This window comes from Gymnogyps californianus, chromosome Z (genome assembly GCF_018139145.2).
Source record: "Gymnogyps californianus isolate 813 chromosome Z, ASM1813914v2, whole genome shotgun sequence".
Lineage (NCBI taxonomy): Eukaryota > Metazoa > Chordata > Aves > Accipitriformes > Cathartidae > Gymnogyps > Gymnogyps californianus.
Window position 1 is genome coordinate 38,689,827 of NC_059500.1, and position 144,179 is coordinate 38,834,005.

Sequence of the window (144,179 nt, forward strand, 5' to 3'; positions counted from 1 at the left end):
TTGCCTAGATCTCCTAGGCTTGCAAAGACTCTTCTGCATCCTTCAGGAAATGTATTTCTTTTCATTCCTTCAGGCCTGGGAGGACCTGCTCTCTCAGCTGTGCAGGCACCACATGGCAGTTGTGCCACTTGGAGAAGTGGCAGCTGGTAATCGTCTTCCCACTGAGCAGAGTTCAATGCAAGCTACCCAACAAACTCAGCCTGCCACAGGAAACAAACACAGGTCACTTGGACAGCCTACTTTTAAGAACATTTTGGTTGGGGGGTGGGGTTAAGGAAAAGAAAGAGACTGACTAAAGCTGTAGACGGCTTCCTCATCTACAAGGCGGAGCTGCACAGCTTTATCCCAATACTACATCATGGAAGGCCTGTATGTACCATAAGAGGCAAGTATTACATGATTCCACATTCAGTAAACATATAAAAGGTGTCTGCAGGGAAATTAAAATCTGGTCCTCTAGTTTCATGAAAAATTTCACTGCTGATAGAAAATCTTACACGGAATTAGAATCTTTTACTGAACATCTGCACCCCCTGCTAACCTTGGCCACATTTACCAAGGATGATCATCATACTTGCCTCATAAATATTTACATGACCTATAAAAATGTTTATAGACTCACTCTCAATTCCAGTAGCATCTTAGAATACATTTTGCAAAACATCTTAACCCATTTAGTGCCCTGTAGCTTAATGGCTAGCAGTGTAAATTCTTGCCAACTATAAAAAATACAGATAAAAGATAACTGAGCGGTACAGCTGTGCCTGTCATCAGAAGAGCAAAAAGAGTTTTATCCAGATGATTTCTCCGAAGACATTTTGACAGTCATGATCCCACTAATTTCATCAGTGGAGAAACTGACGAATTATAACATGGAAATCCTTAGGAAAAAAGAACAGAAGTGAAATAATATTCGTATAACTTTCGTAAAAATACAGCTAACTGGTGCAACTCCTAGCGTGCCTGTGGAAAGCTGACCAACTTCCTTGGCTTCAGAGCTGCAGACTCAGTTTAGTTGCCCTGAAAAGGTAACATTGCTTTTCTAGTGCTAGAATATCAGTACGTATGGGTCATCATAGACAGCAGTTTTGCTCCTGGAACTGCTGCCAAGAAACTTGCTCAGTAAAAGCCAAGTCCTTTGATGCAAACCCTTCATAGTCCTATGTGAATGACCATCAGCAATTTTGAAAGAGGAGAGACTTTAAAAAAAAAGAGGAGAAACTAGGAAAAGCAAAAGCTTTCAAAGCAGTTTATCGCAAATCAGACAATGATATTTAAAAAAAGAATGATCTCTGCATTATTACTTTTAAAGTGAATTAACAGAGCATTATAGCAGCAGCTGGTGAGGGAAAGCCTAACAAAGTCAAGTTTAAGACTGGCTTGGTGTCTTTAAGAGAGATCAGGAGGTTAAATATATAGCTATGACAACTTACTGTGCACAGCTGCAGCACTGCTGGACACAATCTGGCTGTTGCATACTTCATTTTTAAGAACATTTAAGAACAAGGGTATTACCTATATTTTTTTTTAGTTGCTACAGTTCAAGTTAAACATGGATACACTAAAAGCTAAATAGTTCATTTATCTGTAATTTCTTTTTTTTTTTTAGTTCATAGTCATAAATCACATCAAACAAAAAGCATTGATTTTAATAGCCACAAAGTGCCTATTCATGCCTCATCAGTAGGATGGAAAGATTAAGGGTAGCCAGCCCTATAATTAACAAGCACAGCAATCGCCCTGCTTTTCACATTTGTTAGAAGACGTATTCCAGATGGGCTCAAAATTAATGAAACACTAGTTAATAAGTGTACATCAACATGCCCTTCTAGTCTAGTTTTTTTCATAATACCTCAGCCTGTTGCTGTATTCCTGCATCTTTCACTGAGCTACTGGGATGCATTTTCACTTCTATACAACCTGTCAATATCATCTTAAGACTTTTTTCTTTCTGCTGTGAATATCATCCACAGCTTCAGTTCAGTACCATCTGCTATACACCTTAGGACTCCCAAACAAAAGCCTTTTCCTTCAAAACAACAATCATTTGGAGGCATAAAATCCCCTACTGCGTTGGTATAATTTGGAAAGCATCACACAATCACAAATTTCATTTAATGTTTCTCCACTGACTATTTTACTTACATTTTTTTCCTTCATTTTTATTAGCATTTTGAGCCAAAGCATGCTAGATAGAATTGTTCTCTCTTTTCCTGCTGATTTGAAAGTGATAAAACATGAAGAAGAGACAGCATAAGGAGGGCATGTTAAATTTTCTGTGCTGCTGATACTCTCTGTTGTTTGGAAGTTTACGAAGAATGGCCACCTTTCTGGAAATCTTTGTCCTCAGTTCTCCAGTTTTTAAGGACAAGGAAAGAGATAAGGGTAAATTCTGGTGCTGAACTGGCAACTGGTTTGAAGACAACTGAGCAAAGACAAGGATAGGTAAATTATTTTTTATGTCCTTTGAAACAATGTTTAGAAATATACTCAGGTTTGATCAGTCTGAAAGGAAATTATCTGTTTCAGAAACTTCCCTCAAGTTTGAAAAAAAAACTTTCACAACCTTCTAAAATATTCTAAATCGAAGAAATAAATTATAGTCACATTTTCAAAAATGCTTCCAAGGCAGCTTTATCATGGCTCTGGTCTAAGGCAACACTAAGCCTTGCGGAGCCGGAGGCTCAGCACCCGAGGTGTGTGTACTTCGGATAGCAGTGCAGGTACATAAATTGTATCTAAACAAGTGAGTTTGCACCAGAAACATCTAGCAGTGATTGCACAGAGCTTCATATGATAAGCAGGGTAAACCAGGCTGTAAAGGTAAACCAGACTGCAAAAGGACTGATTCCAGTATCCAAGGTGGCTCAGCTAGCTCTTGTTTCCTCTACAGTTTGCACTGTAGCATATCCACGGACAAACTGAGGACTTGGGAGCTTTGTTTAGTTTTCATTAGTACCCAAAGCATATCCCAGTGGTGTATCTGTGTGCATACAGAGTTTTTGCCTGTTGCACAGTTCAGCACCACAGAGCACAAATACCAGACTAGACTGCACTGCCGCTAAACTAGCAGTGTTGCCAGCACGTGGCACTTCAATGTGGCCAAATATCCCACGCAACCACACAATTTCATTTTCATTCGTTTGCTTATTTATGCAGGAAATTACTAAAGGAAAAATTAAATGAAAATTTACTCCAGCTCTGCTGAAAACATGACTCGATTCCTGATTGTTTTGTCAATTCCTGACTGAAAGTGCATTGTATATTTTGTATATTATGAAAAGAGAACAGCATAACATGATTATGAATTAATGCATTGTTTGAGGAGATATGACTGGCTAAGCTCACCTTGTCTACTTGAAAATAACCAGAACTGTGGTTATGGTCCAGCAAACATACTTCCAAAAAGCCAACAGTAGTCAAGTGTATTTGGACACAACATACATAGAATCGTAACAGAAAAATGTACATTGAGCTTTTTTTTTTAATAGATACCATAGATGAATGCAGTTTGACTGAAAAAATCAATTAAATAAAATTCCAGGAATCACTGTACAGTAACTGAAACCTATAATAAGGTCAAATAGCTAGTATGAGGTGACAAATAAAATTATCTCTGTTTGAAATGATTGCTCTAGATCTCCCCAGCTGTCGTGGTGTAGAAATAGCAAAGATATTCCTCATTGTTTTTTTTATTCTTGGTTGGTTGGTTGGTTGGTTTTTTGTCAGACAATATCTCTGCTACAACATAAAATTAAGAGTTTTGTACCTAATCTTGATCTGTGCCACGTCACATACAGGTTGGTAAGTCTGAGTAAGAATCATAGGATCATAGAATCACAGAATGGTTTGGGTTGGAAGAGATCTTAAAGATCATCTAGTTCTAACTCCCCTGCCATGGGCAGGGAGACCTTCCGCTACATCAGGTTGCTCAAAGCCTCATCCAGTCCGGCCTTGAACACTTCCAGGGAGGGGGCATCCACAACCTTTCTGGGCAACCTCTTCCAGTGTCTCACCACCCTCACAGTAAAGAATTTCTTCTTAATATCTAATCTAAATCTACCCTCTTTCAGTTTAAAACCATTACCCCTTGTCCTATCACTACACTCCCTGATAAAAAGCCCCTCCTCATCTTTCCTGTAGGCCCCCTTTAAGTACTGGAAAGCTGCTATGAGGTCTCCCCCAGGGCCTTCTCTTCCCTTCTAAATGCCATAAATTTAAACACAAAGTAGAATTTGTCTGGGTTAGACATGCACACTTAGACATGCATGTAGAAATACATTATACAATCAGTTTTAAAAACAAGAAGTAATTTTATTTGCAGCTGGGTTTGCAGCAAAACAAAGATCCCTTTGATCAGTTGTTCAGTTTGTATCAGGCAATTTTAAGGCCTATGAAAAGTAATTTTATAGCAAATTAATGAATTGGACAACTTAGTCTTCACAAGAAACATGGCAAGAGTTTCCTTGTATCCTTTCCAAAGGAAGCAGAAGTACAAACGAGGGATCATTTTGTTGTCTTCCTTTCCTCTGCCTCTCTTATCCAAAAGATGTAGGACATCTCTAGCATACGATCATAAACAGGAAGAGGAAAGATTTCAACCAGAATTGAAACATGCCTTCCCTGAAACTGCCACAGAGATCTGAGTACCATAGCTCAGCTTTGTTTCTGTAGTCCTGTTCTTCTGAATTTGCTGTAGGTACACACATTGACACTACTGGATCTTCCTTTTTTTGCTAAAGAGCCTGCTACATGTTGTTAAACTCTGTTTTGTAGAGCTTCCTCATTTTTTCCCAACATTTTTTTTTCGTGTTGCAGTATCACTATATCATCTAGCTTAATCTTTCCCATTAAATGTTTCATCTCTCCTTGGAGCTTTCAGCCTATAAAACAGGAACACAGTGAACTACACACTTGCTTCATTAATGATATTTACAAAGCACCCTTCTTCCAGAAATTGTCTGGAAATAGATTTCACAGTTACTTCAGGCTTTCCAGTTTAGGGTTATGCTTTTTGCTGCCTTGCTTTTTTCCAGGAGATTCTTCCAATCTGTTCTGAAAGGAAACTTTGAACTAATGGCAGGGAAATGGAAATATAAACTAACGCTGAAATTTAGCGCTACCGGGGACTGAAACCTTGGGGAATCAGCAATAGGAGATAAAACATTTAGCTCCTACATCATTTTTTAGCTTGCAAAATCCAAGTCAGCAGCAAGCCTGGAAAAGCTGCAAGAAAGTAATGCTTATGTTAAAAGCACATGGGTTGCACAGGCAGTTTCCTGACAATCCAGTCAGTGCCCAGTACAGAATATCCCTGTTGGGTACCATAACTGAAATGTGTACCCTTGCTGCAGCTTGAGAAAGATCGCTGGGCAGCGATGAAGGATGGTCACCTCCAAAGCTCTCTGTGACAGAGTCAAGGTCCTACAGCAGGTTGTGATCTGTACACGGATTTTGTATTACAAGAGAGAAGTGGGGAAAAGAATTATCTCAGATTTCTCGCAGCTTTCAAGAGAAGAGGGGAAATCAAGCACTGCTACATTTTTATTACTAATATTTGCCTTTTGAAGTGGATAATTAAGTCAGTATTCATGAAATAAAATTTCCAGAAATATATGTGTATTTCATATTTGATAGAAGTGCTGATCAACTAAATAAGTGTTTAGATACCATGACTTTTCAAAACTAGTTTCCCTTCAGCAGTGAGGTTTTTTAAAAATCTTCAGAACTTAATAGTTCACCATTTAATTTGAAGACTTTTGAGAAAGCAAGATGCTGCCTCATGCTCATGAAATAAGCTGCAGCTTTGTGCTTTTGGGCAATTTCATAGACATCTGTGGCCCTTAACATCACTTGCTCTTTATCTTTCACTTCTTGTTCCAGGGCAGTAATATGCACCCTGTGTTGACTCAGTAGCTCTTTCTTTTCATGTCATGAGTAAAATTTTTTCTCTGAAGATAAATACTTCTTGTTTAACCTTCTGATATTCCTATTAAATGCAGACACAGCAGGATAAAGTAGAGAAATAGTGAAACTGCAAGTTAGAATCAACAACAAAACAAATTCTCTTTGATGACTGCAGTTGAAAGCATTCAGAAAAGGAGGAGGGAGGGAACTAAAGCGAAGACATTTTGGTCTTCTTTATGCAAAGAATGAACCTTTTCAAGTTTCTGTGTTAAACTATTACCTAACTTGAATTTTCTCATAACCCATTAACCTTTGTCTGGTTCAGTGGAAACTTTATAAAAATGCATCTTACTTTCAGCCACAGTGCCAGAAAGAAGCATGGGATGCTTCAGCTCTATGACTTTGTAACTACATTTAGACCATAAGGTTTTTGGTACATGTATTACACCTCCTAAGTAGAGCGTAAACAGGGGCTATACAAGGTGTCAGTTTAAAACAATAAAAACCCAAATTACCTACAAAGCTTCCCCGGAACATATGAGGCTCTTATACTTAGCATCTGAAAGCCACTGCTTAAAGCAAAGAGTATGCTAAAGTCAATTTTCATTTATCTGAAATTGAATGTGTGTTAATCTTTTAATGTCTTTATAAATTGAAACAGTTATATTTTAGGTGGTAATTGTCCCTGACCTCAGAAGTCACAAGCACCCTTGCATGAATGCAAAACAGGTACACAGAGAATCCTGTACACAATAAGGCAAATTGTCGTGCTGATAAAGCACCAGTCTCATCATCGCATTGATGGAGACCATAGGAGCTGGCTACATGATGGACAAAATTGCATAGAAGAGTTTGAAGAACTTTTGGAAAACAAAAAAAAAGAAAACCTAACAAAACACAAACACAAAAGATAGCTAAGTTGGCCTGTGACTATAATTAATGCTTGAAAACATCAATTCCTTGTTTATTTTCTTTTTTACCAAGTTAAAAATATGGAAATCTTTTCTAAAAAGAGGGCCACCAACAGAGTAACCAATGCATTTTATGGATGAATTCTGCTAAGAAAGTAATAATAAAAGCAGGAAACATTTCTTTTGTGTCAGCCTGAGAATAAATGTAGACTGTTCTGTCGGGTGTCTTTGGTTAGTCTGGCTGCTAGTACAAATAAGCGCTTGTTGAAAGCAGAAAGAGGAGGAAGAAAAAAAATCTTCTTACTAATTGCAAACAAGTTCTCTCTCTCTGCTCAATTAAAATTTAAACTAAGTGGAATAATTGTACATATGGCATGCATAATAACGACAGCGATAACATCCTGTTCAGTTCACTGTAATGGAAATCTACTACTGCTGCTAATGGTATATAATAGCACCAAGTTAAAAGAATTGAATGAAATAACAGGTAAAAAATACAGTCCCTCAAGAAACCTCATGCAAGCAGAGAATCAGTACCTGGCAAGACCTCAGAAAATAAGTTTGTGACTGTAAGATGGAAGAAGGTTTAGCGAACAAGGACAACCTTCATTGCGCAGGCCTTAGTTTCCTAGTCTTTGCAATAAACTTCTCCCAACATATACGGCCCAAGATCCAATTGCAACAGCGCTGGACTTCTAAGCTTCATGCATTTGTGACTCCAACACAGTAGGAAAGAACTACAAATTTTGAGTCACATAAGATTATATCAAATATCATGAGCTCTATGATTAAAAGACACATAATTCAAAAGGGCTGCTCATGAGAATCTGACACTAAACTTTACTGCGACTCTTGCTGACTGGCTAGCAAAAATAGCTGTAACTCTGCCACAGATAACATAATGGTTTTGATCATTTGGAACATCAGTACCTATATCAAAATTTTCAGCCTATTTTGCAAACCTAGGCAGTTCATTTCCCAACAAAAGACCTCAGTTCCTTGTCAATTAAAACACTCTGAAATGATACTACAAAATTAATGGACATCATTAATGGACATCTCATTCCTCAGTATCTGGTTAGCCGACTAGTGTGATCATGTATCCTATGCCATTAGGCCCAGGGATCTCAATATTTTTTTCCTTGATGTCCATTCTCTCTAATTTTTTTAAGCCTGGTAATACAGGTTTTAGAAAAGCTGATGATCTTTATCTCTTAAAACAGGTTTCAACTAATTTGAAACCTACTTAATTGTATTTTTTTAATAGGAAAAAAAATGTTCTAAGCTACCAAGCCACTATCCCATCTGCAAGACAATTGACAAATATGATCATAATTTTTTTTTAATCAGTGTTAGATGGACTGTGAAAAACAATGGATTTAACCATAGTTAGATGTGTTGTGAAAAAGAATAAACCATTTATACAGCATATTTTATTAGATTTTCCCATCAGTTTTCATAATGTGATCAAAACCTTTTCATCTGTTTAATGGTTTCTAATATTCAGGCTTCTAATCACATCAAAACTGAAGACTTCAGCTTCCATAAAGGGATTTTATTACAACTCATAGCCAGCTAGCATCCAACCTGTAATTCGTTGGTTTCACAGAATCCTCTTTTTCACATTGATTATTTAACTCTAATTCTATATATACAAAACTTGTTGCCCTAAACTTGACTTGATAGCAATTTCCTTTTATTCTTATTAACTCCTATATTTTGTTCTGAAAAGGTTTGGGGGTTTTTTTGTTCAAGATTTTTGATATATAAAGCAATTGCATTTCTTCAAATGCACAACATGGTCCTCTAGACCAGAGGGCTGAAGGGAGGGAGAGAGAAAAGGAAGGGAAGAGAGAGAAGGAAGAACTAAGGCATCAGCCAGTCAGTCTTAATTGATTAGGTTACTGTCAAGTCTTTATTTCTTCTTCCTCTTCTGAAATAGTGATTTCTTCTTGAAGACAAGTTGTATTTAAATTTCTGAGGCAAAGAAAGACATAGTAGGCATGGAAACAAAAAGTTCTGGCATGGCTTCAGGGGAAAGATGGTCTGATGGCTGTAGCCAGTTAACATGGAAATCTCTGACAGACACTTCATGGTTATTCAGAAATAACTATCTAATAATTATGCAAATCAAACCTTCCTCAGTCAGAGTGCAGGGATTTGCATAATTGAGAAATAAACGTACAATTATGGGTCAGTAATGGCACAGCATCAAGGTATTTGAGAGGAAACATTTCAGTATCAACTGTATTTAAACCAAAAATGTGGAGTAATTGAAGGGAATAGATGCAGCATGCTAAGCCTAAGCCTAGAGAAATATGAATCCTATGAAAAATTTTATTCTACACATCAGAATAAAATACCAATCCTCAGCTGCTGAAGGCCTCTACAGCTTCACTGACTGAAATGGAGCTACACCAATTTCTACAGCTAGAAACAGAGCACTGGTAGAATAAGTCAGTGTGCTGTGCAATCAAGAAGATAAGGACATGGAACGAAGGAAAAAATTCTTAGATAATTACTTTTTTTTTTTCTCAGCTTCCCCTGCAGCATGAAATGTGGTTTGGAATTGGGATTACCTCTGATGTTATGGAGACCTGATTGATTCCCTACCAGTATCGAAGCTGCAAGTGCTGGCAGCATCCTGGTCTCCCCAGTTCTCTACTTGTGCCACACACCAGCATCCACAGGACTTGTATGGTTTGGGCTTAGTGGCAGATGTTTGGGCAAAACTTTTTTGCCTTCAGAAAACAGGATTAAATGATTTAGTAATGCCTTCTGGTATAATCTTTCTCCAGCTACAACAGGTAAGTGCCTGGCCCATTTAGTTTGATTTTAAGTTTCACAAATGCATAAAAAGAAAGTTTGAAAGAAAAATATTATTTTTACCTGCATCACAGTATCCTTTCATTAAAAGAAAAGAAAGTGGGAAAAACATAATAGACCTGCCACACTTGTCCCAATATTATTCTAAATTTTTTTAAGAGACTAAAGCATCCCTTGGTACAGGCCCCACAACATTGTATGAGCTAATTTTCAACCAACTACTAAAGGATTGTATGATATTCTATATATCTCTTCAGATCTTGAAAATTTGGACCTCAATTCCTGTTCATGACATTCAGATTTGTCTTTTCTTTCAGCAAGATCTTCATTAAGGTTTTCCAGCTCAAATATCCTACTTTCTAAATTATTCGGTTTCTTGCCAAACATTGTTTCCATCTCTCTTTTGCTGTTCATGCTGGAATTGATGCTACCCTTGAATGTCAAGCAGGAAAAGGGAATTAATGAAGTCACGTAAACATGTCAGATTTTACAGACACTTTTTAAACCGTCTAGTAAAAAGAAAGAAAAACATGCCAGACTCAAGACAGAAACAAGATTTTAAAACCCACACATATACTCTGTTCATTGGGACAGGGAGCTGGCAGGACAGGGAAAGATTTCCTTGAGTGAAAGATGACAATTAACCTTTGTTGGCACCTCATACATTATATCACCGAAGATATAGGGATTCCCAGCTTGAGAAAAGGAGCTTTGTCCTTACCATTAGCACTTTTTACTTTTCTGTTGAAATTTCTTGAGTGTACTTAGCCAATAAAGAGGTCTGTCCTTTTGTTCACTTGTTTGTTTGTTTGTTTGTTTGTTTTGCAAAAGCCTAAATAAACCCACAAGATTATGTCTGTTTATGTAGCTGAAATATGTCTAAGGACATGACATGAAATAACATTATCATGTCAATTAACAAGGTAGTGTCAGGTTAATCTTGTTTATTTACTCTGTGAAGGCTGTTTCTTACCTGTTGGGTTACCAAAAGTCTTTTTGAAAGTCTTTCTTTTGCTCTGTGCAGTTTCTCCTCCAATACACTGTTATTCCACTAGCAATTAAAAACACAACACAGAAGCATCACAGAAACTACATTTGTGAAACAATTCAACCGAAATGTGTGAGTGCTCTCATTTGTCAATATATGAATCATACACTTCACAATTATAAACTATTGGTTATGATACAAATCCACTATATCAAAATACATCTGTAAGGCAGGCTTTGAAAATATAGCAAATATAAAACACAGGAATGGTAGAAAGTGCCACATTAAAACAGCAAATGTGGACCATACACCATATAAGTTATACCTTATATCAGTACTGATTTTGAAAGAAAATATTGGCTTTTTTAAAATTGAAACAGCTTTTTTTTTTTTTTAATGAAGGAAGAATTTAAATACAAGAAAGATATTTTGATCCGTGTTATTCAGTTCTGTCACAGTATCTTCTTTCCCACTGGCCTCATACTAACATTTTCCAACTCATGTTTTCATTATACCAATAAATCCTACTAAGTGGAAAGTAGCAGAAGAACTAAAATCTACTTTCACACTCATTGAAAGCTGGTATAAAACACTGGGCCTTTTTTCCCTTTCATTCAAGTTGGTTTTAAAAAAAAAAATAAAATCAAGAACTGAATCAAAAAAATCCCCCTTCTTCTTAGTCCTACAACTTGCATGAAGTGGCATAGGAACCCTGTAATTCACATATCCACACTAACAATGGCAACATAACAACATGACTTAGCTGCTATGCTAATTAAAAGCTGTAAACATTCTTCTCCTCTTGCTTTTGATATTGCAGCAGATTTTGCACACCTCCTTAGTCAGTACACGGCATCAGTGGCAGTACCAGGCTCCTGGACAAAAGGAGGGAGAAAACCTCCACAGCTCCAACATTAGTAGCAATCCAGACCTTGACAGTAATGTATGGCAGAGACAGTGCAAGTGCTGGAAACTAACCCTAACGAAGGGACTTTAAATTTCACCTTTAAGTTTTTAAATGAAAAGGGCAAGTTATTTTCTAACTTCGCAGTAGCTTCCTGGCTAAAGTTTTAAAGACAAGCGAGGTGTGTGATTAGGTTTTACTATGTTTAAATATGCTTACGTGTTATTCAAAACAGTATAACAGCGGTGTTATAAGCTGAATTAAGAACCCACAGCATAGCAATAAAAGATAAGAATTAAGAGCACATTATTAAAAGCACTTAAAGATATTAAGACAATCTCTGGACACAGAATGTCACTTTTTTAACAGACAAACAGAGGTATCTGCACAATCAGTGTCTGATGTCTCACACAACACCTCTCAGTTTTCCACCTGCGAGTATTCTGCAGTAGTTACTGTTTGTACAAATTCGGGACTGTTTGGACAAGCAGCCAGGTTGTAAGTGTCTCTTTTCACCAGTAGGAAACTTTTTCCAGAAAGCATTCTACTGAGGTTGAGCAGGCCAGTCCTAAGTATACTTCTGTAAAGCAATTTGTTCAAAATGGGCCTGGCTATATGAACAATAAATACTGACAAAAGACAGTTTTACCTCGCTAATATCCTCTGAACTAACATTTGGCACCTGCAGTGCATTGGCTGATGAAAGTATAACTAAGTACAAATTTGCAGGCCTTGCTTCAGTAATTAGGAAAGTTTCTTAAGGTTTAGAAAATAAACACTAGACTGTACAAACGAAGGCAAGGCAAACTACATCAAACATCACAGGGTAAGGCGATGTAGAGAGCCAGAGCCGGTCTCACAAGTGCAGTGCACAGCTCCACATGTGTGTGTTAGGGATGACTTGTGGGTCTCCAGCATACAAGGAGCATTTCAATGGTGGCTGAAATAGGAGAAGCTTTCCTTTGGTGAAAGCGGAAGGATATAAGATCCCTCAGATCTTTCCTAACTTGAGCTATTTTTATCAACTGTTAACTCAAGATCATTAGTACATTTATAAGAGCTTTTCCTGAACATCATAATCATGATGGTCACCATCTAGTTGTTGTATATCTAGGGCAGGAGTTTCTGTTTACTAAATTAATATAAATAGGTCACCTGCACAGAACACAAACTCGTCTGGTAACTGAGGAAGAAGAGTTATGGAAAACTCCAATGGTGGCAGAATAAAAGTAAAAGCCTTCAGCCTTCAGACTTAAAGCAAAAATAGCTTTATCCTTTAGTAGACGAAGAAGAAATCTTAGTTGCAATGTACTGTAAAGCATTCTCTGTATGGGCACAGACATTGCAGACTACCAAAAAGTGACTGTCTGTTACCAAAAGGGCAGGAAGGAAGGATTTGAGAAAAAAGGTGTGTTAGCATATGGAAAGAGACAGAAGGAGGAAAAAAAAATCAGGTCTTTAGCACAGCACTGGTATGAGGACAGAGCAAATAAATGCTGTAAACCTGAATTACAAAAAAATGCAAAGGACAGAGGAAGACGAATGTGAGATTACAATTACAGATTTGCCTACACTAACTGAGATCTCTGAACTACATGAACATGCAACAAGACGTTGCATCTTCAAAGAAAAATTTCCATTTCCTTTTTGATTCCAACTCCCAGCAAAATAATGAAACTGATCTTAACAAAATACATGATTATCTTGTTCCAAAATGCGTTGCTGTAACAAACTGATTAATTTCTGAGAAGTGGAAAACTGCACTGGATGTCCTTATTTTTTAGCTGGAAAGGAAAAAAAGATATCTAATATTCAACTGACTAACAGAATTCATTCTGAAATGCTGAGCGTCCATAAAATTAACATTTCTAAATCGTATTTGTATTTACCATTGTACTGGGTCTGGCCAGGTTGAAACTGACTTCTACATAGCAGCCTTTAGGGTGCTGTGCTCTGCATTCATGGCTAGAACAGTGCTGGTAACACACCTGTGTTTTGGCTATTGCTGAACAGTGTGTGCTTGCATAGCATTAAGGCTTTCTCTCTTCTCCCTTCTGCCCCTGTGCGTAGGCTGGGGTGGGAAAGAGGCTGGGAGGGCACATAGCCAAGACAGCTGATCCGAACTGGCCAAAGCGCTATCTCATACCATATGACGTCTTGCTCGGCAATAAAGGCTCAGGGAGAGGAGGAAGGAGGGACCTTTGTGGTTCTGGCATTTGTCTTCCCAAGCAACCACTGCCCTTGCTGAGGCCCTGCTTCCCAGGGAGCAGCATCTTCCAGTGGTGCATGAATTCCTTGTTTTGCTTTCCTTGCACACGCAGCTTTTGCTTTTCTTATTAAACTGTCATTGTCTCTATCTGCGAGTCTTCTCACCTTCCTTCTATTTTCCCCATCCTGCAAGAGTGAGTGAGAAGCTGTGTGGGTGTTTGGCTGCTGACTGGGGTCAACCCACCACACTCCTTCTATGATTTAACATGATTTTTTGCACTGTTCATTTACTTTAATATCTCCTCTCTATTGTTTACTTTCTCTGATTAAAATATTCTCTAGAAAATCTTGAAAATACTTTTTCCCCTTTCTTCTCCTTTGTATTTCCCTGGGGAAAAGTGTGTTTAAAAATTTTAAAAATACAGGATAATTCAATGAGACAAATGAAATAACTGTGTATATCTTTGACCACATGCAAAATAAATAACGATTCTTAAACAGAATTATAAGAAGTTTCATTTTGACCTTTTTCTGTTTTGAGGGTGGGAGAAGGCATATGTTTAAGATTTGAGAAACATTTGAAAGCATCCATATAGATTCTTTACAGTATTGTAAACAAGCACAAGGACTTACCTGTGACTATAGTTCAGAACTTTTTAACAATATAATCTGTTTTTAAGCTGGAATGTTTCATGAGGAGAACATACTATACATGAACAGTATTTTAAGAGTCATTGCAATAGTATCACTTCTTTTTTCATAAAATTTTTCCTAAAGCAAAAAGAGCTCCTTAAAAATGAAGCATGTTCATTTTGCTTCATTGCAAATGAATGGATGAAGTACTTGTGGAAAGCTGAAATCGAGAAGATGGAGACTAGCACAAGTTCTGCGAGGTAAGGAATTGGTTAAAATGGGAGTCATGTGGCTTCTCTTCGATCATTTCCAACATGATGAGAAGAATCCAGATTTGTCAGTAAGCAACAGTATGATGATAAGTCACAAGGGCAGGACAGCCATAGAAAACCAGCACATTTTTCTGGGTACCTGGCAAAACATTAATGTTGCTGCACACAGCAGTGCTGAAACATATATATAATTCAACATGCCACTTTAGTCACCAATGCAAAAAAAAAAAAAAAAAAGGTTATTTGAAACAATCATAAAGCTCCTAGGATCAGTGCGAATACCATGAAGGTAGAGTAACAGATCTTACCAGAGAAAATGAGAATGGTTTAAGAAGGAACAATGTTGCTGCCAGTATGCATTAGAGAATTATGTACAAGGACAGGAAAACAATCTATTTAGGGACAACCTTTGTACAAGACCAAGCAAATATTGACTGGACAAAAATAAGCAGGGAGAAGGAAGTTTCTAATTGTCAGAATACAAGGCTTGACAACAGCAGTTGAGAGCACTGGTAACATATGAACATGGGAAAAGGGTAAGAAAAAGAGCTCCTGCAATTTTCAGCTAGAACATGCCAGTTTGCAAGAGAGAGTTTTATGAGCATTAGTCATTAGTGAAGTAGACCTGGACTTGAAGGGTATGCCTTCCAGTCCTACACATCAAAACACCACGCTGCTTGTAGCACAAAAACTATAAAGATCTAGAAATAACAAACGTGACAAGATGCGATGCATTTCACTCAATTTTTCAAACAGCTTGCTGTTTCTTGGAGAAAAGGAAAACAAATATTTTACTTCTGAAATCCTCCTCTGTAATTACAAATGAATACAAAAATGATGGATATTCATCATCTGAAATATGCACTGCAAGTTATTGTCAGTTAAATTCTATGCACCTGACATTGCACAGAACAGCACAGTTAACATATGCAGTAAAAAAGAAACCTTTGCTAAGAAAATACACTACAGTGTGACCAGGAGGTGCTTTAAATCACATATTGGTTCCAGCTGAAAGAAAAAAACATGTCATTGTAGTAATAAGGAGCACAGTAAGTAAACATTAAAAGAAGAAACCTGAAAACATTTGTCAAAGACTGCAGAAGGAGAGAGAAGAATATTAAAAACATAGATTTTGTGTCTGTTGAATTGTGCCAATGCACCAACACGTTATGGTATTTCACACTCTGCTTGGCCAAGGAAAACATGCATTCACTGATTTTGAAAAAAGTTATATCCATCAGAAGGCAGGCTGACCAAGCAATTTTTACAATAAGACATATCAGTCTTCCCACAACAACAACAACACAAGGTTATTAAGAAATACGTATACTGATATTTTAGAATAACATAATTATATAATATAAAAAACTATAAAGCTGGGCAATTTATAAGTATTTCAAGTGCAACTTGTAAAATGTTAAAGACGCCATGAATGGCAAATCTTTCAAAATGCTCAATGAGCAGTCAACTTGTTCAACACTCAGTTAAGACCAAGCAATCAAGTCTAGAAACACAACAAAGAATGTGGAGAATCAAGTTCAAACTTCATCAGCACGTTCTCTTAATGACCTGTAAGTTTGGGATGACATTTCAGAGGATTTAAAAAAAAAAAAAAAAAAAAAAAAATCATTTGGCATTAACACCTATGCTGGTTTACAAAAATACTGAAAAGAGAAACACTTCCCATAGCCAGCCAAAGTAGAAAACAGCAACTGCTGACTTCAGATAAATAGAGCACTTTTTCTGCCACTATCCACCCATCTAATTCTCTTACTGCTTTCTTTTGATATCTGCAGAACTTTTCACCAACTATATTAATATACTGATTATATATTAATGATATCAAATTATGATTTCTTTTGTGAGGAAGAACTACATTTTCAACATCACAAATGGCAAGAAAAAATCATAGATTTCTAAAACAGCTAAAAATATGCTGAAAACATCTGTAAACTTAGCAAAAAAAATGAAAAGAGATCTGGTCTAAAAGACATGGTTGAAACAAAGAAAATATTAGCCTAAATTTTAAAAAAATGTCAAGAAAAGCAATATGATAACCTTGTGAAATTTATACACCCATGACATAAGTCAGGCTACATCCTATACTACATTAAAACTACAGTAACTAGCACACTGTACTCCTCTGCCTTTTTGCTGTTGTGCTATAATTTCTGCACAACTTTCCACGTAACTGGGGCAGGGGGAAGGGAGAGCAGGGGGTTGCTCATATTTTTAAGAACAAGTCTCAGCTTTGAAGTTAAATCAGCAAGCTTCAAAAACTTCATGGAAGAAAAGTCACCAAGACTGGTACTTCCAGTATTCTAACAAAAGGTGGCTTCAACAGTGTGAGACACTCCACGGAAGCAAGAAAACACAGAGGACACCCATTTGTGGGGCAGTGGAGTCTGTAAGATTGTTTGGCTAGAAATCAGTCACAGGGTACTTACATTAGGAGTTACAGTCACTATGAACCCAGGAAGAACCTAAAGTCTACAGGATATTCATATCTTATGAATCTGAAGACATTGCCCCATAGACCTGAAGGAGACAGTACTAGCAAATGCGCAAGCTAGAGGGAAAGTGAAATATTTGTCCAGCTCCAGAACTGTTCAAAATCATACGATCAGTTGCATGCAATGTCACTATGATACTGTGAATTTACACTTACTTTTTAATGTTGTCATTTTATATAAAAATTCTGGGGGAAAAGAAAAGCCCTACTTATCCACCCACACAGTGTACTTGATAGTCTGTTCCACAGTGATGGATGTTTCATCTAGATACCTTAAACTTATTTATATGCCAAATAATCTCTTTCAATCAATTTCATTGGTACAGTGTACTCACTGCTGTAGTCTTCTTCTTTCAAAAGTTCTACTACAAACACCTGATTAAAAAAAAAATTATGTGAACATAACTTTCATGCTGTTTTCTTTAACTAAACTAATCTGAACAGACATTAAAATGCAGACAAGTGTCTAGCCTAAGGCTTGTTAATGCAAAAGAAATTAATGTATATGAGTGTATGTAATTTCCTGAAAATTTCTACTATAACTTCAGAAGTCAAAGTATTTCTTGGGAACCCTTCTCCATTGGCAAAGTGCCACTGATTTCCAAGACGTGAATTACATGGAATCAGAGTAATCACCTCAATGCTGGATAGTTTCCTTTATAATAAGCCTTTCTACATCTAGAGTATGACAAGGCTTTCAATTAAAGTGCTAGGTATTACAGTAATCTTCAGTAGCAGTAATACTGGGGAGGAAAATCTCTGTGTTCTACAGTGTACTTATTAAACGTGATTCCTAATAATTTGATCAAAGCCTCTCTCAAATAGGTGTGAAATAAGGAATAATAAAACTATGCAACACATACTTGTATACCTCTAGGCCATAACACAAATCCCAGGGATAAGGCAGATGGCAATACACCTAGTGTTTGTGCTGCACAAGCCACTTTCAACAGCTGCATGCCAGTCCTGGACATACATCTTTTCTCCAGCCAGGCAAGGAAAGGACATGAAATGCCAATAAACTGAGGTGCCGGCAACCTCCTCACCCCAGCCTGCGCTACTACCAGTGCATGTTGCAGAACCACAAAAAGCAGAATAAAATAAGAGATTTTAGGATTACTGAGTGGGCTGGAGCTCTGCTTTGTGAATGTGGGGAGGTGGCTAGGGACAGGTAGCCAGCCTCTCATGGCAGGGAAGGAGATAGAACAAGGTGTAGAGTAGGAGTGGGGAAAAGGGGCTGGAGGCTGCTACCTGGCTCCTACACATGGCAGTAGCTGTCAGCTCTGGCTCCTCAAGCCTCTTCTTTGTTCACGCCGCTTGTGGTGCCTAAATATGCCACATTTAGAAATCTCTGAACCAGACCAGAAAGCAAGTCTCCCCTGCACTCAGTTGTCGTTTCCTCTTAGCTCCACTGTCAGGCCGAAAACAGGACAGCATCCAGTTTTCTTGTCACCCCAGAAGTCATCCAGATACACCACTTCTCTCACTACCTGCCCTTACAGTCAGCCTCTACGCTCCCCCATGTCTCCTACAAACCAGGAGCCGTCTGCATCCGGCTGAGCTGGGAACCGCCCTGCGCTCACTCTTAGCCCTCCTCACTCTGTGTCTGTGTGTGTCACACGGCTACAGTAGTAAATGTTCTATTCATATTACAAAAGACAGAAGAACTGTACTAAGCCATGGAAATTTCTACCAACAGGTGTAGTTGCCACACTTTCTATGTAAAAGTACAGCCTGCTGTAAATTTAAAATGGAAATCTCCTTCCCACAAAGATGGGACCACAGAGATTCAGGATAAATTTCCTTCCTGCTGCCCAGACTGTGCTACTTCTTAATATGAAGATTTGTTGAAAGACAGCTGGCTAATTTGTATCTTGAAGTGACATAAACGAGAAGGAGCATCTAAGTCTTCTGGGCTAAAAATCTGTCTGAAACCTCAGAAAGCAAAGCTCACACAAGTTTAGAGGCATGCTTTTTTTTATAGACCACTGGTAGATGGTAAGTTAATAAAAGCCTTTTGTGCTGAATGTGGAGTTTCAGCTACCATGCCTAGAGCAGATGGCAGTCTTTTTTTGCAAGAAAGAGACAATCTATGTGACTGTGAAACACGGTATTTTGTCCACCATCCTTCTCAAAACCGCACAGATCCTACAGCCTCTACTGTCCCTGCATTGCAGTGCTTCTGCTACCTAGTCAGTCCTTGTTATTTGTCAACAGATGCTGCAATTTTATCTACAGAAATAGCCAGATAAACCAAATTCTAATTAGCTGGCTGCACACTACATTTTGCCATTGTTGTTGCTGCATCTGGACACAGGCTTCCAGGATGCTCCTTTTGGTCAGAATGAACACAAAACATTTGTCCAGGGAGTTGTTTAACAAATAGTTTTATTTCAGGTTTTGTTTTTGAAATGTAGCTAATGTTGCAGGTTAGAGACAAAAAACATTAAGTAACTCAAAAAAAGAAAAAATATTCTTTTTCTTAAATTCAGGTGTATTTTAAAGCTACGTAATACACAAGGAATAAAATAGTAAGGGTGCAATGTAGGGTGAGGCATGCTGAAAAGGTAAAACAAGGAAAAAACATATCTGATACAGGTGTTTGATAAGGAATAACCTTGACTGAAATAGCCAACACAGCTTCAAAATACAGTAGTTCATCTAGCCTTCATTAAGCTATTGCTTTCGTTCTGTTATTGTTGGGTTTAGCTTTCATAAAAATTACCTCTGTTAGTAGGTTAGAAAAATAAAAATTGTGCTCACATTTGGAAAGACGTACATAAGACATGGAGCTGGAGAGCTACAAAAATAATCCATTTCTAAACAGAAATTTGACAACTTAGCCAGAGCAATTATAGGGGGGAAAGAAGTGCATAACTCACACCCAAATTCCAGTGTGTCTTTTAAACTAAAAAGCTTTTTGAGGTATTCCAGTATGCACTGAGAATCCTTTGGACTTGGAAGAACAGCAGGTCATAGGTTCAACAGCCTTCCAGCATTTTTCAAGGAATGTTCCCAGCAAAAACTTCCACTCCTGTATCAGAATAAAGAGTAGACCATTTTTCCCACTTGCCCAAGGAAATTATATCCAAAGAGACTGAAAAAGGAAATGGTTCGAACTACAGTTGCTAGAAGTCACAATACATTTTGAAATTAAAAACTAGTCCTTGGTAAAGATGCAAATTTCTGATACTTTCCGAAACGCCTCTCTCATGTATCATGCAGCAGTTATTTCTCTAACATTTACAGCCACCTAAAACAACAGCTGCCCACAAAAGAAGTGAAAACTTTGAAACCTCAGACCCATGTAATGTATTAATATAAATTAAAATCTTGCCAAAATACTGATGTGTACAGTCATGCCTTCCAGACAATAGAAGGCTACTCATTTCATTCAGAAACACCAGGAGAAACACCTCAGTTTTGTAATCTTTTTGGACTTTCCTTCTCCCAAAGCCTCAAGCTTCCCTCTCCAAACACATCATTTATCCTGCAAATACCTTATATTGCCTCCTAGAGATTTAGAAAATAGAACAGGAGAAAAATGCCATAAAACTGAAAGATCTTAAAAAAAGTAACCCTTGCACTTTTGATTGCAGTAACACGTTGAATGATGATTTGAAAGTGCATACGTATCAGTGTTTCCTTCCAATCAGCTGATCCTTGATGCTGTACTCAAAATTAGAGCCTTGAGCTTATAAAAAAAAAATGTTGAGGACACAAGAATATTCACCAGTTTTCCCCACATATAATCTATAAAATCAGTTTTGATTAAATTAAAAGTTCCAATGGAAAACCACTCCAGAAATGTTTATCTCCCTCCGAAACAAGTATAGGAATGATCAGTGAATTCTGTTCAGAGTTTGTGGTTATTCTGCCTTGGGTTTTCTTTATTCCTCATATTTTTATGTCTACATGGGTTTTAAATAGATCATAAAAAATTTATCATAAAAAATTGTGAGCTTTTGAGGAAAGGAAGTAAAACAATCAACCAGATATGAAAGCCCTTGAATTTAGGAACTGCATAGAGCATGAGGGACATAGTACAATTCCCAGACGACTGCATGTAAAATACAATACTTAAGTACCACAGATGTGGCTGACATTTTGTTTTCCAGAGTTCATTCCTATTCCCATATTACAGAGGTGCCAATTACAATTGTTATTCTGATAGTTCACAGTGGCACTTCCCACGTGTATCTGCTACATTGATTTTAAACAGATCACACAACGTCAGGAGCCAGGTCTAACTAGATAACCTACAACTCCTTCAAAACCTGGTTGTTAACGTGGCAAGGCTGTAGTTTGGTGAACATTTATTTCAGAGGTAATGCTTGAGTCTTTTTTCAGAGGAAATGCTTTCCTAAGCCCCTTTGTGATAGTAGATACAGTCAAAAAGACTGAGGATCTGATCTGAATTAAAAATAACCCACAAAAAACTTAAACCAACATCAGTTCCCTGAGGGGGCAGAAAGCAATATGAAGAACTAATTATGCTGACACCACCATGGAAAGAAATGACTGTCAAACTCTGACCAAGATATCTTATTAGTGCCTTCAGAGACTTCCTCTGAAATTGTTCTCCCCTTCACTTAGTCTTTTATATGTAAAATGACTTTACTTACTGACCTGAGCCTGTCAGTGTTCCTCATATTTCATTTTTTAATTTTTTTAAACATCAAAAGCAACAAGCTCTAACAAAAGCTGTAGCATCTGAGCCCACCAAACGAGTTGTCCACATAGACACTTGTTCACTACCTTTACCGGAAAGCCCTGTAGTACTAATGACGAAGAAAAGAGTACTGTAAAATACAGGACATATGGCCATTTACTGTGCAGTTTCCACCAGTCTAGGCTAACAGCAAATAAGATGTAGTCCAGAGGAAACTTTAACAGGAAATCCAGGGCTATACAGGCCTTCTCACCATGCAGCGCCAAGGTGTACACAACAGAGGCCTAAAACATTCCCACAAGGGTGAAAAATGACAGCATCCTTGCAAACTTCTGCTGAATTTCCTTACAATACTCACACATATTCATCCAGATCTGGTGCATAGTACAGCAATACTGGTTTCAGCAGGTATAGAGGGAAGCAGTTCTAGCACAGAGCAAATTGTTCTGTTTATTGGAGTAGCTTGTAATATCCGCAAATGATGATGAATGTCAGGCAGTATTCACTCATGACTTAAGATATTATTTCAGTCTAGTTCTCCTGAACACTACTGCATTATAGAAATATTCAGTCAGGATTTATACTCAGAGTGTCAGAGCTGACAACACAGCAGATAACACTCTTCCATTAAATCTGCCATACTGAACTTGCACCCAGGCCATACAAACAAATTTTCAGTAGTGCTGAAACATTACAGCTGGAATTAGCCACATGAAGCAAAGCAGCTTTCAGGACACCTGTCCTGTCCCTGGGTCACAGAACAGTTGAAGATGGAAGGGACCTCTAGGCATCACCTGGTCCAACACCCATGCTCAAGCAGGGTCATCTAGAGTAGATGGCCCTGGACTATGTCCAGAAAGCTTTTGAATATGTCCCAAAGATGGAGACTCTACCACCTCCCTGGGCAACCTGTGCCAGTGCTCAGTAACCCTCATAGTAAAAAAGTGTTTCCTGATGTTCAGGAAGAACCTCCTGTGTTTCAGTTTGTGCCCACTGTCTCTCATCCTGTCACTAGGCACCACTGAAAAGAGCCTGGCTCCACGTTCTTTGCACCCTCCCTTCAGGTATTTATATACATTGATAACATCCCCCTGAGCCTTCTCTTCTCCAGGCTGAACAGTCCCAGCTCTCTCAGCCTTTCCTCATAGAAGAGACACTCCAGTCCCTTAATCATTTTAGTGGCCCTTCATTGGACTCTTTCCAGCATGTCCATACCTCTCTTGTAATGGGCAGCCTAGACCTGGACACAGTACTCCAGGTGTGACCTCACCAGTGCCGAGGAGAGGGTAAGGATCACCTCCTCAACCTGGTGGCAAGACTCTTCTTAATGCAGCCCAGGATACCATTAGCCCTTGCCTTCTTGTGGCAAGGGCACATTGCTGACTCATGTTCAACTTGGTGTCTACCAGTACACCCAGGGCAGTTTCTGCAAAGCTCTCTTCCAGCTTGGCAGCCCCAAGCCTGTACTGGTGCATGAGGTTGTTCCTCCCCAAGTGCAGAACTTTACACTTCTCCTCATTGAACTTCATGAGGTCCCTGTCAGCCCATTTCTCCAGCCTGTTTCTCCAGCCCATTGAGGTCCCTCTGGATGGCAGCACAACCGTCTAGTGTATCAGCCACTCCTCACAGTTTTGTGTCATCAGCAAACTTGCCATAGGTACACTCTGCCCATCATCCAGATCATTAATGAAGATGTTAAACAGGATCAGACCCAGTATTGACTCCTGGGGTACACTGCTTGTTATTGGCCTCCAATTAGTCTTTGCACCACTGATGACCACCCTCTGGGCCTGGCTGTTCAGCCAATTTTCAGTCCACCTCACTGTCTGTTCATCCAGCCCATACATCAACAGCTTGTGTATGAGGATCTTATGGAGACAATGTCAAAGGCCCTACTGAAGTTCAGGTAGGCAATAGCCACTCCTCTCCCATCATCTACCAGGCCAGTCATTTCAATATAGAATTTTATCAAGTTCCTCTTGGTGAAGACATGCTGATGGCTCTTGATGATTTTCTTGTCCTTAATGTGCCTAGAAATGGTTTCCAGGATGAGCTGCTCCATCACCTTTCCAGGGATAGAGGTGAGGCTGACTGACCTGTAGTTCCCTGGGGACTCCTTCTTGCCCTTCTTGAAGATTAGAGTGACATTTGCTTTCTGCCATTCTTCAGGCACTTCTCCCAATCACCATGACTGATAAAAGATTATTGAGAGTGGCCTTGCAATGACATCAGCCAGATCCCCCAGCACTCATGGGTGCATCCCATCAGGGCCCATGGACCTAGGTATGTCCCATTTGCAGAAGTATTCCCTGACCTGATCCTTGTCCACCAAGGGTGCATCTTCCTTGCTCCAGCCTTGCACCCTGGTCTCTGGGACCTGGGATGCCTGAAGGCCAGTCTTGCTAGTAAAGACTGAGGCAAAGAAAGCATTCAGTAACTCAGCCTTTTCCATGTTCTGTGTAAAGGTCTCCACTGCATTCAGCAGTGGGCCCACATATTCCCTAGTCTTTCCTTTGGCATTTACCTGTTTAGAAGCTCTTCCTGTTACCCTTGACATTCCCCGCTAGTTTCAACTCCAGGTGGGCTTTGGCTTTCCTAGCCGTGCTTTCTTCTGCATGCTTGGACAGTGTCTCATTATTCTTCCCAGGTTACCTGTCCCTGCTTCCACATTCTGTATACTTCTTTTTTCTCTTTGAGTTTTGCCAGGAGCTCATTGTTCATCCACGCAGGCCTCCTGGCATTTTTACTTGAATTCTTGCTCACTGGTATGAACTCCTCTTGAGCTTGGAGGAGGTGATTCTTGGAGATCAACTAGCTTTCTTGGTCCCTTTTTTCCTCCAAGGCCTTATCCCATGGGACACTTTCAAGCACATTCCTGAACAGGCCAAAGTCTGCTCTCCTGAAGTCCAGAGTTGTGATCTTGCTTTTTACTCTGCTCCCTCCCCTCTCAGGATCCCAGACTCCACCATCTCATAGTCACTGCAGCCAAGGCTGCCTTCGACCTTCACATCCCCAGCAAGCCCTTGCTTGTTTGTGAGTATGAGGTTCAGCACAACACCTCTCCTAGCTGGCTCCTCTATCATTTCCATCAGGAAGTTTTCATTGATTTTCTCCAGGAAGCTCCTGGATTGCTTATGCCCTGATGTCTTGTCCATCCAGCAGAAATTGGGGTGGCTGAAGTCCTCCACAAGGACCAGGGTCTGCTAACTTGAGGCTGCTTCTACCTGTCTGTAGAAGGCCTCATCCACTTGTTCTTCCTGATCAGGTGGCCTATAGCAGACACTCACTACAGTGTCACCCATACTGGTCTACTTGTTAATCCTTACCCATAAAATCTCTGTGGGCTCCTCATCTATCCCCAGGGAGATCTTCATGCATTCCAGCTATTCTCTCACATAAGGGGCAGCTCTACCTCCTCATTTTCCCAGGCTGTCCTTCCTAAAGAGCCTAAATCCTTCCATTACAGCACTCCAGTCACACAAGCCATCCCACCACATCCCCATGATCCCAACAAGATCACAGCCCTGCAGCTGCACACAGATCTCTAATTCCTCATGTTCATTCCCCATGCTGTGTGTGTTAGTGTGCAGGCACTTCAAAGAGGCACCCCAGCATGCTGATTTCCCAGAAACGGTCTGGGAGGTTTCCCCATAATGGTGTCTTGTAGGCACTTCCTTGCTTATATGCAAATGCTTGAGCCCAGTCTTGCAGATTTTGTTCCCCTTCACTTACATCACTCCAGTCCTTTGTATGTCAATGCTGTCGGTTACTCCTTCACAGGGCTGGTGGTAACTCTCTCCCTCTCCCATCATTCCTGGTTTAAAGCTCTTCTTACAAGGCTGACCATCCTGCTGGTAAAGATACCTTTGCCCCACCTGGTTAGGTGGATCCCATCTCTCCCAAGCAGACGTTGATCCTCAAACAGGGTCCCACGGTCGTAGAAACCAAACCTGGCTGGCAAAGCCAGCTCTGCAACCAATTGTTAACATGTAGTCAACCCTTTCCCCTCACCAGCAGGACTGAGAAGAACACCACCTGGGTCCCATAACCCTGACTATCACCCCCAGAACTCTGTAGTTACTTTTGATACTCTTGAAGTTGTCCCTGGTAGTATCACTCATGCCCACATGGGAGAAGAGCGGGGGGTAATAGAGGGTGGGACAAGCTTTAGCAGTCTCTCCACAACATCCTGGATCCACGCCCCCAGGAAGCAGCAAAATTCTTTGGATAACAGGTCAGGTTGGCAGGTGAGTGCCTCAGTTCCCTGCAACAGAGAGCTGCCCACTGCTATCACTTGCCACTTTCTCCAGGTTATCCTGCGTGGTTCAGAGTTAGTCATCCTGGTTGCTTCGCTTGAAAGCACACCCGTCTCCTCCTCAGCTTTGAGGGCAGCAAACCTGTCCCACGGCTGCAAGGCTTCAGGTGGAGCAGGAGCCTTCCTGCTAGTTTGTGATGTGCCCTGGGATGAAACATGCAACATGTTTTTAACAAACAAAGGAATGGTTAAGTAGCAAATATCAGAGTGTTAATTTAGTATCATACCTAGAGCATTAAGTGACAGACAGGCAGGAGAGAAAAGGTATATAAATGAACCCCCTCAGCCAGGATGTAGTATTTCTCTGTTAAGAACTTCTAAGCAGCATGCCAACACCTGTTATACACATAGCACATGCCAAATGCTAATTACTGCAGCTGATTCAGGGACAATCCAGTTTAGCAGTTGATTGTCAGTACCAGGTAGCCAACAAGCTCTTGAAAATTACATGCCAATTTTTTTTTTTTTTAATTTGTAGGAGACATTTCTCATATGATTTTTTAATTGTTAGATAAATAAGAGATCGAAAGAAAAAGAAAGAGTAGGAAAGGAAAAGACAGGTGAAACAGGGTCCTGAAGTCTTTCCTCATTTACCCTGAGCCTGAAAGCTCCAGGTAGTTTGGTTTATTACAGTATAACCTTACACTAGTTCAAAGTAAGAGGAAAAGGAACTACAGGACATCTTCTGGGCAGAAGCTTTCCTGTAGCAAGACCATCCAACATACACAAAGCCTACTTATAGCATAAAAGCAGATATATCTTAATTATTTTCAGCCATATCACAGTATTGTTAATGGTCACTGCACTGCAGCTAAAATACTATTGCTTGCTTTAAACCCTCATTCCTGAAATCATGTGCTACCTTAAAATGCCAACATGTGCTTTGACGTTGAGCTCCCATAGCTATAGAGAAAGGAGCCCTGGTGATATGGACCTTTTTAAAATGTAAAAACAAAACCAGATTTACATTTAAAAAAAATGAAAATCTCAATCTCCCTTAGCGACCTGGTTGTATAAAGTGTTGCCACTCGTGGTTCCTGCAGTTGCCACTGTCTAACCACTGAATTCTCCTTCTCTGAATGCACTCAGAGCAGACAGCTGACCTGCTCTACCTTGCTGGGGCCAGGGCAGCACTGCAACAAACTTGGGATCAACTCATTTTCAAATATTTATCTTGACAGAAAGTTATGGAGATACCACAATTGACATATCATTGCAGTTTTTAAACCAGCAAACACAGACTAAGAATGAAACATTGAATAACCTTTCATGCCATTCATAAACCTGTAGGAAGTCTGAAAGAAATACACTGTGGTGTTCTTCTGTGCAAAACACTGTAACTAGTGTACACACAAAAAATCTGACACATCCCAGGCACAGACAGCAGCTTCAGTAGCTCAGAGGAACACCACATATATTTATCAGCTTAAGGCCCTACAGTGTAATACGCTGTTTTTTCTAAACATATTATTTTATGTCATTACATAATACACAGGGCCAAAGGCTGACTCAGCCTCAACTTGTCTGGACCTGTGTAACAAATGAAAAATAAAATGTAATGTTTTATGTGTAAATCTGGATTCAAACATTGCTCTTGTATAGCTTAAAACTGATTTTTAGTTCTCTAAGTTGATATCCTTCCTTACAGATCTGTTCACCATGTTTTGACAGCTAATTTAATAACCTTATAGATGTCACTGTTGATGTTAGGAAAAGGCTGGAAGCATTAGTGGAAAATAGAAGCTCCGAACATAGCAGAGGCAATTTGTTTAAGATGTAATTGCTTTTTAGATATAAAATGCATCTTTACTAAGACTTTGCTGAACCTCAAGTAGTTACATTGCAGTTGGCAACAAGAAAACAGAAAGTTCCAGGGAGAGGTAAGACACAGTAATGATCCTTTCATATTAATGCCAGTCATCACATAATGAAAACATCATGCAGATCCCCTGTTTACACTAAGCACCACTCATAGCTGTTAATGGACCTGTGAAGTGAAGAAGAGAGCGAGCTGTAGGATAGAAAATACTCACAGCTGGAATTAGCCCAAGTAGCAGATTCAGCTATTAAAAGAGAGGAGACTCTTTCTGAACTGCTTAACATATAGAAGGGTGATCTGAGAGGTACATAACCAGCGTTATGCTGAGTTACAGTTCTCCTGTTTATTAAGACTAGTTCAAATGAGGCCTCAAAATCAGAAAAAAAACCCTACTTTCCAATCTCCTCCCACCCTCTGTGAAGCAGGAGCTAATCTGTATGGAAATCCTCCACAGACCAGGACCTAGCAGCTACTGAAATCAAGTCACATCATCAAGAAAAGAGCATTCCCTATTTATCATTTTGCTCGGTGCTTCCTTTGCAGAAAATAAACACAGTAAAACAGTTCCTATGGTGTGCAAATGTTCAAGGGGAAAAAAAAGAATATATTGTCCAGTGCCAACTGCAAATTTTAAACCAATATCTGATGCAAGACTATGTTATTCCTAGGTACTCATTAATTAAATTTCAGGTTATTTGCTTTCATTATAAGTTTATCTTCCTAGCTTATACTTTGCTGTCCTTAAAAACAAGGCTGAAACAATGCAGAACAAGGAAAAGGAACACAATGAAAAGTAATTATTTGATTTACTTTTGCACATTGAGCCAGCAAGTATTCTATAACACATATTTCAATTGCTCCCAGTCTTGCTGCTTTTGAATAACAGCTACAGGAAAGTGTTGAGTTTTAGGAAGTGTAGTATTTGGCAGCTAGTCACAGCCAATAAAAATGCTGTACACAACACATGCATGTTGATATTGCAGCTCAGAAGAAAAAATGCATTGCCTTCCTTTAGGTATCTAAGTATCTGACAGCAGAACCCTGAAAATAGCATAAATTGTCATTAGTACACCCAATTCCTTTCATTCATAAAATTTTTCACTTTCAAAAATTGAAAAAGAAAGTATGCAACTTGCCCATAACAGAATTTTCTTCTCTGAAAGTGTTGGTTTTTAGTGAAAGATAATAGTTTAAAGTAAAATTACTAGTAAACCAAGTTGGGTAGAAAACCAATAAAAGTAGACCAAATTCAAAATGAGGTGTCTTTTGACACACAGATTTTGTACTGCAATGGATGACACTAATAAAATTATATTTAACAGTGTGTGATAAGTATGTTCTCACAGTATTTTTGCTGTACAGGACATAGAAGTAGAACTCAAATGCAGTTACGCTGAAATTAGGACTTCCAGTTATAGCTGACATTACCGACTGGACATCTTAGGTGTAATGGAGACAGCTGTACATGTACACCATCTTCCCCTTAAACAGCGGTACTTGACAAATTCTGTGACAAAAATAATCCTTTCTTTCTGTGGATAAGATTTTAGGAAGTAATGTTCTACAAGAGCTAGGAATAAAAGCTGTCAGCCCTGCAGGAAAGTACGTGGGGATACCGGTGGATGAAAAATTGGACATGAGCCAGCAATGTGCACTTGCAGCCCAGAAAGCCAATCATATCCTTCATCAAAAGGAGCATGGCCAGCAGGTCAAGGGAAGTGATTCTCCCCCTCTACTCTGCTCTCATGAGACCCCACTGGAGTACTGCATCCAGATCTGGGGTCCCCAGTACAAGACAGACATGGACCTGTTAGAGTGGGTCCAGAGGAGGGCCACGAAAATGGTCAGAGGGCTGGAACACCTCTCCTATGAGGAAAGGCTGAGAGAGTTGGGGTTGTTCAGCCTGGAGAAGAGAAGGCTCCAGGGAGACCTTATTGTAGCTTTTCAATATATAAAGGGGGCTTATGAGAAAGATGGAGAGAGATTTTTTTTACCAGGGCCTGTAGTGACAGGACAAGGGATAACAGTTTTAAATTGAAATAGGGTAGATTTAGATTGGATCTAAGGAAGAAATTCTTTATGATGAGGGTGGTGAGACACTGGAACCGGTTTCCTAGAAAAGTTGGGGACACCCCATCATGGGAAGTATTCAAGGTCAGGTTGGACAGGGCTTTGAAAAACCTGATCTAGTGAAAGATGTCCCTGCTTGTAGCAGAGGGGTTGGGCTAGATGATCTTTGAACGTCCCTTCCAACTGAAACTCCTCTGTGATTCTATGAAAATTAGATTCACAGAGGTCCAAAGTCAAGTTGGGGAACACTAGTTTGATCCCCTGTATACCATTGACCTTGCATTTTCCATGGCTTAATTGTTACAGCAATTTTTTAAGGAAAATGTTAACCTGGGCTTAGAGATTGTTAGTGATTGAGAATTTATCAGTGTTTCGTGAGTTGTCCCATGGTTACTCTTACTGAAAAACAGACCTTTTGTTTCTAGTTCAAATCTGTGAATTCAAGTTTTAGTCTTCTGCCTTATGTTTGTCTGCTGCAGTAAAAAATCCTGTTTCTAGACTGTGATTTTTCATTGGTAAAAATTGACAAGCAAATGAAGTCGTTCACTGTTCAATTAACTTAAAATGCATGTTTTCTATTTATGCTATTGGTTTTCTTCTGAATGTTCCCCAGTTTATCTGCATCACTCTTATCTGTGAACAGCAGAAATCTTTCAAGTAAGATTAGCAGCAATGCTAAATAAGTACTAATACAACTTATCTATTCAAGTACCTTCTGTTTTTATATCCAACAATTCTGACACTAGAATTTGCACTGGGAACTTTTGTTTAGTTAATTATGTTTGCACCCCTAGTTTTTCTTAAAGTTACAACTCCCATAATGGACATCTCCATTCTATAAACACAGCAGTTGTGATTTCCATTCCTATGATTTTCAGTGGATCATACTAGACTACAACAGAACTCTAGAAATAGAATTTCAAGCAATGCCAAATCAGATGTCTTACAGAAGTTTATTACATTAATATCAATACCTAATCAACCAAATTTATAATTTCATTAGAAGAAAGTCTGGTAAGGTAGTTTCAGATAGCCTGATTTCTATAAGCCCATTTTGATTGCCACTATTTTATCATACTTCAATATCTTCATAATAAAAAAAACATTTCAGACCTTCCATTATTCTTTCTCAGATCAATGTCAAGTTTTCTTGGAGGTTTTTTTGCAACTTTCTCTTTGTTCCAGGACTTGCTTAAAATCAGCATTAACACCTAGAGACCATCACAAGAGGGTTTCATTTTGGAGAGTAATATAACTGCAGGAGTTTGTGACTGGAATAAATAACACACCTAGTATTTATAAATTCTCTTCTTTCAAAAGAATGAATGCTAAAAAGTTAATAAGGAAAGAAAACATCAAAAATAGTATTTTTTTATATGGAAGACTTGAGGAGCACATGCTTTGTTGCTTTGCTTTTTAAATATGACCGACTTAAGTGGCACTCTACCACACAAAACTGGACAAAGCTCATCTATAATAAAAAAGCAAGATGTAAATATCATTTCCCTTAACTGCACTCATAAGTTTAGGACTATTTAAATTCTCTAATTTGAGTCTAAATTCTCAAAGTCTCAAGTCTTTTTAGATTAAAAAGTATTGATTTATTAAACAAAAAATATATGTAAAATGAGATTTCTGAAATTCTACAGTATATACACTTAAGTAATTATATATAAACAGATTATTAAATAGCAAGCAATATAACTTTTTATCCAGCAAACTCATTCTTATACAACTTATACAACAAAATTCCAATAATTGTCCACAAAATCCTGTAATCTGAAACCATTTGTAGAAGACCTTTATCATCATCTTGCTGATAGTATTTTTTCACACTGCTTAGTCCTTAAAATCTTATTTAATATATTGCTATAAGACTGCTCACACAGAAGTTTCAGTCACGTTGGCACTTGAATTTGCAAACACATAAAAGCTTATAATATGCTTGAAAAAAGCAATAGAATTGCTACAGTTTCTATATATGAAGTTGTTGAAACTTATCTAAACCAAAAATCCCAAGGAGGACAATTTCCTTGAAGAACAGAAAGTAAATGCAAACAACTATGTATGTGTTCACACTTTAAATATTGTAAAGAACTAAATGTGTTATTTGGTCTTAAGAATACAACAGATCACATTCATTTTCTAAATTAATCCTTCCCCTCTTATGAAATCAAATCTCTTTTTAAGATGATGATTTATCTTCCACTGTTTCAACTACAATGTGCAATGTCTTCATCCTGAGGGCACCTATGTCTGTGTTTACTTTATTACAGTGAATATTTACTTTCAGCGGGTCTATATGTAAATTAGTGGCTGTTGCTGTGGACTGGAAAATAAATATGTTGATTTAAAAGGTGAAACAGCATCTTATGAAGGCTCTACTGCTCTTTCTTTTATCTGTAGTTACTGGGAGCAACTACAGTAACACATTAAAAAAATCATGATGATTTTGAAGTGCTTCTGGCCATCTATGGTTTCCAGTGGTTTCTGTTCAGGTGGATAAAAATAGAGTTATTCTGATATTCACTAGTGATTTAGAGATTTTTGATCTTCAGAGCTGAAGACTGAGTAATACTTTCGTAGTATAGGAAGGAGCAGAATCTGTGAAAAGAGAAAAAAGAAATACATCTATCTCAAACTTCAGCCATGTAATCCAGCACAAATAAATGGAGCCCTTAGCTAGAAACAGCTAGGTTTGATTTTATTTCAAAGGTACTCTACAAGTGATCTCTGTGCTATCTTTCAGAAATTCTGCTGGCTCATATTATACAGAAGTTATTTCTTCTCCAGTCTGCTTTTCAGAAGCAGGTATTGGCATAATATATAGCAAAAGAGTTCAGAAGCAGGAATCCAAGAGTGATTCATGATCCAACCTCATCATAAAAAGCATGGAAATAAGTTTTGTCTAGGAAGGCAGAAAAGTGTATCCCTGAGCTGCTTTACCCCAAAGGAGTATAAGCTGGCCTATGCTTGACAAGGCCAAATGCAGGTTTCAGGCAGCCTGGCAGCCATCACCTTAGACTTCGTATTTCACAAGTATGTAAATACAACTCCATCACTACATATCTCACGAGTATCTCTAAAGCCAAATTGTGATCTCAGTTTTCCTCCATTCCTTCTCTCCATTTTAACCACTGTTGCTACCATTACCAGAATCTGGCACTTTTATAGCAGACTTCACTTTAGAAGTAGACGGCTTGAATACTCAAGTGTGCAGCTAATGGACATTAAGGAACAAAAGTCCAGTATCAGAACATGAAAAGTATTCTGCAGCCACATCCTGTGGCCTTTCTTTATACCTCTCTTTTACCAGGTGTCGTAGGACCACTATACAGAAATGCAAGGAATGAAAAGATGCCATAAGATTCATTCCACAAAAATTCATTTCTACACACAAACTCTCAAAGAGATTTAAACAGAGCCTATAGGGTATTTTGGCTCACAGGAAATTTTCCCTTTGTTTCCTAACACATTTAGCTAAACAAGACTCAAGAGACTGACAGTTATAACGGTATTTAATATTTTAATATTAAATATTAAATTTTAATAACGGTAAATATAAGATTGAATAGCAAAATAAAGTAATATGTAAACTTTCAGGTGCTGTGCAATAAAAACAAAAGCAGTGATTTTACTACAATAATTTTACAGTGGTTAAACAATTAGTACATTGATACAGATACACTGTTAAAGAATGTTCTATCAATGCAAAGAGCATTTCATATATACACTGTGTTTCTTTTTGAGGAGGAGAAGCACTTCCGCAGGAATTCAAAATCACTAATGGTAATCCCAAGAGAGGTAAGTAAATCTGGAGAATGAGGATAATCATTGCATATCCAATCAATGTCATTGAATTAAAGTTAATGCATGTACAAACACACTATTAATTTTGTATACATTTGTTCAATATCAAGTGTTTTAGTTAGGACCCAAACTTTTAACAAAACACATTCAACATTTTCACTTTTAGTCTTATCTAATACCGTAACAGCCAATTACAGTTTAAGGGTAAATTGCTTGTACTCTTAAAAATTAATGTTCCCAATGTGCATCTGCATCTATATCCAAGATAGTAGGAAGTTTACTGTAAGTTAACACATACCTCTTTCCTTTAGGTCTTCAATGTATGCTTTCATAAACTCTTTCTCAAATTGCTCCCGTTCACGTTCACTTTCTATAATTTCTTCAGTGTCTTCACATACAATAGTTTCAACTGGGCTGTTCTTGAGACTTACGAATCTAGAGAGAGATTAACACAAGCATATATGCAACAGGCTTCTGAACATCACTGACCAACAGGAATGACATTTTAGAAGTTGCTACTACACCCAGAAGGGGAAATGTAAAGAACCTTTGCTCAATTTTTGCATTATGGCATTGTTACTATCCAACTATTACTATAAATAAAGATTTCAAATGGCACCTTCTCTATACTCCACTTTCCATATAAAAATGATCAGATTTGTCTCTTTCTTTTCACCTATCTACATAAATCATTCTTTGCAATAACAGGTATATTTCTTTATTACAGAACTTCTGACAGACTATACTGTAATTTCACATCTGTTAATGAGCAGTATGAACTCCATGTTAACAACATTGGCTAGCAATCTGGAATTTTGCCAGTATCACTTAGCTGACAATATGTGTCTCTATTTTTTGGTTGTTGTTATGTTACTTCTCTTTTACAATGCATGACTGGATGTGCACTATGTCGTATTTGCAAATTTCCTAAAGCTACACATTGCAGGTGAAAAACTATATGGTTACATAAACAACATACATAATGTGCAAATTAAGCGCACAGCGTTCTGAAAACCTCTGATGATATTACCACTCCAAGAAGTAAAAAAAAAATCAATAAAATTGTTACTTTCAAAAGAATGAATGTCCCAACAAATCATATGGCTTTTTAAAATCTCATGAATTGCTGTGAGTCTGTGGTCAGTTGGCCTTGGCTGGCCAGGTGCCAACCAAGCAGTTCTCTCACTCCCCCTCCTCAGCAGAACAGGGGGAGAGTATAAGATGAAAAACTCATAGGCTGAGATAGACAGCTTAATGAAGAAAAGCAAAAGCCATGCGTGGAAGCAAAGCAAAGCAAAAAAAATTATTCTCTACTTCTCATCAACAGGTGATGTCCAGCCACTTCCTGGGAAGCAGGGACTCAGTACGTGTAGCGGTTGCTTTGGAAGACAAACACCTTAATAATAAATGACCCACCACCCTTCTCCTTTCTCTTAGCTTTTATTGCTGAGCATGACGTCGTATGGTATGAAATATCCCTTTGGTCAGTTTGAGTCAGCTGTCTCAGCTGTGTCCCCTCCCAACCTCTTGCTCATCCTCAGCCTACTGGCTTTTATGGGGAAGGGTGGGAGAGACAGCCTTGATGCTGTGGGAGCACTGCTCAACAGTAGTCAAAAGCCTTGGTGTGTTACCAACACCATTATAGCTATAAATACGAAGCCCATCACTGTAAGGGCCACTATGGGGAAAGTTAACTCCATCCCAGCCAGACCCAGAATAGTCTCAAATGGTTTCATAATCAAAGACCTGAACATCGCCTGCAGAAATGCAAGATCATTGTAACTGCAGACTAAAAGGCCTTCTAGTCTTATCCTGCATGAAGCAACAAGGTGCTGTTTCATAACAAAGAATATATGAACTACTAAACTCATGTGACATTATTTAGCCTGTTAAGTAGCCATGTCTCCCACTCCCAGCAGCATGCTTTTGACATCACTGAGCTTACCAACAGCTAGCTGCCAGACTACTGGTCCAACTAGGGGGCATGGCTTTGCAACTCCAGAGTTAGAGCTACTATGACCAAGTCTACCCAGGAATAGCAGTTTAGGCATACAGATGCACAATGTGGTGAACTGGCAGATGAAAATCAGAAAGCTGCAGCTGCTCTGCAATTTCCAATCTCTCTAGTGCCTCCTTAAGTGCTCTGATACAAATTGAGTCAGAATTTGACCACCAGGTATGGCAGAAACTGATGCTTGTGAAAGTATTTCTCCTGGGCGCATCTACCTTATCTTCTTAAGAACATATTCCTTTCTCTCTCACTTTTACTTACTTTAAACCTGTGGTTGACTCACAGACGGCTGTGGGTATCTCAACCAGGTCATCACCACTGACAACTAGCAAACTGAGCTTTGGCATATTGACCAGAGCTCGTGGAAGATAAGTCAACTTGTTTTTCTGTAGGAGAAGCGTCTGCAGTTGCTCTAACCTATAAAAATGTAAAAGATAAAGATAACTTAAAATATTTATTTCAGACAGGAGCATCTATCCAAAAAAACAATACAGATTTAATCTTGTGTAAAAGAACAACTACGTGCACCATATTTGGCTCCTGAAAAATTACTTATACCACACTTTCACAAATTGTCATCAACTTTAATGGAAATTTCCACTCATGGTTCAACATACAGATATTAATAGTACACCTCTGACAAGTACTCAGAAGCATGCCCAAGATAAAAGGTTACAAAAATTACTGTGCTTTCATACAGAAGATGTTCACAGAATATAATACAAAGCCTCACCATGTGTATCCTGGAACTAATGAAAAATATGGGTCACCACCTCACACCTTTGCCCGTATGCTGGTTTCTATGAACTAGATACATCCATGCTAGGCAATATATTCCCATCTATTGTTTTTCACTAGTAATTAGTACTGTGGGGAGCAAGAGAAAGACCAGCTCCTGGTCATGTGGCTCTTGCAAGCTGTCCCACTGAAATCAATTTAATGACAATGTTTTGTAGAGGAAGGTATTGGGCTTCTTTTGCTTTATTGCCCCTGGCTTTTCGTAATGCAATAGTAATACGTGGCTGAGCATTTATTCCTTGGAGTAGATAGAAAACGAAAAGCATAGCAAACTGATGAAACAAGTTTGTCTCATTTGACCAGAAGGGTCCATTCCTAAAACACTGTTGCAGGCTATTGCTTATCAGGCCCATATGGTTTGTTTGAATGCAGGGAAAGATATTAAGACGTCAGTTTACTGCCAACTCATCTTTTTTAATCACAGACTTCATGGTAGTTCACTGAGGTTCTTCAACACTGCAGGCATTGAAATCATGAGTCTGAATAAGAGTATCAGTTTACCTGAGGGGCATATCCTGACATTTTCCAGTCTTCAGAATACCCATGAGCCCAAGAGATCTCAAAATTCAAAACCCAAAGTCAAACAAAGAAAACCTTATTTTGTGGTGTCTGATTATGATGCTTTAGTATCGAGGCTGGCAACTCAGTACAAAATGGAGAAGATGAAATGTAGAAAAGGAATATTTTGGAGATCAAGAAATACATAGAGGTTACAGGGGAAAATGACCCTTAAGTTGAGTGGGTATCCTTCCATAAAATAAAAATTTCCTCTTAGAAGCTCTTTGAAGTTAATCAAATCTCTGCTCAGATCCCCTGGAAAAAAATGGCAGGTTTATGCTGTTGTGACTAGAGCACGTGAATTACTAATACAAATTAAGACTTCAGCCCTGCTGTCAGACAAATTTGTGATTACACAATGTCCCAGAAAAGTCTTTTTGCCCAGCAACAAAGGTCTTGTAAAAGTTAAGGTTGAATGGGTTTTCTCTGAAGATTCTTCTGCCTCAGGGAATCTCTCTTCCCAGATCAATAAATAATCCATATTTTTTTTTAATAAACTTTAGTTACTATGTGTTTTGGTTTACTTATGGCTATGTAAAGTTTTGTAAACCAAGTTACAACAGGACTGTAGAGTGAATAAATAGGCCCAGGGATAAGAAAAGTGCTTTCTCAGGCTAGTAAGTCCCATTAAAGCGATCAGCATGATTTTTTTAAAACTAGTTCTCGTGGATTTCTAAATTGAGAGAGTGAGTATATGTGTGCACATGCATATATACTTCAGAGTAGCAGGGGAGGATTGTCAGTGTTTTTTTTAATCTTACCAATATTATTCTGCTTTACTGCCAAAGTTTATCAGGTTCTTTTAGTAACTTAAATATGCTTTAGTTCATCTTTTCTGCTACCCCACCTACCCTCCAGAGAGATACTGCTGCCAACTTTATATGGTGAGTCCCCTTTGCTGGAACTGGGGCAGAGTATGCCCCATGAACTTCCCAAAGAACAAGACCTGGATGTAATGACAAATTATCATGAATACAGCAGAAAATGTAATTAGTTAACTGAACAGTAGAGGCACTGACTGTGCAATCTGCCATCAATGAGCTAGAAAATGTAGTTTCTGCTCTCTGACCTAGTCCATCAATAATAATGGTAAAGCTTACATGCAAAACTATCTATCTGATGCATTTCCAAATGTGATTTTTTACATGTGATTTTTCACATTTGATTTTTCATTAGTGGTGTCCCTTGGAAGCTTGTTACTTTCTAGATTTGCTTTATAGTTCACAAGCCTGTCAATGAATTAAAACATAAACTACCTGTCTATGTCTTCTGGGAGATCTTTCAGGTTGTTGCTGCTAATATCCAACCACTGCAAATTAGACATCCGGAGCACACAAATTGGAATAGAATGGAACTTGTTTGCTGACACGTCCACAACTGTGACTTGTTTCAGGTTACTCAGCTAGAAAGAAGTGGTGCTTTATTTTAGTTACATTTTGCAAATACAAGAAGACATTTCATTCATCAAACATTCTTATTCCTCTCAAAGCACTTACTTAGAAAAATAAAAATTGCATGATTTTTCTACTCAATTTTTTGGCAGTGTTCTCTCTTAGTCATCATTTTATAGGAAAAGGGATTTCAGAAATAACTGCTTCCCAAAGTGTTTATCACCTTTCTAACATTGTCATAGTATTGAATGAAATTTTCAGTCTAAAAAAAACCCATATAGTTTCAGATGACACCAAGGCTGGAACCAGACAATGACTTCGTTATTTCCTAGGTTACATATGAACTAAGCTCTGAAGTGACAAAACACAGTTTTGATAATTACAGATGCCAAGTTACCATTCTCAAAATCAGAGATTTTACAACTCCCATCAAAAATACATAGATTTCCTTTGCTATAACTCTGCTATGCACTGCGAGTGTATCGCTAGGAGACCCTTGGAAAATGAAACTGCCAATTTAAGCCAACAGAATATCTGGTGCAATATTTTTCAAAGATCTTTAAAAATACATCTTCCATACTGGAAACTAAATATATAATAAGGTGCACTAGAGCTTTTTATTTGAATACTTTTCAAAAGAACTACATTTTTAAGTAATAAACTTTTAGCACAATGAAGGTTAACTACAAATGTAAAATATACCTGTTAAAGAAATAAATGTGTTAAATAAAGCTCTCTGTGTATTGAATCAATTATTCACGCTAGCAGTGTTCATAAAACCATGCAGCTAGCTAAAGTGAATGTCAAAGGAGTGTAAATGTTAACCAAAAAAAGTACTTTAGAATGGAAAATATGCCTCTGAGCTTCTAATCATATGTCACCATCACAATCTAGCTCTATAGATCCTGATATAGAAGAGAAAGTAGCAAAAAAATTTCATTGGTCTTTGCCTGAAGGTTTCTTAGAATGTAGAAAATAATTAGGAACCAAAAACCCCAAATATATATTTTCCACTTCCAAAGTGAGCAAAATGCAAGTAACAACATAAATTATGAAAAAATTATAAAGTAATAAAATACATTCTGAATCCTTGAGAAGGATTTTTTTATTACTATTTATTAAGAATCAAGTCCTGTTTTGTTATATTTTATGGCCAAACTTCTTCTTACTGCAATACTGCCAGACTTTCATCTTAATTTGACCCTTGCCATTTAAAATGTTCACATTCACAGCTTGGTGCTGTGTCAGAGCCAGTTTGGTTTGCGATTTTTTGGTGGTGGTTTTTTTGTTTGTGGGGTGTAGGTTTTTCGGTTGGTTGTTTTTTTGTTTTGCTTTTTTCTAGATATAACCTCATATTGCTTCCAGACCTTAAAATTTGGGGAAATCTTTTCAGGGAGATTTACTGAAGTTATCATATTACAAATGACTATGCAATTAAGTTTACCTTTCAAAAACATAATAGAGGTTCAGAGTTTCTCAAGTCAAAGATATAATTTTGAAATCTGTCCACCACTGCATTAAAACAGCCTTGGTGAGGCATTATCATGGAAATGTCTCACTCCTGATTCAGAACAGGCAAGCACACATTTTATTCTGACACTTCTCACTTCCAGACCATTTTGTCATTTTGAGGACTGACTACTAGCAATGAACACTCACTCCTATACTGTAAATTTTCCAGATACTGAATCTTTTTTCCAAGAAAACAGAACCTCCCTTTGAACAAGGAAAGCAGAGTGACTCTTCTAGATCGTAGCAATGAGAGAATGAAGAAAATAATTGGCACCATCTTTACACTGCATTTACTTTGTGGTTTCAAATTATTGTCACAATTCCAAATCCCAAGCAAATATTTCAAGTTTCTCTGCACTCAGAACAATTTGCTAAAACTGCTGATACATTTCTTTCAACAAACTCTCCCCGAAAGGAATTTAGCAGGCACAGAATTAAAACAATGTCCCATAGGCTTAAATGTCACCCAAAATGTTCTCAAACCATCCCCAAAGAAGAAAAGCCGCAGCCTCTAAACACCAAGCAGCAGTTTACTTTAAAATAAACTGACATCACTGTTCACTCAAGTTCCTAAACACTTTGCTTTCACATGCAGTCACCTGTCATACTGAAACAACTTGGTAACATTAACACTAGGTGGTAAAATGATATTTCTTCAACAGCAGTAACTAGTTTTATATGTTTTCCTGAAAGTGCTTTATGCATTAAATATTAAAAGTAACATTAATATAGCAGTATTAATTTTTTTAATAAACAGGGCTGTTTCTGCCATTTTTTGTATAGTATTGAAAATAGATTGTTTTAATACTTGATTAGATGAAAACCTACATTTTTCAGGAGTTTGTACTCCCATAAAAATGTACCAACATAATATAAGGCCATGGACTCTCTTGATACAAAGTTTGGTTCAGCATGTCACAGAATATATGGAGCCATGATTATATTGTGTAAGCTGCAAGCCCTCGGTACTTGTTCTTTTAGGGTAATATTTAACAAAACCTGTCCATTTTCTATAGTATGTTGAAACCTAATGGAGTTTTTATTTAATCTGTCTCTGATATGTTACCAACAAACACCTATGATATACGATGCATTGGAAATTATGGCAGCTATGTATTATATTTTCTAAAGAAAACCCTGTGTATTTTATTTCTTCTTGAAGGACTGATGGATTTTTGCACCTTTTATAACATTTCATTTTCAAACAAGCATGGCTCCCTTATCATTTTTACGTTATAATTTATTTTTGCTTGATGTTGATTTTTGATATTTTCCTCTATTATGTGACTTTGAATCAATCAGTATATAGGCTTTATGCAAGTTCCATTTTAAAAAATAGCTATATTTGATAGTCTAGCTACCTGGACCCACTTATTGTGGTCCTTACGTTTAATCACTGTTGTCATTTTTATTTGACAAACTGCCCCATTTACTTATCTTAATAATTTTGTTCATAGAAATAATCCAGGTAACATTGTAGAACTCCACTGCTTCTCTTTCCTTTTGACAGTTAAACCTTCAGTTGAAAGAAAAGGACACTATGTCCTGGGCTGAACAAGTTATTTGATTAATGGGTGTGTTTTTATTTCTGTTCTGCTTTTTACCATGAAAGGGATTTACTGATAAGGTTGCATGCAAGTTTATCATGAGTTGCCTACTACTTAGCACCAACAAATGAAAAGGTGTAAAGTCATGTCAAGCCTTACCACAAAAATACCGCATTTCTCAATTACATGTAAACATTCTGTGACAAAAACAACATCCCATCAAATTCAATGTATGACAAGACATACAAAGGATTAACCTGGAAATGTCTATCAATGCATTACAAACGTGCTTTTGCCCAGAAATTTCACTCAATGAATTCAAAGAAAATTTGTACCACTTCAGTAGGATCAGGTTACCACATATGTTGTCTCCCAAAACACACAGATTGGCACTCAGCATCTCATTAGCTTCATGAAAGGAGTACAGTATATATGACAAAGGAGCACCCTAGGTGCAAACTGCACAGTTGCCCACTTAGATCTCATGCATTCAAACCAAATCCCCAGCTTTTCTTTCACAGAGCTGTAAATGTAACCTCTTATATAATCTCATTGACGTTCCTGGAGAAAAGTACCAATTAAAGAAAGAGGGTACAAGCATCTTTAGAGGCAGAAGATATCTTTCATGAAGATATACTTGTATATTTATAGTCCAGTCCGCCATCGGACTTCCAAACTGGACTCTTAAACTTGAGGAGGCAAAGGCATTTAACAGCAAACCCCACCCCTTAGTAACAGAGTACTCGTTCATGTATTTTGTGACAAAACCCTCTGAAGCATAAAAATGCATGACTTCAAACAGCACTTCATTTGGTCATAACATGATAAGCTAAATCCAAGAAGCGTACGTGGAAGCAAGTCTTCACCCAAATGCCATTACTCTGATTTTGCAATGCTAAAATCCTAAATCTTTGGCAGAGCTAATCCACAAACAGATGCTGTTACTCTGATGCCTAACTGTTTAGTTGGAAGTTTAACATTATCCCCTTTCATCTTTGGAGCATTACCATCATTCAAACACCTAAAGTTTAAAGTCTAATAGAGTAATTATAGCTATGATGATCTAAGCATAAAAAGTTCATAGGAAGTGACTTCGCTTTTTATTAGAGCAGTTTTTTGTATACACAAACCTTTCATCAGGTCTGCAAAGAATGAGAAAGCTGGCTGCATATGCAATATTCACAAAAATATCAGGTATTGATCATCTACAGGTAATTGAAGAACCACATAGCAATAAGAGCAGGACTATTCTCACAGTTAAAATCCCTAAGAATGTGGATCATGTGTTTAAATTTAAGTATAGGAGTTGTTCCAAGCCAATAGATGAGTCACATGCATGAAATTAAGTACCCAATTAATGATTTTCTGGGCTGAAGCCAAAACAAGTCTGCTGTCTCAAAAAATAAATTTATATTGATTAGTTACATTAAATTTTCATAGTATTACTGCTGCAGCCACACGCAGTCTGCATATATTATTGCACTTTGCCATCATAAAGTCACCTCATCTTCAAATCTCCAAAACTTGTAAATTAAGGACACACATTAGAAGGGAAAACTAGGCTCTACCAAAAGTCAATTATAGGTTTCTCATCAACTTAAATGGATCCAATAGCTCACTTTGGGTGCATACTCTTCATACGTTTTAACTAAAACCACTAGAAGAGGAAGAGCAGCAGTGTCAGTAGCATATGGGCATTAACTGACCTCTCCAGAATGTTTGGATAGGAAGTGTCCTTTGAATATATGAAAAGACTCTTTTTAAGATATATTCCGTTCCTTCACCAAGAGATGACCAAAATTGCTCACTTTCACAATAGAATAGAGACAAAGCCAAAAGCTTTTTTCATTTCTGCTCCAAGATGCAACAGCAATTGAAGAGATACTATTCAAATGGTCCCGTCTTAATTATGATTTAAACATATACAACAATTCTCTTTTGCCATGACAATACACTGTAGCCTGTGAAGTTACTCTTCTGATTTTAAAAACTGAATATGTTCATTTGGGCTCATTCTGAAACCCAGAGTAAATCACTCTTTGCCAAAGTGGGGCAAGGGGAAAACACCCAAAAGAGAAGGAAATTTTATTCTGTAGCAACTCAAAAAAGATATTATAAACAAAGACGACAGCAAAAATAAAGAATTATAATACACCGGTTGATGGCTTTGGTTTATATTGATAAAATAGTAACCATTCACTTGAAAGGAAAAAAATATCAAGGATATTTGAAGAGATAATATCAGTAGAAGAGAACCAGGTAACAGCATAATATTGACAGAAGCAAAATAAATAATAAGAATTATGTGAGAAAAATATTCAAGTGAAACTAAGAATGTGGTCCTATGACTCTAACCTATTACAGTAGCACCATTTTGATGATTGATGATGAAATCATTTCACATTAGGTATATTGGTGCTGGGCAATGACAACAATTTTCTACACCATATTAAACAGCTATAGCCTGATAAACTTGGAAACAAGATTTTCCTGGAATGGCAGCCAGAAATCAGCTTACTTATAAATGTAAGTGGAAGACAGAATACTAAGGGGAAAAAGTCATTCTAACTTCAGCAGCAGAGGACAGAAGGTTTGTGATCTGTGAGCTGCCTCCTATGATACCAGGAATAAGCATCTCCATGTTTTTTTGCTTTACAAACAGAAATGGTAGAACTTCTTTTTGCCTTGGCACAGAGTAACTTCACTAAAATGCACAAGATTCTTGCCTGCTGTGGTGCTGGGCACCAGAGCAGTTTGCCAAATACCACTAATTGGCTACCAAACAGGAGAACCCTGCAACTTGGAACTGGATTTATCTGTTCTTGAAGCAGGAGTTTCATAAAGAAAATCCTCAAGTTCAGGAAAGTCACAATGGAGATAAGTCTGGTTTGCACCCTGTGACATATCTGGTCTGGAATTAGACCTTATCTCATTGAGCAAACTGTTGCAAAATGTCTATTATCAAAATTATTTTTCTTTAATGCCACAGACTACATGTGCATGACACTGATAGTACACAAACCTACAACTGAGAACACTGTCAACAATTGAACATGACTGTTCACAGCTTTGTGGCTTGCCAGGATTATAGCAAATTTTTCTCTCTCCTTTCCTTTCTCATAGTGCTGTTAGATACATGCAGGGGTTTTTTTATACGCTTTCTTTCAGGTGGTGACAAAACTAACAGGAAAAATTTTGAGCTCATCTTCCCAAAGGATTCTTTTCTTTCTATATTATAACAACATTTCTAGGAGGCTTTATGTCTTGCTCAGATACAAACATGTAAAAATGGGAAATATAGCTAATATTAATCAAAGAGTCAGATATGGAAGAGATCTTTTCCTGACCTGGACAAGGAAGCTGAGGAATGGCACACGTTTTACGCACAGCGGGCAGGTTTTTTGCACAAATAGACATTTGGCTACTTTCTAAGAACTTGTTGATATAATTAAGAGCATGAGGCTATGACTTCTTGCAGTTTTTAGTGTTTCATTGCGATTTTGCATTACTCCATCCAGGCTGTGTCCAAGTAACCTGGCTATGTCCAAGTAATTTAAGGTATTAAATTATTATTGTTCTTATTAAGTGTCTGCTAATAAAAATATAACTGAATACTTATTCCTACATTTACTTATGGCAGCCTGTAATGAAGCTAGGCTTTCAAGACTCATTTTATGGGAAGAATTCCCCTGATGTGTAATTTACAGAGACCTGGTGCAGGTACTGGACACATTGCAGCCCTCCAGTAATACCACCCAGCCACATGATCTTTGGTACATAGCACATAGCAAGCCTACAAACCTCATCTGCTTTTTACTGGAAATTCATTAGTTTCTTTTCTTTCTCCCTGCCCTGCCCCTCCCCCTCCCCCCGAAGCACTTGTTGAAATTGTCTTTTTAAAAAACAAAAAAAATTCCCTGCATAGAAAATATCTGGCCAGGTCCCCAGTGTAGCCAAGAAGATCCTAGATTTCAGGCAAGATTCTAGGTCTAAATTATGTCAGGAGCTCTTCCATCAACTCAGAGTACCTCAGGAAGAGGTAAGTACAAATATAACTGAAGGCTTGGTCCGTAATGCTCCTTGGATTGCTAAATTTTGTCCAGTGTCTCTTACACAACAAGGAAAAGATGCCTAATAAAATCAGTCATCTGGCCTGTCCCAGCATAGTTACTCAGAAGATAAATTGTGTAAAATCAGGTTTCATGGTGCTGAAACGGTATAAGCTTAGATACATTTTACACTTTTTCTTCTATGTCCTACATCAAAATAAGCAGCTTCCAAACAAGTGTTTTATTACCCAGTCCCCTTCAGATTGTGTCCTAGCAACTTATCTTTGCTTAGCTACACATTGCTGCTGGAGACATATATTCCCTTACTAATTTTTTTAATAGTAAACAACAAACTTCTGCGTATTTGTGTATATCGTGCAATGCCAGATTATATTTTCTGTGAACATGACATTTTACAAATACCTATGTAATACTTTGTGCATATAAAAACATGAATATAACAAAGGAAACTATGACTACTGAACAAATACTTAGAAGGAGTGACATTTATTATTAACAGCATGCATCTAAAACTGTCAAGATTTTCATAACTGCAGATAAAATCTAATATGGAGAAGTACAAGCTAATGCAAGAACAGTGAACTACACACATTTCTTAAACTGACTGAAACCTGGAAAAAGATGGAAAGGTGGAAAAAGTAACTGTATATAACTCAGTGAAAGTCTTGCGTTCAATATGCACTAGTGGTCAAAAAGGCAAATAAATAGTTGGATATATATGTAATGTGATACGCAATAATTAACCCCAAAATTACTTGCCACTAAATAAAACAATTGTACACCTACATACAAAACACCATACTTCTTGTCAGTTTTTCTCAAGGAAAAATACAACAGTAGATGAGATTCAGAGATGAGCAACAGTCATTAACAGAATGGAAAGACTTTATTATTTTTGTTAATTTTTTGTTTTGCAGTAGTTCTGAAAGACCTAAATCAAGATTAGGAAAGACTGTAAAGACTAGAACAGTTGAGTAAGAAATGGTAAATTCATAGTGTATTCTTCCTTCACAATACAAGAGCAACATAACCAAAACGCATTGCACTTCCTGATAAAATGAAACTTCTATACAATTAGGCTATAGTATTTGCAACAACAACATGTTTTTCAGTTTAAGAACTTTGCAGAATTCAGAGGAAGCTGACATTTACACAAATAATGAAAACAACTTTTTCTATGTCACAGTTCAAACAAGCACAGTTCAGATTTTTTCAACCTCAGAATACACACTATACCTCAAACACCTCAATGATGTTCTAGTAGAATAATACTGAACACTCTATATTCAGCTTGCTTATTGAGATTTCAAAGGTGAAAACTGCTAAAAGTTGAATTCTTTGGAAAGCAGATCTGCAACTTAGCAGTGTGTTACAATACTAACATCATTATTACCAGAGCACGTAGACCTGCAAATAAAGCTCTGTGATGCTATGCTGTAAAAACACATGTTGAGAGATCTCTACTGTACCTTTTTAAGATAATTAATAGCCATGACAAGCAAATGGGAGAAAGCGAACAGAAAGACAGTGGCAAGAAGTCACTCACCAAGGTCAAAAAATACGTCAGAGAAAGTATAACACAGGTTTCCTGATTTCTAGTCTTGAGATACTAAGGACCGCTCCAGCTATGTATTATGAAAAGTCTCAGGCACCTATCAAGGCTTTCTTTGATTATGGTAATGAAATTAGTGGGGAATTAAGATGCTCTATATTTTTTATAACCATCTTATTTCTTCCCTTTTTTTTAAAAAGGTACCCCAGCATTCTACAATTCTGAAACATCACATTAGGTCCTTGAGTCTAGTCAACCTTTTTATTGCCTCTAACCAGCATTTCAAAGAGCATTTTGTATTAGTAGCTTGGAGCCAGCTTCTGAGAATGAAAAATATTTCAACGATATAAAAAGAAGTTTGGGGTAGCCTGGCCTCTTCTTAACCATCTCCCTGCCCTGCAAGGAGTGTATTCAAAGAGAAAAAAGAAAAAAAGAAAAAAAAAAAAAAACAACCAAAAAAAAACCCCAAACACCAGCAACAAAGGCAGAGAGGAAGAACAGCGAATCATGAAATGGTGTTGCCCATGTGTGATCCTAACACCTGTATCTTCTAATTCATTGCAGCCCCTTTGCCATCACGATCACACAGGTCAGACATAACTTTTAACTGACCAGCTCTGTATTTCAAGATGAGACAAAATAACAGCCTCAAGACAGCTTGGCAACCAGCGTATGCTGCCTGACAGGATTGAAGCTAGGAGTCATAGCCCTCAGCAGCAGTCTAGTGGCGCATACTCTCCCCAGCCATATAGCCATATAATCATGTATCACATAACCAGACACAGTCAGGGGAAGTTCTGTCACGTAGTCATACACATTCTTCACACAAACTCTACATACAGACGAGCATTAACTACATATACCCAGCATCCACACTGCCCACGTGAACTGATGCGTGGAGTCTCAAGTTTTGGGTCAAGGAATTTGGAAAACTGGGATTAACAGTATCACCTCAGATTAGTCCAGAAAGAAATTGGCTGTTGTGGCTAGAGTAACACAGGTGATGGGGAAGCAAAAAAACCACATGTCAATTAAAAATAGATAGGAAGAAAAAAATTACCAGGATCAATTTTGCAACGTAAAAGACAAAGGAAGTCTGGAAAACCTTATTCCTGCAAAGCTGTGTTTACACTATAAAGCATGAAGTTACTTTAACCTTACCATAACCTTTGTAACTTGTGTTTTTATTGTTCATAAAATTACCCATCTCCTTCTAAACTCCATCAGTAGTAACCAGCTCTATGACAAGCCACAACAGTGAACTAGATGGATAGTCTAAACAGCAGGTGAAGAGACACCTCTTTTTTTATGTTTGTTCTGAGTTTTCCAGCCATTAATTTCTTAACCTGAAACTTATCATGCTTTGCACTGCAGTTCAGAAGCATGACAGAGGCCCAGGTTTGTGAGCTGGCATCACTTCAATAAGAAAAGCAGGAGCAACCGTGTCATATCCTCCACTGAATTCCCTTGCGTCTTCACCATTACTTCCACTTCACATGGGGTATAATTCTACACTTTTTTGCCCAGCACTACTAGAGCAGAGATCTTACCTGACTGAGCTCTATATGAGACAAAACAGTAGGATGACATCTGCTTTCAACTGATAGGGCTGGCTCTTGTCTTTATGCCTTTCCCACTGATCAATGATGATGAATAAAAATCACAGTCAGCCTTACCAAGTGTTGTTTACAGCTGTGAAGAGTTGATCAATCATGTAACTACCTATAATTAGTTAACAACTGATAGGAATGTATTCAGTAATAAATTAAATGCATTAACTTCAGTTAGACTGTCCAACTTTATTCTTCTCACAAAAGAAATAACACCTCTCATTAGCTGCACTTTATGGAATAACAAATAACATACTTTTCTCTCCCTTCACCTACAACTCCCTTCTGACTCTCATCAATCCATGTATGTGGGCACCAGAAACATTTTTCTTTAAGCTAAAATATGCAAATGTGATAGTGCTATATATTTGTTCTCCTCTCTGCTTCTATTCAGTAGTTATATAAAATCTGCCTCAGATTATCTCACTGATGAATGGAAGATATATAACCAGGATTTTGAAAGCCTATTTTGCTGTTGGACTCAATGAGATTTGGAACTGTTTTCAGAGAAAGCAGAACTGGAACAGCACCAAATACTCTTTCCTAGCACTGAATTCTTTTACAACTAGATTCATGTTTTTGTAACAACATAACCATGTTGTAGTGTTCACATTAGCCCCTTCGCTTATTGTTAAGTCTTCCCTTACACTGTAAAACTACTTCTCTGTCATTTCCTACTATAAAAAAAATTCAGACCATGAAAGGTGATGTTACTTTTATTGAACTCATGTGAAAGCTAAAGGAAAGGTCACTGGCACCACAGCATGGAGGTAGGCATGGGTCAGTTCTCCAATGAAGTGGGCTGTTATTATTAGCTGCTGATTTGCTCGCATAGTGGAGAGGTTTTGAAGTGATGCTGTATTAATTAGTAGACTTTGGAAGCACAGTGTCAAGAACAGGATCAACTGACACACTTTCCTGTGCCTAACTGCATAATCCTGTTTCCTAACATAGACCCATGCCCTTCTTTAGGCCCTTGTCTATTATAACATTTATGAGATCTCTTGCAGCAGTAAGGCCTCCATGAATCTCCTCTGACACCGAACACCTTTGCACCTGCTCTTTTGGGTTTCACACCCCTCCTGCTAATGTGTGATGTTGCATATTACACCAGTTCCATAAAGCAGCTGTTGCTTTGCTTGGATTGACAGCACTTTGGCCAACTGTATCGGAAAGCAACTCGTCATGAGCACTGAGCAAATTTGAAGAGAATACAAGCACTGCGCAAAGAAGGGCAAGATGAAATCCTGTCTAACAGAAATGCACCCAAGCCAAGCAATTGGAAAAACATTTCTTAGACTGCGAAATGTATGCACAGAAATGCTGGTCCGATTAAAGCCAACTGGACTTTTGCCAGTGATTTAAAATGAAGAATTTCACCAGAGGCTGGCTTAATGCTGTTGGTTTCACAGTACCAAGTTAAGCCCTTTATTACACCACTCCTCTCTGCTTTGTTGTCCTGAAAAACGCACACAAATAAAATCCAGTTTTTAACAAATCCAATACATGACTCCTCTGCAACTTTCTAAAAATTCTACAAATGTGAAGATTTTACAGGTCCTTTATAATCCCATTGAATGAGAGAGGAAGGAGCTAAGGGTGAGTTCTTCTGGTGCCTGACTGGATAGTGAAACCCCTGGGAAATTAATGTCCTGTACATCCCTCTGATTGTGTTTTTCATTTTATAATTGTTAAACACATAAAAAACAAATGGCAAGGGAAAGAAACAGGTTTGGAAGTTTACAGCTTTGAAGAATAACGTGATGGTAAAACAACCTGTCATTTTACATTTCTATTGAGACTGCTGGTGTCCTGCCTGCATAACCAGGGTATGGTTTTGGGAGGTGTGAGACACAGACCACAAAGACAACAAGTTACATGGAAGTGCCCAGTGGGGACTTATTTGAAGTCTCACCACACTTGCATAAAGCTTGTGCCTCTCCTCTTCCTGCTAAATGTTTTCCTTTGCTGAATAGGACTGGTCAGAGAAACAGAACCAGACCAAAAGAGACCGAAAACTTTCCAGATGTTAAACCTCAGTTTTAAAATATCTTTTGAAATTGTATTCATGTATAAAAAGTTATTTATGTCTGTTCTGGATACTGCTGTGTTTGAAAACCTTAGGAGACTAATGTTAGTGCTTAATGAATCTCTAATCACATCAGCTTTTTTTCTTAGGGTCACACATGTTAGCATTGTTGAAAGATGCAAGAGACAACTAATTATAATTTTATTTTTCAGGTAAACAAAGCAAAGAAATGGCACCAGCTATAACTCCTGTAACTCTAGACTGCCTTACCATAGCGGATGCATTACTGAACCTGCTGGTCACCAACACAAGGGAGCTAACTGGTGACGTCAAGACTGGACGCAGCCTGGGCTGCAGTGATCATGCACTGGCGGAGTTCGCAGTCCTGAAGGATATGGGTCAGGCAAAGAGTAAAGTCAAGACCCTGACTGTTAGGAAAGCAAAATTCCAGCTGTTCAAGGAGCTAGTCAATCGGACGCCCTGGGAAACCGCCCTCAGGGACAAGGGAGCAGAACAGAGCTGGCAGATCTTTAAGGACACTTTCCATAGAGCTCGATCCCCAGGTGTAAGAAATCAGGAAAGGAAGACGAGACCGGCATGGATGAGTCATGACCTGCTGCTCAAACTACACGGCAAGAAGGAAATGCACAGGCAGTGGAAGCAGGAATAGGTATCTTGGGAAGAGTATAGGGATGCTGCCCAGTTATGTAGGGATGGGGTCAGGAAGGCCAAGGCACAGCTAGAGCTGGACTTGGCAACAGATGGAAAGAATAATAAGAAGGGCTTCTATAGGTATGTCAGCCAGAAAAGGAAGGTTAAAGAAAGTGTATCCCCCCTGATAAACACAACTGGCAAACTGGTAACAATGGACGAGGAGAAGGCTGATGTACTCAACAATTTCTTTGCCTCAGTCTTCACTGGCAACCTCTCTTCCCACACCTCTTGAGTGGATGGACCTCAAGGCAGGGACTGGGGGAGCAAAGTTGCTCCCACTGTAGGAGATCATGTTCGTGACCACCTGAGGAACCTGAACATGCGTAAGTCTATTGGACCTGATGAGATATATCCCAGAGTCCTGAGGGAATTGGCTGATGTAGTTGCCAAGCCACTCTCCATGATATTTGAAAAGTCATGGCAGTCAGGTGAAGTCCCCAGTGACAGGGAAAAAGGGAAACATTGCACCCATTTTTAAAAAGGGTAGAAAGGAGGACCCTGGCAACTACCGACCTGTCAGCCTCACCTCTGTGCCTGGGAAGATCATGGAACAGATCCTCCTAGGAGCTATGCTAAGGCATACGGAGGACAGGGAGGTGGTTTGAGACAGCCAGCATGGCTTCACCAAGGGCAAGTCTTCCCTGACCAACCTAGTGGCCTTCTATGAGGGAGTGACTACATCAGTGGACAAGGGAAGAGCTATGGATGTCACCTATCTGGAATTCTGTAAGGCTAAGGCCTTTGACATGGCTCCCCACAACATCCTTCTCTCTAAATTGGGGAGAGATGGATTTGATGGATGGACTGTTCGGTGGATAAGGATTTGGATGGATGGTCGCATCCAGAGAGTACTGGTCAATGGCTCAATGTCCAGATGGAGATCAGTGACGAGTGGTGTCCCTCAGGGGTCCGTATTGGGATCAGTACTGTTTAATATCTTCATCAATGACATATAGACAGTGGGATCGAGTGCACTCTCAGCAAATTTGCAGATGACACCAAGCTGAGTTGACATGCCTGAGGGATGGGATGTCATCCAGAGGGACCTGCACAAGCTCAGGAAGTGGGCCCATGTGAAACTCATGAGGTTCAACAAGGCCAAGTGCAAGGTCCTGCACCTGGGTCAGGGCAACCTCTGGTATCAATACAGGCTGGGGGATGAAGGGATTGAGAGCAGCCCTGCAGGGAAGGACTTGGGGGTACTGGTGGATGAAAAGCTGGGCATGAGCCGGCAATGTGTGCTCACAGCCCAGAAAGCCAACCGTATCCTGGGCTGCATCAAAAGAAGTGTGGCCAGCAGGTTGAGGGAGGTGATTCTGCCCCTCTACTCTGCTCTGGTGAGACCCACCTGGAGTACTGCATCCAGCTCTGGAGTCCTCAGCATAGGAAAGACATGGACATGTTGGAACGGGTCCAGAGGAGGGCCATAAAAATGATCAGAGGGATGGAACACCTCTCCTATGAGGAAAGGCTGAGAGAGTTGGGGTTGCTTAGCCTGCAGAACAGAAGGCTCTGGGGAGACCTTATGCGGCCTTTCAATACTTAAAGGGGGCTTATAAGAAAGATGGGGACAGACTTTTAAGTAGGGCCTGTTGCAATAGGACAAGGAGTAATGGTTTTAAACTAAAAGAGGGTAGATTCAGACTAGACATAAGGAAGAAATTTATTATGATGAGGTTGGTGAAACACTGGAACAGGTTGCCTAGAGAGGTGGTAGATGCCTCATCCCTGGAAACACTCAAGGTCAGGTTGGGCGGGGCTCTGAGCAACCTGATCTAGTTGAAGATGTCCCTGCTCATTGCAGGAAGGTTGGACTAGATGACCTTTAAAGGTCCCTTCCAACCTAAGCTGTTCTATGATTCTATGATTTTGAAAGTTCCCCAAGTATGTACTTGCTTATATTAGGACTTAGCTGACACCTTCTATGCAACAGAAATACAAAACAATATTTTTTTTGATCTGTTGAAAACACGGTGCACTAAAACAGCCAGAAAACATAACCTTGCCATTCCTCTGAACTTCAAAGATCAGTTTATACAGGATTGACATGGAAATGCAGGCATACACACATATGCTCTTTCCTTAACAAAGTATTCATATGCTGTAACAGTCTCTGTCTCATTCCTCCACTTTGCACTACCCAGACCACACTAAGGATACACAAAACATTTCAGATCGCTTGCTGGAACGGCTCAGATGTGGTATTGACCACTGTTCAAATCAGAATAACTTTGCAAAACCCCTTTTTAATTTATGTTCAATATCAGAACATCTATCTGTAAGCATTTCTGTCTTGCTGCTGGTAGTGTAGAGTGACTTGCCTGTACTGTGACTGACAGCATGTGCCACACCAGATGGTACAGATGGAGGAAATGAGAATTCTTAATCTTCCCTCTCTTCTCATTAAAGTTCCTTTGGGTCACATCTATAGATACTCTTGGCTGATGTAGCATTATTAGCAGAATTTTATAGTATGGAAAAAGAACTGGCCCTTCAACACAGCAAAGCTGCCTCTTTGAAATATTAGCACAAAACAGGTATTCTGCCATGCACAGGAAACGTTAATTGGGTGATTCAGCAAATAACTGTATAAAGCAATACTTTCTGAAGGAAGCACACCTCAAAATAAGGTCAGAGCAATTTTTCTACAAACTTATATCAGAAAACACGTTATTTATAATATCGTTTTTATTCCTAGAAAAACAAATTAGTTGCATAATGTATATGAAGATGCCAATAGGAACTCTATCCAACAGTTAAAACACAAATACCAGCATCATACTAATTCTTAAATTCACACACAGAAGGTACAAGAAATTTAGAAACAAATCCATCCATTCCTCCCCTTCTCTCTGCAGCTACAGAGTATGGTACCCAGTATAATCCCACTATGCTAGAAGAGGGACTGGATAACATACAGGGCATGCCTTTCCTGAGCATCTTAGCTAGAGGAACAAATTCACTTCCACAGAGGAGTCTTATCAGCTATGTGTCATCTCAGGGAAGATTGTGCCCTAAACTTCATAGAGCACCTTCCCCTGCTGAGCCTGGTTTACTGAGGTCTAAAAGTATCTGTTACAAACTGCCTGCATAAATGAGCTTGCTCTTGCTTAGGCATAGTATGGAATGGTATGGAAATCCTAAGCCCTCGAGAAAGCAGAAGATGAGAGAACACACCCTCAATTTTTTTTAATGGAGCATCAGATGATTACCTCATTTTAAGATTCAGTGAGATGACTTACAGAGTGCTGGAAGCCGTCTTTGAAAACAGGGAAAGAGCTTTCTACAAGAAACGAACAGACAAGTAAGCAGTGTGCTTGCCTCCTGATACTATGGCACAAGATATGTCACTCAAGGCATGGCTCCAAAGCACACCCAAATAGAAATACTGACAAAAGTCCAGGTACTGGACATACACATTCCTAGTAGGCTGACACAGCCACTCCATGAAACAGGTTGCATTAGGCCAGGCAGAATGCTGTGGTTTGGGGTGGGTTTTCTTCCCCACACACTGAAAAAGGTGGATGTATTGCTACCAGATATTGAATCTATTAACAGAGAACGAAGACCCACAAGATTTCAGTTACGTTAGAGCATCTCAGTCATAGCATATCTCAGCTTAAAACAGCTGCGTTGAAAAATGAAATTGGTAGATTAAAAAGGCAAGAAGTAGTCAGTGTACATGCTGGAAACCTCCTTAACAACTGTAGGTTACCTGAAAGGTAGTACAAGATAAAGGTGCTTAGGATCTTGTCTTTCCTGAAGTTTCCCTGTTTACAAAACAGATTAACAGACTTAACAGACATCATAACAGTCTATGAATTTCCTATGTGGCTGAATGACAAATTCAGGCACAGAAACAACTGATATGCCAGCAAAAATTTATACACATATGTGGTAGCTCTCTTCACAAATTAGGAACTTCAATTCAAAACGGGTATTTGGTGACACTGTATGGTTTTGTGTAATAACCTACGTTCACTCTCTACCACTTCTGGGTAGCAACTACAGTCATGTGTTATATGATCCATCTCATTGAGATTTCTCCCCCTAAATTAGCTCATCATGTAATATCTTGTGTCTATTAAAAAAAAAAAAGCAAACACCAAAACAAAAAACGGAACTCTTCTCCTAAGAAAGCAAACAACTAAATAACCAAATAAACTAAAAGCTTCAAGACTTCTCTATTTTTTAGACCTGTCATAAAGAAAATGGATAGAAAGGGAACAGGGAGAAAGATTATTGAAGATGTAATTCAGTCTCAGAGTTCTGATGATCTCATAAACCTTTATGGGTCTGTCAAAAATTCTTGACTGAATTACAGGCATGTTATCAATCTCTTTGAATCCATTTTCGTATATGTTATCAGTGTCTCTCTGGCCATTATTCTATATACAAAACCAAGATAAAATTAGACTTTGATAATTTCTGCTGGGTTGAAGTTTGCCTTTATTTCTTTCGAGTAACTTTTACACTGGAGAATACTGTTGCTGCTCTCATGCATTTCTTTAACCTTCCCACAAGAAACTTTTAAGGATTTGAAAGTCAAATAAAAATTGAACTTCCTAAAAGATGATAAACAGTAAACATTTTTAGCAACTCTCTACCTTATTTTGTGTATCAGTTGCCAAGTTTTCTCTTTTTTGCCTAATGCTGTAAAGGGAACCCATTTACCTACAAAAACAGAGCTTGCACGTACTTAATCATTTACACTCTCCAGTTCCCAATGTTCACACCACAGGAGAGAATGATGACCAACCCTTACGAGCATTTCACTGGATTGACAGATGTTAGCAACAATTGTATTAGGTTATAATTGATCTAATCTGTCTAATTTGGGGTCATAAATACTTGTATGGGGTGTCCATGGCAAGGTGCTGGCAGTGGCGGGGCTGCAGGGTGGCCTCTGTGGGAAGAAACTAGGGGCTGCCCCATGCTGGACACAGACAGTTCCAGCCAGCTCCAGTGGACCCACCACAGGACACAGCTGAGCCCCTCAGCCAAGTGTGTGTTGCCACTCTAAAAACTTATTTAAGAAAGGGAAAAAAATGCCAGAGAAAGGGGGAGAGAATAAAAAGAGTGAGAAAAAGCAGAGGGAACACCAAGGTCCGAGCAGGAGGAGCAGGAGGTGCTCCATGGTGGAGCAGATCTCCACACTGCAGCTCGTGGAAGACCCACACTACTGCAGATGGATATTCCTGAAGAAAGTGCAGCCCATGGAGACTCCACGCTGGAGGAGAGGAGAAGTGTGAGGAGGAAGGAGAAGTAGCTAGACACCACTGTGTACTGGCTATAACTTCCCACACCTCCCTGCGCCAGTCAGGGATGGAAGAGGAATCTGGAGTGAAGGAGTGAAGTTGACCTTGGGAGAAGGGGGAGGAAAGACGTTGTTCTAATGTCTTTGTTTCTCACTACCCAAATATATATTGGCAAATATTAAATTAATCTTCCCCAAGTACAGTCTCTTTTGCCCACAGTAGTAAATGGTAAACAATCTCCCTGTCTTTTATCTCAACCCATGAGCTTTCTTACCCTATTTTCTCCCGATGTCACGCTGAGGAGGGGGAGGGATTGAGCAGGTGGGTGGGCATTTAGCTATTAACCAAGGGTAGCCCACCACAACTCTTCACAGTGTCTTTCTGTTTTCCCTTTTCAGGCTGTTCAGACTAATTCAATATTTTAATTCATTAAATAGTTACCTGCCAGTGACTACCACCTTTTGCCCATCTGAGAATCAAACATCAGACACGTATTACATTAGCAAGGATACTGATGCAATTGCTCTGAATAACATCAGCCATATTGAGTACACCAAAGGCCAAACACTTTGCAGCATTTTAAATCATTTCACAAAAGTGTTCCTTTAATTGTATGCTCAGCTTCCAAAGCTGCCCTTGAAATGCTGATTCTGGGAAACTAATTTTATAAACTAAATCACAAGAGTTTGTGTAGCCTACCTCCCAGGTCACTGCAAGTATAAATAAAGTGCGGGCCTTCAGAGGAACAAGGAAACATAATAGACAATGCCAATATTTTTCTTCTTGACTGTCCTGATTTCAGCTGGGACAGAGTTAACTCTCTTCTTAGTAGCTGGTACAGTGCTGTGTTTTGGATTTAGTGTGAGAATGATGTTGATAACACTCTCATGTTTTAGTTGTTGCTAAGTAGCACTTATCTTAAGCCAAGGACTTTTCAATTTCCCATGCTCTGCCAGCAAGCAGGTGTGCAAGAAGCTGGGAGGGAGCACAGCCAGGGCAGCTGACCTGAACTAGCCAAAGGGATATTCCATACCATGGAATGTCATGCCCAGTATATAAACAGGGGGGAGTTGGCCGGGAGGTGCAGATCGCTGCTCGGACATCGGTCAGCGGGTGGTGAGCAACTGCATTGTGCATCACTTGTCTTTTCTTCGGTGTTATTTTTTTATTGTTGTTGTATTACTTTTCATTACAATTATTATTATTCTGAGTTAGTAGTGTATTTTATTTTTACTTTAGTTATTAAACTGTTCTTATCTCAACCCATGAGTTTTACTTTTTTTCCTTTCCTCCTCCCCATCCCACTGGGAGGGGGGAGTGGGAAGCGACTGTGTGGTGCTTACTTGCTGGCTGGGGTTAAACCATGACATCAACCTTTTAGACCGTGCTGACATGATGTTGCTTCCAGTTTTTGCTGTTATATAAAGTCATTTGCACAGCTACGAATTTTTTCCATAGATTGTCAGTGAACCAGTAGCCAGTAGCCTACACTGTTTTAGTAGCTTTCATTCCCATTGAATAGGAGACTGCCAGAAGGGAACATTTTTGAGCTTTCCAAGAGAAACACTGGTCTCTTAGGACTCAGCCCTGGAAAGACATAGGTCTTTCCTAGGCACAGTTAGGTTTACATGCAAAGGTTACCCATAATGCATAGAGATGAGTAACCCTTTGCACTACAAGACCTTTAGAAGCAAGTGGGAAAATACTCATTGATTTTAACATACCAATGATTGGGGCTAAATTCACCATTCTAGTCCACAGGTTTGAATATACTCACTTTTCCTAGATGCTTATATTTAATTCCTTTGCCTGTTCAGGATATATTTTTTTCTGATTCCATTATGGTTCCTTTTTACTAGTTAAGTTTTATTTGGTTTGTCCTCTATCTTTGCTATGTGAAGGAGGAGGAGAGGAAGGAGAAAGGAGACCTGCACTGTTTGTGCTGTTGCTAACATTTCTATGCAGTGTCCACTTATGATGCGAAGCTAATGTTCACCCTTTGATTCTGTTTCCTTCACAATTCTTTTCAGATAAACTACCTTACAGTGAAAAGTCAGAGGGGAAAGTTGATTACTGTTTGCATTTCCTCAGAACACAACATAAGCATGCCCAAACTAGATCTCACATAAGTTTAATCCACTCCAACATTGCCTGTAAATCGCCCATAACAGATGTTTAGAGAAAAAGTAGGAATCAGTAAAGAAGAGTCTGACACTTCTCCCTAAAGCTCCCCCCACTCATCCTCCAGGAATCAGGATATTAAGAACCTGAGACATACAGATAACATCTGAAACTGTAGTTAGGTACCAGCCAATAGTTTCATTTCTCTGTGAACAATAAGTCTCAGAGCAGCTGTGGCAGAGAGCAGTTACGCGTCCAACACAAGAAATGATGCATGCCTGGGAGTCCTTTTCTCAGTCTTTATTATATATTCATGCCATGCCTCACACGTAATATCCCTTTCAGACAGATATTTATGCTCATAGCAACATGCAGTGTTGTTTATAGAACTCTCCATACTCTTTTTAAAGGAAAACAGACACTGGGAACAGATGAAGGTTAGTATGTGAATTTGACTGTCAAGATGCACTTCACTTTCACAGAAAATAGCTATTTGCAGCCTTCTCCTTATCACCACTGGCCAAATCCCCTTTGACATCATGTCCTCCTTCATATATCAGAATGAATACAAGCAAAATTTAGTCACTTGAAAACTAACACAAAAAAGCTTGGTCCCATTTAACTGCTGCTAAGGCATTTTCGGTGATATTACTACTAAAACATTATTGCTAAAAACTGCAAGGAATGTGATTTAATCTGTTAAGAAAAGATGTTAAGACTGTGATAAAATACCTTACAAGCCAAATAAAAAAGATTGAAGAAACATAGTTTGTTATCTTACTTCAAATGGGAGCTCTGTTATTTCCATATTTCCAGACAAATCCAGTTTTTCCAGATTCTCACAATCACCCAATTCTGGAGGGACTGACTTCAAATTATTGAAACTCACATTGAGCACTTTGAGGTTTTTTAAGCAGCCTGTGAGGGAAAGATAATTAAAATCAGTGCATTAAAAAAAAATATGAAAGGAGAAAGTAAAAATAAAAGGCATACTCAGTTTAGCAAAGAAAAAAACTCCTTAATGTGATGATGAGTAAGAGATTAATAAATATTTTCTGCAGTAGTCACTAACATTGTGGGGGGAAATAGTGCTGTGTTGCACTCGTATGGACTTCCCTTAATCGGCAACGGTTTTGGTGAGAGTTTGAAAGGAGGCAGCAAAGACTTGCAAAGATCTTGATTCTACCAGGGATGAGATACCTATTGACCTCAGTTGAAACTAGAGAAGTTGGCTTTTGGTTCATCCACTTCAGAAAACTTGCCTGTTAACTGAAAAGCATCTTAGTATTTTTTATAGAACCTGTTCATTGGGAACAGTTGCTCCTACTAAACTTACTACATCAGGAATTCTGTCTTTGGTATCCAGCATTGCATACTTTTGATTATAAAAGGTAGTGGACATGTCCATTTGTTTCATTATTTTCTTTATCGCAATTTATCATCCTTGTCGGCTTAATTTTAAGGCCCTTACAATATTCTAGGCTACATTTAGTCACATTGTACTTTCTGTTTCTTTGATTTATAGCATTACATAATCTTCAGTAAAAAGAGGTTTAGAAACATCATTAAAATGTAAAATGTATTATACTGGAAAAATGCCAATTATACAGTGACATAGTCAAAGGGGAAGGAAGTAAGGAATCTGAATGTATGAAATAGCTGATGTGTTAGCAAAGAGATCCTTAAATACATACATAACAAAATGAGAACATTCTATGGACAGCTGTGCTGTTGTACTACATGGACAATCATAGAATCACAGAATCACAAAATCGTTTCAGTTGGAAGGGACCTTCAAAGATCATCTAGTCTGAAGCCCCATCCAAGCTGACTTTGAACACTTCCCATGATGAGGCATCCACAACTTCTCTGGGAAACCTGTTCCAGTGTCTCACCACCCTCATCGTAAAAAATTTCTTCCTCATGTCCAATCTAAATCTACCCTCTTTCAGTTTAAAACCATTGTCCCTTGTCCTGTCACTACAGGCCCTGGTAAAAAGTCGTTCTCCATATTTCTTATAATCCTGCTTTATATATTGAAAGGCTGCAATAAGGTCTCCACAGAGCCTTCTATTCTCCAGGCTGAACAACCCCAACTCTCTCAGCCTTTCTTCATAGGAGAGGTGTTCCAGCCCTCTGATCATTTTTGTGGCCGTCCTCTGGACCCACTCTACCAGGTTCTTGTCTTTCTTGTACTGGGGACCCCAGAACTGGATGCAGTACTCCAGGTGGGGTCTCACAAGTGTGGAGTTTAAGGTGAGAATCAGTTCCTTCGACCTGCTGGCCATGCTTCTTTTGATGCAGCCCAGGATACAATTGGCTTTCTGGTCTGCAAGTGCACATTGCAATATCCAATTTTTCATCCACCAGTGTCCCCAAGTCCTTCCCTGTGGGGCTGCTCTCAATCACTTCATCCCCCAGCCTGTATTGATACTGACGGTTGCCCCAACCCAGGTGCAGGACCTTGCACTTGGCCTTGTTGACTTTCATGAGGTTCACATGGGCCCATTCCTCAAGGCTGTCAAGGTTCCCCTGGATGGCATCTCTTCCCTCAAGCGTATCGACTGTACCGCTCAGCTTGATATCATCTGCAATATTCCTCTCTAATCAGTGATATTCCTGTGATATTCCCCTCTAACCAGTGACAGACTACAGCATTCGCAAGGAAAAGCAGCAGTAAGAAACTTAAATGCAATTCAGCAGTTGGAAACAGGGAGAGAACAGCATCTTGTGTCAACAAGTTCTCAAAGCAGAGTATATATTGGCAAACCAAGACAAGACATACAGGAGATTCACAATTTTATATTACATCAGTCTTCTATTTATAATCAAGTTTTAAAAAAGAATCTGGTGTTCCATGGAATTTGGATGACATTGGAGAGACTCTCCCTACAGTACGTCTCAAGTGCTCAAAACAGTGTCATAATAGTTAGCTTATCCTTAAGGCACTAACGCTTAGTTAAACTCCGTCCAAAGCAAAAGTTGTTTTAGAGCTGCTCACCGTTTGCAATGTGTGGAAATCCTTACCAGAGGCCAGATGGCGCTTCCACAGAAAATGACAGAGAAGAAACACAGGGAATTGAAAGCTCCACATTTTTTCCCTGAGGAATTGCTGTTGTCAGAGGCAGAGATATGCAGTTTGATGACCAATACTAGCAGCCATCAAATCACACAGCATTTCACATAAACCTCAGAGTCTCCCTTGGACACAACATTGTCTTCAAATGATGGCTGGACCACCCAAATCTTTCTCAGAGGTGGCAGACAAGCCGTATATGGTAAGAACTGCATTATATTAATCTGTACAGGTTGCAACAGAGAAAAATACAGAAGCTTCCACTCAGCTTTCTCCCAGTTTTAGCTCTGCCAGAAATAGAAACTGAGGTGGTATTTCTAAATTCAGCCGTCCTTTTATGAAGGTAACCTTGTCTTTCCTATTCGCTGTGAAGTTCTGTTTTAGTTGAAATAGCAGAAGCAAAATTTTCTGTAAGACTACAACAGGCATTGTTTTGGCAGTACATTACTGTCCCACAAGGGTCGTTGGGGCTGGTGCAAGAGAGTAATAGATGCTACTTAACAGCATAATGTGTAAACTGCCTTATTTCTGGATTTTTAAGCACATAAAAGCAATAAAAATTTAGCCTACCCAGGATGAAGCCTCACCAGGTTTAGTATCACGATGTAGACAAAGGAAGGTATTACATCATATGCTAAGTGGCATAAACATCAACTTATCACCTCATTGCAACAAAATAATCACTGAAGCAGAAACGCCTTAAAATAAAATAGAGAATCAGAGAATCGCAAATTAATTCCTCATCCAATTAGTCCCTCAGTGAAGGAGAGCAAATCCCATTGGAATGAAAAAGGAACTTCTTACTCATTAGCACTGGAATGTTTTGTGTTTTCTTTTAGCAATGGGATATCGTACTGCCTCTGTCTGGAATGGAGTTAATTTTCTTCATAGCAGCCCATATGGTGCTATGTTATGGATTTGTGACCAAACAGTGGTGATAACACACAAATATTTTGCTGTTGCTGAACAGTGCTTACACAGCATGAAGGCCTTCTCTCATTTCTCTCTCTGCTGCCCCAGTGAGTCAGCTAGGGGTGGGCAAGAGGCTGGGAGGGGACAGGGCCGAGACGCTGGACCAGAATTGACCAAAGGAATATACTATAGCACAAAAAGTCACATTCAGCAGTAAAAGCTGGGGGTGGGGGAAGAATGGGGAGCAGTTTTCCAAGGTGGCTATTGCTCAGGGACTGGCTGGGCATTGGTCAGCTGGTGGTGAGTGACTGCTTTTGCATCACTTGTTTGTTTGTTTTTCTGCACTTATTAAACTGTCTTCATCCTGACACACGAGTTTTCTCACTTTTGTCCTTCCAATTCTCTCCCCATCCTGCTGTGGGAGACTGAACAAGCAGCTGCAGGGGGCTCAGCAAGCTGTGTGAGGCTTAGCTGCCTATGAGTGTTAACCCACAACAGGTGTATTTGCTAACTTTTCAGCCACTGAAATTTCTACTTCTCAGTTCCATTAGTAGCTGGAGGACTAACGCAGACAAGGCATCTAGTGTCACCAACATCCTAGTCACGCTCTTGTCTAACTCTGCTCAGATGATGCACCTCCGGTGCATAACTAGGAGACATGGAGCAGAATTGCTTACAAAAAAAAAAATCACAAAAATTTAACAGCCTTTCTGGGCAGAGGGACGAAGACAAGCACAGCTTCCCCTTCTGACCTTCCTGCCTTCTGAAACCACAGCTTTGCCAGCTTTTTTCTCCTTTCACAGTTTCTAACATGTATGTCAATGTGCACAATATGGTTTGTCCCAGCTTGCAGGTATGAGAAAGCAAGTAAGTAGAAGATGCATCACATTTCGCTTGTCATATATAATCCCTCCCTAATGTGACAGAAGCGCACTACAGAATCTGTAGTCAATTGCCAGTAATTACTGTGGCTAAGATTATGAAAATTACTGGAAAAAGTCATAAGTCTTTCAACTGAATTTAATTCTGATAACAAACTCAGGACAACATAGGTGAGTGGGATACAGTTCACCAAGATCTGCCTGCGGGGAGCAATCTCTTGCAATTCTGTGTAATGGCTGTTTTTTCACCTCTTGGCTCTCCAGTGGATTAAGTTATGCCACCTGACAGCTGAGCAGTAGTCAAGCATTAACACTCCCTCGAGGACCATAAGACATACATAGGACTCCCCAGGACCTCCTGGATAAAACCCTTACACCACCACTTCACATAATCGCATTTTTTTTATTTATCACATTCCATCTTAAAAGTAGTTTGCATTTTTTACATCCACTGCTCTTATGGAAAAACAAAGTTACAGAGTTTCATCCTTTTCGTGATTTGGAATGGTCTTCGGATTGCCAGTCTGAATTTATTCACAGAAGTTTTATAACCATTAATTCATTTGCCAATTTTATCTTTAAATAGCTCTTTTCCTTCCCTGGTGTTTACTTCTCTGATGTTTTCATAGGTAGCAGACATATCAGAATTTATTTTACTAGCCTGAATAAGCCAATTCTTCCAATCTCCTCTCACAAAGTAAGAATTCCCCTCCTCGAATGGTCCTAATAGACTTCTTTTGCATCCGTTCCCATCTGAAATAACTTTTCTTGAATCTGGGTGACCACAACTTTAGGTATGTATCGTATTGGATTGTCCTTCTGTGACTGTTAGATTAGGAATTTTGTTTCTTCAGTTATTTGCATTTAATGAGCTCATGACTTGCTGCACAAATTAGTAGCTCCTGAGTACATGACCTTCAACTCTGCAATCGTGAATTTAACCTCTTTACTTTTCTGGAAGCCCACCTGCTCATCCAGCTTTTCATATTTCCTCCTGTTCATGCAGTGATAATAGCACCCAAACTGTGTCAGCAGAAAATTTTAGTAGCCCAGTTCCTCAAAAAAATTAAGAAATAAACTCAAGACTGATCCTTGAGAAACTCCACAAGTGATCTTCCTCCTGACTGATAGCTTCTCTTTCCAAATAAGTGCCTTGTTGCTTCTGCTTTAGGAAATCTGTTGCTCATTTTTACAATTGTTTCATCGAAGTCCATTCTCTTAGATTCAAACATTCATTTTCCATAGTGCACTGTATCAAATACTATATGGGATGCCAGACAGACAAAATCTAGTACTTGAAGCTCAATCAAAAGAAAGACAGAAACCAAATGAGTTGGACACAACTTGCTTTTCCTTTATAAATTTTTAATATCAACCTAGTTTCCATTCAGCTCCATGTCTCTAATTACTCCTTCCTCTAAAAAACTGTTTAAAATTCTTACAAGCAACAATCTACACAGGGATAGAATTAGGTTATATGAGTTGCCTGAACGGTGATCCAGGTTACAGGCTGAGATCTTTTCCTTTCTCAGACAAAAGGAGTAAGACTGTCACTCTCCTTTTCCCCTAGACCTGTTAAACAAGGCTGCTAGGCTATTTTTGTCAGAGAAAGAGCACAAATATAAGACTATAAGACAACATTCATGACAATTCAAGATTCTCAAATCCAGATATCTTGGCTGAAGGAATGCGAAATCGGGGAGCAATGAAACCCTAAATAACCTTCAAATGCTGTAGGCATTGTCAGTAAGATTCCAGCCATTCTCACCCATGTTTGGAGTTTATTGCAATAACAGCTGGGGGACTCGGGGGGGGGTGAGGCAGGTGGTAAGGCAGTATGAACTACTTTCACTACCCTGTAATCTGTATTTAGGGGCTTATTTATACCTTCTTAGTGCAGAAGTTCTCCACTCTCTTAGGTATGGTGCCCAGCCACCATCAAGCTTAATGAGTATGCAATACAGCCATTGAAGCAGCCTTAGGAGGGGACAGAGGAGGTGACACCCCCTTCATAGCTGCACAAATGTAAAGCAGGATTTGACTGCCACACCTGCCACCTATACATTCAAATAATACTCAAGCACAACTTCTCAATTAAAAGTAGTAATAATAAAATCCTTGCTGCTACAACACTGTTGTTAACTATGCTTAATGGCACTGAATTTTCAGTTCTATAAAAAATGCAAATTAGGGAGTTAAACAGCTAACATCTCTGCGTTTTCCAAGGAGAGGCAGTAAAAGCAGTAATGAAATCCAGGGCTTCCCTGGCAGTTTCACAATTAAGAATATTTTATTTTTAAGTGGGAGCTGCAATGCCATAGTTGTTGCCTCAGATAGTGTTTATTCCCAGTTTAAATTTTTAATTCATTATTAATAAAATTAAACCAGTAACTAAACTCTATAATTTCTGATGGGCAATGCAGCGTGGTAACAATGGTAATGCAACCTCACCGTTTAGGCAAGCCTACATCAGTGCTCCTAACAAGATGTCAGAGACAAAATACAGATGAGGTTACAGAGAGCCTTTATTATCTAAGCATCCCACTCAACGCAAATGCAAATCCACTTGTATAAACTGGAGTAAAACACAAAGCAAATTTTTACATTAATCTGCAATGATGTGATAGCAGCTTCTTATGGGCCAAGACAAATAGTCTATTTCCAGCCTTCTCTGCTGAATCAGTGGCATTGCCTTTGATTTATCTGAAAGGAGATATTGATGTTAAAGCTTACAGATAACAGTTAATACATTAATTTTTTTTCTTTTTTTTTTACTTCTGCTCAAAGCATCCGAGCAAAGGCAGAATGAAGACTTCCTGAACTCCGTTTGCATAACAAAGTCGCAAAACCTTTTTTTGCCACTAGGGTTTATAAAAGCTGTAGCACAGTAACAGATTGGCCCTAGGCTAGTAAAATTTCATTCTTTAACCACTTTCATGTGTTCAATTAAAAAATTCAAACATGCTGAGAGAAATTGCAAGTGACTACTGCGAACAAAAAATAAAAAGGATAAAGCTTGGGATCTCGGTCTGTGGTCAGAAGAGTATTAGTACAATGTAAGGGGAAAAAAAAGAAGGTTTTCTTGTAGCGAAATAGAGGTAGAAAAACATGAAGAAGCTCTTGTGGGCTCAATGGTAGACAGAGATACCTTCAGGGAAAAAATGTAGGGGAGGGTCTACTGAAAGGGCTGAAAAGAAAATTAGTGAAAACAAAAATGCAACGAGCTGAACTGAAGATATTTTGGTACATCAGAAATTCTATAGAAAAGTATGTGACTTCCTTTTTTCATGTAAGCAGATAAGCTGAAACATGGACTCTGATCTCCCTGGGGATCCCCAAAAGAGGGTGTATCTCCCAAGGGCAAAGCAGAGTATAAGCTCAGTCGTGGGGCTGGAAAACACGTTCTGAGCATCAGAAATAAACATGGAGTAAACCGTTTGGGAAGGGTAGAACAACACATTTTGATCACGTTGGAAACTGAAAAAGCTTCTTCTTGGGTAAAACTTTTCCATCATAACCAGAATGGTGTGCACAACCTCCAACATTCCCACTGTGACCCAAGTGAAGACTGAGAAATAAACCACAGAGTTTGCTAATACCAATCTGCTCTGTGTACAAGGAGAGTGTTCTAACTTTGTTACATATAATATAGTTACATAAAGCAATATGACAAAGTCAATACATAGGAATCTTTTGGCAAAAATAATTTCTGTAATGAGTAGTTTCCATGGCAATGTTTACAGTCTGAGCTCAGTACCCAATGGCATTATTTAAAATCTTTTCAAGAAATTCAGCTTAATAAAGTACTGGCCTTTGCAAGATCCAATGATGTTGAAATTTGTTAAAGTACTATGTTTGCATTACATTTAATACAATATTCCCATTTTTGATAGCTTAAGGAGATGAATAAAAAACATTATTTCCTCTCTAGTTGGTCCAATAAAAAGTACAATTTTGTACTTTTGTGATGCACTAACCAACGGTTAAATTTTGAGGAGCTTACCAGCTGTTCCAGTACAAGCAAGTCATCATTTGAGCAGCTAGCCTTAAAGCAACTGGCATCCTCCTAAAAACAGTCAACTTGCAACAGAGGTGTTTAATACATTCCCTTCAAATGGGGAACATAAAATTTTCCTCAGTTGTATACAAGACTGAGCTGTTGAACAGATAATATTCAGTACTGAATAAATCACAAGGGTAAGAGATGAGTCTGCAACTCCTCAGAACTAGACTGCCTTTAAACTGAGAATATGTATTTTCTTCTCGGAAACTCACACACCAGCACACTGGGAATCTTATTAATAGGAAAAGCTATTTTAGGTATCTAGAAGTCATTTAAAACTGTTTTACTTATAGTTTTCCCCTCTGAGTTCTAGGAAATTGGATTAATGGTATGCACAAATGAAATTTTATACTGTGAGGTAGGGAGGAGACCAAAAAAATCCCTGTGATTTCTTATTAAAATATGTCTCAAAAGCACAGTTATTTTTCCACTTAAATATTTGGCATATCAAAAATGTAAGAGAATGTAATAAGGTACAAATATTTTATTAACAGCTCTTTGAGATATTTCATGAATAATTTGTGGAACAAAAAACCCTGATACAGCCTCACTATCCCAGCCCAGCCCAAAAGCTTTGGGATCACATGAAAATGCAATTCATTACTTCCTATGTGAATATAGGAATATATTCTACTGGATATTTTCAATTATAGGAATTACTAATGTACTAGCACTAACTAATGTACAGCGACTGCGCTGCAGCTGTGCAGTCAGAGCCAGAACTGCAAACTCACCCAAAAGCCATTGCCAAAGAAAATCCCTCAGCTACACCTCTGCTCATGAATTTTTCTGTTATTCCTGGGAAAATCAGACCTGACAACTTTGAAACAGACAACAACTCCATTTTGCCGTTTTCTCCGTCTTTGTTTACTTGCTTCCCATGAAAATATTCGCTATTCTACAAAAACAATCAAATTGAAAAGTATTCTCATCTGTCTTCTGATCCAAATTTGATCTGTTCAAGTGCATAGGCAATTATAGCTAAGAGTGTGATTTGAAATATCTGAGAATGGATTCAAGTCTTTCTTCTTTCTGATTCAGAGTAGAGCATTCCCTTCTAAATCAGGTAAAACAGGAACATGAACTTCCTGCAGATATTTTCGTCCAGAGACTGCTACTGCAGCAATCTTTGTTTCACTGAAAATATTCTTATCATCTCCTGTTCTCTCACACCTTTAAAGCCCTCTTGTGAGAATCAAAAGTAGTCCGAACATGGCTCACCAGTTTAGCTTCTGCTGGATGATTTGTTGGTCTAAACTTGGCTTCAATTCTGTCTGAAGATTAAAGACTCAACAGCATGCGTGTCACTGCCAGCTTCAACCATCTGTCATTACTCTCAAGTATGTTTTAGCTGTGATATTTACCTACTTGCTGCTGTTTTGTAAACAGAACACAAAATGATGAATACCTTAGCACTTAACCTTTCCAGAGACCTTACCTTCTGATTTAGCACCCAGTCCTCACTCCTTGCTTAGATAGAGCTCCCAAACCAAACTCACATCGATTATTTTCCCTGTGATAATTTAGCAGCTAGATAACTAAAGTATGAAAGGTTTCATTTTGAAGCAGCATCCACAAACTTCAAAATATCCAAGACTTTTCATAATAATATCTTATTAAAATAATGAACATTTCCAATACATATTCATATCTATGTCTGTATGCATATATAGTACATGAAATAGAAGTATAGCCATTTGCAAACATACCACTTTACATGTCAACAAAGAGAGCATTATACAAATTGAGATAAAAACTTCTCTGTAATTTATGCTATAACAACAAGGGCAGCTCCATTGCATTACTAATAGGTGGTCTATCAACACAGGACGTTCACTAAGACTGAAAATCCTTAGGCAGTTTTGGCAAAAAAGTGCTGAACAGTTCAGTTGCACAGTCCTGGAGTGGCTTTTTTGCATTATTTCTTTTTAAACTACATTAGTGAATCTGCATTTTTGTCTGGATGGGCTAGAATTACTGCTGTGATACAGAATTATTGTATAAATAGCATCTATGGCTAACCAAATCTGTTAATTTGGTTATGCAGTGTCTCAAAAGGAAAGGTTCAAATCCAGGTTTCTCCAGATGAGTGTTTAGTACAGTCATGCCCGCTCTTATTTAATGAATATTAAAAAAAAAATTTCTGAACAAGAGTTCACTGTTAAGAGGAGGATGGTGAGTGCTGTAACATTGTGGCTGAGGCAGGACCTACAGCAAACAGTTTTCTAATACTCACTGGCCCTTCCAGTCAAACATCTCCATAAAAAAGCAGCAGCAAAAACGTTGAAAGGAAGAAAGCAACACCTTGGGTATAAGCTAGAGGGATGAGCGTATTGGATGGAAAGTGAATAAATGGGAGTAACATGAAAGCTATTGATGAGCAGAAATCACATCATTTAAATGCAATTGAAAGAACAGCAATTGCTACTAGAACCATCTGAAACTTTCCTCCTTGTTTCCCAAGAAACGTCTGATATGGCCTCTACATTACCCTCTACAGAGAATTGGTTATGCTAGAATGATCTGGTTTTGTGCCTTTATTCTGGAAACAGACTCTATTAGCGTTCATAATCACTTTTTCTTGGGGATCATTTTCGTTAACAATGCACAATATTACAAGAAAGAAAAAACTTTCTTAGCCTTTTCCTGCCTCAATTGTTAAGCAGCGACCCCTTAAAACCTTATGTTTAATGGTTTAGGGTAGCCTCTGGAAGGGAACTATGTCATTTCCCCTTTCTTCCACACCACCTGGTAGAAGGTGTTTGTCCATTAAACTCACTGACCCATCTAAGTTCCACAGTCAAAGTGCTGACCAAACAGCGTTTATTTTATGTCCATTATCTCCTGCTTGTGTCTTGTTTATGATTTGTTAGTATATTTAGCTGCCAGGTTGAAACTATAAAACATCTCTCAATGTCAGTGGGAAATTTTTTGTGTAAAATATAATGTTAGTGAATAAATCAAAAGCATTAGCGTTATTCTAGTAATAGAGTAGAAAAAGAGTAGAAAAGAGTAGAAAAGTCTAGCACCGATTCCTGTGTTTCAGGATGCTCTCTCTCTCCCTGGTTTTTTTGGTTAAACCTGTGATAACTATGGAGGTGGAGGTTTTAGTCTATCTTTTTTTTGAAAGTTGTTAGCTGTTAATGCATATAAGGAATACCAGTCATGGGGAAAGCTTAGGACTACTGCATTCAAAAACAAAGGTTGAGGTATTACTACACCTGGGTGCATGGACTCGACTACGAGGGCCTCATAGTTGACCCAGTTTCTTCAGCTCTCAAAGATACCACCGGCGTGTTGGGTTTGTGTAGCAGAGGAGGGGCTACAGGGGTGCCTCCTGTGAGAAGCTGGTAGAACCTTCCCTGGCTCCAACCCAGGCTCGCCTCAGGCCAAGGCCGAGCCCATCAGCAACGGTGGTAGCGCCTCTGTGATAGTATATCACTGAGGTAGTGTGAGGGTAAGACTCCTGAGGTAGTGTGAGGGTAAGATGGAGAATGAAGAAGAGAAAGAGCAGCAGCAGCAGCTGCTACAGTAAGAGAGTAGGAGAGGAAGAAGAGGGAGGAGCTCCAGTGAGGAAGAGTGGGATGTGAGAGAAACAACCATGCACACACCGAGGTCAGTGAAGATGGAGGAGAGGGAGGAGGTGCTCCGAGCAGAGATTCCCCTGCAGCCCATGGTGAGACGGCAGGCTGTCCCCCTGCAGCCCATGGAGGGTTAACGGCAGAGCAGAGATTGCCCTGCAGCCCGTGGAGGACCCCACGCCGGAGCAGGTGGCTGGGCCCAGAAAAGGCTGCGACTCTGCGGTGGAGCCCACGCTGGAGCAGCTTCTGGAGGACTGCAGTGCGTGGAAAGGACTTCAACTGGAGAAAATCACGGGGGGCTGACCCGCGTGAGAGGAACCCCGCGCTGGAGCAGGGGAAGAGTGTGAGGAGCCCTCCTCCTGGGGAGGAAGGGGCGGCAGAGACAGCGTGTGATGAACTGACCGCAACCCCCATTCCCGCCCCCTGCGCCGCTGGCGGGGGAGGAGGTAGAGGTATCGGGAGCAAAGCTGGGCCCGGAAGTAAGGAGGGGCGGGGGGAAGGTGCCTTTCTAAGGTACGGTTCTATTTCTCATCATTCTACTTTAATTTGCGAACAACCAAATCAGATTGGTTTATTTTTCCCCAAAATCGAGTCTGTTTTGCCTGTGACCACAAGTGGTGAGTGATCCCTCCCCGGCCTTGTCTCGACCCACGAGCTTTTTGCTGTATTTTCTCCTCCCCATCCTACCTGGGGCGGAGGAGTGAGCGAGCGGCTGCGTGGTGCTTTGTTGCAGGCTGGGCTTAAACCACGACAACCGGTTACAGTAACACTTTTCCTTGTAAGAGCAGTAAATCCCTCTCAAACCATTGTAGTCTTTCAAACAAGCTTTTTATATTGTAAGATCAGAAAACACAGGAGAGCCAAACACTAAAATTCTTGTTGTTATGTAGCTTAAAATAGCAAAAGCCAGAGTATGCAAGCATTAAGAATTTGTTTCTCTAAAAACCCTGATGTCATGTTGGATATACCACTTTATTAAACGGATATCATTACTGAACTCATTATAAAATTCAAAAGATGGATTTTATGCAGCATTATATTTTTGACTCCTCTTTAACATAATCTTATGTTTAAATTAATCTTGTTCGAGGTTTACAGTTCTGTAATACTTCTATTTTTCTTAACCTGTAAGGAACATAAAACACAACCTGTTCTCAGGAAGAATTCTTCATCGACTTGAATACAAGCAATAACTGCCTTATAGTCAGATAACAAAAATGTGTCAGTTTTTTCCCAATGTTTGAACCACACTACACACATAGTATTGCATACAATTCGGCAAGTATAATTACAGCCAGAGAGTGGTAAAAATTTATAGGCGACTGTTCACTGGAAACAAGACGACAATTATCAGTAAATTAATAAGAATATCCGCGGATGCTCGTTTCCCTGCAATATAGTTAAATGGCATAAGTATAAATAGCTGAATATCTTGAACCAACTTACCAATTTCCACTGGGAGATGGTTGATTTGATTTTTTGACAACTCCAGTACTCTCAGATCTTGAAATAATGCAATGTAGGCTGGAATGGTTTGTATCATCGTATTGCACACGTGCCATTCTTTCAGATGGATCTGTTCTTTCAGAGAATCTGGGAATTCCTGTAAATGAAATAAGAACAGATAAATAGAAAGCATCAAGTTAGTATTTTGTTCTACCATGTTTCTAAATACAGGGGGGGGGAAATTCCACAGCCAAACCTCAACACTTTACCTTAATTATCTTGATGTAGAACAGCAGTTTGCCAGAACCTCATAGGAGGTGTTTGCTTTTGAAGAGCATTGCAGCTGTCTGTCACCACATATTCATTTTTTAACTGCTAATGCAATCATTTTGCTCTAAAACTGAAACCTATCATCTGAAGCACTCAACCTGTTTGGTGTTCCCCATATTATCTCCTTTTTCCAGCTGGAAGATTTTTTTAAAAACACATTTCAGTGCTTTAATTCACACATCAAGATGTAGTAAAATGCAACACAGAACAGAAGAGTGGGTGTATGGAGAATATCTAAATAGGATTTGCCACAAAAAAAAAAAAGTGACTACGTTCTTAATACCTGCCAATGTTTCAAAATTTATTTGCCAAGATGGAACACAGTCCAAGGAATAGAAACATTTCAGATAGGATACACACATCACCTTTTCAAAGTCTTTTTTCGAATACGTGACTTAACTTCCTAAGTTATTTCAACAATGTTTGAAAATTTTTACTAAATTTCTTTAGGAAGAATAAAAATACTCATTTTTAAAATCAGTCCACAATTGCAATTCTTGCTTTAGTCATGCTTTTTCTTTAAGAATTCTAGTATTGTTCCAAATACACAGCAAATAAATTTGCTCCTGAGTAATTTGCAGGCTATTTGTCCAAAATATCCAGTGTATAACAGTCACTGAAACTAAAAGTTTTAAAGCCTTTATTCTTACAAAATTGCTTTAGTTAATTGGTATTCCGTTCAGATGTGCAGATCTTTGTTTGAATTACGTCATCAGATTCCTTGAACTTGAAACAGACAAAAATCAATTCATAGAGTTGAAGGTCAGGTTATTCAAACTCCACTTTCTAAAGCAGCACGTAATTTACCAGTCTGTCCTGGGTTTTGTATCACTGTGCATTGGTAACATCTGGAGTAAAAAATCTGAATGAGATGCTATCGCTAACTTTACTCCATAAAAAGAGATGTAAGAGTTTTAGCCTTTAATTCCTTTATAAGTTGCAAATTTGTTTCCTGTGCGTGAAGAATATAACACAGTAGGAATTACTCTTTTTTTATACAGAGGATATTGCCGACTTTATTTTTTTCTTTCTAGATTTCATAGATCCCCCAAGACATTAACGAGAGCAATGCATTTTAATTGTTTTTTATTAATTCTGAACTTCTGAACTAGGAGTAGTGCTACTTAACTTTTAGCTAAATTAAAACATCTAATTGTAATTAAAGATATACTGGACTGTTGATCATAAGCTGTTCTTTGGTTGTTGCTGCCTCTAATTTCAGTTCTTTTCAAATTTACACGTGCAGACACTTGGCCTGTATATGTAGTTCTGCCTTGCTACCTGCCCTTCCATATTTGATATGGATCGTTTCATTTCTTGCTTCATTTTCCCACTAGGTGTGTATTGCATTGTGATCCATCTTCTATATTTGTCAGTTTATGGCAGTTATAAAAAAAAAAAAAGCCTCAGGGCTGGTAATGAGAAATCTCTCCAACTTTTTGGAGTGGGTTTATACTCCTCCACCTTCAGTGTCGCACATTTTTCTGCAGCAAAATAAAAGAATACATACCAACTGCAAATTCAATTAGTATTGTCTTTCCTACCTGGACAGAATTCAAAATGCAGCACACAGGGGACAGCATTTAGCTGGAGTGTCATAGATGCCACTGTAGGGAAGAACCCTGATGCACAGAGAAAGCAGATGCAGTATATACTGCAGGGAAAAAGATGTCTGGGTAACAGATAGCATTTGCCACTCTATTTCTCCACAGTCCAGGTCTGTCTTTGTCTTTCTACTGACCTACTGGTTTTTTTGCACCTTGTCACAACAGACCATCTCCAGCTCCTTACTGGCAGATACAGCAGGGAGCAAAGGGGAACAGTTGCCCCGTGAAGCCAACAGCCTTGCTGTTCTCCCAGACTGAAGAGGGTATCCCACAAACTTCTCCCTGATACATTGAAAACAGTGCAGCACACAAAGCACTCTCTCAGATTAAGATCAACTCCTTCATAATTTTAAAAAAATTAAGCCAAAATATTTTAGAAATTATTATTAATGTGAAAAAGGTTTTTAAAAATCTTTACTTCTGTATTAAGGGTAGTTAAAAGTACCAAGATATTCCTGTGCAGCGACTGAAATAAATTCAGACATGACTTCAAAAGAATGGAAGGAGGTTCCATTCTTCTACCAATTGCCCTGACTTACTTTTCTTTCTTAAGATTATTTCTTTATATAAGTTTACAAATACTTTGCTATAATGTGGTTTTTTCGCATTCTCCATCTTACATTTTATTTGTGTTGCTGAAACACAAATTGATGTGATATTTTACTTCATTTACAAACTAGATATGGATGGGAACTGAAATTTGCACAAGCTTTACATTTGCTTTACTCTCTGATTCCCTTGTGTTCTGTTGTAATCTGCTGCTGCCACGCTAAAGCTGGCAGCCTGCTGATAAATTGCTCCACGAAGACTGACACTTGGAGGATAGCCAGTCTTTTGCCTTTAACAGCAAAACAATACCTCAAACTCCTTTGATTTTTGGGAGAGAAAAAAAAAAAGTATTAAAAGGAAATAAATAGCCAACCTACAACCATTGCTGATTATACTATTTCTAATTAGGAGAGAATTTACCTGCTAGACATGAGCCTGAACTAAAACTGTAATCAAAGTTCTGAAAAGTTTAAATTCTGTTTCTTTTCCAGCTCTGTAGTTTTATCCGTCATGGGCCAACCCAAAACCTTGGACCCAAATCTCCCTCATCTTTGAGAAAGGTTGGAGCTAGTTCCAAAACTAGTATGTCTCAGGGCCAGCTGTATTACCTGACTGGGTCAGGAATTTTATGCTTTTTTGGGGGAAAAAAAAAAAATCTCTGGAAGTTAAAAAAGCACAATAGAGATTTTCTCTGTCCATTCAATGCAGCAATTCTACTTGACCCTTTGTGGCAAATAAATACCTCACTGTCTCTAACATTTGGGAATAACAAATGGAAATTCTCTGTTCTCTGTATTTATCTGTGAAAATACATAGCATGTTAGGTGATAAAACTGGGAGAATAAATACAAATGTAGTAATTTACTGCCTTTTTCTGTGAAGAAATGATATGCAAGAAGGTCATGATTTACGAGTAAAGAATTTTACCATTGCTCATTCATTTACTTGTTCTGCACATTTGACATTAAAGTTGTTTAAAGTAGGTGTGCATCCAGATCATCTGCTTAGGTAAAGCAGCACAGCCAAGAACAGTCCTGCTCTGTGTTTAAATGAACATCATCACCTTTCCTTTGCCAATATTGATATCACAAATTCAAAAATTTGTTTTTCCTTAATATTTTCTGAAAATCATTTGAAATTCACTGATCCACTAGAGAATAAACATTCATTAGTTAGGAGCAGAAAGTAAACACTCAGAGGGGAAAAACAGTTAAAGTGAATTCATTGAAAAATTCATATGAATATTCATGGCATTATTTTGCCACAGTTTTCATTCTGCTCTAATAGCAGTGCTATTTTTCTGAAGAACTAATTTAATTCAGTAGATACATGTTTACATGTACAAAGGATCTCAATTAAGTGTTTCACGAACTCTCCATCGTTCTCTCCTAGGCAACTGATTCAAAGACACAATTCAAGAGTCCAAAGTCCTTATACAGCTCCTTTTCATGGTGGGTTTGCCTGGAAAACTCTCAGATAAATAAAAAGTTTTTCTGAAATATACCTTGGGAACCTCAAATTACTTGTGGCACAGTACACCATTCTCGTGCTGTCAAGTCCCAAGGGTTGTGCAAACACAGGAGGATTTAGGAGACTCGCTGCTGGGGCAGTACAACTGGGTTCTGCTCATTTTTTTATGAGGAGAACAGAAAAGCCTGTCTGATTTCATTCACAACATCAGATTATGAGGCTAGCCCATTTGTTATTATAAGACCTTTTCTTTCCTAAATACAAATACTAATTCATTACTGTTCCCAGCTGGCAGAAATGCCCCACACAGGGATGTAGACACCTGAGTCATAAATATTTGGCTGGTATGTAAGAGAGGAGGCAAGGACCACTGAACCTTAAGGATGTTGTCACACAGCCTCTTCCAGGTGGAGCTCTGACAGACAAAGGTAAAACTATCTCATTACTGCAGTTATCAACCACTGTCCACAGCCAGTAGCTAACCACCCTGGACAGGCATGGCCAAACCAGTACTCAACTTACAGGAGGACTTTCAGATTCAGAGGGCCTCACTGAGTATGTATTCTTCAAGTGTAAAGGCTTGATATTAATCCTACTTACAGCATTGTAGTTCAGAATATTTCCATTAGGTTAGTGTGACCACACTGTTAGAAAACTGTTGTGACCTGAGATGTCTAGAGGCTCAAACTGTATGTCTCAAAAAATTAGCCTAAAAGTGAATGATAACTAGTAAGAATTAATGATCCACAAGGAATGCTGGATCTGCATAAACAGAATACAATTCCTCAGAATTCATATACTGTAAAATCAAGCCCTACTCTCTTTAGCTAGTACTCTGTGCCTATTTGTCTAATCTAATATTTGTTGTATGAGCTTTATCTTTCCTCAGATATGTTAAAATAACTACTTTACAAGTACAAGGAACAGTGGGTCTCCACATAATGAAAATACGTTATCATTTCAATGACATTTGAGAGGTGGGAAAAAAGTGGCACAGAGGTCCTGAAGGAAGGAATTCCTATTAGGAATTAAAAATGTGTGATCTGTTCTGATTTTCTCCTTTACAAAGGTTCTCAGAAGGAGATCCGAGATGATTTTCAAAGAAGCACTATCCAGGTGATTTTCAAAATAATTTTCCAACCTATCCCAGTATATGATGGAGTGTTTTACAAAACCCATTTTTAACCTCGTACTCAACAATGCAGAATCAGTGGGCCAGATTTGCTGTTATGCTGTATGGATATGGAGCATGAGACAATAGCATCTCGGTAACCTGTCTGCATTTTTACCATCTAGGCAGCTTGGTCACTGATTAGTGCCCAACATAAGCTACCATTCTAATTGACTGCAACATTGCAAATAACACCTTTAGCTGATTTGTGGACTCAGCTCATTTGCTGCTGAAGTTTCCAATGAGAGCCCTTACATTGAGACCTATGGGAAGGATGTGGTAAAGCCACTTGCTTTGATCTTGAAAAATCCCTATGCTGGGGATTACTCTTCTGTGAGACTTAACTTCACAGCGTCCAGAAAGAGAACTGGTACAGCCCAAAGCAAGCCCAGTTCTCAAAATTAAATCTGTAAGTCATACCAGCAACCTACTCAGATGTAGCTATCAACTGTCTAGAGGATATATTACTGCATCATTGATGAGAGGAGAGGGGAAACATAATAGAAATACTTATCAGCTAAAAGCAAGTGAGATAGAGGATTCAGCAGCTAGTTCCCAAATGGACACTTCACAGGGCTGTGCTGCTAGCTGCTGCCAACGGTAAGTAGCCAGCCAACAGCAAACCAAGCTGGTTGTGTGCCTGTAAAACTGCACAGGAAATCCCAGCTCTGACTTCTCCTAGTGTCTGAGTGCTTAATCGTCCAAACTTTCGACTCATAGGTGTATTTGTTTGCAAAATACATTACAAAAACTAAACCACAATTGATACCACAGCTCCCAGCTACATAACACACAGGCTTCTTTGAGAAAACTGTCACATGTCCACAGATCTTTTCACGTGCAAATTGCCAGCCTGTGCAGCTTTGGTTGTATAGTCTGCAAATTCATTTTGCCTAAGTGCACTTTTTTGTGAGAGAGTAATAAGGGGAAAAGAGTGTCATGTCTGATTCTGTCTTTTTGGTTTAGAAGCAGCAGTAGAGATTAAAAAAAGCAAAGTAAGTGGTATGATTGGTATAACCGATACAATTTTTACAAAATTTCTGCAATAAGGGGGAATACACTTCTTTCAGAACTTTCTCAAGTGGATTTACACATTTTTTTAAATAATTTTCAGCTGTTAGAGACTGGCAATGTTCTTTGATTTTGAAGGAACATTGGTCTTCTCTAAATAAAGCAGCTTTGATTTTATCTTTGTCTGCAGACACCTGAACTATGTCACAGTATCTTGTTGAAACGGGAAGCCCACTTTAACCAGGCTAGAGCTGGACAATGAGGCACAGTGGCTGTGTGATATGGCCACAGTGAGCATATGATATGGAGACAGAATCAAAGTGCATGGTGGTTAGGAGTGTACTGCTCAAGGTGGCATAATGTACATAACAGTACACCAGCATCCCTTATCAGCATGTCAAATTGAAATGAAATGCTCTGGAAAACAGAGCAAATTATGTATGTTTGATTTTACCTCCTAATGTAAAGCCTTGTTTATGGTGACAAAGCAAAATCTTAACAGTTTGGCAAAAGAGAATAAGCAACAGAAAAGTTTAGTTATGCAGCTCTCTGCTCCCCGATGCACTGAAAATATTTGCAGTTGCCACTATATCAGTGTCTAAGGAGCTGTAATATCTCTTTTTTTTTCTCCTAACGTACCTACAAAGTTTACAATACAGGGAGGTATGCAGTATAATACTACATAGCTTTAACATCATATTCAATATCCAAGGTTCTTGAAAGATGAGACAGGATAGCTCTCCAGCAACCAATCCTACCACATGAATGATTGGCATCAGTTGAAGGAATAGTCTCCATACTAGAGCTGGATGGCAACCAAGGTTTTCTATTTTCCAGAAATTTCGTCTATTCTATGTTTATTCAGAAAAGAACTAAAGCCAGAAAAAAAATCAAAGCTGAAAAAGAAAACACCTTCATATTCAGGATCAAATCTGGGACAAAGTCATGTTTCAGGTCAATCAAAAGAATTATTTTAGTAAAATTTAGCCATTTTATCGATTGACTTTCTAACTTGCATTTTTTTAAATGAAATTCTCAAAAATATATTTCAAAATTATAAGCTACACAAAAGTTAAATTCTAATTTAACTTTCTCATTAATAAAGTAGTGTATATTCAAAATACATTTCAGTCAAAGCTTTAACAACTCTAGAAAACTTCAGACCAACTCTAATCCACCTTTTGCTGAATTTCAAAACAGCATTAATTCAGTTCTTACTTCCAAACTGCTATTTCACACCAAACACAACTGCAAGTAAAAAGTACTTTTTTCAGCGAGACCATTGTGGGTTGATGCTAATATTAGATTTGATTTGAACAGAGCTTGAGAAAAATGTTATCACACCGTCAGAGCAAGACGACAGATCTCTGAGTAGTAGAAGACATTAACAAGCCAACAAAGCTGAATATTATTTCCATCTTGTTCCACTCATTGGGGAATTTCAGAGAAAGATACCTTATTGCAATATGATTGCTTATACAAAATTTTTTGAGAGGGCTAAATTACATGTATCAGTAGAGAATTTAAAATAAACATATTTTAAAACTAAACCACTAGTTCTGAGTAAGATAGAAAATGCTTTTGTCACTTCTAACACTGTGAAAAAACATCAGTTTCATATACATTGGCAAAAAAAAAAAAGTTTGGGGGGGATTAAAAGTTACAATGCTAAGCTACCCAAACTCTTTAACAATAGAAACATATTTTCCATTATATTTACCGTCCACTGCTCTCCAGAAAGCTGAAAAATAAACTTGTTTCTTTCCTTATTTACTTCATCTGACAAAGCATGCCTCTTCTGGAGCCGAGGAGTCTTTCCATAAGTGTCCAAGATCTTCTCATCAGTGTCTACAAAGCCATTCTTGAGGTATTTTGATTGAGGAATACCTTTCTTCCGGCACTCTAGTATGAAATTCCATTCCTGCTTTATCCTGAAATAGTGCCGAAAAGGGTTTATGTGAATCAGCTGAAAAAATATGGCAAATAAGTCTTAAAGTTTGATCTTTGTTTGCACAAGTACTTAACAAAATATAATTATGCACCTAATATATTGAGCATTTAAAAAAAAAATAATAATTCCTAGAGTCATGCTTAGATTTTCTAGACTTACGTATAGATTCCAGATGAGCAGGATTTCATTTACTGATTACAAAACAGTGACACCCAGGGAATAATAGAAAAGTGGAGACTCAGTGGACTGTCACAGAAGACAGCATGGATTATGCCCTTTATTTCAACAGGGTAGGAAATACATTCTCACAGAACAAGTTATATGTATAAACAAACAAGGACCTGGTGATATATGCAAAATTTTTCAGTCGGAAAAAAGTCAGTTTAAAAGTAAGAAGTTAGAAATATTCCCTTTTCCCTGCCCTGTCTTGTTCAAGTATAATGATCTATTTTCAATTTTTACACATTATCTTCCAATATCATCTTAGAAGGTGGAGGTAAAGGTCAAAATTATCACAGGCCAACTAATTTCAGATTCAATTTCAGTGTAACTTTAGGCTCACCTCCAGGGCAAACTTCTACCCATATAACTTCAGGTGCAAATTCAATTTGATATAATTAAGCATTGCCAAAAGCACGTGCTTTAATTTAAGAGAGATTTATTTCAGCTTAGTCAATTAAGGAACAGGTTGATTAACTGAAGCAAGCCTTCCTTATACCAAAATAAAACTCTGCAGAGCCCCTTGCATAATAAATCTGATCTCACGCTTTGAATGCTAGATTCTTCTGGTACATGAGATTCATTTATGTGATCTCCACCCTCTGGCAGAAATTTTAAGACAAAGACTTGAAGAAAACTGACAGGTGAAGAAAGGCACAAAGTTCAGAATAATGTGCCCCCTAGAGAAAGTAAAAAATAGCATGTCCTAGAAAGAGAATCACATGCCAGTTTGTAAAGTTCAAGTAGGAAGTAAGAAAACCTGTACACATATTCCCAGCTAAGCATGGGTTTTTCTCTAAAATGCTAAGATGTTAAAAAAATGGCACATGAAACGGAATGTCTGGTTTTAAGTCACGTACAAGAAATCAATTACAAACTTAGGTACAAGAAGCATCTTCCAAACTTGGTGAAAATAAGTAATTTTTGGACACTCGTAGCAAGGTATGAGATATAGAAACTACATGGCAGAGTATATTTATGAGAATATGGCAGCACACATTAAAAGTCATATTTGACTCAACACTATCAAAATAAATTTTTAGGGATCAAAACTGCGTGCCTAAATATGAAAGGCATTACTGAGACAGCTGTAAATTGCCCTGCACAAATTGTGGCACTTACTGAAACCTTAGGGGATGTTAGACAGACTTGAAAGCAGAGAGCACAGCAACAGGAGGAGACTTCAGCTATTGGCATACACACAACACACTGACACACTGCAGACACTATATACTTTTGGAAACTAAGTATGACTGTTTATCAGAGCAGCTAGCCTGAGACACCACAAGAGGACCTGATTTAGTTTCAAGGAGCAGCACACTATACATGGGTCATCGGAGAACTACAGAAAGCCCCTTCTCTAATAATGACCACAATGTATTCCCATGCAACATCTTTATAAAGAGAAAATAAGGAAAAACATCTACAAATATTTCAGAAGATGAGCTACATATAACAGTGAAGTTGGTTAAAAGTGCAGCTCACTGGGTAGAGTTCTGGCACACTGCATGAACACAGCACAACTCAGAGTAAGTACATTCTAACAAAGCCACTGTAAGGATCCCTTTCTCCCATCATTTCCAAAAATAGAAAAATAAGATAAAATGGCATTTATGTTTAAATGAAGAAACGAGAAGGCAGTATAAGCTCTGCTAAATTAAATGTAAAAACACAAAAAAGCAAGTGAAGTCACTTACTGCAGGTATACGAATGAATAGGAAAAGGATTTCTAGCATATCAGAAGCAGAAAGCCTCTCAGAGAGACGGTGGGAGCAATAACTTACCAAGGTATGAAAGGAGCAGTGAAGAAATAATTAAAGAAGTTATTGAGAGCTGCAGAGAAGTTACTCATCCTTGGCTTTAGTTTTCATTAGAGAGAACAGTATGGTCTTTACAGGTATGGTCTTTAAATATCTCTGATATTTAAAGTGTCAGCAGAGGAGGCTTGAGAATAAAAAAACATATCTTTGAAGTAAATCTCCCAGTTTCTCTCAGTGTCTAATTGTGGACTGCTTTATACCACAGCGAGCTGTGATATGTAAATGAGTTAGGAAGAAAAAGACTGGACAGACAGAAAACATGTCCAGCAACACATTCAGTTCAGGGAGTCCCTAGAGAGGTACTGAAGCTGCTAGTACAGTCAAGGAAGAGTCCACCACCAACCCACAACATTCCAAAATCGTTTCTGAAGCTACTTGATACAAAAAAGTCAAGAAAATAGGTTAGAGCAGACACAGATCCTTAGCCCGTTTTGTGATCCTTCAACATGCTGTATCTGAAACTTCTGGTTACAGAGGGAGAGACACCCGAGTACCTGATTGCACTAGGCAGCCCTACCAAAGGGTATCCCCTCCAGCTGCAGTCTGGAAGCGCTCAGATGACAGAATTTTCTGTACCAGCAGACATGAAAGTTGAAACACCTCTTTCAGATGCTTTGACTCATGAGCCAATTCAATATTTAGTGTTGATCTTACCTGTTCAATCTGTCATTTGAACCCCAAAGACCATCAGCACAACAGAAGGCAGACAATGCAATAGCAAGAGATCACTAGGAAAAGCTAGAAAATAACACTTTCATATACTATAAGAAAAATAAACAGGCCCAAAACCACCTACTCATCTTTTTTTCCAAAACTCATCTACCAGTGAGCATAGCTAATAGCTATAAAAGCTCTATTACTGTGTGAGGTGGGTGGGAGATGAGGGGCAGGGATGGGGGGGGGGGGGGTGCGGGGGGAAGTGAATTGAATTCCCAAGGAAGAGAATAACAAAAGGATTTGAACCATTGAAAGGCAGGAACTGAAAAGGACCAAAACCCTGGCATTCTTTTTTCCTAAAGTCTTCTAAATAATCCTAACTTTACTTACCACTGCTGTACTGCTGTTTCTCACATCCTCCTCCAGTCCTCCACATACAGCTTTTCTGTCCCTCTGTGAAGCTTAATTCTGCGTTACTGCCCTCTCATTTCCATGGAATTCCTTCATTTTCTACCAAAGCAATAAACATTTGGTCTCAGTGCATAATTCAATGCACTGAAAAAGCTTGCCCCCAAGATGCTTTTTTTGTATTCATTGCTCTTCACTCATGCATAAAAAATGACTGACTCGTTCCTCGCAGTATAAATTCTAAGAAAGTTAGAAACTTAACAAACAGAAAGAAGAGGTCAAAAAGTCTTAACTCTCGATAAAAAGTAAGGCACTGAGCTGCTCTCCTACACCTCAGTGCTGAATTTGTCAGGTAGACCCTAGGAACACAAGAGCAGGGGGCTCAGATCTAAAATTTTACTCTCTCACAACAAGGAATATAGAAAACGGCAAGAAGGCAGCTACATTAAAGACGAAAGACTTTACTGATAACATGTACAAAACACAAATCTCAGGAGGTCATCACGTTGTTAGCAAAATAAAATAAAGTGCACATAACAAAAACCACTGTTAACCAAATCAGTCAGCGAAATACTGACCTCAGAAGAAAGACAGGCATTAAAAATTAAACCTGGTCAGGAATTCAACAAGGATATCACGCACTGATGTGGAAATCCTGTGTCAAATTTCTTCTTTACTCGTACATTTAATGATGGCAACATGCTCTGTTAAGCTTTTAAAGAATGCCCGCTTATGGTCACCAGGCTAAGTACTACGTACAAGCACATTTGGAACAGATGGAAAGTGAATTAATAATGGAGCAACAAACATGCATATTTTTGTACAGTACATCTCAGAATGAAAACATGATACATCCCAAGGGCAGAGGGTCTAACAATTTACAACCCCTGCTTGTACCCTTGGGCTACACACTAACCAAATGAATCAATATGAGCCTTCCTGGCCTGGAGGTGTGACTTACATCAAGCTGGTATGTATGTATCATTAAGCAAAGATTACAAAGCTGTAATTTGCAGGTTACAGTTGAGATCAAACCAAAGGGATCTGTTCAGCTACATGGTTGTCACTCAGCTCTGTCATTGTCAAAAAATTAAGATGATAGTACTTCTTAAAGGATCTTTATGAAAATAAAGACTATTTTAAGTCTTCCTTTGGTGACAATCTTAAAATAGAATTACCATCACATTTGTCCTATCTGGAGGCTATTGTGTCAATCTTCAGGAAAGACATCTAAACCAGTGTGGCAAAAAGAAAAAAAAATATCCATACAAATAAAATCAGCGTTTAAATATGCTAATATACTTTTAGAGAAATTAAGTTTCTGGTATTGGCACTTCAAAGGCTCCTGATATTCCAGGAACACATTTTCATGTATGACAAACAAATGAGTTGGTTACAAAATCAGAGCCCTCCTGAAGTTTATGTCTTTTTATTACTATTCAGCAATAAAATATTTTGATCTTCCTCTAGAGCTTGATCAAACAGTTGCAGTCAGATTAAAGAAACAACTACCATTTTCAGTATTCAAAAAGTGGGTATTAGCCAAGTCTAATTTAGGTGGGCGTATAAACACAAAAAAATATTTTTTCTGGATATAGGACCCAGATGACATCTAAGGTTCCAACTCAGCTAACTACTCCAGTATTTCCACTTCGGTCATGCAAATAGTCCAACTGATTTTAAAAAAGGTTGATTGCATGCTGCTTATGGTTGTCAAAAAAAAGTTGTGTTTCATACCTTTATATCTGTAACACAAAAGCACACCTGTCACTAAAGCAGACTGTAAATGGTATAGAGGAAAGGTTTATTCTGGCAGGCTATTTCCCAATACATTGCTGTTTTTCAGTAAGCTTTATGGACAATACACTATAGATACGAAACAGGATCAGCAGGGAAATGGAATAATTGAAGTACTTCCATTTTGGTTAGTGCTGAACTTATCTTCAGCTAATCGTTCCCCAAACATTACTTCACTATTGGAGTATATCTGCAGCAAAGACATTTAACAACATATAATTAAAATTTTATTATAAATATTTCCTTTCGAGGATATAGGAGTTCCTTACTTGGCATTTTAGATTCTCCAACAAAATCACAAATCTAATCAACCTGATGCAAAGAGTTACTGTAGAATAAATTCAATGATTGGACCCTTCAAAGGGGTGACCAGCTTGGAAAACAAAAAGGTTGGATTAGTAAGGATTGCAGAGCCATCCCAGTAAATGAGGAGTTGCTGGGTTTCTTTGAGTGGTTCTTCCTTCTGCAGTTACCTACTGCTCAATGTCTGATTAGGAGGTCTTGAGGAAAAGCTATGCTTCTTAGGTAAAGAAAGGAAGTTTCATTAGACGGCACTGTTTCCTCTAAATCAGGATGGAAGAAATAGCCAGGACACTACATGGTGACACCAGTTTAGTACCCCTGGGTGATGTTTAAATCAAAATCACTAGCCACACAGGATCATTAAATAATCCTATGGAATTTTTATAAGAGCAGTGCAGTTAAACTGGAGCTCAGCTAGACTAATATTCCTGATGGACAAGTAACATTTGGTTCAAATTCAGTTGGATTGATTTAATTTCAGTACCTCTGCCAGGCTTTTCCATGGGTTGTAAAGGATTGTGGCTGAACAGCGACTTTTATCTCTCAACTCATTTGCATGCATTATATTAGATGCAAGGTCTGTATGCACAAGTGCTTAAGAACAAAGGCAAATAACTTAAGTGGTTATTAGTGCTGTAGATCTGCTACCAGCTTGTTGCCTATAATTTGTGTTTGGGGCTAAAGACTCCCAGCTTGAGTTTTAGTCTTGCTTAGAAAAATTTCTGAATTGCGTATTGAGTGGGAGAATAAAGATAAACATCACAAATAAAATCTTAGTTCAGGTACAAATAGAGTTATAACACTGAAGTTTGGCAGAGAGATAGAGACAAATCTATTTTATTAAACAAACACATAACCCCTCAGGGAAAAAAGTCACTGTCTGCCTGTAGAGTGAAAGTTTTCTTTTGACTTTTAACATTCAGGAAATGCATAACTCATAAGAGTAATACATGCACATTTAGGTAGCCAGACCTTGAGAGGAAATTTTTGGAGAAGAGACACACTGGAAGAAGTGGCTGAACAAACTGTTATCTTTGCTGCATGATTGGTTGGTGGACGGGGAGGCTGTGCCATTTCACAGCAAAGATTTAGATAGCTAATCTGGGCAAACAGCTCTGGCATTTCCTCACTTGAATGCTTAATTTGTCAGCCTTCAATTTTTACCCTACCTGCTTTTCACACAGAAGACTAACATGTTGCAATCCTTCAAAAAAAAAAAAAAAAAATCTAACTGTAAACTGTCATTCTCTTTCCAAAAAAAAAAAAAACAAGTAGAAAGGAAAAATTAATGACGAAAATCATCATACCACATCAAGTTAGTCTGACAGCATTCAGGATTTTAGGGTACAATATAAGATTGTTCACCACTACTAGAATCTAGAAGATGAAATCTAAAACAGTGCTGTAAACACAAACTTCTTTCCATAATATGAACTTTCATAAACATGTAGATAACCACAGAACAGTGCACATTTTTGTAACAGTTCATGTTTCATATCCTATAGGAGATACAGAATGGGCTTCTCTGGTGGGATTAAGAACATGAAGTAAAATGAAATTTCTCCTGCACAACACTGTACTGTTTCTTTTATGCTCAGTTGCTGGTTTATATGTGCCCCCCAGAAGGAGGGGTTCCTTAAACTGCCGTACTTCCACAGTCCCACAAAAGCAAAGAGGAAACAGAGGACTGAATTAACTCCACTCAAAGTGATCTGATACCAATATCTGAGACCCAGATATGAGCCTCTCACAATATTCTCAGTAGACTGTTCTCCAGAATCAGCTTTCACTGGCCAGCTGCTTAAAAATCTGTTTTAGACCTGTAAATTCCCAAAATCTTTACAAGACCTCACCATTAACGCAAACACAGTTCAAGCTTTGCATTTATTTGTGAGGTTTTCCTCTTAGAAAATCTTCAGTCAAAAAAAGAGAAATATCTTACATGTGACTGCTTACTGACCTTGCATGAACTAAATTACTTTTCCGCAAGGCAAGCAAAGTTCCCTAGAGGTTAATTGGGAGTTTTTCTTCAAATAATACATACTACATTTCACTGTATATTATCAGGTCATTTTACATAGCAACACGACTGATAAGGAACTGCACAACCTCAAGGGCATTAGTGAATTGTAAGCTCTTGGAGAAAAACTGGATTTTGTTTAAAAAAAAAAAAAAAAAAAAAAAAAAAGCAAAGCAGCCTCAGCAGGCGAGATTCCAAACTCATCTGTTACACAAGTATATTTGCAGAGAAACACTATTAATTTCAGCCCTACTTGGGAATTCACTCTGGCTGCTGGCAAAAGTAAATATCTAGAATCTTAAATGCCAGAATGCAGTCAGGAAACTGCCTTCTCTGAGTGTCTTTTTGGAATTATCATTTTGGGTCACAATCCTTTCCAAAATACTTTTGTAATGTGACTTGACAGTAAGCAATAGTATTGATTTCAGTGGACCTACCTGACAGTTGTAAAATTTTAACCTCTGAGTAGAATACTAGAATTCAGTCACACACAGAACTCCCAAAAATAATGAAATGCATTTCTACAGGGAAATATTATTTCTATTAATCATTTAATTATAATTACAATTTTATCTGTACTTTTGAGCTAACAACAAGCAAAATCTTGTCCTATTTTTGGCCCAACCTTTGGAAGTGCTGAAAAGTATCTAAGAAATAACTTGTAATCTGATCTTTAGGATGTACAGACCAGTGGTCACTGTACAACTCAGAAAACAAAGAGGATTTTTCTTTTAACTGAATTTTGTTTTTTAATACCAATATTTTTATGACTTGGACCATTATTCTACCAGCTTTATCCATTCTATGAGGCCTGCATCATAAGAATGAACATGAACTTTGCCATTCATTTCAGTGAGTGAAATACTGGTCACTCACGTTCAGGAAAATGTCTGATGTATTTCCTCCTTTTTTCCAGGAGCTCTAAAAGAAGTAAGACTAACTGGAAAGCAATCTGATTGCATGAAGATGTGCAATAAGACAAAGTACCATATGCAAATTGCAAGCTAAAGGAAGAAAACAAAAATCCTTTGTGAATGCTGAAAGTGCACTTGGAACCTTTTACTTCTCTGCATTATATCCCAAATTCCCCATCTCCAGTTGGTGCAGGAAGATAACAGGCTGACTTTGGACCTCATTAGTGGAAAAGAGCAGAACAGGCAGTCAGGCTCCACTCTTTCAGCTGGAGGGGCGGCTACAGACAACCACAAGCAGAAACAGCAGGTACAATGTACTGTTTTTTATGGAAAACACAAGCCACAGTAAGATATGAGGCTTAATGTATGCTACTGACAAAAAACACGGGAGCTGAAATTAGCTACGTCATAGTACATAAGCTTGCCCTTTCCCTCTTCTGTACAAAAGTTCCCCATGCCTGGCGCTTCTGGTTTGCTTTTGTACTAGTGAACTCAGAAGTTATCTTCTGCACCCCAAAAAACCAAAAAACAAACAAAACGTGGCAGGGGGATGTTGACATTTAGATCCACATTGGGACTGACCTTTTGTCAGTTCTGAAGATGACTGCATGCACCGCTAGAAGCTACAGGTGTGGGTTCCTAGTCATAATATTCTTTTTATGAAGAAGGCTGCAGTGGCACTCCAAGAGCCACTAGCTGACATAAACAGCAGTAAAGTAGAGAGTCATCTGCTTTATCTGCATTACAATTGCACAAAGCCACTTCTTAATGTAGCATCTGGGACAGAAATAAGATTTGATTGAGTTTCATCCCAAATCCTTTCACTTCTCTTTTCCACCATAAGGGTAATGCTGACAAAGGCAAACTTTTTCTGTCCCTGAGTTCATACCAAAAAGAAAGCCTATCCTTGCTAGAGAATTTAATCTGAAGGACGAGCTTCATTTTTCTTTTTTTTGTTAGGATTATGGTTTTTAATGCAGGCTTAGGGTAGCTTCGTGGGTAGACAGGAGAACCAAGACTGCGACTATGGATGTTTTGAAGAGAAAGGTCTTGCAGAAAGGGCAGTCAGACTGTGTATTACCCTGGTCTCCTCTTAGCTCAGCTGCTCTGTTGTCAGTGTAGCTGCACTGACAGTGAGAATCGGTGAGTGGGGGTCTCCTGAGACAGCCGAAACACCACGCAAAGGTTCAATGCAATGATGCTCTTAAGCAAGGGTACTGTTTAACCCTGTGGTTTTTATTTTTAAAGTAGAAAGGGATTTTTACTGCCTTGTTCTCTTCTCAGAGGGGAAAAATGATAAGTCATATGTTTCCAACATTGCCAGCACAGTTTATTTCACTGTCTCTAATGGGAATGAACATAAAGAAACCAAAATATTGCTTAAAGAAACCATAAACTAAATATAATAAAAACAATAACATGATTAGTGGGTGTAAGATTTATAATCAAGGCTCTCTTTAATATTTGAACAAGAAAAAAATCCTCTGATAATTCTTTTATTCTGTCCTCTCCCTCCTATTCAGAAGCAATCGTATGTATCCATTTATTTAATTCCTTTTGTTTCTCCTGTCAACACAACAAAAGACTTAAAGTATTTCTTAGCACTGAATTTTATGAGCATGTTTTCATGAATTCCATAATAAAAAGCCATACTTTTATATAGCATATAAGCAATAGAAAGATACAAAATGTGTTATTTTTCTTGTCAAATTAAATCTACACAGTAGACAATAAAATGCACCATTAGTAAATCACACTCTACATAGGAAAGAGTAGGGACTAATGAAATACAAGCACAGTTTGTGCTGCATTTCTCTTACAATCATCTGAGGAAAGGAGGCAAGAAATCATTGAAATCAACCCCCCCCAAAAAAAATTTTGAATCATCTGGTAATGCTTAGTATATGGCAATGTTAGTGGATAATAATAATAATGGATTCCGTTAAAATGAACAGCAGAAAAGTTGTCTTACCTCTCCAATGAGCTTTTTTCTAATCTTTCTTTCTCTTTCCTCTGACGTTCTTTGTTCTTCTTAACTCGAGTTTCCCACAGTCCTCTTATGAGAGAAAAGTCAAATATTATCACCTGATGCCCCATACTGTCGACATTAAGCTTCTCCTGCAAGAACAAGCCATCATGAACACTTTAGGAAAGAAATAATGAGCAAAATAAGGAACTAAATGATCATGTTTCATTAAAATTATCTGGGAAAAAAAGCTGAAGTCATAAGAAATATTAACATAGTATGCTTTCCATCTTACCTAATTTATCTAGGGTTTTGTGCTGGCAGTAATCAATGTAGCATACAACTGACTTCTACATAAAATCTATGGCAACAGCTAAATGTTGAATTTTTTTTATTCCTTGCCCTTTTCCCTTTCCAAGATAAAGACACGGTTGCAAAGAAATATTAATTTAAGTAACGCCGCTGAAAGTAACTTTAGAGACTGGTTTTTTAACAATTTATGTAACTAATATTAAAATGAGAGCTCATGAAGAATTTATTCATTGTAAATCATGCAAAAGCACTTCATCTTGGGTTTTCATATATTGATATTTAGGTACCCAAGCTATCCTGTTCCAGTGGAATTTAGGAATTTCCAGTGTTTGTAAAGTAGGTGGTTATCTGTGAAATGCATTGAAAGACCACTCCTGTAACATACAATGAAAACTTACCTAAGGCAGAGGTAAGGTAGAGGGTTTGTGAACACATCGTCTCCATTTATTAGTACGTGTAGAATTACCTTCCAACAATGGAAGGCTTGGTATCAATGTATTAGGTCCCGTGCAGTTGAAAACTGAGCTGAACTGGACCCTAACTGGCCAAGCTTTCCATATTCAGTTAAAACCACAGAAACTTCTTGCAGGAACCTTGCCCCTACTGAAGTCAACAACAAAGCTCTCATTCCCTTTAGCAGGCATGATGCTTAAGCTTGACCCAATATGAACGCTACCTTCTTTTTACTCAAGGCGAAAAACACGCCGTAGTATCTTTAACAACCACAAGAGATGAAGACCTCGGATTTACATCTTCTGAAACACAGCGTGACTGGCAACATGGTGTTCCTTACTAAACTGTAGCAATAGTTCAGTACCAACAAAGGAAACAAATGGCCTACTAAATCACTAACTTATGTACAGATATGAATCTTGATAAAATAGGTAAAACTGTACTCTCTTGCATGGAGTCACTGGTGAGGGTACAATCATCACAATACACTGGTTTTCATGAAATGCAGCTAGATTGTCTACAGAGGACTTCTGTCATGCTTACTTCTTTATAAAATGGTTTGCTGAACCACTGAAACAAGTCTTATAAAACAGAAGTTCGAAGCCTTCTAAAAATAATTGCTTCTACCAAGAGAAAAGAGAAAAGGAAAATCAGTTACTTAAAATTTGCTTGAGGTTTCATTAGATACCGTATTTATTATACCATTCATAAGCTTAAAAAAAAAAAATAAAGGAAGGAAAGAAGAAAACCCTGCTGGACCATCTACTGATCATTTAAAAAGCAATCTGCTCCTTCCTTTACTGTGTGTTTTCAAGCTTGTATCTATTACTTTTTCCTTAGCCCTTACGGTGATCATTTTTTCCAAGCTCTACGTCCTTCAACTGGGACTATCTATTATCTGTCCTTCTGTTCTAATACTGAGGTGGAAGGGGAAGTTATTCTCCCTTCTGCATTTTTCCTCTTGTAACTTCGTAACTGTCCCTTTTCTCTTTCACCTCCTTTCACCTATACATCTCTCTGTAATACGTAACACATAAAGGAATAATTTCTTCTGAGCCAGCAGAACACCTTCATGTCCTCTGGAAAATACACAGCGTGGACTAAAAAGGATTATGCATAGGTACTACCAAGAAGAAAGGTTCCTACCTGTCCACCTTATTTGTCATCTCTAGTAAGAAACACCCTTACAAATACCTCCAAGTACTGGCACAGAGACTGGTCAGAGACCAATATTTTTCTATGACATAGTCTTCTATATCTGAGGATGTTTATAGAAACTGCTATCTTTGCTGTTCATAAAGCTGCTCCCATTGCTTGTTTATCTTTACGAGCACTAACAACGAGGCAAAAATAGTTCCCAGCCTATCTGGAACCAACTGCTGACAACAGCCGAGTCAAAACCCCATTAATAGCAGTGTAATGAGAATGGTGACCTTATTCTTAGTGGAAAGGTTTGTCTATAATCAGCTGCACCCTTCTAAAACGTATTCACTAATAATTTACAGGAAACTGTTTACCGCATAAAATAAAACATTCTCCTCTGCTGCCCAAATCAAGAAACCCAGTGACAAGGACTTCCCCCTCACAGCAGCTGCAGACCAGCAGTCACTCTGCAGGATCTAATTCATTTTAATAGACCAATTCATAGCAGTGTGTTTTGGTAGAAGGGTTATTGCAGGAGCTGAATTGCTGAGAGACAGTCAAGTGGCAGCTGGACACTTGACCTCTGTTGGAACTAAATGGCTTTAATCAACACAAAGTCTGAATAAACTGTAAAAGTACTCTATTTCCTTGACTTGTTCCTCACCTTCCTGTCTCCCAGGTTAAGTCATCTGTTCTTTATTGAGACACTGATTTATTAGACACTCAAGTTGGAAAAGTTCATACAGCTTTTATCCACATATTCGATTAGGCTGCAATGTGCTGGGGTTTTTCTTCAATGGTAAAACCAAGCAGAGGAGGAAAGTGGGTGGGAGGTGAGAGGTGTCCATCATAACTCCTCAAGACTAATCTCTTCAGAAAGAGCAAAGCCACAAATCCTGATCAGATCACAGGGTGGCTAAGGCTTTAGAAATATTCATCAGGACAAACGTGAAACTTTGTTCCTATCTACAACTCTAAAAAGGGCATCCAACAACCTTCACAGGGCTGTTGCTTTATGCCATATCCTAGTCCAAAAAATGGGCATGAAGTATCAAGCGCGATGGCAGAATGTATATTTCGCAAAGTTCAGATGCCACTATTTTCCTGATGATGAGATGTTGCCCAGAAAACAGCCTGGCAAGCTGGCAGAAACTAGATTTATCTGACCCTAAGTGTAGGTTTGTCAGGGTGCTTACCCATGCATGGCAAGAATTTGCAACTGAAGAAGCAACTACCAATAATAAGTTCCATTTCTAGAAATACATAGGGCTCTACAAGTTCCAAGTTCACATACAGCAGTTGCTTTCTTCCAGTCATCAGGTTAGGCCTGCACAAGAAAACCCAAAGCTATCATCTATTAGTCACAGGTGGGAAGTTACATTTGGATAGAGAAATGCCTCATTATAGACTTCTTTCTAACTTCTTCCCTTCAACTGGCATTCCACACCTGTGTTCCCTCCAATACTTAGGGTCTTCACAGGTAATCACTATTAGCATTTTACCCGTTGTCAGAAATCACAGAACCAGTGAGGCTGGAAAGGGCCTCCGGAGGTCACCTAGTCCAACTGTCCTGCTCAAAGCAGTTACATGGTTAATTCACCCAAATCTACACATACTTCAGCCCCCTTCCTCTTCCAATTTCCCCATCCTTTTGTTATTCAGCATTGCTCCTTTCACACCCCCATACTTACACACGCTCATTAAGGACAAGCTTTGGTCATACTTGTGAGGATTACCCAACCCACTAATATGGCTGTAAGTGAAAAACAAAAACAAAAACTCAAGTTATTTCTCACCCAAGAAACAGGCAACCTTGCTTTCATTAAGGACAAGTCCTGACCACAAAAGCAACCATCACCTGCATTTGCAAGGCCCTACTTCGTAACTACACTGAGTTTGCAGCTTAATGCCATCTTCCTTGGGTGACATCTACATCTAAATTATGCTGTACATGATCAGCACACCTTGCTTAGATGATGCACGGTTATAACGTTCATTCAGTCTTACGAGTTATTAGCAAGATAGATCACAAAAGCAAGGCTCTTTGGTAATGTATGATAATGAAAGCACAGTGCTTTCCAGGGGAAAAGGGATTCAGGAACATAAAAAGAAGGTAAAGATGTCATTTACAAGAGAATCATTTGTGGAGAAAATAGTTCTCTGTGTGTGTTTATGGAAGCAAATAATCTTATCCCTAGCCATTTACACCTCCCAAGAAGTAATCTACAAGGTCTTAATCAATATCCTTAAAAGGCAACATACTGGGAAGTCAGTCTGATTTCTTACCTTTCTCGTAATGGTTAACTCAGAAACAAAGCTGGCCATTCAGGATACATTTCTTTTTTAATGATTGCAAGATTTTTCCCTCCATAAGCAGCCACACATTATGTTTAAGGCAATATTTTTAAGTAATAAATATTTTAAGTAATTAATTTTTTTTTAAAAAGAGCTTTTTTGATAACAAGCATTTGCATTATTTGGCAAAGTGATACCAGAGTTTCTAACCAGAGAAACTTGTACTAATAGCAGAGGAAAGAAGTTTCCCTTTGCTTCACTCCTTCCCTCTCTTTATACTTTCCTTAAGAAGAGGGAGAAGAAAAAAAATAACACTTATCTTCGGGGGGAGGGGGGTGGTGGTGTCAGAAATCCCTTTGAATACCATAGCCTTTGCAACATCTTCTCTTCCTCAACTAGCAGGCTAGGTCATCTCCAACCTTGTCCCAATTTTCATCAATAAGGGACGCACAAGAATCCTTATAACTAGCATTTCCCGTCTCTACATTCTAAACCACAAATTCGTATTTCTCCCCTCAGGGCTGTACTTTCAGTACCAGATACTATGACCTACAAACTTTTCACAATCTCACTATTCCAGAGCCCTGTGCCTTCACTAGGCACCTTACCAAGCCTCTCTCCTCAGCAACTCTCTCAACCTTGCCCTACTGCAGGCCCCATCTCGATGCTGAAACCCATCTTTACTTCTCTCCAGGTGAATTTAATAATCTACCACCTCTCTGGGCCAGCTGAGGTGAGAAGAAGCGCTTGCTCACATAAGAGCACTCTTTTGCTATCAATATTTGGGTTTAGGTCTCTGATTGCCATGAGTTATCCCTGCATGTATGGAACAGAACAAATGCCTTTACAGACACTTCTGTGAGATTTCTGGTCTTAAAAAGAAGACAACACTGTTCCTTTACAATCTTGCAAAAATTTTATTCATTTAACTGTGTATATAAATAGGCCTATTAAAATCAAACACAGTAGTTATATGTATAAGGATTTTGTCACTCAAGCATTTGGAGGATTAGGTGGCAAAAAAGGAAAATCTTAGTGATGATTCTCATCATATGTTTTCATTTAAATGATACAACATTAATGCCAAATGTTATCGCTAGTAAAAGCACCTGCTTAAGTATCTGCATGGATTATATTTATTTTATCATTTATATTATCATTTATTTTATTTTATTGCATAAATTCATCTAAAGATACATAGATAGTTCTCTAGCATCTACTTCAGTCTTTCTTTAAATAGTAGGAGTACCCAGGAGCTCTAGACTGGAATCTGTTCAGTAAGGTGTTGGAAAAACTACAGAATGGAAAAGACGATAACTGCGTTGTAAAGTCTGTATCTTTATTATTTTCTATTTCTTGTTATTCATGTTGTTGCTACAAAGATATGCGTACTTCAGAGCCTGTCAACCCACCAGTAAAACTGGAGAGATTTAGTATGCTACCCCTTAAATGCCTTTGCTCCCTTCAGCTACTGATATCTCCACCCCTTGTTTACAGCTCTGCCACAGACCTGCCGGATGTTTCCACACCCATCTTTGACAGCGGCCAGTGATCTCATGACCACTTACTTGTATTTGTTCCCACTTGGCCTCTGAACCCAGAGCAGGCATTTGACTCTTCCCCCCTTCCCCCCCGGACTTAATAAAAAGGGGGAAATGATGACTTGCAATACATCTGGAAGTATAACCAATTTGGGATATGGAGGAACACTCAGGTAACTAGGTTTTAAAATGGGACTGCCTTTTGGCAGCTCCTGGTATTTAATGCTGAAGGAGTTTCATCTCTGTTACCTGTGCTTGCATCACAAGATGCCATGGTCTGCCTGATCTTGAGAAGCAAACTGTTTAAGGATACATAAGCTAAAAGTAACACTGAATTCCAGACAGAAGGCCTTCCACACAGAAGAAGTGTTCTTCAAATCAGCAGCTTCATTGAATGAACAGTTTGCAGCCTTTCTGCACTCTCGTCAGCACCTGAGATATATCAATGTATAGATGCACTGGGGAACATACTACAAAAAATTAAGGACAAGGCAAGGTCTTCTTTGGAAAGGAAAGTATTGGAGCACAGGGGAAAAGTGTTCTTAGATCTGAAGACTGTGTGGCCTTCCAGGACTAATTGTACCAACTCTTCCATGGCTCTTCCCTGTTTACCAATGTTATCTCTGTCTTGTCTGAAGTGGGTTGAATACTGCCAGTCATAAGCCAAAATTATATTGGCTTTATTATACTACAGTCTAGCCTCCTCTGAACATAGCTGGCATCAGTGTTAATGCTGGCCAACTTGCCTGTGGACAACATATTCTGTAGAACAAGACCTGTGTCTTCTCTCAAGTCTGGAACATGTCCAACATAGTTTTGATACTACAGATACAGCCAATATTAGTCTCTGTTACAGCCCTCCTGCATTCGTATGGGGCCTGATTGCCCTCAGTAACAGGACTGTGTATACTTTCCTTTGCTGCTTTACGTGACTTACCAAATTATTAATGTTTTGGTTTCTTCAGTTTGTTTAACAGCCTTGTTCACTTGGGTGCTTTTTCTTTCAGATAATCACTGTGGGAGATCTGCTGCAATCTTATGAATATTACTGGCAGGATTACATTGGGGAAAATGTGGGTAAACATATTTCCTACCAATTCTGCAAATAATTTCTTAGGAAATAAGCTCGCTCACACTGTGCTTCAGAATGATCAAGTAATTTATCTCACAAGTCTTTAAATAATTCAAAGGAAACTTGACATTTGGATAGTAACTGAACACATTTTTTGTGTTATCAAGGAAAGATTAAATTACAGAAACATGCTGTGATTGAAAGAGCAATAGAAACGGTGACAATGTTCATAGTATACAACTATATTGTGCTAACTGTGCACAGCTTGTAAGTGGGGTAGTGCTTCCCTGTGCCACTTGGGGAGTGGGAGAGGACTGTGAAGCAGGAAGCTGCTCTTCCCTACCTAGTCTTGCTGCCAGTAACAATCTCTTCTTGTTCTACACCAGCAGGAAATTATTTTCCCTGCTAGTTTGGCTGGTTTATCTGTCACTAGACTTGCCGAATGTGCAGATTTGACAGAGTTTTGAGTCGGCGATCCAAGTTAGATTGTGCTTCAGATCATATATACATGCATGTGATGGCTGGGTCCTGGGAAGCACGTGGGCAGGGCAATGCTATGGATCACAGTGGGTGTCCCCCTGAAGGTCTGGGTCCGCAGAGATCCTGCAAACACAGCTGACTGCGGAATAAATAGAAGAGGAAAGGGACAAACTGCTCCAGGGCTGGAGAAAGCAGTCCTGACACTTGGATGTGAGCCCAGATGTTTGGGGAGTTTTAAATGTTCCCTCCTGCTCTCTCAAGAGCACAGTCTCAGCCAGGCAGCTCCTAGATAAACAAGCACAGACAGACAGTGACACTTTCAAGCTATTAATTAGTCCAGCTTTCACTGAAGTTAATTTCAGAAATTAGTGTCTTTGCATATCACGGGACTTAATCCTGAATGCTCTGATGAATCAAGTTCTTTTTGAGTTTTCTGCTTTAGTTATTTCATAAAAGAGGCATTTAAGAACAGAACCTGACATTAGCCTCTTTCACACACAAATAAATAACTTTTGCATTGTTTACATACCACAACTAAGAGAGCAAATATGTCTTTTCTTAACCTACTCCTTATACTTCAGGTAGAAATAACTATGAACATTGTAAAATTAAAAGGATAGGTGAATATAGATATGCGAATATAGATATGCAAAGGCTGAGCTTGGTTTCCACACATTTTTATGTGCATATTTCTCTTTGTCCAGTGCTGCAGCACGTCTTACTGACAGTTTTCATTAATCAGTTCCTATTCCAGATGTAAATTAAGCAGTCTCACAAACAAGATCCCTCTTTATCACTGCAGTCTTCACATCTTGATTTTTAGACAATTTTTCACAGGGTTATTCATTAATTAGGTCTTTAATTATGGATTAATTAGCAGCTGAATTACAATATTCCTTATACTTCCTCAACTCTTGTAGCACTAATATGTTTGCCATCAAGCATGATAGATGTTACATATGCAAGGGGATTTAGTACAGATGTATTCCCCTAGCACTTCAGTGAGCTGACTAATTATTCAAAGTGATTCTTCCACTGACAATGAAGCTAATGAAACACTGGACTGATGTCTATGACATAAATCCGTTCTGGTTTTTTTTCACTGGGCATTGCTGAAAAGAGGTCTAATTCTCATAAGACTGAGAGAGGGTGGATGTATTTGAAATGGGCATGTATTTTAAGGCTGTTTCTTGTCAAAGGAAAAACAGTAAGCTCAAAAGTGTTACATATTTTTAAAGGTGGTTGAATCTATGAATGCAGCTGTAGTCAGCAGGTGAAAACAATTGTCTTAGGTAGTAGACAACAGAGTCCTGGGAAAGTTAGAGCGTGTGCTAAGAATTGATTAGAGAGACCCCACTTAATTACTCATACAAAGACCCATGGCAAATAAAATTGCACTCAGTGTCACTGAACAAAACATGGAGGCTTTCATATACAATTAGATCATCTTAATTAAGCATAAAATTACAGTCTCAGGTTTCTCAGACCTGTTTTATGCCATCCAGTTTTTTACCACAATGTTTTGTTGACTTATTCTTGTTTGTCTTAAGGTTAATAGACCTGGACCATCCCCAGGAAGTGCGGCTACTACTGTTACCTTTCATCTACAGGGTCCAGCCTCTGAAGTTATCTATGTGGATGACAGCATCATAAATGTTATTTTAGGCTCCCTGTCCTAATTGAGAATAGCCAAAGAGCCTCAAAATTTTGATCATTTCCTTTTGCTCCCAGGGGTCCGTTTTCCATGCATTGATCTAAGAATCCAATCCTATCACCTGCATCTTCCTCTACTGGAGAAGGAGAGCAAAAACCTATGTCTGACCTATGGCATCAAGCCTCTTAGTCCTATTTCCAGTGTTAGATACAAGATCATTTTATTCATATTGTGAGTAAAATGCTCATAGCCAGTTCCTAAGCAGTCAAATTCTGTGATTTAAGAAGATATGGCAGACAATTTAGATAAGCAAGAGAAGATGCTGCTTTCAACTGCTCCAGCAGCCAAGTTATTTTAGCTCAAATGGTCCAAACCCCACCACACAGTCATGAGGTGGCAGCTGTATTTTATCAGCTCTCTTCCCTCACCACAGTTGTGTCTTTAGTCCTTCCCACAAAACCCTCCCATGCCTGTGGATAGGAGACACAGGTGGCATGGACAGCTGGACATCCACCTCAGAATAATTCTCCACCTTCATGTTCCGCCTGAGAAGAGCAAAGTGGATGAAATTCTCTGGTAGAATCTACCTCTTTGGCTAATGAGCATTATCATCCATCACTGATCCTTGAAATGGTGCTCAGTTAACTACTATTGAGAGGAAGAGAGCTAGTCAGTACCTTTTAGCCTACAGAAAGTAACATGTCAGTGATAGACAGCACATAAACACTTATGGTAGCAACAACAACAATAATGACAATATTTTACTTTAAATGATAGGCTTTGTTCACAAAAGATTTAGCAGGCTAGATTTCCTGTACCAGTTAGATTTGCTGGAAGTGGCCTTCAGAAACTGAAGTTCTATAACTCTTTTTAAATTCCACTCTAAATTTTGACAGACAACAAAGACAAATGACCAACCTCTCCAACCATTTTTTTATTGAAAAACATTCTCACACCAGCATATGTCCTTGAGATGTAATAGCAAGGGTTTATTACAACTGAGTCATGGAGTCTTGAAAGCTTTCCTAAATTATAAAGTTTGGATTTGTCACAGGTGTAAATCTACTTAGAGGAACTATATATGGGGTGAATCTTACTATCTTTAAAGGTGTCCAGCAAACACACCACTTTGGACTAAAGCTCTGTGTTTCAGCTATTTTTCCCATGTACATTGCCATTTAAAAATCCACAGCACGGTAGCAGCAACGAAGACCTGATAATGACTTCTCACTTGCCCTGCCATTTCCCACCTTGACCCCACACATCTGAAGAAACACAATAATCAGCAAAACTGTCACTTACCTACTACTAAAGAACGCGAGTGTCCAGAGCTCCCCAAGTGCTCTGCGGTTATTCAATTTGGGACACTGAGGTTGTTTATAGTAGCAGCATAGCTCATGGCCAGCCAGACCTGTTTGAACCCCACAGCGTGACTAGCCTTCCAGATGTACTAATATGCTATATTTGTAAAGTGATAACATGATCTGTGGTCTTACAGCAGAGACACGGGCAGGATAAAGTGTCTACACTGCATGACTCACCACAGCATGAGAAACAACAGCACTAGGGCAGCATCTCATTTGCACCAAGGAAAGTGTGACAGAGCTAATGTTACTCATGCTTATGTATTTTCCTTGGAAAAGGGCAAGGAGAATCAAAAAAAAATAAACATAGTCTGCATTCCTCTGGTACGGACTATCTCTTCCTCCCCACATCTGTGCAAGTACGAGAGATAAATAGACACACATGCAGGCAGACACTCACTGTGCAGTTGCCATGAGTGATTGATTTACAGCAAATTCTGCTCTTACTTGCTGATGGTGGCTCACTTTTTTTATGCCCACTGCTTGGTTTTGATGGCAGTATTCCTGCTTACTGTTAGTGTTGCCCCATGGCCCGGCAGGGCAGGGCTGTGGGAAGCTGGAGACCATCCCTGCTGTGACATTGGCATCGCTGGGGCAGGGGCTGATGGCCCCAGGGGACTGACGTGGGGTCCTGGGCTGTGGGCAGATGGGAACGGCCCGAGGGACAGGGTGGGGGGGAGGCCCCTGAGGGCCCTGACTATTCAGCATGAATGGCTGAAATTTTGTGATTGTGCCTTTGATGAAATAAGCCCATTCATTCCTAATTAGAAAATCTTTCTTAGTCAAAAAATAACTGATTTACACCTAACCAGAGAAAGAAAGAAAGGACTTTTAGTGCAAGGTTTTGAGTCTGATGTTTTAAAAAAATAGTTTTTCATCGGAAACATTTCCAAAAATTGCTTTTGATTTAATTTCCTTTTAAATTTATCTTTTCAATTAAAATATTGTATTGGGTTTGCGTGGCAAGGTTTTGGTAGCGGGGGGGGGGCTACAGGGGTGGCTTCTGTGAGAAGCTGCTAGAAGCTTCCCCTATGTCCGATAAAGTTAATGCCAGCGGGTTCCAGGACGGACCCGCCGCTGGCCAAGGCCGAGCCCATCAGCAACAGTGGTAGCGCCTCTGTGATAGCATATTTAAGAAAGGGAAAAGAAGTTACAGGGGAGTTGCAGTTGCAGCAAGAGAGATCGGAGTGAGAAGATGTGAGAGAAACAACTCCGCAGACACCAAGGTCAGTGAAGAAGGAGGGGGAGGAGGTGCTCCAGGCACCGGAGCAGAGATTCCCCTGCAGCCCGTGGTGAAGCCCATGGTGAGGCAGGCTGTCCCCCTGCAGCCCATGGAGGTCCACGGTGGAGCAGATATCCACCTGCAGCCCGTGAAGGACCCCACGCCGGAGCAGGCGGATGCCTGAAGGAGACTGTGACCCCGTGGGAAGCCCACGCTGGAGCAGGCTCCTGGCAGGACCTGCGGACCCGTGGCCCCGTGGAGAGAGGAGCCCACGCTGAAGCAGGTTTGCTGGCAGGACTTGTGACCCCGTGGGGGACCCACGCTGGAGCAGTCTGCTCCTGAAGGACTGCACCCTGTGGAAGGGACCCATGCTGGAGCAGTTCGTGAAGAACTGTAGCCCGTGGGAAGGACTCACGTTGGAGAAGTTCGTGAAGGACTGTCTCCCGTGGGAGGGACCCCACGCTGGAGCAGGGGAAGAGTGCGAGGAGTCCTCCCCCTGAGGAGGAAGGAGCGGCAGAAACAACGTGTGATGAACTGACCCAAACACCCATTCCCCGTCCCCCTGCGCCGCTCAGGCGGGGAGGAGGTGGAGAAAATAAGGAGTAAAGTTAAGCCTGGGAAGAAGGGAGGGGTGGGGGGAAGGTGTTTTAAGATTTGGTTTTCTGTCTCATTATCCTGCTCTGATTTGACTAGTAATAAATTAAACTAATTTTTCCCCAAGTCGAGTCTGTTTTGCCTGTGACGGTAATTAGTGAGTGATCTCCCTGTCCTTATCTCAACCCACAAGCCTTTCGTTTTATTTTCTCCCCCTGTCCGGCTGAGGAGGGGGAGTGATAGAGCGGCTTTGGTGGGCACCTGGCATCTAGCCAGGGTTAACCCACCACAAATATTATTTAATTTTCTGATAAAAAAAGAACTGGCATTTTTCAACCATCTCTGTTTCTTATTCATCACTGCCAGTAATAATAAACATTAGTTACAGCAGCTAGGCTTGGCTGAAACTTCAGATACTGGTTTTATATTGCTGTGTTTTCAGTGCCCTCACTGAAATCATATCACATTGGTACCAATGGAAAGCGAAAATCAGGGAAAACCATGAACTGCGGATTTAAACATTCAATTTTGTCTTCAAGCCTGAAGGAGATAATATCAGGATTCACTGTGATCTTTTTCGATGCAGCATCTTTCGAGGTATGGTGACATGTCTGAAGGATCTGCATCACAAGTCCTTACTGTTCAGTCATCTTATTCTTCACAAACATCAGTGATAAAAAGTGTATTGATCACTGCTACCACGTCTGAGTTGCCTAAGACATTTTTATTTTCTGATACATCTGCCCACCAACATGCACATTTTTGCCAAATAGCTATCTGGGTTTCCTGTAGCACTGATGCATGTCAGGCTTCAGCTGCAAGAGCTGACGAAGCAATCAGTGAGGGAGACAATACTTTGGAGCAGAGAAAGTGCATCCCTTGTGTGATCAAAAGTGCGCTCCATATTTCTGCTTTCTTGTAGTGTAGGAAAACATGTTCCTATGTTTTTGTTCAGAAGACAACAACAGGAAATAATTCTTAATTAGCAATTATATTAAGAAACATGTGATCTCCATCTCACTTTTTCAGGATCCACCAGTTGCTGTACAGGCGTTGATTTTGGCTAAGGAAGGTAAGAGGTCTTGTGCTCTTTAAATGCTGAAATACTGAGATGTGTCTCAGCAACAGACAGCTGACCTTGTAGTTACATCCCTGGCACTAGCCAAGGAGTCATAGATCAGCCATTCTTCAAATTACAATCATAGGCTATCCATGAGGAGGAGAGATTTGGGATGTGTGCTGGGAAGGGAGTGAGAAAAAAAGATCAGCTGGTAAAATAGACATCACCTAATTAAAAAAAAAAAGGCTGTCCTATGAAGGAGGGGACACTAATGATGGAAGAACAAGTGAGGAAGGGCGTGGGAGATTTAGAGGAGGTATAAAAAGTGACTGAAGAGATGGAGAGAGAGAGAGACAGAATATATGAAATTGTTTAGTGGTGGATCTCAGTGTACTTTACAAAAAAAGATTAAGGAAAAGGAAAATTGCAAGTTAAGTCAATACCTAAATGTGTCTCCAAAACCAGCTTCATTCAAAAAGTATCTTGCATCTAAGGTTGCACAAATCTGGTCAAAGCATAGTCCGTTCTTGGAGCTAAAAGGGGAGCTGCTATACCAGCAAATAGGAAAAGCTTGGATAGTATGGATAACGCCACAAACAAGGGGAGTAGTAGACAGCACAGACCAGTGAACAGACAGAAGGCTTGTTTGCATCCAACCAAACCTATTGGCAGGCTGGAACCAATTTAAGGTCGACAGAAGCTAGTTCCCTCAAAGGTATTCTCTGCCCACTGCATACTACATCCCAGTGCAGCAGCGACAGTGTTAGTCTGCCAGAGCCAAACTGGCCTCGGCAGAGTCTCAAACACGGCACTGCACACCTGCCACAGTGCTCCCCTGGGAAGTGTTCCTCATCCAGCTGATCTAGTAGACCGACCAGGGTCTATGTACTCATGTGACACTGCAGTCTACTGAATCATCTTCCTGGACAAGGAGCACTGCCTGGGAAGCGGTACCGAAGCAGTCATTTCATGAAGAGGCAGGTCTGTTTTGGCTGCTGGAGCTCATCAGCCTCACCGAACTGGAGCTATTGCCAAATGGAGATGGAGCCTGCACTGAAATCCCTGGCATCCCAGTCTTGGAGCAACATACAAAAATGCCCAAGCTGTCGCACTGTGAAGCCAGCTGCTCCATGAGACAGCAGCTATATTGCCTCCAGTGATGAGCTTGCCCTGAAAGCAATACAACCTTGGTCAAGAATCACTGTACTCATCTAACCCTGCTACTATCCTAAGACAGTAGATCCTCTACTCATGACACTGATAAATCCACAACTCAGATAATCCAACTGGGATAATTGAGAGTTGACTATTAACAAACAAACCAAGGGATATTTCTTCTTTCCACTTCTGCTCTAGCTGGAGCACAGTTCCTCTACTTAAACAATCTCTTCTGGTGAGCCACTTTATAGAAAACTCACAAAGTAAAGGCCACAAACAACACAATCTGCTGTGTAAATGATTGCTGTAGATAATCAACTACAATAGATATGCTCATTTTTTTGGTCTCTCTTCCTTGTTCATTCTACTATGGATAATAATATGCGATTAAATTAAGGTCAGTAGAAGACTTTGGACATTCAGATTGAGTATCTGGGTAACACAGGCTCCAGCCAAGACCTAGCATGGGTAGAAGTGGGAAGAGCATTTAGTGTAGACAAGGCACCTTCACACTAACACTTCAGACAAAAAAGACTGACAACAAAAGTGCTTCTAACATAGCTGTCATCAAAACACCTACTAGAAGGAAACACATGACAATTAACAGCTTTTTAGGGATACATTTCCCATAAACATACAACAAAGCAAAATCTATGAGAAGGCTTACATAAAGTCAGGATGAAGAGGGGATAGAACTTGCTATACTAATTATCATGCTGAACAGAACAGTTCAGCAAAAAGAAGTATTTTTGCTTGTTGCTTTGTTTCCATACTATCCAAGTGGCCTTCACTCTAGAGCTGTCAGAGCTGCAGAATAACTGTAATAATACTGCAGAATCCATAAGTCACATTACAAATCACTTCAGCAGGGCAGATTCTTATATCTGTGACCTTTCAGTCTTGAGGGGTCAGCCCTTTCTGATACAATCTCAGTATGCACCAAGGGAAAGATCCAATTTATAACTCCTGACAGAGCTACAGCCCAGAGATGGCTGCTCTGAAATGTGCCCAGAGCATTAGTATGATGGGCAGAGTCTCAGGCAATGTTTGTAATTCTCGGCTGTGAGTCACACTATTTTGCTGTCCTACCTGTGCTATGAAGCCTTTTGTGCGGACTTACCTCTGCTGTCACACAAGTGCTTCAGTAGGCTTGGCTTATGGCTCAGCTTATGGTTTTTTGGTGATGTTGCATAGCTCTACTGAAAACAAACCCTTCCTCTGCTGCTGTTTAGGGACTTCATCGGGGACCCTGTTGTCATAGTAGGTAAGTTCTCAAGAGTCATAGCTCCCAAGTGATCTGGGAATAAGCAACTCTCAAAGAATGACAAGATACCTATAGAGTTGTCCCCGGTGTTTCATAAATGTCTTAAAAATAATTTCAGCTCTTTGAAGCTGTTTGTCCAGAGGTAAATTTCCCTCCAGTAAATGTGCAAGGACCTTAAAATCATGACAGAAAGAATGTCTAAGAGTTCCTGAAGGATTTTGCAGGCACTGTGAGGAAGAAATATAGCATTTAAAATCAAGAGTTGTACGAGACCCCACAGACTTTGCCAGTCTCTTTGAGTAGACAATAAGGCTGTGACTGATTGAGTTCTTCCCAGGAGGTTGTTAACAAGGTTATAAGGGATCCCAGGATGAAACCATGTCAGTACTAATATTAGCATTTGCATTTGATGATCAGCCTTCCATGTGAAAGATGCACAACGATGTAATTGGAAGCACAGCTTTACTCAACCTCAGGCTCCTTTTAGAGCTACTTACACTTGTACCTGATTTGAACTGAATCATCTCATTTAAGAAGCATTTTCTGAGGAAAATAATGGGCATGTTATCTATTGATCTCTCTTATTACATTTAATTGTGCAACAAATTGAAGGCACGGGAGCCCACTGGTCTGAACGAACAGAAATGAGATATATGTTACATTTGATTGACCAGCAGTTGCTGAGAACAGGAGGCTTTTTGGTAGGAGCCAGGCTCAGTAGGCAGCCTCATTAGATGTGTCATTAAAGGGAGTGACCCGTAGCTATCCGTCCACCCTGACCAGGTCAGTGAAGCAGCACAAGCTCTTTCCAGGGGTGTATATCTTCATCAAGGTGTAATAGGGCAATATCAAGGGATGCAAACTCATTGTTTTCCAATGACGATTAAACCTGGAAGGGGAAACACAGGAAAACTCAGTTCCCTTTATAGTTCCCTTTGTCCACCTGGAGCACAGGAGCAAACGGACTACTGGGCTATCAAATGCAACACCCTACCATGGCAGCCTGTTCAGGTAGTATGTCTGAGAAGACAAGTCGACTTGCTGGCCCTGTGAAAACCGCATCTCACCATAGATCCCCACAGATTTATGGCTCATGCCCCGTTGCACTCCGCTGTGGTACACTAAAGAAAATCAAAGAAATATTCCTACTCTGAGCCAGCTACGAAGCAGCGCACACACTGTTGTCACTCCACTCCTGCAGACTTACTGCTTTCCAAAACCACAGAAGAGGATGTTTTTAAGAATGAAACAAATGGTGCCATCTACTGTCCAAACGACAGGGACACCTAGCTCATCGCAGCTATAGCATTGAACTCTGAGGTTTTTCTGCCTTCAAAAATATTGCTACGGAGAGATGAATACAAATATCTGCTTTTTCCTTTATTTCTGTGTATCACATGGAGCCTTAGCGATAAATCTGCTTTGGCAGTCTATTTTGCAGAATACATGCAAGAATATGTTACTAGAACTTGTAATGCTCTGGTGTGACTGCCTTGTCCCAGTAGTCCCACTATAGTCCCATATACAATATGCAGTACACAAGGGTCTATGGCTCTATTACTAGGCTACAGGCAGTAATTTTGCTGCAGGAACAGCATGTATGAGTACTAGCTACAGATAGAAAAGGAAGAGAGAGAGGGAGAAGCTGTCTCTGTCTTCTAATCCAGAAACAAGTTTTTATTTTTAATTCCTGACCTGCTTAAGCTAAGAAGTTCTCCAATAAGCAACCTTTGATATTTAACCTTTTTTTGTAGCCAGCATGCCTTGTAAGCATTCTTTAAATACCTCATGCTTGGAATTAATTGTCACAAGAAGACACAAAGGCAAATAAGAAAATAGAACTGGCCTTTGCAGAGCCCTGAATCCAAGGGCAATGAACTTGAATTTGATTAAATAAAGGAATAGAGACACCAAAGAATTAAAAAAACAGTCAAAAGATCATTGTAGCTTCCTCATGAGAACTCATGAGGCTGTCACATGGGTCAGGTCAGCAAGTGAGGAAAAACTGTGACACCAGAAAACAAATTTGCCCTAGAGTGCCAGGTGCCCACTCCTGTGTTTAGAGGGGAAAAGGTGTGATCTGACCTCATATTGTCATTCTGACACATGGTTAATCAAAGGAAGCTGAACTGAAGGTTCACAGTGAACTTTGGGATTCTGACTCATGACCAAGGATTGCCCACCAGGATAGCAAACACCCCTACGCCACCTATTGCCTGCTTCCCACCAACTGTGCTGATGTATAAGCAGACCGTGAAGGGGTTCTGAAGCATATTTGCAGACAACATTTTGAGGCTGGCTGGCACCAGTTTCGATTTACTTAAAAACACCAAGTAGTTTTAATGTTCTGCTGATGCAGGAGCCACCTCTTGGACTACACATGAGCCAGAAGAAAGAGTTAATTACAATGAAGATGTAACCCAGGTGGCTTAAATAGAAAATTTGCCTTGAGAGTTTTTAAAACTTGTTTCTTGCTCATGTGCAGCCAGCCACCTCTTCTGCCCCTACCTGCACAATATTTTTGAGCTTTTGCCAAATTCATGTCATAACTTTATACGGTAAGATAGAGCCGTGGGGAAATGGAGTTTTAATCCATACCTACAAACTATTAGCAGAGGAAGTGGGAATCTGGACATGATCTTCTCCAACAGAAGCAACTTTCAAATAAGCACAGCAAAAAAATTGCTGAGTGACTTCTCAACTCAGTGTCATGCTACTGATTATAGATTAAATTTAGATCACACTGGCATGACCTAATAAATATGACAACAACTGTTCAGGTGAATTTCCTATGCTTGCAGCCCAGATGAGAGGGCCATCAGACAAGGATAATTTCTAGTTTCAAAGTGACACATAAGAAGCTAGCTCAAACTAGGGTAATAAAGCTCGATCTACGGTAGTAATGAAAAGTTTGTGGTCACTGTAGCTCTTGTGCCATCAGAGTTAAGCTAATTTTGTAGTGCTTCTCTCTGTGCTTTATTTCCTGCTCTATGCTGCAGACAGAGCTGAAAGAAATTACACTGAATGGAAGTTCGGCCTCAAAAGATGCCATTTTAACACTGCAGTTGTAAAGACTTCAAGGAGAGCCCTGAAAGGAAGAGAAATAACTTAATTGTGCGAGTCTGATGGGTTGTTAATGGTTTTCGTTCATACAGAGTACTGGGGTTTAACTTAAAAGGAGAGAAATACAGAGACCAAGAATAAGAATGGAGTCCTGGAGGTGGATAAGGAGGAGTTTTAATTTTATGAACATTCTTAGCACACATTAGTATTGATAAGGTAATTCACGCAGAAAAAGTCAGGCATCTCCTTTACATATGACTCATGGGGCTAGTTAACAGAAAGTAGATGCCACTTAATCAAATATTTAGCAGGAACAGAGTACAGTCTCTGGCAAAAGAGACACTGTTCTGCTAAGACATTCACCAAGTTTGCTGACCCCGCAACCTATAAATCTTTGCACAGCCAAAAGCCACGAGATATTTATCCCCATGCCATGGAGAGCTGAGCACCTGGGGAGCTCTGGGAATAGTACAGAGGGTGGAGGTGACACCCAGTTCCAGGAGTCCCACCACTCAGCTGCAGAAGAGCCAGGACTGGGTTTGGCAGGTGCTTTGGTTCAAGAATGACTACTGACACTGGTCCTAGCAGCGCTTTCTGGGTCCCCCTGCCCAGTCAGATATACTGATTATTTCTGTGCCCACACAGACCCACCACCCGTTGTGTGCCATGGTCTCCAGATTGAAGACACACTTGAAGATCTTGCTAGCCATGCAGATGAAAAGCTCCACACCAGCCAATTCTGTACTAGCAGCGGACTAACAACAGTGATATCCATTACCAGTACAGCTTTAAGCAGTTGAGCTTTGTATTGTCGACAACAGCAAATATTAAAGGTGCTACCACCATTAAATATATATTACCTTTCAGTCTGTCAAGCAAACATTACAAGAGGGGGCAGTGGCAATTACAGAAGGTAATTACAGGTGGAGACAAAGCAGTTTATCACAGCAGATGATGAATTGCAAGAAAGGATGAAGGACCCTTGTTCTGTCTGGGCAATTCATACAGATTAAACAATAACTTTAAAATAATTAACCTAGTAGAATGTAATGATTTTTAAAAACAGTTTAAATGGTGTTTAATTTGTTTAAATGAACTATCCCATTAAGACCCAAATTCATCATTTTGATTTGGAAGGTAAGTTTTAATAAGCCCAGCCTTTAGCACAGCTTTAGTAACTGTATTACAGATTTATAGATGAATGTCTGAGGTGGAAAAGATCCTAATACAATGAACTCATAAGTAAGGCTGGTAATAATTTTTCAGAAAGTTTAAAATCAGAGAGATTGGTAATAATTTTAATGGAAATATTTTGCTATGTTTTTAACTATTTACAACAACAGATAAATGTACATTTATGCTAGGACTGTAAGGCACTATGATCTGTAGCAACAAAATTACAGGCTTCTAACATGGATATTCAAAAAAGCATATGAAGTGCTTAGGTATACAATGGAAATAACAAAATACCCCAAAAAGAAGAGACATTATTCAAGTAGCATTGTACAGATAGCCACTGTGGTGAAAACATCTTTTAAGAAGGTCCTTTCAACTCCAGGGTCTTTTGAATTTGGTCCCCTACTACTGGAGGCACCAGTCAGACAGTGTTTTTCACCAGCTGATCAAACTCCACCAGCGCTATTGAAAAAGAGTCTCCCACATCTCATTTGTTTGGAGGTGAGGAGCTCTCTCCTTGTGTTCTACCAGTAATTACTAAAAGCTAGTTTGTGTTGGGGCAGATTGCTGGGTTGTGCAGAGGCTTGCACAGCACCGACCCACAACAGCACAGGAGCTGTGTAAAAGATACCCCTATCAGATTCCTTGACTCTGCGATAATTACCAAACACAGGATGCCAGGACTAAAAGAACTAGGAAAAATACATACTGTGTGGAAAACAGAGCAATTAAAACGTATGTTTCTCTGTACATGAGAAGAAAAAAGGATTTAAACAGCACTTTACTCTGTATCCACAAGCAGTGGGTGCCAAAAAGAAAGGGAGACAATAGGTTGTTTTCTGATCGTCATTAATTCTCAGGTAGTTTGTGCTTTAAATAGTTTTTCATTAGCTCTGATAAGGCTAACTGGAAGACTGTATTTCAGAGATTTGAGATCTGCATTACAAGCAAGTAATGAAGGAGCATGGAAAATAAGATAAATGTTTTTAGAAAGGTGAAAAGACACTTTGTGATTGATTCAAGTTTGGAGAGCCTGTTTTTTCACTAGTGAAAGGGCTACATGAGTCCCCTGATAGGAGGCAGAAGAAGAATAAGCTGGGATAAAACCTGCCAGAAAAGGAAGAAAACCTGCCAGACCTGCTTGAGTCATCTTGCCTTTTTCTCTGCCCTGGACATGTACCTCCATCCTTCTCTTCTGCTGGCACTGGTACTTGCATTGTTCCAGAGACAGCAAGTTTGGGGAGCTAAAGCATCTGGGGAAAACATCTATCTCTTTTTACAATGTTAGTTTCTGTCTCGTTAACTCCCCACCTGGCAAACCTCAGTCTCAGGTGAGCAGCAGCACAAGGGAGGTGTCCCATACAAGCACAGCTCTAGGTAAGCAGGACCATGGCAAAGCCAACTTAGCTCAGCTCTCGGGGAACTGAAGTCTCAGCACAGTCTAGGACAAACAACCACAACTTGTTTGGACTGCTGACAAGAGAGCTAATGACCTTCCTGCTACTGAGCAGATTTTAAAAGGGATGTAAGGGTCTTCTGAAAAGCCCCAGGGGCCTCAAAGACCTTTCAGGCCTCTATCAAGAGATTGTGCATAGGTATTTGAAATTTTATATTTTTAATATGGACAGTTAACTATAAATATTGGTAGGTTTGGCTCAAGTGTGGACGACAGTATCTTGAAGAAGTTCCAGTAAAGACCAGTGAGAACCATCTGCTGTGCTGTGCTCGTCCTCTGCAGTGATCATCAGCTAAACACTAGCCAATGAAAGCATCAGACCTTTGCTTTGCTCTAAGTGATTTCTGACCAATGTAGCCGTAGCATCTCTTAGGAAACATTATTTCCCTGTTTGTGCCTGGTCCATCCAGACACTAATTTGCTGGTATAAGAATTTGGGATCCAAATTCAAAGTTTTCCCTATGTCTTCAATGATCTGTTCTGGAAGAGAACAACGTACACATAGCAGTTTCTGCCTGCAGACCTAAGGTCTGAGTAGCATATACAAGTATCTGCAGGCCTTATTGCACTATAATGGCATGTAGTCCAAGTCTGAATGTAGAGTTTAAGGCATGATTTCATGAGACAGGGTGAACTGACCTGAAGCTCAGTTTCATTAAAAGGGAGAGGTCTTGGTGTCCCTTTTTAAGTCCTAATTCCTTTCCTGCTCCCAGCTGGATATTCCCACCATTTACCTTGTGCCAGCTCTGGCAATCATCAGTTCCTCTCTGTGAGCTTCTTATTAACTCAGAAGAAAATTGTTCCAGCAAAATATATTGGTAGCTTTCTGAGAGACAAATGAGTTTAGTACAGGGTTTCTGGATCTAACATGTACCAGCACAACCAAGCTGCTCAGCTGGGAGTGGGAAGAAAAAAAGCAGAGAGGCAGAGGGAGATTTCCCCCATCAGTGGCAGCAAGTTTTTATATTCAGTTCAGCAGGATGTGAAACTAGTTTAAAAAAAGGGGAGGGCAGGGGTGGGAGGTGAAAAAGAATGTTGTAGCACTATTAGTTTTGTCTTAAGTCATAAATGCTTGGTACGCTTGGTACATTCTTGGGAGAGATGGCATTCACTTTCTCCTCTGGAGTCATGTTACTTCACTATCTAACTCAGCATCATTTAACACTCCATGTCCAAAGCATCCCCTAGGATTTAAATGTATTTACAGTTACACAAGGGAAAAACCACAGTACGTTTACTGGCACAGATTATTTTGCCTGGATTTATATCCTGGCAATTGCAAATACAACTGTGGCTAAGAGAAGACATCTGCGGGATCTCTAAGTTACTAAACATGTTTGATACATTCATGGCAGCCTGTCTAAACTGTTTCCTGAAGAATACAGAAAACACGCAGAGAAAAACATAGTTTATTATATTCCAGTTTACATAGCTGGGAACTTAACTTATGTAGTTCCATTGGCCTCAGCAAGTACCCGTTTTTTAAAGTCCATCAGGCTAATGTAAAATGGTAATATATCTTTACAGATATGAACCATGTAAAAAAATACTGTTGGCCTGCTGGCCAGTCCTTGTCCCAGCATACTCACTGGGAGGTCTTAGTAATTGTGGATTATCATCACATTGCAGATGAGAGAGGCTGTGGTGTGTCTGACCCAGTTCTTAGGATCCAACATTTCATATTTACATATTTAGCCAAGGTGAATTTCAGTGGGGTTGCTGAGCTGGTGGTGAGCTGACAGAGCTTGCTGACAGCAACAGAAGCCATGCTTCCCACTCCTTCCTTTTCCAAATCCCCTTCCCACCTCCCCTGCTTTTAACCAAGAAACACCCAATCTGATATCAGTTGAGCCAATTCAAGTCACAGGCCATAGAAAGAAAAAGACACTTTTTCTTGTTGTTCAATGTGTTTTCTGTCTGAAGGGATGGGAGAAAGTGATCAGCCAGTAACCAAAAGCAGTTCACTGGACAGGAGCAGCTCATATATTCCCTATTAAATGGCATGACCTGCCCTGCCTAATCCGGAAAGAACTGCATCATATCAATAGCAAAGAATACAAAAGGAAAAAAAAAATCTCTGCCCTCACTTGCACACCAGGGACCGTCTGTATTTTCAGTGCAATATGAATGATGTCATAACCAGCTGTCCTGGTTTTGGTGGGGATAGAGTTAATTTTCTTCTTAGTAGCTGGTACAGTGCTGTGGTTTGGATTTAGTGTGAGAATACTGTTGATAACACTCTCATGTTTTAGTTGTTGCTAAGTAGCGCTTACCTTAAGTTAAGGATTGTTCATTTTCCCATGCTCTGCCAGCAAGCAGGCGTGCGAGAAGCTGGGAGGGAGCATAGCTGGGGCAGCTGACCTGAACTAGCCAAAGGGATATTCTATACCATAGAATGTCATGGTCAGTATATAAACAGGGGGGAGTTGGCCAGGAGGTGCAGATCGCTGCTCGGGCATCGGTCAGTGGGTGGTGAGCAATTGCATTGTGCATCACTTGTCTTTTCTTGGGTGTTTTTTTTTTGTTATATTCTTTTTCTTTACAATTTTATTATTATTATTATTATTATTATTCCTACTTAGTAGTGTATTTTATCTTACTTCCGTTGTTAAACTGTTCTTATCTCAACCCATGAGTTTTACTTTTTTTTCCTCCTCCTCACCCCACTGGGAGAGGGGAATGGGAAGCAGCTGCGTGGTGCTTAGTTGCTGGCTGGGGTTAAACCACAACACCAACACATTGGCTTCACTGTTGAAGTACAGCCTCTTCCAGTTCTGGCACAAAAGTGAAATGGTGCGAACCGCATGCAAGATAGTATGAATATGTCCAATCCAAAACTGACTTAGCTGTTTGAAATCATGGTTCACCACGGGAAAATTGGGTGCATTCAAATGTAAAGCTGTCTGAAGGGTTGTAACTTGCAAGCCCACACAAACTGGGTTTTATATATATATAAAAAAAAGAACATTAATACCTTTTTAATCAAACTTGGAAATGTTCACACAGCTGGAAAACTCGGGACATTTGTGTGGAGGAGCTGATAACTGCTATCACTGCCTCCTCATTGACTCTTCATTGGCATCTTCACACTTCTTGCAGTTCTGCAAGCATCAATTTAAAATGGCCTGTAACACTGCCAGCTCAATTTAACACCAAGAAGCTGAAGCTAGTAAAAGAAGGTAAGGAAAAAACTATGCAAGTGCTACAAGGCAGTCTATAACTTGAAGATATTTCTCAGTACATCCTGGAAGAGACATTGCTGCTACTTCCTATAGATTTCTCTTCTTGCTTTATATGAACCCCAGGGAAATGCATAAGCACCCAAGGAATGTTGGTATCCCAGAGTAAAGTTTTAGTAATCACCTATTTATATTTGGCCTTTAAAGTTCCATTTCCCCAAGTTACCTAGCAAGTCATTTCACATTTTCCTCACATAGCTTTGCACATGAGAAAAAGAGATGTTTGTTTTTTCAAAGACTGCAATACAGTCATTCTGTTGTGTGCTCAGGAAACTGCACAAATTCTGTGACATCTATCCCAAATAGCTGCGGATGACGGTGTACTCAAAACACCAGCAGTGGTTACCCAAGAGGCTCACCGCTAATTTCAACAGTAGTGGAATTGGCTGGTTATTACCCCCATATGAAATTACATTAATATTTCATTAATGGAGGTATGGCTTCTAGCCCTTTATTCTCTGTTGCCTTGACCTTGTGTTGTGCCCTTGTGTTGCAAAATGAGTGCATAAATCCATATTGTCTTCCCATTTCTCCCAAAGGGCCAGGCCCTTTGACATGGCAATTTATGTATAATTTACAATGCCTACAAAGCTTCGATGACTGTGTTAGACTTAAAGAGCCTTGGCCACCTGGCTGACATTCACCTGATGATTTGTTCAAATTTAAACTTTACAGGTGCAAATTTCCTTGAGGCAGGCATCCATCTGCATACAAGGCAAGGTTTGCATACAAGGCTTTCCATTTTGTTATTGGCTTGGCAGATCCTTAAGCCTATCTAGAGTTACTGTGATTTCATGAGGCTTTGACAGGACTGAAGACTTGCCAGTTTGTAGCAGCTTTCAGTTCCATGTCCAAGTAATGGCCAGGGCCTTTGTTTGGAAAGGAAGGGATTGGATCAACTTTCAAAATTATCTGCTACTGCATAAGTCAACCCTATTTAGACATCCTAGACTTAATGTAATTAGGATTTGTTTTAAAGATGAGAAATCATTCAACTCATTGCTGCAGTGTTTCAGTTTTTAATTAGGTATTTCCTTGAATGTGTTACAGATGGGTTTTTTCATTCACAAAAATCTTTCTGCACTACCTGCTGGCTTTCCAAAATGTTCCTGGGGCAATTATGCCTGCATAGGTATAAACAAATCTTCATCGCACATATATCAGTGAAATCGTGTCTGCCTCTGATACCTGCTGCACAATGCGTGCAGTACTGGGGCAGTACGTGCCGGAAAGAGGCGTAGGCAGCCTGTATCTGCTGTGACATATGTTCATTCAGGTGAGCTGTAGTGGAGATATTCATACTGGGAGTGGGGGGTAGACAGGTGATAATTGCCTTTCAATTGCTTATTGACTGACTTGCTAGGCAGGAAAGCAGAAGTAGCAGCTTTTAAGTCTTACAGGACACAACTTGGAAAGCTGCTTCAAGTTCTCACAGTGATTTGTTCTTGAAACAGATGATGGTAAGCAATGGCTAGAGGGACTTGACGACAGAATACGTTGTTATTTCTTCCGTGGTTTTGAAAGGCTACAGAAGGATAATGAGTAAGAGCCTCCCTACTAAGCTAGAAAGGTCAAGATCCTCTTTACAGCTCAGTCAGTGTTCTTGAATGATTTTTTTTACTAACTGAAGGGAAAAGATTTCTCTGTTTTTCCAGTGGGTTGAATTTAGTTAAAAATGAAATTTGGCTAAATAATTTTTTTAAAAACATATATATATATAGCTGCTTTGAGGGATTCGTCCACCTTTCCCACATATGCTGCAACTTAGACTTGTCCTTCATGCCTCTACTGAGCCCCCTTTTGTGTCTTAGATTTGTTTGGGTTCTGCTTCTGTTCTCTGACACACTGAAGCTGGTACTGGTAACTGGTAAGAGCCTTTTCACTGTCAGTATGCTAGAAAAGATTTGAAAATATTTGGGTTTTTTTCTTATAATATATTTTCACTTTTTAAAATTAAGAGCACAGCAGAAGACATCCACAGAACTGGACAGAGACAGTTGCTTTAGGACACAACCACGCCTGAGATATTTTGGATTCTCCCCAGAGTCAATGAATGGAACACATATATTTTCAAAGGTATATCCTCAGGCACCTGTCTTTGGCCTCACAGACAGTAACTTCCTGTGCTACCCTATAATTAAGAAATACGCACTGGAGCAATCTTTCTGCCATAGGAATTGTGGCAACATGGCTGAATAACTCACACTGCCTACCTTAGTGACTTTCGCCTCTCCCTCTTCTTTTGCTAATTGTCTATGAGCAGATTTCATTCCTATTCAACTAGTTATTAAACAACTGAGCTCTCCATCTGTATTTAATTTCTAAAGTTTTGTTTGACCACCATACTCGCTCTGCATGTTTCTAGTCCTTAATTTAGATGACTTGCTCTTATTTTAAAATCATTCTAACATAAATGCTTAGTATTTCTGGGATCATTCTTATAGGAAAGTATTTCTGCTGCTGGTAGGTTTTCTTACTTTAGAAAACTTACAGTAAAGGAGGACCACCAGTTATGATGATTCAAATGTGTAACCTTGCTATGTATTCATCAACCTCTACTTGAAGCTGTTAAAAGTCTTTCATGCTGGAAGCCAGGGAGAGCTTGCTGTTTCAAAGAACCTATTTTCCAATCACTTGAAGCAAATATTTTTTAAAAAGGAGAAGTCATGTGGGAAATGAACTATACATGCTGTGCTTTGAAAATAACCTTTTCTGTATTAGAAGAGACTTGGTCTTGATAGGGAAAGGCCAGTAATGGGTGAGGGAACCAACTTAGCCTTTTCATGATCATATTTTAAAACTTCAGCAATATCCCAAATTTCTTCTCTCAAAATCATTTTTTTAGGTGCACTCTTACTTGGAAAAAGACTCACGAGTTTCCTCTGTATCCTTGCCAAAGTGATGCTGGCAATAAATTAATACAGCTCCCCAACCACTGCAGACTGGGATGATTTTTTACTAAAAATGGTTTTACAGAGCCATTTCCTGCTTTCACCCTGACTTCAATCTGTGTTAGGCAATAACATGAGGAAAATGTAGTACTGAAGGACAATCCTCTTTCTCAGCTTCTGCTGAAAGAATATCAAGCTATTACAGAGCCCCAAAAAACAGAGGAGGCAAGACCTCAAGACGTCATCTTATCATCCTGCCCTGTGGTCCAGGACAGGATGAAGAATACCCAAAAGCAATATAGTCCATGTACAAGAGATGTTTCCAATATTTATTTGTTTTAAAATATCTTTTTTTTTCTCCTAGTTCATTATATTTCAATACAGTTGAAGGAACATCCCTATTTATAACTCCCAGATGATGGCAGATGTAAAAACCCATGCATATGTGAAGGCAGGATTTGGGAGTGTAACACTGCTTGTAACAAAATTTCACAGCTAAGTTGTTAAATTTGTTAAACTTTGCTGCGAAAATTAAGAACTTGTATCTTGGGCACTTTTTTGTGAATGTCCTAAACACTTCTGTGGCTGATACCGTGACTGATGATCAAAAAACGTGAAGGAAATTTTTAAAAGCAGTCTACATTCTACTAGTTTACCAATAGGCTCATTTTAAAAGCACTGTATTTTTCTGTTCTTAACAGGGACTGTGACACTGTTATCCGTGGTAGAAAGCAACTAACTCCTCTCTGTACAAGTGTGTTTGTAGGACTCTGCACAGCATAGCACATATTTCAAGATGACCGTGGTAAGTAAATTAGCTTCAGAGGCTGAGACAGCAGATATATAGTATGCATTTTCTCACTAAGCAGGATCCTAAACTGTTAGGTTGCAGAAGGCAGCTGACATCAACATTACAACTAGGACATCAAACATGTCAAAAAGCATCTCGGAGGAACCTGATAACACAAGACAACTCTCTAGTTACTTGAGGGGGAAAATGCTAAATCAAAGGTCTGTGTTAATAAAACAGTGAAAAAGGGAAAATCTAGGTTTATAAAAAGATTATTTTAGTAAGCTACCTGGAAGTCCAAGAATCTGACTTTTGCCTACTAGGTAAAGAACAAACTGCTGCTCTAGCTTTTCTAGCTTCCACTATCTTCTCTCTACTGAATGCAACCGTTAGCAGCTATTCACAGCTCCTTTCAAATTTCCTGTGCTCCTGAGTGCCCGCCAGAAATGCATTCCAATGGCTCAAAAAGGTTTTTTGAATAGAAGAAGAAAACGTGCATGTTCACTGCCAAAAGAATTCCTGCTTTTGATTTACGCTTGCGGAGGAAAGTAAGGATGAAGAGGAGATTCTCAAAATACTTTCGCGGAGTGTTACCAGCAGAAAACTTCTGTGTTTTTTTCACACTGCTTGTACTCTGCCTTACAGTATGGAAGCAGGCCAGAACATTTCCACTTGTCTTTGGGTTTACAAGTGAGATTTCAGAGTTGGGTTTTGTTCTTTTATCAGAAACGTTTTGTGGATCCTAACTAGCAATATCAGCTTCTCCCGGCTGTTTTAACAGTCCTGAGAAACGGAAGGAGATATTTCTTCTAAAGCTGTGGCTTTCTGCACCTGCAGGGATCTGCTTCTACCACCGTGGAAGATGTAAAAGAGAAATCAAGCCAACCGTCAGTAGACCTCAAGTCACTATCCAGGGATCTTCACACTCTTTTGTGAGGGGAAAAAAGGGAGGAGGGCGATTTACAAATAGAGATTTTGACACAGGATGTAATTTTCTACAAATGTATAGAGAAGATGTTTGTTCCCTTAAATATCTGTAGGTTTTTCATGGACATCTAGACAAGCCTACTAGTTATGTCTCTAATTCTCCAAATTATCTTCCTTGAGAGGAATGGATTTTTTTAAGTAGTGTTTTTTTCTCCCAAGCACTGCAAGGTAAAAGGGAATATATTTTCTTTAGGAAAGAGTCTAGGGGTATAATATATTAGTTTCAGTGACTGATATGAAAGTTAAAATGGCAAATTAAATAATGCAGTACCCACTTAAATAGTTCAAATAACTACTTGTTAAACCTTTTTTCCTAGGCAACTGGGTGACTTTTCTTATGACTGTTCTTCAGATAACTGAGGTGACTATTCTTCACACCTTGGAAGTTTTCCTTTCTCTATCTCATCAAGAAGTTTAATTTGAATACCACTTAGCCTTGTAGACTTTTCTGTGTATCCATCTTCTTCTATCATCAAAAGAGTTCCTGCCATGCATGTGCAAATGCAATGGAAGAATTACAAATCTAATTGTGTTATAACCTGCTATTTTAGCTATCTCAATTTTTGGACTTCAATCATGGCAAAACAAACAAAGCCCACAATACATTCCCAGGGCCTCCCTTAAATCGTTTACCTCTTACCAGAAGCTTACACTTTTAATTAAAAAAAGGCTTAGTGTCCTTAGAGTCTTATGTTTCCCCTGTTACTCCTTGAACTGTTAACAATTTTCAAACTTCACATTTGTCTACAGTTGATATCTACTTTGTGCTTTAAGAATATCTTCTCTATAAAAGCATTTTTACAACATAACACTTGGTGGACTTTTTGCTGAGCTGCAGACTTTTAAACATGGTTGATTTTGATCTCAGTGTGGCCATTTCCTGATTTGCATAGTCCAGTGAATCAGATTTTTCCATGTGTGTACACAGGCAGTCTCTTCTAAGAATGGCTGTAATGGGCAATAGCTTGTGCTCACAACTGCTAATAGGCTGTGGTTTTCCATTAAAAACAAATTCCCTTCTCCTGCAGGGCTGTAGGATGGCCTGTCTTTGTTTCAATCAAAGCAATGGCAAAATATAGCTACAAAGACCTATTGTGGAAGCCCTCTGATCCCCAGCTTCCAATAGTGTCCTAAACTGCTGATGGAAGGGATTCCCTGCAAATGAGCAACTACAGATTTCACATATATGCTTTACAATAACATCTCCTTGGCCTACAAGCAACATGAAGATTTCACAAAGATAGGTCCAGTATAAAGAGAGAGAGAAACAGATCCTACCATTGGGAAGATGACAACTTATATCAGGCAAAACAGATAAACTAGGTATAGATTAAAATTTGTCATCTTTTAAAGCTGTAAAACTGAGATCTAGAGACAAAATAGCTCTGGAACAAAAGGTACTTTTGGAGAAAGCAGCACTAGATTTTCTGAGGCCCAGAACAGTGCCTCTGCCCTAGAGTAGTGGCTGCCAAATTAGGAGCCTGATGGAAATTTAATTGCTGAAGCAGGCTTACACTTAATGTCATCAGTGAAAGTTTGGAAAGTACAGCTTTCAGGTCTTTGTAATCCAGAAAAACTAGTTTTATTGCAAACACAGTGCTCCCAAGAGCTACAGTTAGTCTGTGAGGAGGTGTCACTGGGGAGAAATGCATAACATCTTCTAATTGTTTTGTATTGTCTAGGCATTAGCCTCATTTAGAATCTAGCTGGTACATGGCTGTCTTTACAGGATTACCTCATATCAGCTGGCCAGACTCACTTGTGGGACAATATAACCCTTATTTCTGGTGCTTTCATCAAAAAAAGTACCAAAATTTTAACCTACTTTTGAGTTTCTTGACTTCTCTTTCTCTCCCAGTTTCCTTTCTAGTTTCTAATCTCATTACTACTGTAGATACCATCTAAATGGGTTAATAGACTGCTGCTGTGGAGCACTGAAAATCCGTCTAGGCAATCAGTCTTCTGTTTAAAGCAGTCAAGTGAAGCTTTAAATTAAAGATGGGGCCTGAATCAAAACGTTAGGTCTAAGCACCTTTACCCGATGGGACAGATTGGATACAGGGTCATGCTTTGTGGCCCTTTTCTGAGCTGTTCTGTTATCTCACCTCGCACACAACCAACAATGCGGGTTTCTCACTTGCTGTTCAAGTGTTTCTAACAGAAAAACAAGTATTCAAGCAGAGGTATATTAAACAGAAATGACCGCTGCTAATTAATTAATGTCAGATCTAATCTTTTCAGCAGGTGAACTGAAAGTTCAACAACCTGTCTATGCATCATATGGATAATTAGGTTCAGATTCTCTTTGGTGATTAGACATTGGTCCTCCTTCAGTTCAGGAGGAAGAGTAAGATATGTGAATGCTTTTGGGTGACCCCACAAATTATGTCAAAGAATACAGTAGGCCAAAAAATGCGAAATAAAAATGTGCTTTGCATCCCCTGTTGTTCCTAGACAGACCTTTTGTGTGGTGGACACCCCTGAAAAAGGGTGAGACACACTGACACAAAGGCACTCAAATACTACTGTAGGTTCAGACTCAGCTTACAGATGTTGAATGGTAGCAGGTGGAAGAGGAAAACAGCAGCACTATTATCCAGGCAGCCTTGCACTAAATACTGAGGGATGTGAGAGCCTTGTCTGAAATGACCCAATTATTAACAGCATCCCTGATTTAAACCAAAAGAAAGCAGCTTCCAGGGACAGGATGATGGTAAGCCTTCCTTCAGCAATTCCCTCCAGGAGACATAGCTGTAGCACAAGGTTCTGGCTATGATACACCTCATAAGTCTTCATTAGGTTGTGATAAACTAGAAAAAATCTTGAAGGAACCCCAACTAATACCTTACACCAAATCTAACCTTTGTGAGTCCCAAACCTGAACAGGACAAAAATGGCTTAAAGCCAAAGTCTGGGCCAAAGCCCACCTCTTCTCTTTGTGCTTCTCCAAAAAGTATCACAGAGACAGATAATATCAATAAATGCCTAGAGGCAGCAAGAAAAAAATGCCACCATCACCACTATAAGCATGAATAAGTGACTGCAAAGACATCCAACAGCAGCACAATGCTGATCTTAAAGGGATTTTGGTAGTACAGGTCTAGTGGAAGAAACTCCTTCAGACACTTCTCATTCTGACCTATGCATTTTGCTGCCTGTACAAAATTACCTTCAGCATTATCTATCAACTTTTGCACTGCCACTCTGACCACACCATGGATTCTGTATTGCTTTATCTCTCTACTGAGGTAGCTGAAAATACAAGTATGGATTTTGCTGACCCTCAAGGGGGAAAAAAGGAGTATTTTGCTGGGGTGATTATACCTACAGTAGATTTTTCTCTTTTCCACATTTCTAAGAAAAATCTCTGTACCAGCAGAACATTTAGACGGAGAGAAAGAGAGAAAGAAAGACAGAAAGAGAGGAAAACAACTTTACAGTGCTTTGATTGTTTTTGATGTGCTCGCTTGGGGTTTTGGAGTGAGGGTTTTTGCTAGCAAAAGTCAGGAACAGCATCTTTAATACTGAATCTATGCCTGCCTTTTTGTTGGTTTTGTTGGCTCTTTTCAATCCCATTTCAGGATGGACCTATATCTTCTTGATAAAGCCAGAGGTAATATGTGTTCCTCAAGGAGGGATCAGGAGAAATTCTGATCCTCTTTATTGTCTTGTGAGTATATGCTCTGGTTTGGAGGGGAAATGCCTGCTGTGCACAGCAGGAGCTGGTGCCAGGCTGCAAGCTCACAGGATAGTTTGTGACAAGGTCTGTTTTTTCCCATATGCTTAAACTTAACCCCCTCCCTGCAAAACCATGGCAATTGACTTCATAATTTTCAATTTTTCATTGTAACTGAATGACACACTGATGTAATAATTTATTGTCTGAGTGGGGTTATTTTTCTTCCTTTCTAATGGACGGTAACTTTTTTTTTTTGTCAGTGAGTGGCACCTTTTTCCAAAATCATCTTACAGACAATATCATTCATCTTATGAGTTGATTGCCTCTTTGAAGAGACTGAGTGATCATCTTGAACTGCTGATGCTGGTGTAAAGACTTAACATAAATTGTTTGCTTGACCTTTTTAAGACTGAAAGTCTTATATTTTTTTAAGCTCATAGCAATGTATTTATTTTGTCAGTAGAGTGAAGGCTTACCCTCTCATTCACCCTTTGTTCCAGAATGAGAAAAAGGGATATATGCTGAGGTTTTGTAAGTTATATCACTCTAAATACCTCATTATGGATTGGTTCAGGCTTTCCAAAAAAGCAATCCTTCTTATGAGAGTCATTATCATTTATCCTCCAGTTTTGAAAGAGATGCTGTATCAACTACATATTTAATATTTATGTGTTACCTAGTCTGGTAGACTAAAGCAGTGCCAATGACTTAAAGCAAATCAAGTTACAGCAGTAAAAAAAGGTTTATAATTATTCCTGAGCAATTCTATAGTATGAAGTATCTTTACTGCAGTATAAGTGCACATTCACATAAGGATTTATATCAGGAAATCACACCCCTCACCAAAGTGATTGTAACAAGAAAACACTTAAAAGTTTAGGCCAGTTAAAATTATCTTGCTGAGATATCTCATATATTTTTTTCTCTGTAGGAAGGTTTCCTCAAGGACTGCAGGCCTCTCTTGGGAAGTCATATATAATGGAATTAGGATTCACCAGGCATTATCCCATGCAGTAGCATCCCAAGTGTGGAGATGCTACAACCCTCTCATTGAAGCTGATGTAAGGTGCATTGTTCTTTCCCTAAGATCTTTCACACACCTTAGGTTTGGGGGAAGGGGAAGGTAGATGCACCTATTCTGTGCCTCAACTGCAAAACTTACACAGAATTAAAGAGCAATTCAAACTGACTTATGTTTTATGCTATTTATGCTATGGCATCAGACTGGGTGCCAGATTTCAGTAGAGAAAAAACTCTTCAACTTGCCAGGAGTACGTCAGCTGCTCTTAGACTGGGCAAAATGTTGTGTAAAACCATGTTAGTAGTCTTATTGCTCATCCACATTTTATTTTCTTCTGGTCATAACAACGTTAAAAAGTTTGAATAGGGAGAGGTTGAGGGCCAAAGTCCTCATTCCAAAAAATGAGACATCAACTCTTAAACATCTACTTCTACTGGTACTTTTATGAAAGTATGTCCCAGGCAGTATCTCTAGGGACTGAAAAAATTGTTCATTCTATATTTCTGTCAGTTTTGGTCATCAAGATTAAACCATTTATGTATCAAGGCTTTATAACAGATCTTTGGAAGTATTGGTTTTTCAATGAATGAGACTTGACCTCTGAGCAGAACCCATCTCTTGGAGGGACATGTGCAGAATAGAACAGAATAGAATAGAATAGAATAGAATATTTCCAGTTGCAAGGGACCTACAATGATCATTCAGTCCAACTGCCTGACTGCTTCAGGACTGACCAAAAGTTAAAGCGTACTATGAAGGGCATTGTCCAAATGCCTCTTTTTAAGTCACTGACAGGCGTGGGGCATCCACCACATGTCTAGGAAGCCTGTTCCAGTGTTTGACCACCCTCTTGGGAGAGAAATGTTTCCTAATATCAAGTCTGAACTTCCTGCATCATGTGGTCTCCAGAGAGATCCCGTGTCTTGCACCTGGGTTCTCCTCCGAAGGCAGATGTCTGGCCCTCTGTGCAGCCCCAGCTCAGTGGGGGCTGGCCTGCTCTCACTGCTTTCTGCCTGCCTGCCTGCCTGCCTGCCTGCAGAGCCTCATGCTGCTCCACTTCTCCCCAGGTTCCTGCTGCGTGCCTGAGGCATGCAGGATCACCTGTGGCCCTGGTATTGGGATCTGGGTCTTTCTTTGGCGTCCAGCAGCTGCTCTTGGTGCCAAACCCAGCAGTCGCCTTCTGTCCCTCCTCTCATCTTGCATGGCTGGCTTGGCTGCAGAAGGGGTCCTGTGTAAGAGGAGGATGAGGGGCCCTGGGGAACACAGAGAAGACGTGCTGCCTTTTCTGCAGAATTCACATGCAGCAGAGAGGAGCTGTGCTGGGGGAAGTCCTGCAGAGAGCATGCGATGGGGAGGGGTGGTGGGGGTGGTGGTGAGAGGCACTGGGGAACTGATGGTGCCCATCTGCCAAACAGAGCTACTTTCCAAGCAGGGAAGAAGAAATGCCAGTGCCAAGGCTGGATCTGGAAGAGTGGGAAGAAAGCCTGTGCTCGAGGGCAGCAGCGTGGTCACCTTTCCCTGGCTGCTTTCCAGCCGGGCAGCCCGCCGCATGTGCTGGTGCCTGGCGTTGTCCCTCCCCAGGTGCAGGACTTTGTGCTTCACCTTGTCGAACATCTTGGGGCTCCTGCCTTGGCAGAGTACAACCCTAGGGTGATGCAGGGAGCAGCACCAAGTCATGATTCAGCACAGGAGGAGGAATTTGGGTGCCGCCGTAGTGTGGCTGCACCCAGTAGTGCAGGCTGGTAGGAGAGCAGAGCCCCGGCACGCGGGCGCAGAGGGTGTGGTGAGGAGGAGGCCAGGATGGGGGTGATGAGCGACGAGGCATGGCCTGGCCCTGGAGAGCCCCCAGCTGGAAACATCTGCCCCAGGACCACCTGCAGAGATGCAGACCTGTTGCACTGTCGCACAGCAACATGGATAAGCTGTTGCACGAATGTCATCGTGCAGTTTTGGCAGGAGACTCCCAGCATCCAGACAGGCAGCTCTTCATCCATCCCATAGATGGTCAGGATGGAGGAAGAGTGCATGTCAAGTCTGAACTTCCTCTGACACAGCTTTGAACCATTCCCACACGTACTGTCACTGGATCCCAGGGAGAAGAGATCAGCACCTCCCTCTCCAATTCCCCTCCTCAGGAAGCTGTAGAGAGCAATGAGGTCACTCCTCAGCCTCCTTCTCTCCAAACTAGACAGACGCAGAGTCCTCAGCTGCTCCTCACAGGACATGCCTTCCAGTCCTTTCACCAGCTTCATTGCCCTCCTCTGGACGCATTTGAGCATCTTCACATCCTTCTAAGTTGTGGGGCCTAGAACTGCACACAACAGTCAAAGGTGAGGCTGCACCAAGGCTGAATACAGCGGGATAACCACCTCTTTTGACCGGCTGGTTATGCTGTGTGTGATGCACCCCAGGATGCAGTTTGCCCTCTTGGCTGCCAGGGCACACTGCTGACTCACATTGAACCTGCAGCCAACCAGCACCCCCAGATCCCTTTCTGCAGGGCTGCTCTCCAGCCACTCCTCTCCCAGTTTATACTTGTGTCTGGCATTACATCATCCCAGATGCAGAATCCGGCATTTGTTCGTGTTAAATTTCATGCCATTGATGATTGCCCAATGCTCCAATCTATCTAGATCCCTCTGCAAGGCATCTTATCCCTCAAGAGAGTCAACAGCACCTCCCAGTTTGGTGTCATCAGCAAGCTTGCTAACGGTGCATTCAACTCCTGCATCCAGATCATTAATAAAAATGTTGAACAGAACTGGCCCTAGAATTGAACCCTGAGGAACATCAACAGTGACTGGCACCAGCCAGATGTAGCCCCATTCACAACAACCCTTTGAACCCTGCCATTCAGCCAGTTCTTCACCCAGCGCACCATGTACCTGCTCATCTCACAGTTGAACAACATGTCCAGAAAGATGCTGTGAGGAACAGTATCAAAAGCCGTACTGAAATCGAGAAAAACTACATCCACCGCCTTCTCTTCATCCACTAGGTGAGTAACTTTATCATAGAAGGGTATGAGATTAGTTAAACAGGACTTTCTTTTTGTGAACCCATGTTGACTGTGCCTGATGATTGCATTGTTCTTTAAATGCCTTTCAAGGACTGTGGCAGCTGCATAGTGACATATCTCAACTTTTTAAAAAATAGTTAGTAGTTAAAGACTAACATTTTTCAGCTTAAACTGCCTTTTCTTCCTTTGTGTCTCCTGAATTTTGCGACTGTCACACATATCCTATCATAATGCATTCAGTCCTTCTCCCTGATAGGCAATGAACTGAAAATGGCAAAGGCTCAAATGCTGAATTCCACTCCAACTAACAACCTTTCTTGTAGCACCTATAAATATAAGCTAGTTATAGATAATAAACTGGTTGTCTAGTTCATCCTTCCAATTACTTTTTCAGAGATCTGAGCTATTACTCCAGCATAATAAATTCAGACAGATGCCATTAATTTCAGCACTCAGGCTGGACGTCTACAAAAAGGAAGCAGAATTTGGGTCTTTAAATATCCAAAATTTACACTGATTACAGTCTTAAGTCTTTGACCTTTTGGAACATTGAACTCTTACACCCACAGAATTAACAAGTGTTTCATAAATTTCTAGTTCTTTCTATGATATTTTTTCATATTTCATGAACAGCCCAAGAGTTCACTTCCATAAAATGTTTGATACTTATCTTCAAAAAGCAAGTACTAAGTAAGATCCTCAAAAAGCTTAAGTCCACCAAAATGAATAAATGAGAAATTCATAATTCAGAATTTCAGTTTTCTGAGACAGGATAAGGACAACGTAATCTAGCTACAAGAAGATTTTGACTACCTAAGTATACATATGTAAAACAATACAGAAAGTAAAATTTTCATGCTGCTAGTGGAACATTTCTAAAGTATATTTACTAATAAAACCTTTTTTTTTTTTTAAATGAAACAATTGGTTTTGACCTAAAGCAAAGAGGAGAAAGATCTCTGCAAAGGTTCTTTGCTGACTTTTTGCACCAAAGAGCAAAACAGCTGTTTCAGCACATGTCTTCAATTGCATTCATCTAGATTTCAGCAGGTGCTTGGGTAAAAGGACAGTCATTCCACATCTTTCCCACTACTTGAGACCGAATAACTTCTACAGAACTCAACCAAGGGAGCTGAGAACATGGGAGATGTTAGTTAACAAGTGCTAGTCTGTCTAGTTGAAGACAGGCTCCTCTCTAGGAAGATTAATCTACAATGAAATTATGGATAAATCCATGCTGGGCATTCAATAGTGAATGTGAAAAATTACACAGGTGTAAAGAAGCACTATAATCCATAGTGTAGGTTGCCTGCTGTTGACTTCCTTGTCATTATTCATACGCAAGAACTACCTAGATCAAAGTCAAAATTGCATTGTCAGCCTCTATCTACCACGTCTGTGTGTATAGCTAACACAAGTGCATAACAGTCTTTAAGGAATCAAGTCATCATACCTCTTCAGCTGACTGAATTAAAATAATTTTCTGACTCTGAGCTGATACCCATCTTTACACAAACAGCTGCTCATCTAGAAGTGGAAAGTCTGTTTTTCAGCATGAGCAACTCCTGTTCATCTCTCTCACGCCCAAGCTGAGAGCTGTAAGCACCATGTTAAAGCTTAGGTATCAGCAAGGGCATCCTCTACTGCTGCTACTGAAGCTGTGCCAGCACACAAGTGCACCGGACTAGAGAAAAACTAGAGAGTTATACTTTTGATTTACTCTGGTGTTAGGTGCACTCATTTTCAAAGCAGAGATCTGGGCTGCCAGCCTCCATTTACAGATTTCTTTCTGATTTACATCGAGACAGTTGAGATAAAAACGCATACATTTGTCACTGCACAAGAAGTACAGATTTATGCCTCCTGTTCTCTATAGCCCATGGGGCTTTTTGGTACACAGGAACATAGCTTCAAAAGAACAGTTTACAAGTTTAGACCCACTCTCTGCTATGAATTTAGCCTGTAGTTAGGTGGTAAGGTCATTCTCACCAGATCTAGGAGACGTGAGCTTAAATTGCCTTAGGCTAGAATACATGTCTCCAGCCACCTACTGTCTAAAACTCTGGTATAATAACTCTTATCAATAAAACATTCAGAAAGGAGGTGCACAAAAGTCCCACAGATCAAGTGTGTTGAATCTGACAGCTCATGAGACACAAGCAGAGCTAAGCTAGGAAAGCACTCCGAACACCCAAGCTGCATGTATCACTTACAGGAGCAAATTAAGCAAAAGAGTATTAGAAGTCCCTCAGTACCCTCTGGTATTTAAAAGAGTAAGTTATTTGTCCTTTTGCCTCATAGTCGTACAGTGTCTCATCCTATTCCTATAGGCACAAAAAGGAGCCGATCATTGCCTTAAGACTGGCAAGAAAGAAAAGGTGCTTCTCTGTGGCTTTTAATAACCTTGCTACTGCTTCTTCTCCTTGATACAGCCCTGGCATATCTCAGATCCAGTGATCCTTTTGCATTGCTAGCACAGATTTTGTTATTTCTGCGGGCGTTTAACAGAAAGCCATTCAACCCTTTTACTGCATTTACAAGGAAATCTTAAACCTTTTACTAGGCAAGGCAGCAGCTCAGGCTCTAGCAGGAGCTACCTTGGTAGGCTCAACAGATGAGCTGCTGGGGGGACATTCAGTCGGAAGAGACATTCAAGTAGAACCTTTGCCTGTGAAGGGACAAACTGGTGTTGCAGGCTTTGGGCATTTTGTTGACTACTTCGTAACTACCCCAGCTGGAGCAGTAGCATTGACAGGATTCCATGAGGTATGGAAATCCTTGATATACACACACTTTAATCCATTATCCTTTACCTGTATGTGATATAGGGAGCTTTTATTCTATATATCTTCTACCCACCACACAGATCAGTCAGTGTGTCCCAGGCATTTTACGCTCACTGTGCTTATATTTTGGGTAGTAATTTCCCCCACCAAGATGCAGGAGATCTAAAAGCAGTGTAACATGTAATCACATGGTAGTTGTTTCACAGTAATTGCGCAGACACTTGTTCTGATTATGCAGTGAATATGAAATTCACTGCCCTCTGGTGAAAAAAGAGTAATTTTCAATTCCGTGAGGTAATAGTTTACATATGAGCCTGTCTGTACCTCACAGTAAAAAGTGGGTTATCCAAAGCAATGTGCATTTTGTATCTATTTAATTTGAACTCATTCAGGAAAAGAAGATATTATTAATCAACCTTGAAGTTTTTGGTGTCCTCACTTTCAGGGAAATCATGGCTTAGAGTAAAAAGCTTTACAAGGCATTGCCTGTACAAAGCTGCATGGGTGGAGAACCTGACAGCTTGGTGAATTCAGGTTTTTAAACTGAGTGCCCAAGTATGGTGTGAAGATTATTACAATAAAAGACAAGTTCTACAGGTAAGATTTGGCAGGAAAGACTAGGCTCAAGGGCTAAGAAAGGCATTTACAAGATATGCAAAGGGCAGCACCTCTCCTGCTTTTCTCCTCTCTCTGTGTTCATGCTGGGCTCCCTCTCAACTCAGACTGCCACTTATGAGAAGTAGCCTCAGAGCTGAAGGGGCAAGGAGAAAAGCCCGCTACAAACTACACCCCACTTTGTCCTGGAGCCTGTGCTCGCTTGTCCCAAACACAGTTGCCTAGAAAAAAACAGGATGGTTTCAAAGAAGTCCCAAGGCTTTGCAATTTGTTTCTATTGCACTTCTTTATTTCCCTGGTGAGGAAGAAAAAAAATAATCCCTGGGCACCTCCAAGTAATCTATAGACTATGGAAGTAAAGTTGTATGACCAGACTCAAACATAAGCTTTTCAAATTTCTAACGCGATATTTAAATTTTCTTCTTCCCCCTGTCCTCAGGGTATTTGTCATCTTTTGTTTTGTCCAAACAACACTTTCAAAAGAAAAAACTATGAAACAAAAAGTGCTAACTTTCTTTTTTCCCCCCACTCTTTTCCAACTATCCAAATGCAAATAAGAGCGGAACCTGGATTTCAAAATTTTAGAAGTTTTACTGTCAGTAATGGTAAAGCTCAGTGAGCATATGTGCATGCACACTCACCAAACTGCACAACTGACAGATCTTTCATGATGGGAGCGAAGAAGCCTGGTGGTTGCAAAATAAACAAACTAATTAACAAGAGCTGGTTTTAAAACTCCATCGTTGGAAAGCAATATGACAGTAACAGAGATTACACTCCGGTCCAGAGGTCCTGCAGAGAGGGAAACAGATTAGATTTCATTTCATCGCCTATAGGCTTTTCTTTAAGACTTTTTTCTAAACTTCCAACCAAACATTATCCCTCATTTCCCCTGACAGCTTCTGTTGTTTTTCATTATTATTTCATCCTATATTTTATCGTGTGGTTTCAGAAAAAAGTTCAGAGCCTTTTTTGTTTTCACAATTTGTGATGTCCTTGTACAGTGGGTAAAAACCTGAGCTGTGCTGACTCCGGCCACACATTGGAGCTGTGGCCTGTAACTATGCCAGTACTCATAGCTGAGGCATCATTCTTGGCTTTGCCCAAAACCACTGCCTAATACAACTCCAGGGCCAGACGCAGCCCCAGCACAAAGAAGGCACAACCTCGGCCATCTTCTTCATGCACAGCAGTTACAAAATAGAACTGCATGTTCTTTAACTGCTGTGTTGCACTATAGTTTGCCTCCCTCCACCTCCCCACATCTGTGCATGGGAATCAGAAGAAAGAACTGGCAGCACCGCCAAACTAAGAGCACCAAGAAAGACCCTTCCTGGAAATCTGTCCCTGGATGTGACCTGGCCTGCTTCTGTTCGGTTCATTGTGATTGCAACACACTGCTTGCATCAAAACCCTTCACTTCCACCATGAATATGAACAGGTTGACATGGTTTTGCTAGCTATTAATAATACCTTTTGTCTGCATTAGATAGTTCTATCGGAATACGAAGAGAGAAAAAAATTAAAATCTGCTCAAATACCAACAGTTTAATTGCAGTTAGCTTCTGTGGGAAGAACTGGCTTTGACTAACCCAGCAAAAGAGCTCTGCATTTCTGTCAAACAAATGTCTGCCATGACTGCATACATGGGCACAGCAAAATCATGATCAGTACTTTTTTTACAACGATAAAGTAAGTAGATAAAAATAGGGCTAAGTGATCATTTTTCCTCATGTTGACCATGCAGGAGAAACAATCTGCCAAGGTGCTTGACAAAGACAATCTACCCGCAACCCATCTAATTATGCACAAATTGTGCTAAAACAGACTGAATCCAAGTACTGTGTTATGTATGCCCTGGATGCCAGACGTGCTCTGACATCCAAAATGAAGAAGCTCAGAAATGGCCTAGACATGGCCAAGAACTCAGAACAGATGTAAGCCCACAGTCTGAGTGACTGTATCCTACCTCCTTTCCACCCCTAATTTCTGCAGCCATTCAGCAAAGCAGTTAACTCAAATGTAATACTTGAAAAACAAAATCAAACTCATTACAGAAATAACTGCAGTCAGTGCAGTGCCCTTTGCTGGCTTTTTTCCTGCACTCTGATTCCAAAATGGGCATAGAACTTATTTTTCACTATATGCTGCCCCCAGTTCTCACTTTTTAGGCCACAGAAGATTTTTTAGCCACCCATTGTGAATATGAGAGTAGAGAGTTAGAAAATGCTTGCAACAAAGTGAAAGGCAAAGATTGCGTTGGGGACTGTGAAGAGAATGGGAGAGGTTTGGATTTTTGCTGCAGAAACACTGAGAACCTTTTTTCCTTCTCTGTGTGGAAAAGAAAAAAATTAATTGATGCCACTTGATAACTGTTATTTTCTATCAGTTTCTTTGCCAGCTTTTACACAATAACAAGCAGACATGGGTCAATAAAAGGATCAATAATAAGAATTAAAGCTAAGGATATTAAAATTGCCATAATTACATTCCAGACAGAGCTGGGCAGAAAATTGATTCCCTATCCTGCAAATGTTGAGATGTAAAACATATTCCTGCTTTGCATCAGGACAAAGCCAAGACTTTTCTTTTTTTTTTTAAATGGAAAGAAAATCTGCAAGACACAAAAGACAGAGGAAGGCAGAAACAGGTCAACAGAGATGGGCTTCGAAATAGCTAACAGACTTTTGGCTAGGACACTAAAATTAAATTTTTGCAAAAACCCAATTCCATTCCTTAGGCTAAATCAGAAAAAGTAGGAATTCAAACCTAGGTCTCACAAATCCCAGCTGAGAGCTACAACTGTCTAGTTATTTCCCTTTTTTGAAGGTGAGTCTCTGTTCCTGAACAATACTCTGTCAAAACGATACATTTCCACAGTATCTCATTTGGACATCAGGCCTTTTCCAATTTGTCAACATTTCAAACCAGTCATAGTTACAGGACTGCATCCTCGTTGTCAAATTCGCAGAATGGTTGCCTGAGGCTACCTCTATGCAAGCCCAGAAATTCAACTTGGTATAAAGACAGAGCATTTTGATTTTTTTTTGCTTTGCATCCAAAGATGAGTCGTCTTCTTGCTAAATGGACACTTGGGAATGGACATAGTTTCTGACACAATAAAACCTTAACACAGAATAAGCTACATTGACAGTAGGACTCTGCTTTTAAAACAATATAACCAACCCTTTATTTGAATTTTTGACAACAGACCATTTTTCAATGTGGTTGTGATTTTTCTGTCCTTTACTCCCTACTAGAGGTTCAATCCAGGAGCAATAACAACTTACAGTATTCCCATTTCCTCTTGTCCTTCCTCCAGTGTCCGCAGCAGGGTACACCTTCCTCTCAGACATGCTACTCAAGTGTTTGGGAGGCTATGCTGTAAACTAGATGGGATAAAGTGACCAGACTGAAAAATAAGCTCTGCTGCAAAATCTTTTATGCATCTACCTCCCTTTTTTTGGTACAAATTCACAGGCAGGTCTCTACAAGACAGAAAGTTAAGCTGGAGTAGAAGCCAGAAGGTTGTAGCTCGTAGTTTCACTGATCTCTAGGATGGAGTTGTTTCAGGCTCAGGCTGACCACTCCTTTACAGGCAACGTAAAGCTCACATTCGATCCCCGTTGTCCCACAATAGCATCACACCAGCAAATCTAGCTTCTCAGAACTGCATTGAAACGCAGTGGAATCCTGTGGTAAAAACAAGCCTGCAGCATTAATGCCACCCACGCTATCGTTGCCCTGTGTGGTCTGAGCACCACTCACCTAAAACAGACGAACTATATCTAGTGTATGTAACAGGACTGTATACAGCCTACACGTTTTGTCACCTTGGTTTCTCAAGGCTCCCCTTTGTGACGTATACATTATTTTCTGTTTTCTTTCTACGCATCACTAAAGTGGTCCCTGTGACTGGTTTTCTGGGGTTTTTTAAGTGTAATGTCTTCATCACACAACTCTTATTGTCTAATATTGCAACCCAGTGCTGAGTTTCTAGACAGAGTCTTTCTGAGATGGCAATCTATGTACAAGGAGTCTTTTCACAGTTGGAGGAGAAGGGAGGTATGCAAAGCCTGTAAAGCAGCAGAAAAACCTTTCAGGAGAACCCTCTAATACCAATCCCCCAAAATATTTTTTGAGTATGCATGGTATTCTCCTTGTTAATGTAAATATACGTAAAAGTCTCCTGTTAGCAGGAAAGTGACAGAGTGGATATACGGGAACAGATGTGGCATGGCTCATTGAAAGGGCTGTTTCATATAAAATGAGATATTGTTCTGGCCCTTTGATCTGCAGAGGGTTATAGATGCTTCCCCAAAGCTCCTAATGCTGAAAAACTGTGAGCTACTAATGAAGAGTTAGACTGACTGTCGTGGGTTGACTCTGGCTGGGTGCCAGGTGCCCACCAAAGCCACTCTATCACTCCCCCTCCTCAGCTGGACAGGGGAGAGAAAATATAACGAAAGACTCGTGGGTCAAGATAAGGGCAGGGAGATCACTCACCAATTACCGTCATGGGCAAAACAGACTCGACTTGGGGAAAAAAATTAGTTTAATTTATTACTAGTCAAATCAGAGTAGGATAATGAGAAATAAAACTAAAGCTTAAAAACACCTTCCTCCCACCCCTCCCTTCTTCCCAGGCTTAACTTTACTCCTGAATTTTCTACCTCCTCCCCCCAGCTGTGCAGGGAGATAGGGAATGAGAGTTTCAGTCAGTTCATCACACGTTGTCTCTGCTGCTCCTTCCTCCTCAGGGGGAGGACTCCTCACACTCTTCCCCTGCTCCAGTATGGGGTCTCTCCCACGGGAGACAGTCCTCCACAAACTTCTCCAACATGAGTCCTTCCCACAGGCCACAGTTCTTCACAAACTGCTCCAGTGCGGGTTCTTTCCACGGGGTGCACTCCTTCAGGAACAGACTGCTCCAGCGTGGGTCCCCCACGGGGTCACAAGTCCTGCCAGCAAACCTGCTTCAGCGTGGGCTCCTCTCTCCACGGGGCCACAGGTCCTGCCAGGACCCTGCTCCAGCACAGGCTTCCCACGGGGTCACAGTCTCCTTCAGGCATCCACCTGCTCTGGTGTGGGATCCTTCACGGGCTGCAGGTGGATATTTGCTCCATCGTGGACCTCCGTGGGCTGCAGGGGGACAGCCTGCCTCACCATGGTCTTCACCACGGGCTGCAGGTGGATATTTGCTCCATCGTGGACCTCCGTGGGCTGCAGGGGGACAGCCTGCCTCACCATGGACTTCACCACGGGCTGCAGGGGAGTATCTGCTCCGGCGCCTGGAGCACCTCCTCCCCCTCCTTCTTCACTGACCTTGGTGTCTGCAGAGTTGTTTTCTCTCACATATTTCTCACTCCTCTCTCCGGCTGCAATTGCTATTCCTGTAACTTCTTTTCCCTTTCTTAAATATGCTATCACAGAGGCATTACCACCGTCGCTGATGGGCTCGGCCTCGGCCAGCAGCAGGTCCGACTTGGAGCCAGCTGGCATTGACTTTATCGGACATAGGGGAGGCTTCTAGCAGCTTCTCACAGAAGCCACCCCTGTAGCCCCCCTGCTACCAAAACCTTGCCATGCAAACCCAATACACTGGCACATCACAGAATAAGTCTACACTGAGAACTGCTGCTTGTCCCTACTCAGCCATGCTCGTCTGCATAGCCTACAGGACAGCAAGCGCAGGCATGCACCAACATCTGCCTTCCCATGCACAAGCCTATGAAAGGCGGAAACAGGGAACATCCAGGAGAGGTTAACTGGGGTGAGGGGTACACACTGCTACATTAAAGTGTTAGCACTGGCGCAAATTTGAGAGAGAGAGAATGGAGAGATTCAATACTAGAGAAAGAAAAACAACCAGACTGGAGATCAGGCTTATCAAGTAGTAGAAGTAGTTGGTAGATCAGTGCTTTGAAAAGGAGCTATTCATTTCCCCTTTTCTCCTTCGTTAACTTAAAACCATGGAGCTAGGAGTTACTCTAAGTACTTGGTGATCTATAAGCTTTATGGAGCAGAGACTTTCTTACTTGTCAATATTTGGTTGGACCTATCCCAATAGAGTTCTAGATAATGACGAGGCCCTGGCTGTCACCAAGTTGAGCAGTGGTAATGCCCAGCAGAAATGTAAAATGCAAACTGTATTGATTGGTGAGAGGTTAGCCTTGGGACATCCTGATGAACCTTCAACCACTGTGATAAATTCCTGCCAATCTGCCAGCTCACTCAGTGCAGGAAGGGGTAAAAAAGCAAAATGATCCCCAACGTAGTTCTTTTCCTCCTTTGCACAAGTGGAGGAAAGCAAAGTCACTTTGATACTTAGTGTGTGCAGGAAGACAAAGACTAGCCTCCGATCTCCACACAAGGCTAAAGAAGGGGTACATCCCGTCTTTGTGGGGTGAATGCAGCTCTGCAGAACTCCAGTCAGTGCCTACAAAGATAACATAGTGGTGTGGCTTCACCTCGACAGGTATGTATGTACTTACTTTTGGTATTTTTAGGGAAAACACAAGCTAACTGGAGACAGTTCTCTCGGAGTAAAATCACAGTGAAGACAAGACACATAAAAACTGTTGTGATGTAGTCACTCAAGGTCAGGCACGCATAGATGGGCATTGGATCAGACCGTTATCTGCGTGTTAAAATATGCCCCAGAAAGCAGTGCTAGATTAAATATTGGTTAATGTAGCTCTGCATCTAATTTGCAAATTAACTTGCCGGATGTTTTGCAGTAGTTTATAGATGGCAGCATAATTTTGATAGGAGCACACAAGGCATGTGCATGCACATACAGATTTATCACTGTGGGATCAGTGGGCATGGGTGCTTCAGTGACATTAGCTCCAGCTGCACAAGCACTATCCCCAGCTAATACAACACTTCCATACATCAGAGGGTGTATCATGATGACATGGTTCCTTCATCTAGATCAGGGATTGTGATCCTCTCCCACAAACATTTCTGGTTTTATTCTTGTGAACAGAATCTGTTGAATAGATTTAACCTATTACAAATACATACGTAGCCAGGGAAAGGACTGTGGAAGAAATTTTATACCACTAGAGAAATATCAACACAATTTACTAACAGAAGAAAGCATTTTTTTCTTGTCAATTTTTATGTGTGGAAATGAAGGGCAGTTTTCCAAATGATAAACTGTCATAGGCCCCTGGAAATCTGTGCTCCTGTAAAAACAGGAAGATTTAGCAGAGAAAATGGTAGATTTTCACTTAAAGAGGAAGTTTATAAGTGTTCCCAGAGCATCCATTAAGCACCAGTTGAAATGAATTAAGCTAGGCCAAGTTTCACCATAAATGTTAAACACATACTCATCTCAAGCTGTAAAGTTGTCCCAAATTCGCAGATATTTGCTCTGCTGTCATTGCCTGGGATTAAGTTTATTGCTCACTAGAATCCCCCAGCTATTTCTTTTTCATCTTTAGCCAAACAAAACTGCGTTAATAAAATGTGCATACACCGTGTTCTCATTTCAGGCCTCTGTGTCCCTTGGACACTCAGGATGTAGTGGTAATCTATTAAGCTGGTTCAATCTTTTTTTACTCCTGAAGGTGGCTACAAGCAAACACTGCTGAAAAATCACCATATTTACAGTTTAGTTTTCTTCTTCAGTTACTCATGTGTGTCATATTCAGAGGAGCTGAGCAAATGGACAAATGTTTCATGTAAATACAGTTATATCAATTCAGCTTTTTTGCAAGGCTGCCCTCTATGTTTGATCTGTAAAGGGCCCAGATTTAAATGAAATAATCAGAAACTTGAATCTTTTTTCGGCTGTGAATGATGACCTGAGCAATTTGGGCAGCACAACTGAGGAGACAGAAGTCTGTGGGAGGAGACGTAAGGCAGGAAGCTCATAAAAATCAGCTTTTCTGTCAAAAAAAAAAAGTTACATTTGCACAAATATACATTGGTATATCGCAGTGTAAAACTGCAGCTGGCACCCTGTCTTGTGCCCTTCATAGTCCTTAAGTACAACTGTGTTCCAGAAAAATCTTCTATCAATTTACTGTTCCTGGTTTCCAGAAATTCCTCCTCAGAACATTTGATGTTAGAGCAGTCAAACCATTTATATAACTGCTCACAATATACCCATGTTAGGTGACTCAGACTATTTGTACCCTCTTGTCTTCAGGGACTAACAACATTCATGCCATAACCACTGGTTTCTGTGGCAGAGTGACTGTCCTGCCATGCCAGGGTTATATCATTCCTAACCTGCAGAGTAATCAGAAAATTGCGTTTTCACAATGCATCTCTCCGGTCTCAACAAACAAATGCCATCAAGCAGAGTTTGTCATGACTAGTCATGTCACTCCTAACTGTTTCTTCTCCTCGCCATACACCCATGCTTAAAAAAAAGAGGAAGTTTTACTATTTGCAGACACTTAGTAACAGACTATGGAACTACACCAGTTGCTTTTCCTTAAACCACTCTTCCCAAACCAAAAGGGAAAAGTGATGTCAGAAGGCTAATCCCCAAGTCAAGCATAGGTTGAGACATGCTCTGTCCCTAAGAGCATGACTCCATCTGTACAGATCCCGCTGTTGCTTTTGCTTTCCCCCATGTTAATCCCGCTGTCAGCGCAGAGCCCTCCAGCACACTGGAGTCGACCATTGCTGAAAGAGAGATGGCTCCTTTCCTTCTGTAGCCCCATGTGAGCTCTAACTGCTTAAAATAGCCCTATATTCCAGACTTCACTCATTGGGTTTCTAGTCTGTTCTAGAATTTTTGTATTGTCCGAAGCAGTTCATGGACTGTCCCTAACACCCACAGGCTAGAAACTTTCAAAACTGCCTTTTGATATGGCAATCCATCCTGAGTGCCTGGATGAAGATGTTAAAATTGCCCTCTGTTGACAAATGCAGCTTTCCCCAAGCATCATTACATATATGCCGGCTCTGGTATACAGATGTGTTTTAGAGACACCAACCTATGCAGCTCCAGTTCAATTCATGTAGTTCCCCAGTTAGTATGGAGAAGAAATGAAGCCATTGTAATCGCAGAAGGTCAACTTCAATACACTCCTTGCAGAAAAGCAATCTGGAGCACAAGCCATCTGCAAACAGTGGCACATGCAGCACTTTTTGAATTGTTGGGCCAGGGCCGAGCTGGAACCCAGGGCTGGCACAGGGGACAGGAGCCCTCAAGTGGAGCAATAGACTGGAGACAAAAGGAAGGCCTGGATTGCTGACAGCAGTATAAATTATGATATAGTGTTTTGTTTCTATTTTAATTGATGCTAACATTTAACTGCTATTGTCATAGATTAAAATAACCACTGAATCTCTCATTTTTGCCTGCCATCCCTGGTGCCTACAAAGATAACTCTCCAAGAAGTGTCAGACCTGATCTTTACACATATCTCATCACCAATACCCTGTTTTGCAGAGTGACTTTCATATATATATACAAGCTGCTTTCTACTTCGTGTTTGAAACAGTGAATTCAAGGAGGGGAAAAAAAAGAAGGATGAAGCAAGATGCTATGGTTTAGGATGATCTAATAGCTCGTAACACCTGAAAAGATGTCCTGCCCACCTCCTTTCTTCAATGCCTGGCTCCCAGCCACACATTCCCTCACCCCCTCACATGTCAGCTCCAGTGCTCACTGGACCTCTTGCTGAGATGCTTCAATTCATAAGCCAGAAAACTAGCCCAGAAAAAAAGGTAGATGGGTTTGTTCCAGGTTAACAAATGGATTCAGCTCCATAAGAAGTCCAATGCCACTAGAGTCAGTGCAAATCCCAGCATATGCTTGAGTTGGGAATTAGCCTTCTAACATTGGCTCAGCTTTAACATGTAGCTTCATCTCAAAGAAATGCCAGCATCCTTGGCTAGCTTGAAGGTCAAAGGCAAGATCTATGCCGGGGTTTCCATTCACGGCTGCCTGGGATATGCATCCTTGTCCCTGAATTAGGCTGTGGGATCACCACTTCACCTGGGACTCCTTCAAGGCTGCTATGAAATTCTTAGTTTTTATCATGCCACATGAACCCAGAAGGCTTTCTGCAGTCATATCCTACTGCAGCACTGTTAACAACAGGCTAAGCCATACTACAATACTTCTGAATGAAAACAGCGGGGGAAACACCTGACAGCTATTCAACCTTTGAATTGCTTCTGTCTCTACTGCTAGGGTGGATCACCTGACTGAGTGAAAATTTCACTCTGGTTTCAGCTGACAGCACCAAACAAGACTGCTGAGACAGGTCAAAATACACCATTAAACTCAAGCAATTGCGTTTTGTATATGGAAAAGATAGATTTTCAGATAGATGCCTAAGGTAATTTTGCAAGAGAGATATAGCTTGAGTGCATGACTGCACTAATGCAGTGTCCCCAAATGGTCCCTTAGTAAGCTAACACAAGACTTGGTAAGCTTTATGCAGCCAAATAGAGGCCATTCTTAAACCTGAAATGTTGTCACAGCTTCCTGAATGGTGGAAGAGACAGAGACACACACCTGATAGCATGTGGAGGAGAAGTGCGTTCAGCCAAAAATGTGGTAGAGGTCAGCACTACTAACTCTACAAAAATACTTTCTGCTCTCTGCAGAGCCTGGGGTGGTTAAAAGCATCATCTTTTCAAATTTCAAAATAAATAATTGTGCAAAACTTCCTTTTCCTCAGTACTTCCTTTTTCTTCAATAAAATACTAAAACTTATTTTATTTGAAGAAGAAGAAAAGAAGTCTCAGTCTTGCAGTCTCTTGGTGTTCGTGTTGATTCTTTTGCCAAAGCACCTTTCCCTCAGAGGAAGATAACCAGGATCTTCTTATCAATTCCCCTGTGTACTGGCAGAATTTTTTTTTTTTTCTGTACAAAAAAGACATAAACTACATTCATTTTCATTACAAAACCCTTTCATTATCATATTGATTTTTTTCATCATGTTTAATGACTAACCATTAGACTTAGTAGAAGGAAAACCTACAGGATGCTCTGTTATGAGGCTGGGTTTATTCCATAAATTTATGTCAGTCTGTGACAGAGCATTACATCTTTGTACGACATCTGCATAAGGTTCCGTCTCCAAGGGACTGCTGTAACTGTTTCCTTTCATTTGGTAATATCACTCCCATCTTGTTTGTACTAACCTTCATCCATATGCTGTCAGAGAGATGCGAGATGACTGCTCTACTCCTCTGTATTAGTCAGTGCTAATAGGATGACAGCATAGAAGGTGGTATCATTATCAAGTGGATCTATTGGCTGTGGTTTATTTCCTAGGGAGGGGAACATCAGTTTAATTTTATGAACTGAAATCTCTTTACAAATTCCACAGTCAATTTAATCTGGTGTAAATCAGCTCTGCTACAGAAAGGGGCTGCCCATCACACGGCCATGGTTGCTTATCCCTGCCTCCTGCTTCTGCCAGTACTAGTGCTGATGTGGCAAACCAGATCAGGGAACTGATCCAGCTGAAAACTAACCTTTTTTTTTTTTTTGCCAGCTGAGTTTTCATTCAGATAAAGTCCCTGCTCCAGTTCACTCATGGCTGCACAAACAGTAATGGCAGTGTGAGGGAGTCAATACAAACAAATAGCCCATGGTGTAAGACAGAGGGGGACTCATCCTATGATCTCTGCTGCATACATACACAGAGATGAAGAGGCAACAACAGCAACCCCTACATGATCCTACAGGAAATTCCTGACAGTAATAAGAGCTGATCTGACCAGTCCCTGTCGAGAAAGTTCTGTGACACCATAAAAATTATTCAGTCCGACTGTGTTTAAGTTTTACATAGCCTTTAGAAAGCAAGAACACCTGGGTAGCTGTCAGAAGTCCTAGTAGCACCTGTAGCCAACAAAAAATAAATAAAAATAAAAATCTCAGGCTGGCTAGTATTAGGTCTTTCCATCCAGGATCCTTACCACTTAATGAGTTAAGCATACTCTGAGAGCTCCCAGCCTAGACTGCCTGGGGTCTGCCGTTTCCTCAGAGAACTGTAAGTCACCCAGGCTGACAGCTTTGCTTCACTGAAGTCTCTATTCCCAGGATTTCAATAAATGTCCAGGCGGGGATAACTGCTTTCCATTGTTTTCCATAATATTCTGCATAACTGATTTAACATTGCCCAGTCTGGTTAGAGAACTGATCCTAGCCCTAAGCTGGAATTTGGGAACCTAAAGCTTTCTAGTCAGCAGACACGTTGGCTGCACTGGCCATTGTTGAATTTTGCATAACTCTGAGCAGGCTTTTCAGCACAGCTCCCAGGAAGCCAGGGACACCCACATTTTCTTCATCCTTGTTTCTTTTTTTTTCCATTGCTACCTCCAGTCCTTAGGCATCTATTGATCCTGAAGCTCTCAGAAATACTGAGTATCTACACAGGAATACAGTTGGTATGAAGCACTAATATACCAAAAAACAGCACGTATTGTCCACACTTCATCTTTCAGTGTAGTGGCCCACTTGCACGTTGGGAAACAGTGCCAGATGTAGGTTACAGACCCACAGTTCCCTGCATGAGCACAAGAGGGGTTATGTGGACTAATAAAGTAACACCATGTTTTCCTACCACCCTTATCCATATAGACTACTTGACCTACTGTCGGATCTAACAGCACTGAAGGCCCCTAACTAATGGTTAACCATCTCCTGTGTACACAGGGCTTGACTGAAATGCTCAGGACCAGCTCTTT

At 39.7% G+C, this 144,179-nt stretch overlaps 1 protein-coding gene across 2 annotated transcripts; it reads right to left on the minus strand.

Moving 5' to 3' along the window:
* Positions 1-31,425: 31,425 nt before the first annotated feature.
* On the minus strand, positions 31,426-101,464 carry LRRC2 (leucine rich repeat containing 2). Of its 2 annotated transcripts, none has more exons than XM_050913107.1 (9): positions 101,423-101,464; positions 91,177-91,322; positions 80,836-81,046; positions 72,978-73,134; positions 59,800-59,936; positions 38,471-38,616; positions 36,120-36,275; positions 34,146-34,282; positions 31,426-32,641 (listed from the first exon to the last, which is right to left on the minus strand). In XM_050913107.1, exons 2-9 carry the CDS (start codon positions 91,299-91,301, stop codon positions 32,592-32,594), a joined length of 1,119 nt encoding a protein of 372 aa, XP_050769064.1. In that variant the 5' UTR covers positions 91,302-91,322; positions 101,423-101,464; the 3' UTR covers positions 31,426-32,591. The 2 variants fall into 2 exon arrangements, with proteins under 2 accessions (XP_050769064.1, XP_050769065.1); XM_050913108.1 differs by lacking the exon at positions 101,423-101,464 and adding an exon at positions 91,881-91,938.
* Between the last annotated feature and the right edge of the window lie 42,715 nt (positions 101,465-144,179).

Bases quoted from the DNA above. Each gene is read 5' to 3' on its own strand.
- LRRC2 (XM_050913107.1), bottom strand. From the start codon at position 91,301: ATGGGGCATCAGGTGATAATATTTGACTTTTCTCTCATAAGAGGACTG. The intron at 73,135-80,835 runs GTAAATATAATG...TTTCATTTACAG, and splicing joins TTTCTGGAGAGCAGTGGACG to GAATTCCCAGATTCTCTGAA. The intron at 59,937-72,977 runs GTAAGTTGGTTC...TTTCCCTCACAG, and splicing joins CCATCTCCCAGTGGAAATTG to GCTGCTTAAAAAACCTCAAA.